A 124,452-nucleotide genomic window follows, 5' to 3' on the forward strand; every position below is an offset into this window, starting at 1 on the left:
GAGTCCATCCCGGATGACCGAGCTTCTCACCCTATCTCAAGGTAGAGCCCGGACACCCTGCGGAGGAAACTCATTTCAGCTAGATCGAATGGTAAATCGAGAGCTTCGCCTTTCGGATCAGTTCCTTCTTCACCACTACGGAATGGTGCAGAGTCCGCATTCTGCATATCTATACATACAAAAACTAAAATCTACATCGGATATGCGCGTGTGTGTGTCATGGTGGGGGGCGAGGGGGGGGGGGTAAGCTGGAGGGTTTGCTGCCAGCCCAATGTTTCAACTTTGATTAAACACTGTCATTTCTCGTTTTTTTTTTTTATAGTTCCTCACAGTCTCACTTGTCTACTTGGACATATTGAAAGGGAAATAAGTAAAGCAGGTACTAGGCTATTCAAGAAACATACTACCAATGACAAATGTAAAAATACAGAAGAAAAATGGGTTAGCTGAAGGTTGTCGTCCTTACCGTGTATAAATGTGTGAGCAGCAAAACAGTTTTAAAATGGACAGTTGTAAATACAATCGAAACAAACCAAATTTTGTTGTAAATTGCAGTGGCAATGACTGATTCGAAATGTAACAAATGTTAAATACTGTAGTGGAGTGATGCTTAACCAACCAACTGAAACATCAAGATCTCCTGTTTTCATAGAATCCTGTGGTCTCATTCCTTGCCGTCGACCCACTCAACATTTTAGGGGGCCCACATCCTCTCGCTTCAGAGACCACCACATGCACAAAAACTCCCGTTTGATGATCTTTATCTTATTGTTGTGCAAAATTGGTCTGGCTGCTTCAAATGGATTCAAAACTAATACATTAACTGAAATGGAGTCATGAGTGAGAGAAGTATTGAAAGATGCGTTGTGAAATCCATCAACAACATGCATTTACTTAAATAACAGAAATTGTTATACAGCTCTTGTGCAAACTGATGAAATAACAGAAAAGTTTTCATCCAGATGTCTCGGTGTGTTTTGATATTTTAGGTCATTATTGAAGTTGGGTTTATAGGCCTCCGCTGAGCTCGAGGTTATGCACCTGAGACCACAGGAGTGCATACTGTTACTTTGTCGGAATACAACTTGAGTATCGCGCGACACTCCACATCATGTTGCTTCTTCTGAGCATTGTGTTTTGGACCTTTTTCTGTTTTGATGTCACATTTTTTGTGTTAATCTTTTTTCCTGAACTTTTTAATTCCTCTGCATTTTTGAGGAGAACACAACATGGGATACACTAATGAGATCTAACTGCAGCCTCCAAAAGGCCTTTACACACACAATAATATTAAACAATCAAATGTACAATACGAAAAGACCAAGCTAAAATTTTAAACATTATTACTATTTAATGTTTACTACACCATTATTTCACAATGGTAAATTTGCCGCATTCTTCCAGGAGTGATTCAGAAATGAAACAAAAACACTTTCTCAGTAGAAGATGAGAATTGGTAATCAATTAACATATAAAATAAGTGTAAATTATTTTTGAACAAATTCGTTTTGAATGATAATCACCGACATTATGTGTACTATACAAGGTGAAGTGGCTAGTGTGTTACATGCAGCACCATTCAGTATGAAATGTGTGTCGGATTAGGCAGGGCGTTACCATGATGATTTTAGGACCCGGCATATATTGAACCCGCCTATCGTATCTGAGTGCTATAGAGCAGAAAATGAAATGATCAGCACTGCGTGTCAGTCTCCACACAAGATCAACAAAGATGCGAACCCTTGCTCCTGAACCAACATCACTGTTGTGGACTCTGTTCACACTGCACATGTGGTCATTGGGTGAGTTTATGTCACTGTTTTTCTATAGCACATTTACATTTGTACATGTAAATTCTTGTTCGGAATTTTTTTTTTCTAAGATGGCGTCCTGTTTAACATACGTACTATGATTCTTTATGATCAATTGTATAATTGTGTGAAGAGTTTATCTCAGGCAATATAATCTTTGGCATTTTGTTCCAATTAATATCAAATTTTATCTTTTTTATTTATTTATTTTTCATTCCTAGAACGTCATTGCGACTTTGTTAACAGGATGGGCTTTAAAAATCTTAGTGTGCAGATTTGGGATTATTTGAATTGTTCCACAATGTACTTACTGTATAATGTAAGAATTGTGATGACAAAAGTTCAAGCTTCCTTATGTAACGACAGACTATGTAATGATAACAAATACATTTTATTTCTAGGCGTCTTTCACGACACTCTAGGTCACCGTAGAAGATAAAAAGTGAAAATACACACAGATAACCCAAATAATCATGAAATTACAAGTAAGAATAATAGAATTATAAGGAAGAATAACTGTCTGAATAAATGTGTTTTAAGATGCATGTAAGTCTCCTGCATGAGTCACCAATAAGTAGCCTTTCCTGTTTTTGATTAGGTTACAAAAAAGCCAAAGAAAATGTGCATTAGGTTGTTATGAAAAATCAGTGAAGATATCCTGTCGCTTTTAATTGTAATTTATCTTACAATGTATGTTAAGAGAGTGATGAGAGAATATGTTTACTGTTCACTAAACTATGCATTTGATAAAGGGATTATTTATTGTTTACACTAAAGATGAAGATCATAATGTGTTAACATAGCAAGCCGGTGTTAAGAAAATCACATCAGTGTAAATGCTGTGTATAAGCTAGCTTTCTGAATGGCATTCTTAAAGCATGAGTCCTTTTCTTTCTCCCACAATAGGTTTGGGTCAGACCGTGCAACAAAATGTCAGCATCCTCTACCCTCAACTCCTCACTACTCAATTTATTCACTGCAAATGCCTTGATGTCGCCTGCCAAACAGTCTTCTGGTTCCGCACGCTTCCCGGCCAGAATAAAGTTCAATATTTGGGCAGGTTCAACATTGCCAATCGTATAGATTACGCCGATAATGTGGATGTCAATCGGTTCCTATTCAACAAAAAAAACACTGACATCTTCACACTGCAAATCATAAATGTGACCAAAGAGGACACTGGGACCTATTCTTGTTTTATGAAGGACAGAAGAAATAACGAAGAGTGGCTGGCTGGTGCTCTTCTTCTCCCTGGAGGTTTGTATGCTGACTGAAGCTCATCGATGTGTAAAAATGTGATTACGTGGCCGCAAGAGTTTAATTCTGAAAATATGGAGAAACGCTCAACCTCATTCTGGCCACAAGAACTGTTACGATTGTATTAATTATTTCAAGCTTTCTTCTTTAACCGTGTCTATTTGAACGAATACAACCCAACAGGTGGAAAAATATAAAAGAATTTTCAGTTTTTGTATTAAATGTCTTAAAACTGCATGAGTTGGGCCTAATGCTGTGGTCTGAGTATGCAAGTATGTTGCGTTCGATTTATATACTATATGTTGTTTCGTCGTAATGCCAAAAGCTGAAAAGTAAAAACAAAAGACCTATTGCATTCTTGTGGATGTAGATGTAGAGAAGCCTGTTGGTGCTCTAATGGGTGGCTTTATTTCTTTGATATACTAGCATGAAGAATGTAGTCCTTGTTAAAATGCCTCTGTATTTCTTTCTTTAAAATCACAGAAAAGCCACCAACAATACCAACTGAATCACCACGCAAACTTGACTGTAGTTGCAATGAGACATCACCAGGTAAATGTTTTACGTGCAGTTCCACTATTCATACATTTAAATTACTAATGCTGTTTATTAATAAGTTAATGGTAGATGGTATGGCAATAAAAAATGCAAAAGATCATTTGATCACTACATTTGTTACATTGTCCATTAAATGATTTGTTTTCTTTTTTTTTTTTTTTACTGAATATTGTGCAGCAGATGATTGCGACTCACTTATACTTTGGGCATTGGTTGGTCTCGTCACAGTCCTGATGACCACTCTTTTCTGCACCCTGTACTACTTCAGCCGTGAGTAGTCCAAACATAGTTCTAATGTATTTGTGTTAACTTTTTTTTTTTTTAATGACACTTCAAATTTGAAGGATAATATTATTTTATGTGTCTGTATGCATTGTTTCTTACAGGACTTCCAAAAAAATGTCGCCACCAATTTGTGAAGTGAGTACTGTATAACATGAGAGCTTATTACGTAAGCTTTCTGAAATGTAATGTGAGCTGACTTGACGTAATGAAACATGTTTCTTCAATTTGTTTTAAAGGCGGCGTTAAAAAACAAGGTACTGAATGAACAGCATACCTGCCGAAGTAGGTTCTTTGCTCCAGACTATTTTCAAATAATTGCAAAATGTAGTTGTTGAAACTATGTTTAGGTATTGTGTTTCTCACGGTCTGTTAAATGATTAAGTTTGTACGATTTCCTCCCATTTTGAGTGGTGGTTTTGAAATAAAGTTGGCTATTTTCTAGAAATGTTTATAAATTCACAATTACATGTTGAAATCTTTCAAAACAAAATATCTTCAAATACTGTCATTTGTGTCTAGGATCACGTGCGAAAGCGTAGTTAAGACATGCAGTTATCTTTTTCCTTCGCTTTGCAGTCTAATTCTCCAGTCAACCACCATGTTAAAGAAGACTTACATATCATTAGTTCAAGGCAGTATTTTTTTTGTACATTTTGTCATGTAAATGCAGAACATCTAATTTACTGTGCATTGGAAGTTGATTAATTTCACGTGCTATTGCATTATGAAAGGAAAGAGCTTTGTTGCTCTTTTGCCTATGCACATGTTAAGTTTGAATTCCAACTGTAAACAACATGTATTTTATTTTGTATATGAATTCACTATTGTATGTTGAAATCTTTAAAAAACAAAATATCTTTAAATTCTCTGTATTTGTGTCTGGGATCACAGGGTCGGAAGCGTATTTAGGACACGCTGATATATTTTTCCTTCGCTTTGCAGTATAAAGCTCAAGTCAACCACCATGTTAAAGAAGACTTACATATCATAAATTCAATACAGTATTTTTTTGTACATTTTGTCATGTAAATACAGAACATCAAATTTACTGTACGCTGGAAGTTGATTAATTTCATGTGCAATTGCATTATGAATGGAAAGAGCTTTGTTGTTCTTTTGCCTATGCACATTTTAACTTCAGTTTGAATTCCAACTGTAAACAACATGTATTTTATTTTGTATATGACTCTATGGCTCCTCTTTTGTGCACAAACACACACACCTGTGTGATAGAAGTGTGTGTGTGTGCTTGGGGGGGAACTGAGCTGTTGGAAGCTAAGGGAGTACGTGCGACTCTTTCCTGTGTGCAAGAAGCTCGAGCCTTGTTTACCCTTTGTGCTCCTCGTTTACACTGGAACAAAAAGACCGCAAAAGTACCACAACATGTACCACAAGTACTATGAAAGCACAGAGACAACAGAGTTTACAAAGGGAATAAAACATAATAATCATCATGACTTCTTTAAAACATTTTTAAATGATTTCGTTTTTATGTATATTTGAAAATATTTTTTCTGTACTGTATTTTACTTAACTGTACCATATGTATTTTTACACATTACACATGTAAAAACATTGCAAGAGAAAATATGAAATGGCAATAAATCCTCTTTACATCAATATCTACATGTGGCATTTGCATTATACACAATCACAAGAACTTACCGTATTGGTTGTTTTCTTCTTCTTGTAAAGCCCAAATCATACAATAAAACAAAATAGTTATATTTTATATAATGGTTTTAATATAGCCTACCACATATAAACGCTCAAGTTTATATTTGTTTTGGACCCTTCATGATTTGTAACAAACTACAGTCTGTTCTAAGAGCCACACATTTTTGTTTTCCAGCTCAGGTTCGCATTAAAATAAAGCACTTATTTATAATGCTCTCAACATTTTGGATTGGTTATGTACATACAAAGTGGCTTCGATGGATGACCTGAGTATAATGTCCTTTTTCTGTGTTTGAAGCTGCTCATGTGATATTGTATCATTCTCCGCCATTCTTGATCCTATTATAATCGAGCTCTTTTACACACATGCACACATTCAAGTATGAGGTTGGACATTCTCATTGTGACTCAGACAGGGAAGCCCATGGAGGTGTTTGCAAATGATACACAGAGGAAACATAGTGTCACTTTGGGTCTTCCCTCTCACAATGAAGCAACAAACGAATCCCCTGATGAGATGAAAATTAACATACAGCTAGAGTCCCTATAATTTCTTTTTTTAAATGCTACATTAAATGATAATGAAAACATCAGAACATTCACAAGTGTGACAGTTATTCAGACGTTGCTCTGCTTTATTTTTTATGTCTCCCCGCCACGGAATAAATAAAAACCCACAACACAGTGAATGCACTGCCCACTACTCAACTGTTGTACTGTATTTAATTTCCATCAGTGAAGAGGAAATGGAGCCGATGTTAGAAAAGAGCTCTAAACCAAGAATGGAAAATTCACTTTGTTTCTCCTGAACTACTCTATTGTATATATTTTTTTTTAATCACAAAAGATTGATATCAACTGATTTATTGAAGCCACTATTTTTGCATTGGCACTTATGCATTTTTGAATGTTCACTTGCATAGGCTGTTAAAGGAAAAATATGGTGTAGACATATATACAGTACTAAATTACTAATATCATGAATGCCGACTTTCAGACCTCATCGTTTGAGTTCAGTGTTGTATGTTCTGAATTTTTGTGTTGATCACGATAATAGTTATTAGTCTAATTATGGCACACTTTTCAAGGGACCCAAGGACATGTTAGCTTGGAACCAAATGCAAAAGGATCTAAAATGCACAGTAGCCCACAGATTGGCTTAGGGTGGCATGAACATGAACATTAGAACTACAGTCTTTGTCTGGATGTTTGTTTTGTAAACAAAACAAGTGCATTACGTAAAGCCTTGTTGTTAGTAGGGCTACATGGCTAAGTGGTGACATATTTCCAAGCCATTGGTTCCATTCTCTCACCTTGGTGACCATGTCGAAGGGTCCTTGAGCAAAATCTGAACCCTACGTTGCCCCTGATGAGTAGGTGAATGAGGTAATTGTGTGAAATCATTTTAGTACCTTGAAGGTAGAAATGCACAATAAAAATGAAACTGCATTTACCATAAAACTGCCCGTCTGACCAGATTGTGAAAAATAGTAAAATCCTCAATGGACCACATCTCACACAACCACACACCTCCACCATTCCCTCACTGTTAAAAAACGAAAAACAACAAACTTATAACAGTTAGAGAGGACAACATTGAAGACCAGTGTTGGGAATTACACCGTTATTTTTTCAGTAACGGGGTAATCTAACTATTTTTTCTGCCATTACAACCCCGTTACCGTTACTGACGGTTAAAAGCGGTACGTTACTTACTTTGAATAAATTGAAGAAACTACCAGCCATAGCGAGTCTACCCTGCTCTCTTTATTTGTCATCCAAGACTTGGGGTGCGTTCAGGTTCATGGCAATGAAAATAGTAAACACACATAGCCTACCTTTGCAAGAACGATGGAGTTGCCGTTTGATAGGGTCATAATGTGCAGGTCCTGCACCCATCCGCAGCAAAACTGTTCGTAGCTTTGTAACGATTTGTAATTTCGGAATCGCTGATGAGTTTAGTAACATACACCAAACAATAAATACAGCAGAATGTCCATTTCGCGTAATTGTGAAAGCCCGTTGACATCTTTACAACATTTGTCTTCGGCTTGCTCGTAAGGGTCAACATTTTTCACATCCTTAAGTTTAATCTCATATCTGTTCTTCGCCTCGGTAACGAGTTTGTGTCTTTATCGAACTGGCAAGTTTAAGTTTAATGTCCCGCGAGCCAGACCTGCTTCCAATATGGCTGCGATGTTGTCAAATCTCACGTGATCCACCATTCTGTGACGTATACGCTCGAGCCTAATAGCGCACGTACTTTAGAGGCGGTGTTTTCACACACAAACCGGAACAGCGTGCGCAGCAAACACACACACGCAAAACAGATGCAGATGTATATGATGGCAGAGCATTCAGAGGAAAATTTGTCCTTTACGAGGTGGAAATATAAACACTATTTCAAGTTGGTCGAAATTAAAGGAAAGAACGTGCATGTAAAGTGTAATTTATGTCCCGGGACAAAGCTTTTGTCGACATCTGTGGTAGGCAATTCAAATCTGTTATTTTTGTTGCAATTCAAGTGTAGGATAAATCTGTTGCTGGTGAGGTGCAATAAATATTACAAGGTTCTATAACACAACTACTGGTCTGTTCTTCTCTATTCAACTGACTCAAATACTGCTCAGAAAATGTCAAATTCTTTGACATACAACTTCTTTTTAAAGTAACGGAAATAGTTACTTTCCCTAGTAACTAGTTACTTTTTATATAGAGTAATTCAGTTACTCAGTTACTTTTTGGAAAAAGTAGTGAGTAACTATAACTAATTACTTTTTTAAAGTAACGTGTCCAACACTGTTGAAGACGCGTAACAACAGCAATAATGGATTTAGGGACTCAAAATCTCAATAATATTACAGACATATATAGTGAAGTGAGAATTCGTCACTCATTTAAAACATACCTACTGAAAAGAAATAAATACAAACGATCATGTTTTTTCCCCCTACAGTAACTGGTGAGACATATTTTAATGAAACTGTTGCCAGATGTTGCCAGACTGTACTGCAGTTGTCTTAAGATTGACATGTGGTAGAGAAATTTCTGTTGTGATTTTATAGTAGATGTTGTTGATGATATTGCTTGCGTGAGTTCCATGCCTAACTGGAGTAGATTTCTCTTTATTTGACTTTTTACAAACATTATTAATTAAACAAAAAGTCTTACTTCAAATCTCACTGAATTTCTTGCTGTTTTGTCTTGACGAGTTTGTGAGTTGATTTCTGGGGTCTCGCTCACCAACCTTACACCATCTATCTGTGGAGGTTTGCATCCTTTTTCATACTTCGCACGCTTTGAACACCTGGAATGGAGCGAATCTCTTTCTTCTTCCATTTCAAAGTACTTGTCAATTAGGGTGGAGGTTTGTGTATGCGGCACATGCTAACTGGCTGTTTAGTGAAGCTCCAGAGCACCATACTAATGTTTATTTGTGTATCCAACAAAAGTTAGTGCAGCTCTCCTGCCCTTTTGACTCATGTAAATTAGGCCCACTGTTACATCAAAGTGGGTCAATTTTCAGAATGGCACATTTTCGTAAATATGCAGCATACAAAAATATGATTTTGATTAATTTCAGACTAAATGAGTCGGAGTCCACTACAGAGAGTTCACAGTGCACAAACAGATAAATATAAAGTAAAGAACTATCCATTTCTACAGTTATTTTTTGAGCTTTTAGTGTGGGCGTGTAAAGATACTGTATGTACATGATCACTGTTAGAGTACTTGTTGGCAAAAGGATGTCATGAAGCAGGTGACATGGAGATCAGCACGCTCCTCCTTTAACACTACGTAGAGTGCAACCTCAATGCACTTGGTGGCTACCAAGTGCTGCAATGAGGCTGTTTGACACCTTGAGAGAGGCGTGTTTGCCTGTCCTCCTTCACAAGCAGAATCTGTCTCGACACCACCATCGTATTCACGGCGGATGTGCGCTTTTAAAAATGGATCAACAGTGGATTTGCATCCTGGCGATGCTCTTATTTAATAACAGTAAGTTCCTTGGAAATTTGACCAGAAATATTTTTCATGCCATGTTATTGAGTTGCGGGTCGATACCCATTTTGTGTTGTTTTTCCAGAGTTAACTGCAGGCAGCAAGCACATGTGCAAAGAAGGGCAGAAGGTTGAAATTCATTGCAAGCCTTCTGAGGTGGGCTCTATGATCATGTGGTTTCGAGCGCTGGACAATTCTGGCATGGAGTTCCTGGCATCTTTCTCTAACAATGGCATGCAGAAGTCACATAGTGACTCATTCTCATCCACATTTAACGATCTAAAAATCCGTGATGATATCCTCGTGCTTCAGGCCTTTACGAAAGCTCGTGACAGTGGTGTTTACGGGTGTGCAACTCTAAAAAACAACGAACTGAAATTTGGAAAGGTCACCCGATTGACTGGAGGTGAACTTTAAAAAAAAATTTTTTTTAATTGTTTTAATTTTCAAAAAATCTGGTTAAAATGATTCCAAGCATTATAATGACATAGTGTTGTTTGACAATATGAAACATTTTTCTTCTTAAGATAAAGTTGAAGCTTTGCCAAAAGTGACGGTGAGGCCTGTCAAGCTCAATCCATCCACAACCACTTTGCCCTGTGTTTGTGAGATTTCTACGCAAGGTAGAGAATTTACTAGTCATGTCACTCCCAGTCTGCAGTCCTTTTTAAACGAGCCAAGGAAACATTTTTTTTCACCAGATGGCTCCATGTTGTGTAACCCCATCATACTGATTCCACTGGCAGGCAGTTGTGGCCTTCTTCTGCTACTTATCGCCATCATTGTAGTGTACTGCAATCGTAAGTCCCTTTCAGTAATATTCACATGCAGTATTATGTCAAAGACTTAAGTGGCCGTCGTAAAGACTATGGCATCCCATTATAATTTACGATAGCTTCGTTACACTTTGGATAATAGATTCACTTTACTGAAGTCCAAATGTTTCTTCTTATTGCAGGCGTGAGGACACGCAGGTGCCCGCATCATTACAAGAGAAAGTATGTTATTTAATCATTTATTTATGCAACTTCATAATTGTTATCATTTAAATTGTTGCCCATGTCTGAGACAGGCCAATGAAATAAAATAAAGATGCATACTGTTCATATTAGATGGGAAGGTGAATTAGTATGATAATAATGGAGCAAATTTCTAAATGTAATTATGAAATTGAATAGATCCTGCCAATAATTGTTAGTAATTGAAATTCTAGAAATTAGATTTTCAATATTTCTTTTAAAAAAAATCAACAAGTGGTCATGACAAAAACGCCGTAATCTAAATAAGCTTTTTTTTCTCTCTCTCTACAGACTGCGGAACAAAGTGCCTCTTGGAAAACAACAGCAGCAACAAAAATGATCATTGTACACTTTTAGATTCTATTGTGTTGACATATCTTTCCAAACTGTAAGTAGATGCATAAAAAGATTTTTAAAATAGCAGCTTCCTTTTTACAACTCCCCTCAGTTTGTCAGTTTTATTGGTAATGAATTCTACTTTAACAAAACAAAAAAAAAACAACAACCACAAAACAGAATTTATACCATACTTTGTTAAAAAATTGAAAAATAGAAATAGTTTATGTGTATTAATGATTGAGTGTTGAGCATTTACAGCGAAAGAATATTTTATAGCTGCAGGGTTGTTACGTATCCGGATAACTGTAGTGGACTTTTTAATATGGATTCAAAACAACTGTGTATTCCTCCAATTGTAAAAAATTGCATAAAATATAGCACTGTTTACCTTTTTACATTAGGAATGTAACATTTTAGATGACTGCTTTCTGTAACGTTTTTACAAAAAAGTACTCAGTCAGGGTGTCCCCAAAAATGTTGCAGTTGGTAACCTAATTGTCTATGGATTTTTTTTTTTTTTGTAGATAAAACACACTGAATCAATGATGGCAAGAGCCAGACTAAACTTTGAAGAAAAGAAAAAAAATTCTCAAATGCTACTGGAAGTATGAAAATGCAGTTCAAGTGTGTGTGTTTAGTTATTAGCTGCAAAAGGGTGTATACATTTTTTTGGGACACCCTGTATATATTTCTACCCCACACCCCCGTGAAATGTATGTAATTTGTAGTAAATCTAATCACACCATACTTTTGATTTATTAAATTTAAGAAATGTCTCATATTTTAAATAAATGAGCACTTAGACCTTACAAGTTCAATAAAGCATTTGTGTTGATGTTGCCGTTTCAAACACAATAAAGCCACTTATTCACACAATATGGGCACAATATTTTTTAATATTCCTAAATTTGGGAGGCAAAGTAATATGAAAAATCAAAGACAAATTAGACATTTTAATTTCAATGAATTGTTTGTCTTTATTTATGCTCATTGTTTTGTCACTTTATGATTTCAACTCATTTGCATCACCATCAGTCATTCGGGATCTTGACTAAAATATTTAAAACATTTAATGCGTTTAGCAAAATATATGTCTTGTTTTTAAGACCCCCGAAGTGAACAGGAAGTGTGCTGCTATACCCTTTTGCAGAGTGTACAAACCACAGAGTCAGGAGTTTTTGTTTCTTTTCAGTTTTGGCACACACACAGTTCCCTTACACCTTAAGGAAAAATTCTTTTCAGATGTTCTTAACAGTATTTAGCTTTTTAGGCACAAATTATGTTGAAAATACACATATACTGGTTATCAGACTAATTAGGTTTAATTAGTATTCCCATATCTAAAATATCGCACGTCTGTCTCTCAATGCACATCCAAACAAACCACAGAGCAAGAAAATACATCTTTGATTTTACTTAACATATCAAAGCCCTTTGTAAGTCATACAGTGTTTTCTTAGAGTAAAATCATATATATATTTTTTTATTTTCATTTTGTTTGTTTTTTTCTTTTTTTACAGTTTGTTGTAAACACCACCATGGTTTACGAAGTGCAATTGTGGACACCAGTACTTTTTACAAAAATATATACCAAAGACCCCATCAATGTTTCTCTAAATGGCATTTGCAAAGAATTAAGCCTCCTGAAAAGCTCTGCATATTTGTAAGTAAAAATGAAAGTAATCAAAGCTGTACACTAGCGTCTTAATGGCACTTGAGGATATAAAGAAACAATTTCCATTTGCATAAAGCATTGCACAACATCTTAATACTATACACTCACTCCATGCAGCTTGTGTAAGCCAAAAAGTCGACAGGCTCACACGGATGTCGATAGCGGCACAGGAGAACTAAAACATGACATGGACGACACCCTTCTTATTTATCCACATTGACCAGCAAAATCTATTTTCCCAGCATCTCTTGCCACACAGAAAACAAAACCAAAAGCTCGTTGACTAATTTGAAACCAAGCAAGAAAGGCATGGTTGTATGTTAGAGTATGTGTGCGTGTCTAGGTTGCTGTTCAACTAGTGTACAACCTTGATAGAATAAAGTATAATCTCAATGCCGAGATGCAGAAAGTAGGGTCCCCACTGGAGCGTCTTCAAAGGCATCTTGAGGTCAAACTGCACCAGCAACCTGTATCACAAACATTTCATTATTCTTTTTTGTAATGGTTGTACAAAAATAAAAATGCTTTCAAAATAACTGAAAGATTATTTTCATTAAATAAAAAAAAAAATCCTCTGATAAACATCTAACTGAATGTTTGGCAAAGAAATAGTTTGTCAAATTCTTGTTCACTTGTTACTGGCAGCCCTTAAAAATTTTGTCTTAGTCTTTTGGATGAAAATAATTAGTCTTAGTCATATTTTAGTAATTTCAAATTGTGTTCTTCTTCGTTTAGTTTTCATTGACGAAAATGCAGACTAAATTCGTTTAGTTTTAGTCGACAATTACTCCAAATGTTTTAGTCCAAAAAGAAATGAATGAATAAAGCTTTCCAACAATTTCGAATAGAGATGTCCCGATCACGTCATTTTCAAAGTATCGGAATCGGCAAAAAAATATCGGACATGCCTTTTTTTTTAATATATATATATTTTTTGATTAAATCGTTTTCTAATTGTATTTAACGTTACAGACATAATATGTTACACTCATCCAGAGTCTTTAGTTTAGGCTTAAGGTAGGGTTATCAAATTTATCCCGATAACTGCGGTAATTAATTTTTTCTAAAATGTATCACGTTAAAATATTTAACGCAATTAATGCATGCGCTGCACGACCCACTCACGCATTGTCGCGCTCAATCTGTAATGGCGCCGTTTTACCTATATAGAGAGCTAAAAGGCAGCGTAAAATGAGTGAGTGAATTTTGGCAGCCTTTGGAGCCTTTTTTTAATTGGTTAAAACCTTACAATCCCCCTCCCTACAATTAGAAATATCGCGGGAAGCAATGTGGGGAAGCAGGGTAGTAATTGATGTTTTTCTTAACACCCTAGGTTATTTCCCAACGCAGAGAAGATATATCAATTGGTAGCACTACGCACAGTCATGGTTGCACTTCCCATCATGCATTTGGGCATGGCTACAGTATCATTTACTGAAAGCTCATAAAAATCCACCACTAGATGGCAATATTTAGTCACAAAATACAAAGTCACATTTGTCATTTAAGAATTACAAGTCTTTCTATCCGTGGATCATTCTCACAGACAGAATGTTAATAATGTAAATGCCATCTTGAGGATGTATTGTCATAATAAACAAATACAGTACTTATGTACTGTATGTTGAATGTATATATTCGTCCGAGTTGTATTCATTTTTTTCTTAATGGATTGCCAAAGTGTATGTGATCGGGAAAAATTATTGGGAATGATTGGAATTGAATCGGGAGCAAAAAAAAAGCAATCGGATTGGGAAATATCGGGATCGGCAGATACTCAAACTAAAACGATCGGGATCGGATCGGGAGCAAAAAAACATGATCGGAACAACCCTAATTTCGAAACAACATTGACAGACAAGCACATATTGTAGCATCTACAAGGACAACACCAACTTGGTGATGATAATAAACAGTCAGCAGGAAAACAGTAAATAATTTTCAATTAATTATACCCACCTGGACGCCACGAACTGTACGTAAATAACAGTTGCCGAAGAGTTCAAGATGACGCTTGCCACGGTAAATGCTACGACTAACGCGAATTCTATGCTAACACTACGAGTTAAATTTAATGTGTGAGGATCACTCAGCATAGAGCTTTAAAAGCTAAAGCAACATTGAATAGAATAGCCCTTTATTGTCATTATACGGTTGTACAATGAAATTGCGGAGCATCTCCCTTTACAGTGCATAACAAGTACAAGAATCTCGAAAGTGGCATTGCATATTCTCTCTTGGCAAGATAAGAAAACAAATCTTACTGTGTGTTTCAAACAAGCAAGCCTGAAGAGCAAACCGGTGAGAATGCGTGTTTGCGCGCGGGTGGGGTGGGGGGGCACGTCACACGAGTGACACAACCACACACTGGTACGATACAGGCTAACTACACGTCCAATAAGAAAATGTCACACATTGTGAATATATGACAGACAGAAACTATGGTGCATTTTCGTCACGTTCTTGTCTAATCTGACGTAATGTGGCATCCGTCTCGTTATGTTTTAGTCTCCCAAGACACGTTTTTGGTTTATCGTCTCGTCATCGTCGTAAAAAAATGTTCGGCGACTAAATATTTTTGTTATCGTCATTGTTAATAAAAACGTTTCCCACAGAGGAAAAGTACTTTAATGAAAAAAAATTTGTATGAACTGTTTAGTGTGAACATGCTACATTTCCTGCTCTTAAGTACAGATAATGACACTAACCTGTCAGTGTGTAGTCTAGCTTTTCTTCCCCTGCTGTGTAGATGTTGGTACAATGTCTGAGCTTGGCTGGCCACAGAGCTGGGTGTCAGCAGGAGGCTCTGATGCATGTTGTTTCTGGAAAACAAAAGGGTAGTTTAAGTATTTAACTAAGAGGGGGCTTAATACATTCGTTAACATAGAGTGAAGCATACAGACAGCCCACAACATGCAGCCGTGTGCAGAATCAAGCACAGAGAGCCTTGCAAACATATGTTACGCAAATATAAATTTTGTGCATGATGTGCATATCCTCATGCAACAGGAAGGTTGCTTACTTTAGACTTTGACTTTCTCTTGCTCTGTAGGTAACAAAGTTGACACCTAAGTCAATCTACATTACATACTGTATGGGTCAGAAAGTGAGGATCATTTATGGTCGATCTCCAGAACAATCATCAGAGTGGATCAAGATGTCTTTGAAGATGTATTTTATATTAATTCAGATAAACTAATTAACAGTATCTTTAATAAATATTACATTAAGATCCCATGTAAGCCATTTTTGTTTATGTACCTTGGCTGTGCTTGTCTTTGCCTTGAATGCTGGATCATCTGGAAGGAGGGTGTCAGAGAGTTTCTCCACAACAGGACGGGGCAATGGCTGCCAAAGGTAAGAAATAAACATATTGTAAATATCCAGTTCATCTTGATTTATATATGATATACTGGACTGTCTCAGGAAATTAGAATACACAATATTCTAATTTTTTGAGACAGTCTCAGGAAATTAGAATATTGTGTATTCTAATTTCCTGAGACAGTCCTGAGACAGGACTGTCTCAAAAAATTAGAATATTGTGTATTCTAATTTTCTGAGACAGTCCAGTATATGCTTTCAGTTTTAATCTCTTGAGAATGCGTAAACACACTGATGTGGAAGGTCTAATAAAAATTACAAAGTCTTTCATAACAAAACACAGAGAGCCAAAGGAGGGTGTGCTGGTTGAAGACATGGGGATGGGTATCATTTGGGTTTTATCTATTAACAATGACTACTTGGTGCTTTTTAACACACTGCACTTTTTAACTCACGTTGCAGACCAAATTACCCCAGTGTTCTGTGTAATTTATTTCCAGACAGCATGTAAACTGTTTTGCTGTGTTTATTGTTTAATTCTTACACTTCCTTTGAGTCATCTCAGCAGTGACAAGTGACAAGAATCTTCTACGGGTGTATTCAATGAAGGAGTTGTGTATCTGTCTAGCTAAATCGGGGAAGTGGCAAGGGCAGAATAATTATAAATACAAGTAATATGATAATAATAAATAAATCAATATGAAACAAAATCATTTTCTGTGCTGTCTGACTCTCTAGCTCGTGAATAGGGCCACTGACGGCACTGACATTTTTATGGAACAAACAGGGAAAAAAAATTATTCCGTCCGGTTACCACCGGTTGCGTCAGAGCCGGTACCAAATTGATACCAGGGAGGGGCAGAACTTATGGGGGTATGACTGCACCCAGGTTTGCGGGCATAACGTGGGCGTGGTTGCGCGAGGGGGAGGGAGGGATTTTCCACTTGCACTCCACACTAGAGGTTAAGATTTTGTGCCCGAACCCGACCCGACCCCGGGCCCACATTTTAAGCATTCACGTTCGGGTCAGTTCGGGTCGGGCCGCCATGCCGGACTAATAAATTATTTAAAAAAAAAAAAAAAAAAAAAAAAAAAAATTGGAGAGCAGGCTCTCTGTATTGCGCTTCTGCTTGTGCGTGTGCACGAACGCCGTGGCGCCGGCCGCTTTTTCATTTCCTTGTCAGAGAGGCTCGTCCATGTGAGAACAATATCCCACACACTCAGAAATATGTTTAACAAACTTTCCCAGCGTTATTTCGTTGTGTGAATGCTTTGATAATTCTCAAAAAAATATGTAGATTATTTAAACATTAAGAAAACTTGCGTTTTTTTCTGCCAACTCGAAGAAATGAAAATAAATTGCTGCTGCTGCGTTTTTTTCCGCGTCACTCAAAAAAAAAAAAAAAAAATGGAGAGCAGGCTCTCTGTATTGCGCTTTTGCTTGTGCGTGTGCACGAACGCCGTGGCGCCGGCCGCTCTTTATTCTTGTCCTCCCGCTGTACCGTTTGGCACGGCCGAGGCGCCGCCCTCATTTTCATTTCCTTGTCAGAGAGGCGCGTCCATGTGAGAACAATATCCCACACACTCAGAAATATGTTTAACAAACTTTCCCAGCGTTATTTCGTTGTGTGAATGCTTTGATAATTCTCAAAAAAATATGTAGATTATTTAAACATTAAGAAAACTTGCGTTTTTTTCTGCCAACTCGAAGAAATGAAAATAAATTGCTGCTGCTGCGTTTTTTCCGCGTCACTCAAAAAAAAAAAAAAAAAAAATCGGGTTTTTCGGGCTCGGGCCTGCAAATCTAGTTAAGTGATCGAGCTCGGGCCGGGTCGGGCCTCAATACCAGCGGGCCGTGTCGGGTCGGGCTGGATTTTTTAGGCCCGAACTAGGCTCTACTCCACACACACCCACATACAACTGACGATCGTCTTGAGGGGCCCGCAAATAATTGCCCATTAGCATTCCTCCATCCGCTGTTGGACGGCCCACTCGGTCATCGCACCCAGGCCCTGTTCACATTTGTTCCGACACTGGTACCGGGTATCAGTACTCAATGTTAATAATAATTGTGATTTATTCCATACATTTATTTTCTCTAACGCTTATGCTCGCAAGGGTCACGTGGGTGCTGGAACCTATGCCAGCTAACTATAGGCTGTGGTGATTTAGATGTTTAAGAAAAATATGGTGCTGCCTTTTTATTACAAAATGAAAAATAAATTTAGGCAACATTTAAATACATATAAATGTTAACAATAATGAAACGAAACCATAAAATTAAATGTAGTACAGTAATAGTTTAAGCATTTACCGTTTTCTGGGAGATTTCTGTGTAGATTTGGCCATATGTTTAGGGTCATTTTCTTGCTCAAAGACCCAGTGACGATCCATCTTTAGCTTTCGGGCAGAGGGCAACAGATTTTGGATTTAAAATGTCCTGCTATTTCAAAGCATTCATGATGCCATGCACCCTAACAAGGTTCCCAGGGCCTTTGGAAGCGAAACAGCCCCACAGCATCACTGACCCACCCCCATACTTCACAGTGGGTATGAGGTGCTTTTCAGCATGCACATCTTTCGTGGCACACCAGACCCACTTAGAGTGTTTGTTGCCAAAAAGCTCAATCTTGGTCTCATCTGACCAAAGCACACGGTCCCAGGCTTCAACTGGGACCGTGTGCTTTGATGGGTCATCACTGGGTCTTTCAGCAAGACAACATGGCCAAATCTACACAGAAATGGTTCACCAGACACAAAATCAAGCTCCTCCCATGGCCATCTCAGTCCCCAGACCTTGTTTTGTTGGCAAAAGGGGGTTGTACAAAGTATTAACACCAGGGGTGCTAATAATTGTGACACACATTATTTGATGTCAAATAATTATTCCTTCATGTGGGATTTTTTCCCCATTGAATAAATGCACTTGTATTGAAGGTTGGATTTTTCTCTTTTTTTCCATTAAGATCCCATATTATTTGAAGTAAAAAAAACATTAGAAACCAAAAAACACATCTTAACCAGGGGTGCCAGTAATTATGGAGGGCACTGTATGTCCATCATGTTTGTGGGGTGTTTTTCAACCATTGAATGTAGCTCAGTTTGATTGCACTATTTCATTGTCATTTCGAACCACTGAGAAAGGGAGTGAGTTGTGTTTTAGTTGACTTAATTGATCAACAAATATTTATTTCTTCCATGCCATCTTCTTTCATCTTACGCCTCCAATCCATTTTTAAAGCCTAAACAAGCAAATTATCTTCCACGAGGTGGCAGAAGATACAACTAACGTCAATATGTACATGTTTTCATTTAAACAACAGATGAATTGCTTGGTGTGGATGAGCAAATTGAGACGAGATCCTTATTTTTTTCATTACGTACTTTTTCTTACAGCCTCTTACAATGTGAAATAGCGTATTTTAGGACTGTAAAGCAAACTTATAATCCTTTTATTTCTCCCCATTAAAAGACACTGCTTTATGTATGAATTCTGCTTGAGCTTCATGACCTCTCAAGCCTATTTTATTGGAGCATAATTATATTGTACTGCTCCAATAAAGTGCTCAAGACACGCATTTAGCAAAACCATAAATAAAACAAGTAAATAAATAAAATTACACAATGTTCAAAATAAAGGACAAATGCATTACATTGAAGCACTAATGAGCCTTATGTATGAAAATTAATTTGTTCATTGATGGTGCGCCTTATAGTCCGAAAAATACGATAGGTTCCTTGGGTGATTAAACTTCTGAAAATATGTGTTACCTTCAAGGGCTGAGAGTCAAGCGCAGGAGGTGTCAACTCTGTAGCGGCAGCAGCAGACGATACGAAATCGGTGGACAGCAAGTCCAAAGCCGTCTTTTCATCCATTGACTTCACCAGGGGTACAGAGAATGAAACAAGGAAGCTCAATATGCATATTATATCCATGTATTATCTCATTGCGTGGGGGGGCGGGGCTCACCGTCTTTGGAGTGGTATCTGCTTTCGCCTTGGCTTCGGCCATTTTCTTCAAAAAGAACATTCATTTTAGTCACATTGTAATACACACACTGAATATTTTCACTGCCATTGACGTGAATAGACTTCAAAATCGGTTTCCACGTCATTGACAGCAAATGCGGTTAGTGTGTCTAAAAAATTTTGAATTCACAATAGAGCAGCCATAGACGTCCCCTACGCATCTTCCCGTGGAAAAAAATGCAAAAGACTTAGAAGACACATCTTTGGCACAGAATAAGCCGAGGAGGGTAGTAACGCGTTACATTTACTTGAGTAACTTTTGAGGAAAATGTACTTCTAAGAATAGTTTTACCACGCCATATTTTTTATTTTTCTTTAGTAGATTTGTGAGGCAGCGGTACTCTTACTCCACTATTTTGGGCTACACTAATCGTTACAGTTTTCCTCTTTATTCTAAATATTAGATCTTACTTTTTTTTTTTTTTGCCAGAGATGCCAACAGTGGCTCTACTAGTTTCACCAATGAGACATCGCAACAATGATCACACGACTCTATTATACCAATCAGACTCAAGCTTGTCGTTCTATGATCACGCTGGCCTGTTCAATCACGTGGCGTCTTTAAAGCACCGTAAAAATTGGGAGTATTTGACATAGAGTGCTACCCTCAACGTGACTCCATAGCACAGATTTTGACCTCTCTCCCAGTTTTTATATGGCACCGACAGACCACAGAAAACCTGATTCTTTTAATTTCATAATAGGAACTATGAAGGAACTACAATGGTACCTCTACATACAAATTTAATTCGTTCCAGGACCTGGTTTGTATGTCGAAATGGTCATATGTTGAGCGACTTTCCCATAGGAATACATTATAATTTGATTCATTTGTTTTACAGCACAAAAACCTACGCCAAATCCTTAATAAATACTGTAAGTACAAATACAAATAACAGTTACACATAGCAAAACAAAAAAATTATAAATAAAAATTGGAATTATAATAATATAACGAATTGGGTTCTAATGTGGCAGTTGTGTTTTGCATGCTGCTCCTGAACGCACCGTGTGACTGACGAGAGTAAGAGAGGTGCAGCAGTTTTTACTTTCTCTTTTAATATTCTGTTGTTGTTGTTGTTGTTGGCGTCGGCTACGGCGAACAGTAGCCGTGTTGTGTTGCACAAGTTATGAAATAAATGATTAAAACCTGACGAAGTTGGCGACTTCCTTGCCGATGTTACAATAATAATGAGAGTTGTCCTTGACATCGTAGAAATATTCCGGCCAGATTGTCGAGCCAGTTCAGTGACATGCAAACCACACTCATCATTTCCTTCTTAATTTCAATGGTAATCGTCACCTTTTTCCTTTTTTTCACCACTTGCAATAACCTTCCTGAGACCCATGTTAATTTCTCTCACAAGAAAATCCGCCATGCGTCCGTCTTGCGGGAAAAGAAATTGCGACGCTGTCATAAATGATCTTATTTTGAGCATGGGGTCATATGTCGAGAAAAATGACGAGTCAAATTTTTCGTCGGATGTCGATGAGATCATATGCTGAGGTACCAATGTAGTCAAAATTCAACTATTCAAACTAGGAACTATTTACTCCACTACAGGGCACAAATGCTCTTTGGGCTTTAGTTCTGCAGATTTTTTTCTCTTGCCAGAATTCAAAGATTTTCATTTTTGTATATCTTTGGATTAATGCAATGTAATAGGTTGTAGTACAGGATAATAACAGTTAATATAGATAACCTCGAGCTGAGAAAAAAAATAGCATTGTTTGAAAAAAAATAGTAATAAAATGAAGCTGTTACTCATTACTTTAGTATTCTTTTCACCAAGTACTTTTTTACTCTTACTTGAGTAATATTATTTTGAAGTAAAGCTACTCTTACTTGAATCAAATTTTTGGCTACTCTACCAACCTCTGAGAATGAGTGAAAAAGCTAAATATTTCTCCTTATTCTGTCACCAAGATTATTAAAGATTGAAGAGAATTTTTTGCTTGGGGATGCAAAATTTGTATCTGCTTAACAGCTTAGACGATACGGTACAATACGATCAAGGGCTTTTCTGCATTTCTACATGAATACAGTTGTATGTTACCTTAAGATCTTCCTCAGTGGGTCTGTACTCTGGTGGCAGAGTGTCATCTCGTTCTCCCATTTTAATGAGCCTCTCTTCAACCGCCTTCTTCTCCTGTACGCCAAACGCACAAATGAGGAAGAAAGAAAGGACACACGTTTCATGAGCAATTGGAAAGTGACTGCAAATTAATTCATGCACTGCTTCTTGTCTACAGTTTTTGAGACAAGATGATCCACAAAACGATAGGCATCCTTCTAAAGATGAAGAATATTATTAAGCACCAAAGTCAAGCAACATTGGAGACTATTACTAAGGTAGAGCTGCAAATGTGGTGCCTCACGTAGTAACTACTCTGTACCAACAGATGGCAGATATCTACCATCTTTTGGTGTAAAGTAGTTACTTCATCATATTCACCATACATCATATTTGTACTTCTGGCTTGTGTAAATCAGCAATCTTGTCGCAATTTTGCGACTTTGATGCTCAAAGGATTAAATTGATCTGTATTTTGATAGCATATAAATAATAATCTAACTTTAAAAACTGTCAACCTTTTGAAGTGATGAATAATATGTAAAGTTTTCTAATTTAAAGTGTGAAACTGGAGGATAGAGTAATTTTGATGAAAATTGTTCGTATCATATTTAATTCCATTGGATTTAGAATTAATTTAGGTATCAAGATGCTAATTCTATTAAGCTGTGTCCAGACTGTAGGAATATTTGACTCCAATGAGATTCTTCCTCATATCTGATTTTTAGGGCTGGCTGTTCACACTATTTTTAGCAAGTGTCCAAATCAGAGCTGGGCCTGTTAAGACTGGGCTATATTAGTGACACACCTGGCAGGTTGCTGTGACAGCAAGGCATCATCCAGCAGAGAAAGACGTCACAGACTATCAAAACCCATCTGAGCTGTTCAGACTGAGAAGCATGTCATCCATAACTGATATGAAACCCCCCCGTATGTGGTTTCAATTCATCGATTTCTGTGCTTTGTGACTGTTCAGACTACAAAAGAGCCACCCAGATTCAATATGAATGGGCTAAAACTAAGCAGCCTTTTACATGGTGACTCTCCAAGAAGACAAAAAATGTCATGTTTGCATTTATATGGGCCCGTCTCCATTCGAACAATGTTGCAATTCTGCATGAAAACGATGTAGTATTCATGCCAGGCCCTAGGGGGCAGTGTAGATTTACAAGGCGACAGCGAATGATACACTTTGACCCCACCAAAGTTCCTCAGCCCGGAAAAGCAGAGTCGCTATGTAAACTGCCCTTAAGATTTTGGCTGCCAGTCTGAACAAGGCCTTCGTGCTCTTTTATCGTTGCCCACCTCAACAAGGTCTTTGGCAGGAATGGGCGCTGGCTGAGGGACGGGGGTAATTTCCGTTACCAGAGTTTCCGATAGAGCATCCAGGGCGCTGTCAGCTCCTGACGAAAGCTGCATTCAAAAACAAGCACAAGGGCAAATCATTTTCTGACGACATTTGCATTTTACAAATAGTTTAATTTTGTTTTTGTTACATACCTGCGAGGAGGATTCTGTGGGGGCGTAAGCAGCAGATTTGACTGTAGGGGCAGCAGAGGATGAAAGAAAGTCTCCTGCTAATGCATCCAGAGCCAAGTCTGCAGAAGACTGAGGGACAAACACAGTCACTCATTAAATATTCTGTCATTCGGATTTGCTTATTTAAATCATCCAGTGTTTAACAAATAGTACCACGGAAATCAAAAAGTCTGCAACACATTAAGCTGTAGGATGGGAATTACTGAAACATAGTTAAGCACGACCCATTCTTGCATTATTCAGGATTTTTTAATGACGTAAGACATAAGAAAATGCAACATACCTGTGTAGGAGCAGCAGAAGAGGAGACCAAAGGAGCCTGGACAGCAGGAGCAGCAGAGGATGTCAAAAGGTCTCCAGATAGAATGTCCAGGGCCTCAGTGGTATTCATCTTGGGCTACAGGTAGTATAGATTGACAATTATAATGGGAGTATATGCCATCTCTGTTATGTAAATTGTTGAGATTTTAAACACTCAAAGTGATGCTGCTCAAGACTTACTTCAGGTTTAGGAGCAGGAAGTTTTTCAAGTTCCTCTTTATTAAACCTGTATTTTGGTGCAATTGAATCCTCTCTCTCCCCTACAAGCACCGCATCTTCCTCCTTATGTTTTGCCTCCTTTTACAAAGATTTAATTTATTAGGTAAATTCATGTAGTAGTCAGAGATTAATTCTTATCCACATAAAAACTACGCTAAAAACAAACTGCCAACAATGACGTGTGTTTCTTACTGAAACTATGTCCTCAGGTCTAAGTTTGGGAGGTTCTGGTGTCGGTTCTGGTGCTCCCAACGTGTCACCAAGAGCTCCAAGAGCATCCAAAGGCATGTAGTCACCCTGAAGAGACAAGAAAAACTTCATAACCAATATCAAAATTACAGAATTATGATAAAGCTTTAATGAGGTAAAATTTTATTTTTGATCTTCAAGATGACCTCATCAGCCTTGAGCTTGTCTTGTGGTGGTAACACTGGAGGGCAATCTGATACCTGAAGAAATACAACGCAGAGTTTGAAGACAGAAAGTTGAAGGTGACAAACAACCCCCAAAAATGATTTACAAATTTTACCTGGGGTTTCTTTATGGTCGAAGGCGGAAGTGATGCATGAACACCAGCCGATTTAGTTGCAACCAAAACACCCTGATCGGGCTGAAAACACAGAGAACAGCATTCAGTCAACATGTAATCACACTGGCATGATCATTGTAAAGGAGTACAATCAACATGAAGTCACATTTTTTAAATGAGGTCGCTATTTAGTTTGACACCACATTCCTTTTCAGATTTAAAAAGTTATTAAAGTACTGTTTACCTGTACTGGGGCATCTGATAAGTTCATGAGGTCTCCTGACAAAAGGTCTAATGCCTCATTAGTATTCATGGTGGGCTGCAAAAAACACAAAGGGAAAAAAGATGACGCATGAAATCAAGGCTTCAAAAGGTTACCACGGCTTTTATTACACTAGACACTTAAAAAGCTAAGAGTTTCATTTTCAGGATAAATCTGAACTGCACTTCAAAATTACAAGTGAACTTAATTTAACCTTTGCTAAACATTTTTTTTTTTTTAATTTAAAACTCATTTACTTCACTGGCTGCTTTGATGGTGCTAAATATCCAATTCGTTTTGACTGGACTTGTAGTCAACATGGATTGGACGTCTATGAATGAATTCAATGAATATTGCCATCAATGGCATGCAATGAGTTGAATTCTATTACAGAAATCTGCTATTCATATTATGTTTATTTATATATTTTCATTTTTTTTAAATTGACCAAAAACAATTAATTGCTCTATAAAGGGTTGTAGGTCTTAAGTGTAAAAAAACAAAACAACAAACAATTCAATTACAAAAATATTCACTTGCGCTATAGAGGGTTAAAAATCTTAAGGCTACGTCTACACTAGAATGGATCATTTTTTTGCCTTTTAATCCGGACTAGTCCGCACAATATTAAAGGTGCGTTTATAACTGCCACGGTCCTGCAAGGGACACCTGCGCAAAAAGGAGGTCGGCGCAGGTAACCTATGAACCGTAAGTTTATCATTTTTCGGCATTGTTCATTGTCTTCTCTAGACATATTGAAGTGTAAAATTTGCAAGCTCTTTCAGTAGTAAAAATAGGAGCAGGAAAGCCACTTCTGTACCATTCGCTTCGATTGTTCACAAGGCCGTAATGGCAATGGTGCGCTCAGTAGTGTCACTTCCTTTGTATCCGATTATTATACTGGTAGCCTGGCTATATTAGGGGGTTTAGGCACCATTCATGAAATTACACGCCCTCTTAACCTGTGTGTTGTTGATTGTTGTTAGGGTTGGGCATCGTTTGAAATTGAACGATTCAGATTCCACATTTCGATTCCGAACTATTCGCGATTCCGATTCTTTTAAGACGCAGGGTGAAAAAAAAGAGGCAGGGTAAAAAAAATCGCATAGTTTATATTAATGTCCAATTATTTTTTTTATTATATGAACTTCTCACAGGGCTCATTTTAACTTGTATATAAAAACCAGTCTTTGAACTTGAACGTCATGAAGTTTAAAACATTTACACATATTCTTTTGCCATACATGTACCTTAACTGGGAGCTACGACGAAGCATTAGTATAAATTTTCTATTGATTATAATTTGATGCTCTTTTAATACTGTTGATTATAGCGGAGGCAGCAACGCGTTATGTAAAGTACGTAGCTGCTTATATAGGATATATAGACTGAAAAGTCTACTGCTTTAAGATGGTGGCTGTTTACCAATGCCGGCAAGTCTGTCATTTCGCATCTAGTTGCTAACGCCACCGAGGCTTTCATTTCGCATCTAGTTCTACATACGTGTGATATCTACCGTAGCCCGACGTAATAATACGACTTATTCTCGTACTATTCCATCCATCCATCCATCCATCCATCCATCCATCCATCCATCCATCCATCCATCCATCCATCCATCCATCCATCCATCCATCCATCCATCCATTTCGCATCTAGTTCTACATACGTGTGATATCTACCGTAGCCCGACGTAATAATACGACTTATTCTCGTACTATTCCATCCATCCATCCATCCATCCATCCATCCATCCATCCATCCATCCATCCATCCATCCATCCATCCATCCATCCATCCATCCATCCATCCATCCATCCATCCATCCATCCATCCATCCATCCATCCATCCATCCATCCATCCATCCATCCATCCATCATCTACTGCTTAATCCAAGTTGGGTCGCGGGGACAGCAGAGGACAGACGTAATTTATTGTTTTACTTTCCCGGTTCTGACTGGTTAAAGGTCCGGCGCAGCGTGTCAAATACGCAGCACTCAGTTATACTACTACTCCGTTATAATACTGCTACTCCGCACTTGTATTCCATTAAACCGGAGGTGTTTAATCATATTGGTCGTGCAGCCACCTTTGCATGAAATAGTTGTGTTGCAAATGTTGCACTGAGCTGACTGATCTTTTTTTTTTGTAAAGTTGAGCCAAACTTTTTAGCGCCGCCGCACCGTGTCGAGTTGCAATGCACAAACACAGACTTCTTGTGGCTTCTTCTTCGTGGTTTTCGGCAGCAATTTTTTTTTCTCGAAATTTGGAATCGAAATTTAAAAATTCGAACGGTTCCGGGAGCATCGGAGTGTTAAAACCTTATCCCGTCGATGCTCGATGCCCAACCCAAATTATTGTTCAGTCAATTTGAATTGTTTTACATTGGCAGCAATATGCTGTTAACCCCTAAATCCTAACCCAAAGTTCAGAATTTTTGACATTAGGCTTAATCTTCGAGTTGGCCGGGGTTTAATTCGTCGGTGGAGTTGATTTCAACAAATTCCATGCAGTTTGTCAGTTATTTGTTAGCTTCAGGGCTCCGGAGTGGCTAAGCTAGCGTGAGTCAATTGTGGTTGAAATCAACTCCATTGAGTAATTAAACCCCCGCTAACTCTAAGACTAAGCCTTATTCGAAAAATTCTGATCGTCCCGTTTAAATTCAATTATTGGAAAGTCAATTACATGCAATGACATTTTTCTGTTGTCATTTTTATGTTGAGGCAGCAAAGAGAGAAAAAATTAGTGTAAAGTAACTCAGCTGCTTTGATAATAAAGTAATCAGTAAAAAAATTTGATTACTTTTTTGAGGTGTAATTAAATTACTTTTTTTCCCAAGTAATCTGTGACGTCACTAGTTAAAACTAATTTCATATTCATTCTGAAATGTTACTCAAAACATAACTACTCCCATTTGTGAATTGTGTAAATATCAATTAAGGTGTCCTCTCTGAACCATTTAAGTACTGCTGATCCTGTCTCACCTGAGGTTTGGGAGCAGGTAATTTTCTAAGTTCTTCCTCATTAAACCTGTACTCTGGTGCAATTGAGTCTTCTCTCTCTCCTACTAGCACAGCATCTTCCTCTTTGTGTTTTTTCTCCTGTTATAAACAAAGAAGTCAATTTAGTGTTAATTCTAATGACTAGAAAAGTTGTGGTTGTCGTGATCTTACTGAGACGATATCTTCGGGTCTGGGCTTCGGGGGTTCAGGTTTTGGTTTATCGGCTGGTAGAGAATCACTCAGAGCACTGAGTGCATCCAAAGGCAAGGAGCCAACCTGAGGAGAAACCAATAGATGGCGCTCTATTACTCCTGTAGCAATAACCAAAGGTGGGTAGAGTAGCCTAAAATCAGAGTAGCGTTACTTCAAAAAAATATTACTAAAGTAAAAGTAGTCATCCAAAAAATGTACTCAATTACCAATAAAAATGTATTCAGTGAAAACTGCTTACAATGTCTTTTTTTTTTTTTAAACAATGGTAGATTTTTTTTCTCAGCACAACATCTATATGAACTGTTATTTACTTTACTATAACATATTACACGACCATATTAGGCAGAAATAATCAAATTCAGACTAAAAAATTCAATGTCACCCTTTCAAAGAGCATGAGTGCCCTCGAGTTGGGAAAAAACGTTTCCTACCATGAAATTAAAACGACCATATCTCCGGTTTTCCGTGGTCTATCGGTGCCAAATAAAAATTGGGAGAGGTTGACATTTGCACTTTTGAGTAATGTTGACGCAATATCAAATAGAGGTGGGAACCTTGGGGCACCTAACGATTCCATTACGATTCAGAGGCTACGATTCGATTAGAAATCAACTGTTGATGATAACAGTTCAAAACAGTAAATAAAATACTCAAGTCTCCATTCTGCATCAGCATCTTTAAACTACATTCAGTTAATTTAATGTTGTGAATCAACCGTTAAAGTTGTTAAAATTGCTCCCGTTATTCCATAATTTCTGTTCTGTCTACTTTCGACATGTGAAAGTTTTAAAACTGTTTTATCATTTAAAGATAGATTCAGGTCAAGATTTTGCCGATTTAGGACTATTTTAGAGAAAAAGTTAATTAGGTTAGCTACAACAGAGCCTTCCAGAGAAGTCTACTGCTTTAAGATGGCGGCTGTTTACTAACGGCGGCAAGTCTGGCATTTCGCATCTAGTTCTCTATACATGTTCTAACGCTACCGTCTGTCATTTCACATTTAGTTCTAAATATATATGATATCTACCGTAGCATTATGTGGCCGAATGTTTATAGCAACTAGCAATTGGCGTTGTTTGTAGCAGCTGTCGGCCGCAGTCAGGTATTTTTTTTTTTTTTATCTAGCGGCACTTGAGTTGAACATGATATTTACTCTCGGTACGTTCCTCATTGTGTCCCGAAGACCGCGCTGGCTGTGTTTTAGTTCCGCTTTACCTGCTATAATTAAATAATGTTTATTTAAATGATGTTTGTGAATCGTTCTCGAATCTTCCACGGCCGAATCGTGTATAATCTGAGAATCAGAAATTTTGCACACTTCTAATTAGAGATATCCCGATCGATCTGGTCCGATCACATCATTTTCAAAGTATCGGAATCGGCAAAAAAATGTCGGCCATGCCTTTTTTAAATATATATATTTTTTTTTAGTTAAATCGTTTTCTAATTGTATTTAACGTCACAGACATAATATGTTACACTCATCCAGAGTCTTTAGGCTTAAGGTAGGGTTATCAATTAATTTTTAAAAAAATGAGTCACGTTAAAATATTTAACGCAATTAATGCATGCGCCGCATGACCCTCTCACTCATTGTCATGCTCAATCTGTAATGATGCCGTTTTACCTATATAGAGAGATAAAAGGCAGCGCAAAATGAGTAGACTGAAGTTTGGCAGCCTTTGGAGCCTTTTTCAATTGGCTAAAGCCTTACAATCCCTCTCCCTACTATTAGAAATATCGTGGGAAGCAATGTGGGGAAGCAAGGTAGCAATTGATCTTTTTCTTAACACCTTATGCTATTTCCCAACGCAGAGAAGATATAGCAATTGGTAGCACGTTGCACAGTCATGGTTCCACTTCCCATCATGCATTTGGGATGGCCACAGTATCATTTACTGAAAGCTCAAGAAATACACTAGATGGCAATATTTAGTCACAATATACAAAGTCACAAGTCTTTCTATCCGTGGATCCCTCTCACAGAAAGAATGTTAATAATGAAAATGCCATCTTGAGGATTTATTGTCATAATAAACAAATACAGTACTTATGTACTGTATGTTGAATGTATATATTTGTCCGAGTTTTATTCACTTTTTTCTTAATGCATTGCCAAAATGTATATGATCGGGAAAAATTATCGGGAATGATTGGAATTGAATCTGGAGCAAAAAAAAGCAATCGGATCGGGAAATATCGGGATCGGCAGATACTTAAACTAAAACGATCGGGATCGGATCGGGAGCAAAAAAACATGATCGGAACAACCCTACTCCTAATATCAAATAGTTTTTATTAAGATGCTTTAAAGACATCATATGATTGAACAGGCCAGCGTAAACATAGGACTTCCGACTATAAGCTTGTGTGTGGTCATGTGACTGTACTGTTACATCTGATTGGTATAACTGTCTCATGTGATTATTGTTGTCACGTGTCATTGGTGAAAAAGGGTACCGCCACTGTAAAATGTAATTCTATGTAGAATGAAGAGGAAAAATGTAACGACGTAGAAAAAAAAAAATCTGCATGCTTACCTGAGACGGTTTGGGTGGAGCAGGACACACAGAGACAGTTGGAGCAAATGCAGATACTTCAGCTTTCTAAAAACAGTAGAAAAAAAACAACCCTGCGTTATCCTGTTTGTGTCATTGTGGTTGCTGTTATCTGTCAGATATGCAGTGTACCTGTGTGGGAGCAGCTGAGGAGCTTAGAATGTCTCCCGACAGAATGTCCAGAGCCTCATTAGTATTCATGGTGGGCTGCGGATGGCAGAATAATTTAAAAAATGGATACATTTTTGCAATGGCGTTACAGCCTTGGAGCCTTTAAGTGATGTAGTCTACCTGAGGTTTAGGAGCAGGCAGTTTCTTGAGTTCCTCCTTATTAAACCTGTACTCCGGTGCAATTGAGTCTTCCCTCTCCCCTACACGCACAGCATCTTCCTCCTTGTGTTTTTCTTCCTAAGAAATGGATTTATGGAGTTATTCTCATAAGGTATTATGTGTAGTACTAGTTTAGTCTATAGCCTGGAGGCTTGTAACGATGCGACACTGAGATTTCTGCTTACGGAGACAATGTCCTCTGGTCTCAGTTTGGGTTCTGGTTTGGGTTCTGGTGCCGCCAACATGTCACCAAGAGCACTGAGAGCACCCGGAGACATAACGCCACCCTGAGGAGCACATTGCTATCCAGACTTAGTCAAGTACGATAGCCACTGGTATAATCACACAATTTGTGTTTTGTCCACTAAAATATCTGCATTATAGAGATAAAGCAAGAAAGTTAATTTATTAATCATATCTATCTAATATAAACTTTGTGTGTTTGTGGGAGTGGGGGGGACGTGCCAGCGTGTATGTGTGTGACCTATGGGCTCTGTAAAGGCTCAACTGATTGTCTGGAAAATTTATACATTTGTACTATAAGCATCTGCGAATGTTCTTAGGTAGGTTTTATATCCAAGTACCCCAGATAAGTATCAAAACTCGATAATCGAAAATACTGGGTTGCAGAAGGAATGACCCGATTTTAACCAAATTTGGCACACTCACAGAGTGACCTCAATAGTGTTTCTCAGATGTTCCAAGGTTGCAGAACTTTTAATAGTGCAGAAACTCAATAAACCGTATGTCGGTTTTAATTAGGGTCATTTACAGTCACCGTGGAAATTTTCGCACCGGAGCGCCCCCAAATAGAGCAATAAATTGACAATTGATAAACCGTTAATAGGACTATTTTCAAAAGTGGCGTTTTTGGAATGTTGGAAAGTCATGCTATGTGCGAGAAGGAAAAGTAGCCGGGCTCCACTGTACCCCACTGTAAATATATAGCATCCTAATCAGATTATTATTATTTTTTTAAATCTAGTCAAATAATATTCTCCATCTTGTTTTGAGTGTTAAAGACTAATTAACAGATTAATGTGTCAGATTATTGCACTTTAAGTAAATACCGTACTACCATTTGCTCTTATTAAACCCATACATCTAAAAGTTGGTAATTTTTCACTTAATTAAGGAACATTTGCTTTCAAATAATATTTTTCACAATATATATTCTTGAATTGAGAACATTTCTGACAAAAAAGCTTTTTCTAAAATTAAAGATACTAAATTATTGCTTAAATTAAATCTGTTAAATCACTTTCAGATTGCATTTTTCTTATTTCAAGATATCTAAGTGAGTAAACTTTACATAAAGCATTGGCTGATACCGTAATTTCCCGAATATAAGGCGCACCCATGTATAACAGGCACCCCAAATTTACTTGTAAAATCTAGTGAAAATTATTGCATACGTGGATAACGCGCACCCTAATTTTAGCACCAATAAATAGAAGAATACAAGAAAACAGAGCTCGTGTACAGATACAGAAATGTCATTTTACTGACTGGTGAAACACAGCAGACGCATAGCACATTGGAAGTTCAAAACATTACCGTAAACTGACAATATGCATGGTAGAAATATGATCTCACAACTTCTCCAACTTACCAGAATCCAGGAGAAAACAAAACAGATGTGACTTTTCTTTTAAAGGCTGTTGTATAACTTGCTCCTTTCATCATGATGAATAAATGTCTCTTCCATGGATTGATACGGTAAAATAAAAGTGGGGACTGAAGTCGGAAATCGGAACGAGTGCATCACTGTTGACTAACGAGAGGAACTATTGTTATTTGGGTTTGAGTTTCCCGATGGACAGATATAATTGACGGACACGGGAAATCTGTTGTGTTACGTTTGTTATGGTCCGAGTTGCCGAGTTGCAATAAACGTTGACTCAAATGAGTTCAAGAAACTAAATTCTGTGCTTTATGAAGCATGAAAAAAGCAGAATTTAACACAGACAAAATAATTCGACCAATCAGAGTGAAGTATTACCGAAACAAAATGGTGACGTCATGTACCGTAATGGTCGGCAACGGATCGCCGCATACGTTTTCTTCAACACAACATGGCCGTGTAAATAAAAAAAAATCGGTCTTTCTGTATATATAATATATATATATATTTCTGTCTCCATCCCTGTACCCGTGTATAATGCGCACCATGATTTTACAAGTTGATTTTGAAAGAAAAAAGTGTGTGTTATATTCAGGAAATTACAGTAATTTCATTGACTTTTAGTAGATTTACACTCAAAACAAGGGAATTTAACTAGTTTTAAGGAGGTGTGTTTTTGCAGTGTTCTTGTAATATAGTAAAAGGCAGTACAGTAGCAGTACCGTGTGATGAGTGCAGGAAATTATATGGATGTTCACAGACCTCATCGGTTTTGGACTTCATGTCAAGCCCTGCTTTCAGAGAGAGACCAGAAGAAGAGTCTTTAGCCACTTGGATTTCTTTTACTTCAGTTGGTGGAGCCACGCATGCAGCTTTCTGCGAACCATGGAAGAGAAGGTAAAATGTTAAGAACGGTTGTGGGCATTAGGGTGAAATGATTAAAAACAATCTATATATCGAATGGTGGCTTATCAGAAAAGCAACATTTACCTAATCTCATTCGTTTGGAAATTGTTTTTATTACCTTGAATGGAGCAGCGGAAAGACCAGCTGACAATGAAAAGTTATCGACTTCCATTTTGGCTTTTTTATCAGCTGGCGGACAGACTGCTACGCAAGGCTCAGGTGCGGGGATTTCAGCTTTCTGGAAACACCACCGGTGCGAATGAAGATGCAAGTAATTTACTAAATAACTGATGCACCTAATGAATGAACATCTTTCTCTACCTTCAGTGGTGGCGCAATGGAACACGGGGCAGCAGATGAGGCAGCAGCTTTGTCTTTTTGCTGAGAATATGCAAAATGGGAATCGTAAAAGAAATGTATACCATCTCTAATAACTTGCTGAGGTGAGTAAAGCACTCTACATTTGACACATACGTGTCTGACCTGCATTTTGGGTGCAGTTGGAACCGTTGATGTGAAACCCGCTGAAAGACAATCCAGGGCCTCTTCTGTACTGAATGGTTTCTGTGTAAAAAAATACAAGTTCACAATTATCTATGCACATATTTTCTGCCAACAACAAAAAGAAGAACGACCCCAAGGTTTTTTAAATCCTCCACTAGAGGGCATTTTGGACAGCACACAAGCAAAAGAAAAAAATTGGCACACATTATAGTGAAGAAAAAGCACAGACACACCCATCAAATTCCATCAAGAGTCAACATTCTGTGATAAACGACCTGGAATTACACATGAAAGATAAAATTGTTTTAGCACACGCATGCTGAAAACTCTAAAGCTTAAAATCCCATAACATTGGGGAGAGAAAATGAGTGGAAAGGTCATGAGAATGAAGAAAGGCACTTCTTACAACATAAGAAGACCAAAGTAAGACCGCTTGATTAGAAGTGAGGTAGTGAGGACCGCAAGTAAAAAGTGAAGGGTGAACTTGTAGATTAAATGTGTGTGCAAATGTGAAAGCACGCTACACTTAGCAAAAGAACTGTACTAGATCTTGTGGCTTTTCAAAGTCCATGAAAATGCAAGCAAATGTAAAATTTGTTGAGGAATTACGATGCGGGGAAAATTAGAGGTCAGGGTAAATTCTTGATTGATCTATGAATGTTTTGTCCAATTGTGTGGGTGAACTTCGGACAAGAGCTAACAAGATCCAGTATGGATGGTAGGTCCTGAGCGGCTTGCAAAGACAACACCCAGCAAGACAGTGCAACATTCCTCATGCTCGTGTGTCTTTTAACTGTGTCTATAGATAAAAAAAAAAAATAGTCCTAAGAAATGGTAGATACTTACAGGAACATCCTTGGGTATAGCGTCTCCAGGGACCGGAGCCTAAAAATGAGTATTCAGTGAGGGGGAAAAAAAGGAAATCGAAATATCAGTTTATAGAAACACTGAAAAGAAACATTTTTGTATCCGTTATATTTCTTGGTTCCAATTTGGTTGGCTTTGGTAATCATTTGGTTTTAAATTGAAAATTCATATTTCTTCTAGGAAATGTCAACATGTATAGTTTTTCATCTCACTTTCTCAATAAAATATTGTGGACTTGAAAATTAATTAGGAGAAAGTCATGTGTTTTATAGATTCACTACACACACAGGTTGGCTTTTATTTTTTGATAGTTATAGAAAATAAATGATACACGAAACACTCAAATTCACCATGGGAACAAATTATAATGTTAATTCATAAAGATGTAAATCAATATAGAACTTTTTGACAACATTCAATTTTTTTCTGCAATTTGTTTACATGCAAAGATTAAGTATGGCCAAACAATTACAAGAACATTTCCCAAAATAAAATTGTACAAAGTTTGTTCAAAAAGACAAACAGGCCTAACACTGAATATGATTAATTTCAAAGTACTGTAAACCCAATGTGCTATTGATCTCATTGTGACGCTGTTAGCCAAGGGTGTCCAAACTACAGCCCGTGGGACAACCGTGACCCACTGCCCAGATTCTATTGGCCCACACCAAATTATGAAAACATAATGGAATATGGTTCGCAAATGAATCTTAAATTCAGTCTGCATTGTGTTGCATAGCCAAGTTTAAACACTCGATGGAGCTCATCACTTAAACAGCACCTCTCTATTAGCTCATCGGTCAAATCCTAACAACATTTTGAAATTAATGTAGGAAATTGTACAGTTTCAGTATTTTGTTTTACACAAATAAACCTATATAAGTAACAATCCAATGCGATGAATTGAGATCTCTTGGTTGTGATTTTCTTAAAATTTTTGCTGTCACTGGACATTTTCTTTTTATTCTACAAAGTTTGTTTCAGTAGTGTAAATATTAAAGCTAGGAAAAAAATCATCTGGCGATATATTGCGATCTTTTATATCACAATCAGAGTATCGATACTTTTTATGAGTACCGATACTTTAGATACTTTTAATGTGCTGCCCCAACGCAGCGCCGGCCACAAGCCAACAAACTAGATATTTCGCGATCTGATCATTCTCCGTACTGCTGCTTTTCTTGGTCTGTGCGCTCGAAATTGCTTGTTAAAGTTAACGATGAGTGACAGCTGTTGAGGCTGTGATGTCGCCAGAGAAGCCTGAGAGCGCTATACTTGAAAGATGCCGCATCGTTGAACTTGTTTAAACACTTGCGGTAGTGTGAGTGGCAATTCATTGCGGATTGATGACTGACTCAACGAAGCATTTAATAAAGACAAGTATTTTTGTACGTTATTCTTGTAAAAATAACTCAGTGGGAAAGCAACATGTTTAAAACTAAAAAAAAATGTTTTAAAATCTTATTTTAGATTTTTTTGAACATTTTTTTTCAGTATAAAATTTGAAGTGTTTTAAATTGTTTTTGTTCTACTTTGCATAGGAACAGTTGATGCAACAATGAACTTTTCTATGCAAAAAAAAAAAAAAAAATGTCAAATGGCATCTAGTTTAAACAGAGATACAGTGGGGAGAACAAGTATTTGATACACTGCCAATGGGAAAACCCACTGGCAGTGTATCAAATACTTGTTCTCCCCACTGTACATGCCTCTGGGTTTTTATACATTTTAAACGGTAATATGTTGTCATAGTTGAAGTATCCCAATACGTATCGGATCGCCACACAAGTATCAAAATACGGAATGGATCGTGATAAAAGTGGATCGTCCCAGCCCTAGTAAATATATTATATATATACATACACATTTACAGTAAATACAGTATTTTTTCTTGAAGAACCTTCCTTCTCTGGATTATTGTGTTGCTTGTAGCCCTTAACTCATTCACTGCTATTGACAGTTATAGACATCAAATCTATTTTTGGGAAGGCTGGCATTGAGTGATCACGTTTCACGGTCATTGAAAGCGACTGTGACTTCCAGTCTAATTTGACTCGGTAGGCTTTGCCAGTCCTCCTTTGCTTGTCCTAACTTGGACAAGGGGGACGGATTGCGGCGCAGCTCCATGCAGACCGGTTACATGTATGATAGGTACGGCCATCAATGGCAGCGAACGATTTAATACTTAAAATTAGAGCTGAAACGAATACTCGAGCAACTCGAGTAACTCGAGTTTAAAAACTGATCCGAGTAATTTTATTCACCTCGAGGAATCATTTAATTTTGCCAGCTCTAATCATCACGTTTTGCTCGGACTACTTTTATGTGCGCAGAGGAAGAAGCAATAAAAAAAATACCTAACTGCAGCTGACAGCCATTACAAACTGCGGCGACGTTGCTAAAAACTACGCCCGCTTGTTGCTACGGTGGTAGCAGCCTAGCAGGTAGCATCTGATGCGTGTAATAGATATCACATGTACGTAGAACTAGATGCCAAATGACTGACTCGGCAGCGTTAATAAAACAGCCGCCATCTTAAAGCAGTACACTTCTCGGCGCTCATAAATAAGATTAACATTACTTTCACTCGCTCACGTAATGTTATCCCTGCGGAGGGGAAGGTTCCTATTCATTATGACCACTGTCGATGCGTGGCTAACTCTTATATACAGGCTTTATTTAGTCTGTGAAAACAGCGCTGTAGAGTGATTAGGGTGTACAATAAAAACATAATAATGGTAACTGTCAATTTTAGCTGGATAAAACACCAAGTAGCACTGGTGCCTAATGTGCTCCAATACAGCACAGCATTTATTTTGAACACTGCAAAAACTCAAAATCCTATCAGGACTTACAGTTTGGACTAACTTAAAACTTAACTAGAACTTATAGCTTGACACAAGTGAAAATTCAATTGAAACACGTAGGAAAAACACCTAACTTTTAAGTCGTGTGTTATCAAGCGTAATGCCATTTTTACGTAAGAAATATATATATATATATTTTTTTTATAAGATCTAAAAGTTTTTGGAGTGAAAGCAATAAATTAGTCTTTTTTTAGCCCTTTTCAGATGAAATTCTTGGCTGTTTACAAAAATGTACATCGAAAATAAAGACATTGATTGACTGAAAATGGTTCAATATTACATGAAATGTCTTGTTTTCTCCTCTATATGTATAATTGCTCTTTACCTAAAAAAATGTTTTATCCGATTACTCGATTAATCGATAGAATTTTCAGTCGATTACTCGATTACTAAAATATTCGATAGCTGTAGCCCTACTTAAAATCAATACATTTTAAAAACCCAATCTTTTTTTTTTTTTCACCGATTCCGATCCTCTGTTCAACTAATGAAAGTGAAAGGATTTCAAGTTGGATCTTGCATCATTTGATTTTATGAAAGCGGCCCTCGGAGAAAAAGTTTGGACACCCCTGCTATAAACTGTCACCCAAAAAAACTCAAACTCCCTCTACTAGAAGTGAGCAACATCGATAGATAGGGAAAACCAAAAATCAAATCACAGATTCGACGTGATTCTGCAACAGGCATTGTTCTTTAAATATAACTGACCATATTTTCAAATCTGTAACCTGGAGGCAGCGTATCCTCTCTTTCTCCACACTTGGGAGCCTCCTCAGATGTGGCATCATGCTGTGACACATGCAACACACAGTTATGCAAAACCAGAGCCATGCTGTCTGTCAGTGCAATAAATCGTACATCTTATCTCTTTACAGTAACACATTAAAGTACCTCTTTGACCTCAGGCCCAGTGAATATAGGTTCAGGAGGTTTAACTGGATCAACTGGTGGAAGTATACTGGCCAAGGCGTCAAATGGATCTACTGCAGAGCCCTGTACATGCCGATCAATTGAGCACACGCGTGGAAGCTACACGCCAACATGCTTTCCAGAGCAGATGATTGCCTCTTTACCTCTTTGGCTCCTATTGTTTCTACTGTTCGAGGAACTTCCACTTGCACCTGCAACAAAGAATCTAAATGAATGCATGGAACGTCAATACATAGGCAAATATTTCCAACAGACACACATGGATATACTGTATACATACAGTATAGTATATAATCATCAACATTGTCATTATAGTCTCAGTATGGTCAACTGATGAAAAAAACTAGATGCCTTCTTTTAGGTTAAGCTTCCAACTTATCAACGTTGTGCAAAACTCATAGTGTCCAGGGAAAAGTTGGGTGTTTTTCATTACATTCTGAAGTGATGATAAAGGAGTCAGAGGCGAACTTGCAAATACAACCCCCCCCCCAATCAATAACAAAAGCACAATATAGTGCTATAAACCAATGCCATCTTATTTCATGGACCAGAGGTGTCATTACCAACTAGTGCTGCAACGATTAATCGATTAACTCGAGTATTCGATTAGAAAAAAAGATTCGAATTAAATTTTGCTGCTTTGAGTATTCGTTTAATTAAAATGGGGTTGTAATGGTTTGTTTTCAAAGTGTTTGCATTTAGTTTTATTGATTTGGGTGGATACACGGCCCTCTAGTCTACCTCATTTCACTTGGCTGAATCCATTTGCTCCCTGTTAAGACCAACAGAAGCAAAGTTTTTGTTTGAGCAAATTTTTGCTTTAATTCGTCAATTGGTCAATTCATATTCGTAATTTAGTTTATAGGTATATTTAGCCATTTTTTGGGGGAATATGTATCTAAACCATTTGTTAAGCGCATTGTAAAAAAGCCTTAGCATTTTATAGCATTTAAGCGGACTTTTTGCTATGTAAGTTAGCCAAATGGTTCTTTTGTTGTACATACCTTTTAAGGCTCAGCTCAGGTATTTTAATTTTTTATGTTCCTAATCCGATTACTCGATTATTCGAACTAAATAGTTCATCGATAAATCGACTACTAAAATAATCGATAGCTGCAGCCCTAATTCCAACCAACGCATCATTTCATGTAGATTGCAGGGCTCCAGAGAGATGGTCGCATTTCGGCACTAAATTTAGAGCCAGTGCGAGTATTTTTTTCATCCACTCGCACATGCGCGACCAGAAACATTGAGTTTTTTTTTTTTTGCTGACAAAGTCCTTCACGGTTAAATCCACTAGTTGGCAGTAATGTAACGAGCTGGCTTGCCAAGGGAAAAGACAACAGAAGAAAATAAAGGTGGCGGTGGACAATTTGTGAAGCGGTCGCTGCTCGGCCAGCGGCAGGGTCTGCCCCTTCTGACTTGATGCCGGACGAACTGGAGTATATAAAAATGCATTGGGGAAAATTAAACCACGAAAAAAACGCGTGGTACCCCAAGTGACACAGGTGTGAAATCGCTTTCATTTTCGTGACTTTTTGGACTGTCAAATTGTTGCCACTTCCAGGAGAGCGAGACTCACGAAACAGACACCCGGAGAGGCTCTGCCTGTCTCGGCCACTGTACGCACACGTCTCCCTGGTCGTCTCCGGTCGTCATACGTGGCACTGTATGCGCCTCACTGTGTTTCTGTTTGATATTTCCCAATTGCTGAGTGTTCAGCTGCCTGAAACTTATGCTTGTGCCCCTAAAAAAGGGGCCACAGTACTCCTAGTAAAAAAAAATGTTATTCTGGAGCCCTGAGCCAGCTAAAGCAAATCTATTACGTCATCATTTACTTCATGGTTCTTGCTAAAATCTATACCTACTCTGCAGACTGATTTCACTTTTAAAGATGTTGAAGACGCATTTTTTTGTCACAGAACCCCTCATATAAATAGAATACAGTAGAATTTTCCTTCACTTCTAATTTCCAAAGTAAAGCTGTGGTCGATCGATTTGTTGTGTATGGAATATGTAAAAAAAGGAACTATGCAATAATACTGTACATACATTTATGGTTTACAGTTAAAATCGCCCTCCGAGGGAAACCATAACTAAATGTGGCCCATGATGACACAAATGAGTTGGCGCTCTGGCGGTTGAACGGTCAAGTATACCTTGGCCGTGTTTTTTGGCGAGCCTTTAGAAGTCGATATGGCAGCATTAGCTGCTGCTGCTGTAGTCACTGCTGTTCCACTGGCAGCAGAAGACGACTTTACAGTGGTGACAGGTGGCGTCTATAAACCAAACCATACCTATTACTCAAAAACGCACATCGTCAATTCAGTCAAAAGATACAAAATGACAAAAATGTCTCAGAATAACGTTGAAGGCAAAAAGCTAACAAATGCAAACCTCTATCACCCATTGAGCTCCAAGATGAGCAGTTACCTTCGATATCATATTGGGACTTCCCCTCGTCCCAGACAATGTCATGTTGACAACAGTTGACCCAGCAGACGACATGTCAATAACAGTGGATTTGGTGTTAGTCTACAAACCAAGGAGCAAGTGTTTACTGGATGCCATGAGGTTATGTGTGTAGGCAGCTCAAAAGCTTGTGGGAAAGCCCCCAATCCAGAAAATGAAGACGGACAGGTCAAGGCTGTGCTGTAGATAACACTGAAGGGTCATGATATGGAGAAAGCTTCAGGCAACGCACATAAAAAAAGAAGAAGCCAGAGATTGGCATCAAGATAAGCGAGCAAAGCCAGAAAAAGGAAGCAAGAAGTTCCTGTCACACTAAAGTCAAGCCCCTACGCTTTCACCGTCATCACCCAGCGTCAGTCTACCTGGGGTTTCGCTGTTGGAACCCCCTGTCCTGCTGTCCCGATGGAAGTACTTCCCGCCGTGACACCTTTTGGGGTCGTAACCCCGCCAGGCTTTGAAGCCATGGTGGATCCCGATGATGCCTTCTGAAAAGCACCAGGAGTGAAGATGTCCATCATCGGCCCTCAATTACATAAAGTACCTTATGGCTCAAATCACAGTGCTGTATATAGGAGTAAGGGTTGAACAACTTCATTTTTTTTTTAATTTGACTCAAGAGTAAGGATTGTCTCGTCAAAATAGACTCATTGGTCTATCAATAGACTCATTCATCCAATCTCATTCAAACACAACTGCAGGGTCATTACTTGCTATTATACTATATATGATATGTTAATCTAAAAATCACAAGAGGAACTTGCAAGTTGAAAATTGTGTAGTAATGAACTTGCTTGGTAAGAATTTTCACTCAAATTTTTTTTTTTTTTTTTTAAGTTTGTGCAAGTGTGTGCGACTAATTATAAAATAAAGTCTGTAAGCAAGAAAACACGGAATTTAATACACATATTAAATAAAAAGTCTAAAATGCAAAAGTTTTGTGTATTTACGAGATATTTTAGCCCAAACATTCAGAACAAGTTGTTTACAGTGATCCCTCGCTACTTCGCGCCCTCAGTCCATCACGTATTTTTTTTCAATTAATAAAATACAGATGAGCTTCCCGAGCCGATCGCGTAGTCTCACTGTACCTCCCTCCCCTTCTCTCCCTGCCCTTTGTTGCTCAGGCAGTGCACTGGAGTTGCTTACTAAAGTTAACTATGATAGACGTTTAATGTTTGATCTTGCCACAAATGCCTGGAACTCGAAGCTTCAAAGTACCGCATGCGTCAATCATCGGTTAACTTGTTAAACAGTTGCTGTTGCAACTCATTGTGTGTACGAGAGCAGCTTGAGTGGACTCACTCAAGCTGATTTTTTTTTTTTAATCATACTTTGGGGAAAGAAGTGAAAAGAACATGTCTTGTGTGTTTCTTCCCAATGCAAAAACTGAATGAATAATGGTAAACAATTGAAAGAGAAATACATTCCTGGTACATTCGCCAAAACTACCCCAAACTTTGTGTCGCGGACCCCTCTTATGTGTCTGTGTATATGAGGGGGATTTCTCTTCCTGGTTGCCTGTTTATAAAAGCCCTTTTCACAAACATATCCAGGTACATTCCCGTGTAAGATGACACAGGATTTACTCGCGTCATTGCTTTCACGCATGTAGAGATGTCCCGAGAATGACTGTCCCTTGTTGCCCACTGGAGCTCACTGTGCGAGGAGGGCTGCTGGCGCAATTTTATAACCCGGACATTACGTCATATTTGGCTGGCATCAGCTGTCACAATGTTGGTCAAATCGTGTTTTGTTCCAGAGGGAACTGCAGCCAATTCAAACTCATCAAGACTGTATTCAAGCCCAGGCGATCCAAGAGAGGGGTGCCGAGATATAAACTTGCTTGGCGCCATTCGGCACCTCTGCTGCCCTCGTTTTGAAATCCCCTTTCAATTAATCAATCAACTTTATTTGTATAGCACATTTTAAAAAATCTGCAAAGGAGTCCAAAGTGCTTTACATACCATAAAACAGCAAAATAAGTTAACACTCAAAGATAAAACAAAAACACATAAGAAATTAAATAAATAAAAGACAAGGTCATAAACAGTCATTGCACATTAAAAGCTGAAGAAAAATAAAATGTTTTAAGGCGTGATTTGAAATCCCCTACGTTGTGCTGGTATTTGAGTGCATTTATGCTGTCTTATCTCTGCCTACCGCTTCGGTTAGTAATATTGATCCCCGTCGGCCTACTGTCACAGTAGGTCACACTATCACAGATCCATTGTGTTATTCCCCCTTTTCAACGCTCGCATGTATTTTTGTTTGTAATCAATAAATCCTTGAACGGATCCCTCCGTTGTTTTCTGCTTTGAGCTACAACCTTGTTTCTGCAGTTGCACACCCTAACATCGGTAATAAAATAAACCACTCATTTCCAAAGATGGACGATGGACTCTCTTCCTTGACTCTACGATCCAGTAGGAATTTAATTTCGTCATGTTTTCTGTTTAATTTTGCTATTTCCAGCTTGATATGTTGATAATTGTGATGTTTGTTTACCGATTTTCGTCTTACTGCGAAGAAAGCGGAAGTGACGATCGGCCCGCCATGATATCTGCGTCATCAGCCATCGTGCTGTGACACGGGAATTTAACGCTTGCTTTCCCATAAGTCTCGTCCCAGGACTTTCACGGGAATTATACTAAGACGCAACCCTTGAAATGTCCGCGTAATCTCCGTGTCAGTCGACCCGGGAAATTGCATTCACTTACAAGAGCTGCCCGTTTAGATAACGCGATTCTCACGGTGTTTTGGCGTGTGCTAAAGAGGCAGAGGCGCGAAGACCAAAGCCCCTTTTAGACTTATATCATGCTAAATTCCCATGTAGTGCTGCAATGATTAATCGATTAACTCGAGTATTCGATTAGAAAAAAATATTTGAATTAAATGTTGTTGCCTCGAGTATTCGTTTAATTAAAGTGGCGTTGTAATGGTTTATTTTGAAAGTGTTTACATTTAGTTTATTGATTAGGGTGAATACATTGCCCTCTGGTCTGCCTCATTTCACATGGCTGAATCCAACTGCTCCCTGTTAAGACCAACGTAACCTAAGTTTTTCTTTGCGCTAATGTTTTTTAATATCATTTGCAATTTAGCTTATATGTATATTTAGCCGTTTTTTGTGGGATTATGAGTCTGAACCATCTGTTAAGAGCATTGGAAAAAAAAGTTAGCATTTTATAGCATTTAAGCTAGCAGACTTTTGCCATGTAAGTAAGCCAATTGTTCTTTTGTTGTACATAGATCCTCATTTATTTATTTTTAATACCATTTAAGGCTCAGCTTAGGTATTTTAATTTTTCATGTTCCTTTTCCGATTACTCGATTATTCGAACTAACTAGTTCATCGATTAATCGACTACTAAAATAATCGACAGCTGCAGCCCTATTCCCATGTAATGTGACACGGGATTTTCCCATGTTATGGCTTTCAGACATTGGGAGATGTACCGGGAAATACGGAGACTTTCAGACCTGTCCCGTGTTGGCGACTCGGCGCTCTGTGTGTAGTGGGCAAGGGACGGGATTTTATAACCCGGACATTACGACAGTTTTGGTCGGCATCGCCAACAAAATAAACCACACATTTCCAAAGATGGACGATGGGCTATCTTGTCCTTGGTTCTAAGATTACGTCGCAAATTAATTTCATTATGTTTCAAATGTAATTTTGCTATTTGTTTTCAGTTTGACATGTTGATAATTATTGCAATATTTTTTTGCCGCTTTTCGTCTTACTGTGAAGAAAGAGGAAATGACGATCGGCCCGCCATGATATTTACGTCATCAGCCTTCGTGCTGTGACCGAGGAAACAACAGGCTGCTTTCATGCGTGCCGCAGCCGGGTGAAATCCCGGACATTATACTAGGACTCGACTCAGTTAATGCGATGTCATATCCGTGTCAGTCGACTCAGGAAATTGCTTTCAGACATAAGGGCTACCAGTTTAAATTCCGGGATTTACCTGAGTGCTGTGTATGTCTGGAAGGGGCTCAAGATGCACAATGCTGCGTTAAATCGACTAGTAAAATACGAAACGTTTAATTATGAGTAGGCCATTAAACGATTAAACGACTTGTTGCGCACATCCCTAGATGATACAGAATTTTATCACTGTTTCAGTTATTTGTTGACAGCTGCTGTGAACTAATCAGCAAGCATTAGCGGATGCCTACAGATTTGCATTAATAGCACTTGTAGAAAGATGTGCTTTTATGGGTAAATATGGCATGAAACAAATGCATGGAGTACAGTGAGAGCTGAATCGTCACACCTGCAGAATGGCAGGCAGTTGTAAACTGACCTGAATAGGCATTAATAAAGGGCATAAAGGGCACCACCTAAAAATAAGACTCTTATGGCTTAAAGATGAAACTAAAGACAGAGTACATCTGAAACTAGGTTTAGATCAATGATTCAAATAAAGTTGCAACTTTCCTCTTTGCTGTAGAGAACACATTGTAATAGTATTTCAAATAACCCAAGGCTCGAGAGAGAATTGGACAGTTTCATGATGTCAGTTTTGAGTTTTCTGTACAAAGGTTTCCTACAATATTTGTTATTTTAGCTGTAAACTGCCCCATGAACACTGGAAGGGGAATTTCCATAAACCAACTTCACAACTTCCAAGTTAAATCACTTCACTTCCCTCTTTCAACTATAAGACATTGCTATCAAAATATCTGGCACTGAAACAGGAAAAGCAGCAACACTACTTCACATAGCATATAACAATAGGGTCAGAGGTCATCAAGACAAAAATCCGCTCAATCTCAGTCGGAGGTATGCAAATGGAGAAAATGCTTCGTCAGATAAGAGCTTTGCGGTTATTAAAAAGGAAGTTTTAGTACCTCAAACTGAGAAGACGTCACAGTGGAGACCTGAGCTGCTGGTTTGGGTGTGGCCTGTTTGGGTTGCGACTGCAAAGAGACACACACACACAGACAAGTTAGCCGGCAGGGAAAAAAAATCTAACAACACAAAACTGGAGTGATCATTTCAAGATCATGTCGCAAAAAAAGACTCCAAGCTATTTATCTTAGGATCTGAGGAATGTGAAATCAGAAAAGTTTTTTAAAAAGTCAACAACAAAACTAACACAGACAGAAATACACAAAAACAAATAAATCATACAGCGATGCAATTCCGGTTGATAGGGGCGGTGCTCACATGAGGTGAGACTTACATCTGTGTCGGTGTCATACCCGTTTGGATGTGTGACTATTGGGTGTGTCTGTTTTGTTGAACCATGCACAAAGAGCACAAGCATTGAGGCACAAGAGGCATATTATTGTCATTTAGTTTAGTCATTGATGTGCTATGCGTGTAATACAATAATTGCCATGCTCAAAGTGTTTGAGAAACGAACACAGACAATCTGTGAATGATAATATGTAATATTATCAGTGTTGTTTTGATTACTTTTCCACAGCAACCATTTGGACATTGAAAATTGCAAACCATATAGAATGGATACTTTTTGATGTCTTGCGAAAATCAGTTCCTGCATGGATGGAGAATAAAATTGTTTTTGTTGTTGTTGTTTTTAAATCTTTGGTAAAGACAGAAGAATTTGTTTCCACCATTTAAACTTCCATGGCATCAGTCAAACTCTATATCACAACTGTAACCGCATGTATTAATTCCACTTTAATAGGCAGAATGTAGAGTACTGTAAAATCAGTGGGCTTATGGTATCCTGAAAACATCCTGACTAAAAGTCTATGGTTTTAATATGTTTGTCGTAATGTGTCAAGATCGTAATGTGTCAAGACATGGTAAACAACCTTTATAATTGTGGGACCTGTATGTTGGACCAATGTTCTGCTTGTCTATCAAGATTGCGGTAATTACCGTAGCGGTGTGCCATTACATTGATTATTAGATTCATCGAGATTCAACACGTGACAATTCGATTATGATTCATAAATGTTCAAAAACGATTATTTTCCCTAATAACTTAATGACAGCCTCTGCTAGCGGAACGAAATTCAGAGAGGTGAGTACATGAACCCTCTTGTACTGTTCAGCCTTTATTGTTGTTGTTTTTGAGATGTCACTAGTTAGCACCGAACGTTATGCTAATTAGCAAATTCGCTAACATGTATTTCCATGACCATTTGTACGTTGTTTGGTGGTGTACAAAAGTTACTCCATATGCAGAATGTGTAAAACCAGGAATAAGTACAGCGGTAACACCACAAACATGCGAAATAGTACAGAAATATGTGAAAACAAAGTTTACAGGTTTAATGTAGTCTTATTTCTAAAGGCACTTTGTTTCCGGAAAATATGGAATTCATTCCACCAGTGTAAATTTTATTGTATTGTTGAGAGAAATAAGTACTGCCTTTGAAACAGCTTATGTTTTTGCACCTTCTTGTGAAAAAAAAAGCATCTTAAGGTCAGCTTTGCGTATTATAGGCATGTTGAGAAATACTGTAAGTGCTGCCTTTGAAATAGTTAATGGTTAAAAAAACAGCTTAAGGGCAGCTTTTTGTTGTATGGGCATGTTTCCATCGGTCCTGTTGAATCATTAGAATATTTTAAAATAAAAAATGGACATACTGTACATATTTTGGGCTACTTCATTAACTAATAATGTATGATGGATCGGTAATCGTGATAGTCGTGATCATCGTCTATACCGTGATCGTCGTTCAATGATCGAATCGTAGCACCCTGAATCATAATCGAATCAAATCGTGGGGTGCCTTAGATGGCACACCCCTTAATTACCATAAATATGAATGCAAGTTTTTGGGTCATTGGGTCATCTTGAGCATTGTGGCTTATTGTTCTCATGTCCTTTTGCCCTCGAAATGGAGCTTAAGTGGATAAACGGTGATAGTAAATGGGAGGCGAGTAAATAAACGGCATTCTGTTGATATCAACCCAAACAATATGATACAAGGCATAACAAAGTGGCTTAACTTTCTTTCGGGGTCTAGGCGGAGCCCAGTAACAGTGCCTGATTCCTTTTAGGGGTGCAATTAAAAAGCGCCGCAACAGTAGCATGATTGCAGTCTGCCCTGTTGTATTTTGAAAAGAACTGGCCCGTCTAGTTGGAGAACATTATTATTTCCCATTAAATTACTCTTCAGCTTTTTAATGCACTTGTTTTGTGCCTTGCTAAACAATATCTAAACCTCTCTTATGCTAAACACTTAATAATTCTGTGGTATTAGAATTAATCCCCCAAATATCACTAGTCTATTTCCAAAGCAGTTCAAGGTTTTAGTGAGTAACCCTTTCAAAACTGCTAATGTGTTTCTGGTGACTACTGTAGATCAGGTATCCCTAATTTCTTTTCTCTTGGATCTCCTAACTGTACTGGAGGCCAGTGTGGAGTAGGTCAACTGACATAGAATTGTATGATGCAGACCTCAATGACCACCAGCATCCCGCCATGTGTAGCAAAAATTACGTGCCTGGCACAGGCATCTACAATAAGGCACATGTAGTTTTATTGTTACTAGTGCTTTGCATAAAAATTTTAAGTGACAGTTTGTCGAAATATCAAGGTAAGAAAGGTAATACATTTCTGGAGGTAAATACTTTCCAAAGTGAGTGAAAAAATACAAATTGTAGGTATTGTAATAAGAGTCAAGGATTGTGTTTAGATTCAAAGGAGTGTGGAGTTTGAAAGACTGGGTGAGTGGACTACATTAGCTCAATCAGGATAGTGAAACCTTTCTGTTGCAATACTGCAGATATGTAAGAGGGGTTGGGTTGTTTCTTAAACACCAGTGACCGCCTCATGGACCCGTGTTGTAACATGTAACACAAAGTAGGTCATAAGCTTGACAAAGCATGCAAATCACAAGCATTGTCACATTCGCTTTACCTCCTCAACAACAACTCATGGTCGTACTGTGTCACCTATCTATGATGAGAAAGAGAAAAGCTGTGGCGGCGGAAGATAATTATGAAGTGAGCTCATACAGCACCCAGGGCATCACACTGCCACTTGTTAGTCATGTGTCTGTGGTTTCTGCAGTAAATAATATTGTTGCTAAGTTACCACACAGTTGCTGACTGAACTTCAGTGTGAAAATAGTCCACGATCTGGGATGTTTTCATTTTGATCAGTTAGCACTAAAGAAAAGTCCCTTGAGTTAGAATTTCCATTTATCCATTTTCAACAATGCTTATCATGTGCCCCTTTCCCACTGAAACTCATGGGTCAACTCGCGTTTTTTCCAAGACGATGCAACCCACTAGCAATTGGCATTTGGCACCTTTCCCATTGACAAAAAAAAGCCGTGTCTTTTTTTTTTCACCCGTCTAACCCCTCACCCCTCCTCAGCCGTGCGTAAGGTTACGTGACATCACCACGCTAAGATCAACGTCGACAAGTGCGAACAAATTCATTCTATTCATGGAAGTTAACAATGCAGAGCATTATGGAAGCCTCCTTTCCGTTTGTGTTCTCTGTTTTCATGCTTTTTACTGCCCTCAAAATAGTCGAAATGTGGCAAAGGATCAACACTCTGCTTGTGCTGAGGCAATGTAGGCGACGTGAGCTCTTCTTCTACTAGCTTTGTTGTTAGCATCGACGTAACTGTGGGGCGTGTTAAATGGGAGGCGACTGGGATCATGTTGTTATGACGCATCACGTAAGAGCCTACGTTAGGGTGTTGACTGTTGACCCAGGGTTTTGCTTTCACACTGCATGACGATCGGAGCCGAGGTGATTTTAACGCGGGATCGGCGGGTTGATTGACACGGGTTGAGGCGGGTCGCTGCACCTTTCCCACTGCCACCAAAAGCCGATTGTTAGTGGGTTGACACAGGTTTTTTTGGCCAGAGGGAAAGGGGTAATGGTCAAGGTTGGTGCTGACACATATCCCAGCACACTTTAGGTGAAAGGCAAACTAGACCCTGAACTGTTTGCCAGTCAGTCGCACGGCAATTATTGTAGAGACGGACAACCATTCACACTCATATTCACACTGTCACTAAATGGGAATCGATCACGTGAAAGTGTTATGTGAACTTAAGCCCCTTTCAGACTTATATCCCAGTCCATTACCACGTAATCCCGCGTCATTGCTTTCACACGAGGAGATATCCCGGGAATAACGCGGGTTGAACACTTTCACAGACTTGTCCCATGTTGCCGACTTGGCGCTCTCTGTGTGGGGAGTAAGGATGCAACAATACTCGGTTTTATACTGAACGGTTCAATATACAGTCTTCAGTTCAATAAGCAAAAATATTCGATCCAAATGAAAAGCTCCCAAAATGTATTTTCCAAACTTTTTTTTTTGTTGCTCCCGCTAAAATGTTCGCCGCGCTGGCCAAGCTGCCCACTTTGCCTTGAAAAGAACGAAAGAGCTCCTCCCCGCTAGCAGCCCCCCTCTCTTCCTCCCCCAAACTGGGCGGGAGCTGCTTTTGTTTATGGCACACGAGGATCATTGCTAGCGAGGAAAGACAAAAGCTTAAGAAGGCGGCTTCAACGTCGTACAGATCCGCTGTACAATGAGTGGCAAATTAAGAGCGCTGTACTTCAAACTCATCCTGTTGCTGAAAGCCGATTGTCATAGGCTGGTGTTGTGCAGTAATGAGCAGAGATGACTTCTGTGGAGTTTGTTAACTTTTTTAATGCTCCGACAACACTCGCGCACACACTAGATATCATCAAATAGCAACCTAGATGTGCTACGTTAGATACCATGCCATTGGCTGCGTGAGCCCAGAGGGATCATTGGATACGTAGTCTATACACTACATTGATGAATTAAAAACTGCCGTAAATGAATGGAAGTTAAGCAGGCCAAATCAATCCATACCAGTGACTACAGATAATGCTGCAAATAATGTTAATTCAGTACATGACACAGATGAACTCGGACCACAAATAGGATATTTTGAACATGTGGAAAACCTAGCTGCTAAGCGAGTTGTAGCAAGCAACAGTGTGCTCCGCCTCACTTTACAAACAGTGAAGATTGTTCTCTGCACTTTTATAAAAAATTTCTTCAGATCAGTAAGAAGTAAGCACATAAATATTATGCACTAAAATGCGTGTTTATATGATGGCAGTTATTTTTGCATGCTAGCAAAATAAAAAATAAAAAACATTTTAAAAATTTATAATAATAACACTTGTATTTGTTGTTTCAGAGCATTAAATGTATTGAATCGAATAAAAAATCGTGTCCCTCGTATCAGAAATCGTACCAAACCGTGACTTAACTATCGTTGCATCCATAGTGGGGAGGGCGACTGGTGCGATTTTATAACCAAGACATTACATTTTTGGTCGACATGGGCAACAAAATAAACCTCACATTTTCAAAGATGTACGATGGACTCTCTTCTTTGGTTCTACAATCCAGTAGCAATTAAATTTCATTATGTTTCAATTCAATTTTGCTATTTCCAGTTTGCTATGTTGATAATTGTGATGTTTGTTTATCGCTTTTTGTCTTACTGCGAAGAAAGAGGAAATGACGATGGCCTGCCATGATATTTAAGTCATCAGCCATCGTGCTGTGACCCGGGAATTTAACGCCTACTTTCACACATACCGATTCCCGGGAAAGTTCCGGACATTTTACTAAGGGGCAGTTTACATGTTGACTCTCCAAAAAGACGAAAAAATTCAAATTTGCATTGATACGGTTCCGTCTCCATTCCAAAAATGTCGCAATTCTACATGAAAACGATGTATAATTTCATGCCAGGCCCTAGGGGGCAGTGCAGATTTACAAGGCGACAGCGAATGATGCACTTTGACCTCCTCAGCCTGGAAGACAACATGCCAACCCACTCCAAGCAATGGCATTTTCTTTTGTTCAAAAAGGCACAAAAATGAAAACATTCAACATATTTGAATTTAAAAATAATATTAAAACAGTAAATTAAAGCCGACGTTCCATCATTTGCTGTTTTTAATGTTTAATTGCACCGCTGCGCACGCCCAATGTGACGTATATGAGTGCTGACGTTATCGGCGCGGGTCCCGCGCGGCAGGAGCTTTTGATATGCATGCGGAGCCAGCCCCTCTCAAGCCCCCACAATCGAATTCTTCCACTTTGGAGGCAGGATTCAGAATTTTCCGTCTTCGCCGACACCATATGCACGAGAGGCAATTCCGCTACTCAGTCATTGTGTCTTCGTGTCGCAGAGTCGCCATGTAAACTGCCCCTAAGACGCGACTCGGAAAATGTCCGCGTCAGCTCCGTGTCAGTCGACCCAGGCTACCAGTTTAAATTCCGGGATTTTAACGGTGTTTAGGTATGTGTAAAAGGGGCTTATGTGCGGCACAAATTGGTAGCTAATTCAATTGATATAGTAGTTCCCTGTGAGTGTGTCAGAATTGTCAGCAATCTAAACACTCTAAAAGTGCCTCTGACAATCAGAAAGACATGAATGGTGCAGAGGCAGAATACCGTGATACAGAAGTTGACAGTTGAACAATGACAAGGTGAAACATGAGAAAGTGTAAAATGACGCATCTTTTTCTCTATCCGATTCTTACATACGATAACAAAATCACACTTCTCTTTAACCACATTCAGCACAAGAATATTTTTGTGCCATAAAGTTTACTGGGAAGTTACCCAACAGGATTGGGTGAGTCATATGCTTTTTGGTCATATGAAGGCAGTGTACAACTGAAGACGAGTCCGAATGCAAGGGAACATTTGACCAATGCTACCTTTTAACTGGTATAAAGCAGTTATCGCTTATACATTGCCAAATACTTGTAACTGGTATAAAGTAGTTATCCCTTATATAAGTTGTATAAGTGAATGAATAATACTGTACTGTACATGCAAAAAGAATAAGAAGTCAAAATAACTATTGACTGATTGATATTGATGCAAAGTAAACAGAGCTTAATCCAAAGGGGATCACAGTTCACCGACACTTCCTTAATCTTTATTATTTATTTATTTTCCCTTCAGGCATGACAAATCCAAACATACAGGATTTATATGTGTTAACAATTAATTCGACCCTAAACGAAAAGGGCTGACGGGAGAAGCCGAAGCTTATTGAAACCCGTCCCCAGTATACCATATAGGACGCAGAAAATATCGAATATCAATATTTGACGTTCAGATTTCGTAGTGATTACAATGTTGTTGTTTTTTTTAAATATATTAACCATCCCCTCTGATTGTTTATTTTCCCAATAGTCCATTGTCGATCGTGGCAACGTGCTCGTTATGATGATTAGATCCAGTAGATTAGTTCATAATTCACTAATTAGTTTATTCCGTTGATTTGATCCAGAGGATAGGGGATAGCCGAGGGCCGATGGTAGGCCGTGTCCGCCACCCTCCTTTTGTCGACTTAATCCTCGTCGCAGTTTTCATTCCTTGCTGACTCCCGACGAACATTCATCTCAAGGTTGGGCAGCTTAGTAATAGGTTGCATCGCCATTCCGGTTGTGGACTCATGGCCTGGGGGACTGGCGTCGCTAGGTCCTTCAGTTCAGCGATCACTGTCCCACCTGGCACAATCAGAAGAGTAGCTGCCAGCAGCGCACCAAAAGGAAACATCCTCGATATCATTCCACTTCGAGTGTGGTCAGACACAGCGGCCGCCATCTACCCCAGCTATCCTCCACAATATCCAGACTTTAAGGTGTTTTTTGGGCAGGCGCGTTCTCCACGTTCTGACCGCATTGTAAAGATCTTGGGCAGGACAGTGGCCAATCGACCAGTTCCATGTCGTTACAGAATTTGAAGTCACTTGTCTGTGTATTTACAGCCAACAGATGATATGTCCTTGTGAGTTCTGTTTGCATTGGCTTTGAGTCACCTTTGTTTTTTTGTTTTTTTTATATATATATACATATATATATATATATATATATTTTTTTTTTTCCTCTTTTATTTTTGCCTTCCATTGTTTTGGGTACACTCGGTTTTGCTTCCAGGTTTGAGTTGCCACCCAGACATTATTTAACATTTGTACCGTTCTTATTATGACCAAGAGTTAGTGTGAGTCAGCAACATAATTATTTTATAAGGTTTGTTTATACCTCCTCTTAAAAAACAGCCAATGACCCGGAGCTGGTCACTGCAGAATCTAGTTTGTTCTAAAGCTTTACACCAGAGTAAGGAACCGAAAATGATTTTAGTGTTGTTCTAGCATAGTTAAGTTTAAACACATTTTCTCCCCTCAAATCGTATTTCGATTCCCTAGCCTGGAAACGACTTTGCAAGTTATACGGAAGGCTATTTGTTGAGGCTTTGTACACCATCTGTCCCGTTTTGAAATTTATTAAATCATACAGTTTCAATAACTTGGATTTGATGAATAACTCGTGTGTATGTGCTGTGTATTTTGCCTTATGAATAATTCGTATTGCTTTTTTTTGGATGACCAACAGAGGCTGTAAACGAGATTTGTAGGTGTTTCCCCAAATTTCGGCGCAGTACATCAAATAGGGCAAAAACGGTGCACTATAAATTATTTGGAGGGCCCTGTGATCTATTACATTTTGAGCTCAGTAAAGAATGGAGACGCTCCGAGCTAATTTATTTTTCAGTTCTCTTATACGTGCATTCCATGTTAATGAATCATCAAGTATTATACCTAATACCTTGTGTTCTCTAACACGTTCAAACGCCACCTTGTTTACTTGAATGTCTAGATGTTCTTTCAGTCCTTTTTTGCCAAATAGCATATATTTAGTTTTACTAAGGTTTAGTGACAGTTTATTGGCATTGAACCATTCTTGTAGCTTGCCTAATTCCTCATTCCCTTGTTGGGTCATTCTGTTTAGGTCGTTACCTGAGAAAAAGATATTGGTGTCATCAGCAAAAAGCACCATTTTTAATATGCTGGATACCTTGTATATATCATTTATATATAGTAGAAACAATTTTGGTCCCAACACAGAGCCTTGAGGTACTCCACATATAACTTCAAGTTTTTCCGACCTTTTCCCACTAATTGTCACATATTCATGCCTTTTAGATAGATAACTACGTATCCAGTCTAGAGCTATTCCTCTAATTCCCAGTCGCTCTAATTTGTCAAATAATATATTATGATCTACTGTGTCTAATGCTTTTTTCAAATCCAAGAAAATTCTAACAGAATACTGTCCTTGATCAATCGCATCCGTAATAATTTCCATTGACTCCGTCAGCGCTTGTGCAGTTGAGTGGTCTTTTCTAAAACCATACTGGCTATGATTTAGTAAGCTCTGCTTTGATATGAACTTGTCAAGTCTGTTATTAAAATGTTTTTCGAGGATCTTGGATAATTGTGGCAGAATGGAGATAGGCCTATAGTTGTTAAATACGTGTGCGTCCCCTACTTTATATACGGGGACGACTTTCGCTATTTTCATTTCATTCGGAAATGTTCCAGTTTAAAAAGAAAGATTAAAAATATATGTTAAAGGCTGAAGAATGTCATCTATTATAAGTTTTATAAGCCTCATGTCCATGCCTTGCGCGTCTGTCGAGGCTTTGTTTCCCAATGTCCCAACCAGATGCCTTATCTCAGTGTCCTTCACAGGGTGCAAAAATAAGGAGTGCAGGGCCCTTTGCTGTTTGGTATGGTAATGTACATGTGGAATGTTCTCCGCTAACCTAGGAGCGGCGATTGTAACAAAAAATTCATTTAAATTATTTGCAATGTCATCTGTATTAGTTATCTTCAAGTCATTAGCATAAAAATAATTTGGATACACTTGTACAGACTTTTTGTTTTTTATAATTTCATTCATGATTTTCCATAATCTGCAAGTGTAGTCTGTGTTATCTTCTAATAATTTTGTATAATACTGTTTTTTACAAGCTTTCAAAATAGATTTTAATTTATTTCGATATTTTTTGTACCTAACCTCTGCCTGTTTTGTCTTTTGGGTAATGAAAATTTTGTATAAAGTATTCTTTTTTCTGCAAGCATTTATAAGGGACTTGGTCATCCAAGGTTTATTTTGAGAATTGCGTTGTCTGTGAATGAGGCTCATAGGACAGTGTTTATCATAGTTGTTCTAGTTTTTTTTATTTTATATTATTTTTTTTTATGAAACAGCCATACACTTCATTTACATCACTTGTATGATAGACACAGTCCCAGCTTTGAGTTAACAAGTCCTTTTTTAATTCTGTGATATTTTGCTCTGATCTAAGTCTCCCATAGATTGCCGTAGTTTTAATTTGTGTTACTTAAGTGCAGAGTATTATTAGTGAAAATTGGTAAGTGGTCGGTAATATCAGTAATTAAGATACCACTTTGGGTCTCATTTAGCATGACATTAGTAAAGATAGTGTCTAATATTTCAGCTATTTCAACTATTTCAGCTATTTCAGCGTTGCGGCAGGTTAGATTCTCATTGAAGAAGATGTTGGATCCTTTCAGGAGACGACCTTGTTTGAGGAGAGCTATCTTATTCTTTCGATCAGTAAGCTTCATAAGTATCATTGGCGGTTTATTCACTCGTGAAGCTAGCGGAAAGCATTGTTGAATGAATTGCTGTTCCACTCTTATTCCCAATTCTTGTAACTTGTCAGTCACCTGTTTTTCCACCGTTGCGTAGTTTGGTTCGTGGTCACCCTGAAGAACTTGCGAATATGCGCGTGTTCTCGCTTTCAATTTTTTGATACGATCATCTCTGTCTTTCATCGTCTTCTTCAGTTGCTCGTTTTCAGCCCGCAGCAATTGGAATTCCTTCAAGATGTCTTGATTCTGCTTCAAGAGGTCCCGATTTTTGACCAAGAATTCAGAATTCGGGAATTCAGCCATAATTTGCTCTAATTTTAGCTCTAATTTTTGCATAGAAGATTTTAAATCTTCCATTTCTTCAGTCTTGTCAGTCTTTTCTCCTCTTCTCCGTGCATTAGGCATATTTGGGAGGTTTTCTCTTCCAGCTGGCGCCTGAGTTATCAGAGACAGATAACGGAGCTCAGGAAAATGCGTCCTTCGCCTTCGAGTGTCTTTGTCTGTTTCCCATACATGAACAACCCCAGCGTTGCATTCAAGGCTCTGCCTACATTTTATGCTTCACAAAACAAAGTAAATCCCTGAGACTGAAAACTGTTGCACATGTCAAAGTGCAGCCATGCTGAGTGTACAGAGCAAAGCCATTAGACAATGTCTGAAATACGGTACCTTCTTATTAGCCAGCTTTAATATATAGTACATTAATATCTGACCCTAGACATTTTTGCCCTACACAATCCCTTGTTATAATGGAGGAAACTGTTCAGAACACAAATCACAGAACAGAGTGGGAAAAGTAGTTGTTTTCTTAACTTGCATACCAGAACTGATTTAGCTTCAAGATGGTTTACATAAAATTTATTTAAGGTTGCCATGGCAATAAAACCGGTATATTAACCTACATTTAAGATATTTTGCTGTAATTAACAACATCTCACTGCGTTACAAAAGCTTTTTTGATAAGACAAACTGTACTAAGTTTCTGAGAATTGCAGATTAATGCAGTAGATGCACTTTATTTGACTTCTAATGCAATTTTTAGTAGAAATAGCAGAGTGCTTCATCCATGGTGCCTAACTTCATTGGCAAGTATCATGAAAAAACATTCAACTAATATGAAAAGGCCTTATATTTTGTCATAAAACATTGCCTATTGCCACATTGATAAAAACGTATTACAGCAAAACCAAGATTCAGTCAGACTAGCAAGTGCAGGGTTCTTATTGTTTTTTGTTGTTGTTTTTTTTTTAAATTTGCATTTACATGCACATATTTTGGTCCACTCCTAAGCGTTTAATGACCTTATTGCCTGCATTGAAGACATGTTTCATTTTTAGTGGATTGGTATCACATTGGAAACTTGGATGCAGAATAGATAGCAAGTAGTAAGGGATCTCCACTCATAAATATTTACCAGGATAAAGAATTTAAATATATGGACATATAGCATAAAGAATGGACGACAATGCAGGGATTCTGATTCACTGAGGAGTCCTTAGTTTGTTTTGCTTTTTATTTGGGCGGTCCCTCATGGACAAACGGATAACTAATCCACAACAAAGAAAACTTCCACAGTGTTTTTCATTCCTTCAACGTGATCCTCAACTGAACAAGTATCATATATACACGTTGTCCAATAGATCACGCCTAGATATTCTATACGTTTTGTTCATAAGAACGCACCCAATATCAGTTCAGATGAGGCCCACCCAAACTATGCTTCAATTCCCATCTGCAGAATTCCTACATTCCTCACCCCTCATCTACCCTTGCACACACCTTAAGCAAAGAGTATTTGTTCAGAATGCAGCATTTCGTTTCAGTATATCAAAAAAGAAAACAATCAGAGTCCCATGTAAAACTAAAACCTTGCTACAGGACAGAAAGTATCCTTTCTCTTTTATTCATCTTCTTGATAAAGTGACTAACATGTTTAATTGAGAACACAGATAGTGCACAAACTAGAATTGGGAATCTAACAATGCAATTACGATCACGATTCAGAGGCTACGATTCGATTATTGATGCACATACCCTCCTCCCAGCTATTAGCTGTGGTTAATGTTTCCTACATTAGTTACAAAAATTGTACAAAAATCCTCTCAAGCTTAAATAAACGACTATTTCAATATCAAGTTAACAGTGCAAAACAGTAAATAAAATATTCAAGTTCCCATTCTGTATCAGCAGCTTTAAAGTACTGTACATCCAATTAATTTAATGTTGTGAATAGAGATGTCCCGATCGATCGGCGTCCTGATCGATCGGGTCCGTTCACGTCATTTTCAAAGTATCGGAATCGGCAAAAAAATATCGGCCATGCCTTTTTTTAAATATATTTTTTAGTTAAATCGTTTTCTAATTGTATTTAATGTAACAGGCATAATATGTTACACTCATCCAGAGTCTTTAGTTTAGGCTTAAGGTAGGGTTATCAAATTTATCCCGATAACGGCGGTAATTAATTTTTTAAAAAATGTATCACGTTAAAATATTTAACACAATTAATGCATGCGCTGCACGACCCATTCACGCATTGTCCCACTCAATCTGTAATGGCGCCGTTTTACCTATATAGAGAGATAAAAGGCAGCGTAAAATGAGTAGAGTGAATTTTGGCAGCCTTTGGAGCCTTTTTTTAACTGGCTAAAGCCTTACAAACCCTCTCCCGATGATTAGAAATATCATGGGAAGCAATGTGGGGAAGCAAGATAGCAATTGATCTTTTTCTTAACACCTTATGTTATTTCCCAACGCAGAGAAGATATATCAATTGGTAGCACTACGCACAGTCATGGTTCCACTTCCCATCATGCATTTGGGCATGGCTACAGTATCATTTACTGAAAGCTCAACAAAAACACTAGATGGCAATATTTAGTCACAATATACAAAGTCACAAGTCTTTCTATCCGTGGATCCCTCTCACAGAAAGAATTTTAATATAATGTAAATGCCATCTTGAAGGTTTATTGGCATAATAAACAAATACAGTACTTATGTACTGTATGTTGAATGTATATATTCGTCCGAGTTTTATTCATTTTTTTCTTAATGCATTGCCAAAATGTATATGATCGGGAAAAATTATCGGGAATGATTGGAATTGAATCGGGAGCAAAAAAAAAAAGCAATCGGATCGGGAAATATCAGGATCGGCAGATACTCAAACTAAAACGATCGGGTTTGGATCGGGAGCAAAAAAACATGATCGGAACAACCCTAGTTGTGAATCAATCATTAAAGTTGTTAAAATTGCTACTGTTGTTCCATAATTTCCCTTGTGTCTACTTTCGACATGTCAAAGTTTTAAAACTGTTTTAAAGACAGATTCAAGTCAAGATTTTGCCGATTTAGGAGTATTTTAGATAAAAAGTTAATTAGGTTCACTTGGAAGGTTCGCGACAACAGCCTGCCAGGGAAGACTACTGCTTTAAGATGGCTGCTGTTTACTAACGGCGGCAAGTCTGTCATTTTGCATGTAGTTTTCTATACATGTGCTGCTAACGCCGCCGAATCTGTCATTTCGCATCTAATTCTTTACACATGTGATATCTACCGTAGCATTGTGTGGACGTAGTTTGTAGCGGCTGCCGGCTGCAGTCAGGTTTTTTTTTTTTTTTTTTTTTCATCTAGCGGCATGAGTTGAGCCAGAGCCATGAGTTGAGCATTGTTATTACCCGGGTAATGATAAGCATGATATTTACTCTCGGTCCGTTCCTCATTGCGTCCCGAAGACCGTGCTGACTGTGTTTTAGTTTAGCTTTATTTGACATATTTCAATAATCGGAATTTGGATGTTTTTGAATCGGCCGAATCGTGAATAATCTAAGAATCGGAAATTTCGCACACCTCTAGTACAAACAACTTTGGTCAATTCAGGATTGCAAAACTTGTGCAAGCCTAAAATAGAATCAAGTTTTTACTAATGGCTTGAAAAGTGACATATTCTCAAACCAACAAGAAGAGACATAATGCCAAACAAATCCATGGCTTGTACTCTGGTTTCGATGGGTGTGATTCACAGACGTCAAATGTCACACCATCACCTGTGAGCTATCAAATACATAACATGAGGACAACAAGGTCAGAGCACCAACAATGCAGTAGGCCCAGGCCTTACCCAACTAAGTAGTTTGAGCTCGAGCCTGTTTTGAAAACTGATGACTAATCTCGGGCTCCGCCCCTCACAACCACAGACGAACACATGCGCTCAAATGGCAGCAGCTGCTTTTCTAGCTAGTGCTAAAGCATTTAAATAGAGCTGGCAGCTCAAAGAGGTGTGAAGTGTGGTGTACATCATCATGGTATAAAAAGGTGGAAAGCAAGAGAGGTGTGAGGGGCAGGAGTGTAAGAGAGTGAAGTTTATTATGCAGTATCACTGTCAGGCTCAGTGGAGTATTGAACAGTTAAGTTTTCAAACCCAGGGGACTAAACCATGTATCAGTGTTTTTGTAATGTGCTTGGGCTATTTTCTAGCAAGCGTCACTGCTGTTTGGCCTGTTTTGCACAATCTTAAACCTTAACTGTTTATAACGCATTATTTTTCAACCTGCATTGAGCCAGACATATTTTACTTTATAAGACTATTTCACAGCACAACACCAAAAACAAGAAAACTATTATTAAAAAGCATACAGACTCAAGCATATACTGTAGGCTCAATGGCGAGGTACTTAGTTGTTTTCAGTGGAATAGTTCTGCCTGGCACTAAAGCTGCTGACAGAGATATTTAATAGAAGAAGAAAAAAAAAAAAGAAAGGACATTGTTTGTAAATGCTACAAATGACTTGTGACCAGTTTTGGGTGTAGTCCGCCAGGATAGGCCCAAGCACTCCGCAACGCTGACACAGATACGCAGTCTTGAAAATGGATGGATGAATGGATGGATGTTTGTCAATGTGAATAATCAATATAATTTTTTTTTTTTTTTACTTCGCAGGAAATAAGCCCTGCTGCAAAACTGTGCTAAATGAAGCTCCTCAACTCACTTTACCATAGTTATTTGGTACCAAAATGCAACAACAATGGAGGAATAGAAGCATGTAGCATGTTCAATGTGATTTACTCATACTAATACAAATTGCTTATACCTCTGCAAATCAATTTTTGCAATATTTTTCAAATGCCGGTGTTCTGTTGATTTGCGTCAAAGTAAACTGAACTCCCCGTTGTTGATAGCAGCTTAACATTGAACAAATCTACCTTAAATGTTGACACGTCTATTTAGATATATTATTATATTGGATATTTAGATTCTCCCACTGTTCTCCCACTAGAATCACAATATTCTATATTGAACAATAATCAAAACGCCATTAAAACCCAAGCAACCCACTTGTTTGCTGCTCATCATACAACGTTAACTTCCTTAGCAATATCATCAATATTCTATTCTAGTCTTTCGTGCATATATAATTGCTTAAAGAGGTTAGTGGTCATTAGGCACTATAAACTGAAAATACTCTAAAAATATTACTCACTTGCAGGCAACAACAACAACAGCAAAGACGTCAAAATAGTAGATAAAATTGACGGATATTTGACCTGTAATAAACTTTGGGGGTGGGGTGATTGCCTGTGCATGCTCAGTAGTGCTTAGGGATATCAATTCGACTGGAAACACAGTCAGAGAACACCGGAACAAAAGATTTTGAGACATACCGTTCATTGAGCAATGCTATTTTCAAGCTTCTGAAAGAGCTAAGTTGGGCATACTTGCATATCACATCTGACGAATATCAAAAAAGTTGCAGGGCTAGTGTCTGAAAAGCTACGTTTTATGTTTCTTGTTTCGACCATTTGTAAGTAAGAAGAAAAGTAAACCCCTTCAGGTCTCTACAACATCTTCATGCACAATGATGCCCCACTCAAACAGAAAATTAGGTTACTTACAGCATTGTAAGCCTGTGCGTTGTTATGATGAAGCAACCGCAAGTTGTCCTGATTCAACTCTTGCTTCTTCATGCAATAAAGCCAGGCTCTCTTTGTAGACATGCTCATGCACACAAGACTAGTTGAATTTAACAAAACTGGGTTTACCAATATTTTAAAGGACCAGTACAATAGATTTTTTTCTGGTGTGAGGGTTGAGCAACATTAGACAAGCGTTTTATCAATTTGACAAAACCCGAGAGGGCGAACTCATAGTTGAGTTTTGAGCTGAAATGATTAATCAAATAATTCGAGTAACTCGATTTTAAAAACTGATCGAGGAATTTTCTCCTCCTCGAGGAATCGTTTAATTTTGCCAACTCTTAAGCATGACGTTTTGCCCAGACTACTTTTAATGCACAACGCTGTGAAGTCACGTGCATAGAGGAAGAAAGGAGAGGCGGCCGATATATTTGATTTCATCCACGCATGAACATAGACGTTCCGATGTAGAAGCTGATGAAAGCGAAGAGAAAGGCACCAAGATAAAGCAGAAAATGTCACACGTGTGGCAGCATTTCACCTGGAGACCAAGGCAAAGACTGTTTCATGTATTCACTGTAAGACACCGCTTGCATGACACTACCCCCGCCCGGCCTCGGCTACCCGCGGCCGCGCTGACGCTTCAGCACCCCTGTCTGGACCAGCAATCGATGACCGCCCCCGAAATGTGGGCAGGCGCACCCGCGCGACCCGCCCGCCTAGCCCCCGCTCCACTGAAGGCACTGCTTTATTCCGAGAGCGCAGGAGCGATACTCGGGACGAGGTAAAATTAAGTTAACGTAGCGCTGATAAATAAGATTAATGTTACTGTGAGGGCTGTCAAAATTATCGCGTTAACGGGCGGTAATTAATTTTTTAAATTAATCACGTTAAAATATTGACGCAATTAACGCACATGCCCCGCTCAGACAGATTTAAATGACAATACACTGAAATGCCCACTTGTTAATTGTGTTTTATGGAGTTTTGCCGCCCTCTGCTGGCGCTTGGGTGCGACTGATTTTATAGGCTTCAGCACCCATGAGCAATGTTTAAGTAATTATTGACATCAACAATGGCGGGCAACTAATTTATTTTTTGATTGAAAATTTTACACATTTTATTGACACGAAAACATTAAGAGGGGTTTTAATATAAAATTTCGATAACTTGTACTAACATTTATCTTTTAAGAACTACAAGTCTTTCTATCCATGGATAATGTTAATGCCATCTTGTTGATTTATTGTTATAATAAACAAATACAGTCCTTATGTACAGTATGTTGAATGTATATACTGTATCCATCTTGTGTCTTATCTTTCCATTCCAACAATAATTTACAGAAAAATATGGCATATTATTTAGATGGTTTGAATTGCGATTAATTACGATTAATTAATTTATAAGCTGTAATTAACTCGATTAAGAATTTTAATCGTTTGACAGCCCTGGTTACTGTACCTTGCCTTGTTAGCCCTGCGGAGGGCTAGGTTTCTATTAATTATGACTACTTTCAATGTGTGGCTAATGTGTCTGTAAAAACACAGCGCTGTAGAGTGATGAGGGTGTAAAATGAAAAACATGATAAAGCTGTCAATTTTAGCTCGGTAGCCATTGATGGATAAAGCACCAAGTAGCACTGGTGCCTAATGTGCTCCAATACAACAGGTATCATACATTTACAGCATTTTGAAGACTGCAACTCAGAATCCTATCAGGAAGTACGATTTAGACTTAAGTTTAAAACTTAACTAAGAACCTAAAAATTCAATTAAAACACGTGGGACAAACACAAAAACTTTTAAGCGATTTGTGTAATCAAGCGTAATGACAATGAAATAAGAAGTTTTTTTAATGAAAGCAGTGAATTTGTTGGGGGGTTTTTTGTAGTCACAGCTGAGATGCAATTGTTGGCTGTTTTCAAAAATTTTAAATAAAGACACTGATTGTCTAAAAATGGTTCAACATTAGGTGAAATGTCTTGTTTTCTCATGTATATTTATAATTGCACTTTACCTAAAGAAAATGTTTTATCCGATTTCTCGATTAATCAATGGAATTTTCAGTCGAATACTCCATTACTAAAATATTCGATAGCTGCAGCCCTAGTTGAGTTACAATCTATCCCAGCCAATTATAGGCAAGAGGCAGGGTACTGTGTACACATTCAACTTTACTAATCAATAATTTAAAGTGATTCATTCATTCATCTTTTTTTATTATTTGAGAAGCCGGTGTATCCCACAAAAACATAGAAAAGTATGCAAATTTTATACAGGAGGCCCAAACACAGTATTCTTGGCATTTGACAACACAGGACCCATTAACTATGAGCCTAACATAATTAACGCTAAACCTCTGTGATGCCACCGGACCACATGTTAAGGAGTTGTTTTTAAAACTATTGTTGAACTACTAATGGAGCTAGATGCCACATGGACGATATAAATAGAACAGTTGTGTTGTTTACTGCGACAACAAGTCTGTGAAGGCTTCTTTTCACTATTGATAGCTCAACGCAAAGTAAACTTCTTTTAAAAGCAGAAGCCAAGTGTTGACAAACAATCTTTCACCCGGCAATTTTAGAAGGGTTGACAGGTAACAGTCAGGAAGTCCTTCCACACACCCAAACAAAGCACATTTATCAAAGAGAACTGCCATCCGCATACATACCATAGGTTTGCTTTACAGATTGTATCCTCTATATGAATTGTTGAATGCACGGCCAAAATCTTCTCTCTTCTGGCTACGTTACCTTAGATCATCTCTGCAAACCTTAAATCCACTTTGATGCACCTACGCACACACATACACACGTCTGAAAACACACACCCAACGAGCAGAACTTGCTGCTCCGCCCTTTAGGAAGTGCACCACAGGCTGGCATGTCTCAAAGCCCTCCCCTTCACCCTGAACCCAGCTGAGCAGGCTCAGTCAGATTGGACAGCCTATCCAATATAGAACCGCCTACTTGCCTGCGTGGAAAAATAAATAAATAACATTGACCCATGCAGGAGCTTTGGGGTGTCCCTGATCAGGGCGTCATAAATAGGGATGTGGCAGTTCAATAACTGGCACGGTGGGCTACACGCAGGGAGAGTTTAGATGCGAAATAAGAAACAGAAAGGGCTATAGAAGCAAAACTTGGTGTGTTGTTCAGCAGCATCTGGGTGTGACTGATAGACTCACTGCTCTGGAATCTAGACTGCACAGCCACTCCAACAGAGACTAAGTGTGTGCGGTTGGAAAGAAGAGAAAAGAAGGAGGCGGATCTCATCACATGTTCTTGTGACCCAACCCAACATGGTGGTAAATAAAGAAGTAGTTCATATAGAGAAAAAGAACAAAAGGACTAAGGAAGACAAATTCAGTCGTTTCCTCTGGCCTTCACAGAACTTCAAATATTTACAAATAACCCCAAACACACGGGAAACTTCTAGTCAGTAGCCAAATATTACATAAGAATAACAAGGGTGAAAAAAATATGTAAGGCTGGCTTCCTTTGTTCTGCTTTTGCAAGATAATCATTTTAACTACTTAAGTGTCGTGAGAAGAATTTGCAGCACCTCCCTGTGTCTAATAATACTCACAACACTTAAGTGACAATGAAGTGTGGGCTTTCCATGTTTGTCATCACACACCTTAGTGCTATATTCTGCTTCATGATTAACACTCTGGTTTAAATGTGGGTCACTCTAGTTAAATCCAGCAGGCTTAAACAGTCATTGCCTATGCGTGTGCTGACCGCAACATTAACTATGGTCAAATTTTGAGTTAAAGTGGTAGTTTAGTTCTTCAATGGTTTGGAATAATACATGAAAGTGGCAAGGTTGTGTTAGATATTATTATATTGTATTCAGGGGCGTCACTAGGTTTTAAGAACAGATGGGGCTTAGCCACCAGGAGATACACAGGATTTAACTGAACGTAGCATACAAGCACAAAACTTCACAAACAGCTAACAAACACTGATCATTTATTCATAATTACTATTATTAATGTTGTGGTTTCTGTCATTTTTTTTTTAAATACAGTAGAACAACAGGAAAATGGCTACAAATGCAAGTTACCTAGTGGATGGATGCATCAGCAGGAAAAAATGGCTACACATGCAAGTTCCTTAGTAGATGGAAGCATCAAAGTTGTTCAAAATCTGTTTTTAAGGGTGGCAAATCGGTCACTCACTCTGTTGACTCAGATGCTAAAGCACATCTTTTTCAATTGACGTGACTGCAAGACTGTGAAATCTTTTCTGAACCATTGTTTGATGCAGCCATTGTGTGAGTATGTATGTATGCTATATATAATCATCTTCTTGGCTTTCTCCACTCCTACTCACCTTTCCTGTAGAGGTCTCTCCCCTCTTACCCTCTTTGCTCCTCTGCTCTGACTCCTACAGGTCAATAAAGGCGGTGGAGCAATTATTTTTAGTGTATTATTTAGGGCTGTCAAACGATTAAAATTTTTAATCGAGTTAATCACAGCCTAAAAATTAATTTATTATATTTACATATTTTCTGTAAATTATTGTTGGAATGGAAATACAAGACGGATATATACATTCAACATACTGTACATAAGTACTGTACTTGTTTATTATAACAATAAATCCACAAGACGGCATTAACATTAACATTCTTTCTGTGAAAGGGATCCACGGATAGAAAGACTTGTAATTCTTAGATAAATATGAGTACAAGTTATCGTAATTTTGATAGTTTGTATATTGTGACTAAATATTGCCATCTAGTGTATATGTTGAGCTAAACTTAATGTTTGAATAGAGTATTGTTTTGCATAGCTATTTTGATTGGGAATGCCAGATCTCTTTGCATTGAGCGCTTTTCTTTTTGTGAACATTATTTTATGTTTGAGAGATTGGAATATTATTTTTGTTTTGCTTTCCCTAAATGATACTGTAGCAACTTAAATGTTCTTAACTGCCCAAATGCATGATGGGAATTTGAGCAACCATGAGTCACAGTGGTTGCTCCAAATGGTATATCTGGTAAGAAAAAGATCATCTCCAGTTATTCTTCCCCATGTCGCTTGCCGCAATGGTTATAACAGTTGCGGAAGAGATGCCACCGCTTATTCCATTAAATAGCGCGGCTCCAATAAATGCCTGCGTTGCCAATACACCCTTCTTAGTAATTGGCGGTGCTATGGACCGGTGATTCATGTTGGCTCATTGTGGTCGGTTGGCTCAGTTCGTCCGATTTCCTCCTGAGGAAGATCGCGGCGTACATATAAACACCGAGAGGCGCTGGGTGACTTTTTGTGGGTACTTACAGTATATTAACAAAACAAAAGCATGTGGGGGACGCAGCACTTGAGCCTGCGCTAACTGCTCACTTTCTCTACTCTCTCGCTCCCTCTCTCGCTCGACCACTATCTTCCTCATTGCTCAAACTGACAATGCCGGTCACACTGAAAATAACAGCGGCCCACTTGGCAGATGCCGGTAACACCTGTGTCCACTCCACTTGCTTGTCTCTGCCCTTAGCGCTCAATATACTTCAAACGGCGCCATTGTAGTCTGTTCGCGGCAATGCTTGAGTGGGTCGTTCCGCGCATGCGTTAAATGCGTTAAATATTTTAACGTGATTAATTTTAAAAATTAATTACCGCCCGTTTACGCGTTACTTTTGACAGCCCTAGTTTTATTATGACTATCATTGATGATGATCATACGTGAATGAGCTCAGCTCCTGTACTCATCTATGTGTAAAGTGAGAAACACAGCTGATGCTCCAGAAGGAAGTCATCCCAACGATAGTGGTAAAAAGAGCGCACACTTAACTCTGTAAACAACCAAACCAAACCTTCACAATCCATTTCAGACTAACTAGCTAGCAGCAGCTAAGTAGCAGCATTGTTTTAGAGCTGGGATGTAACTTTTGACAGCAAAACAACAAAGGTACGACGTGCGCAGAGATAGTCAGCAATTTGCAAGCTAGGTTTTAATTTTTCAATCACGGAGCATTTGTTATTAACTACATGGGACTTTCTGCTGTTAGCTAAGGGCTGGAGCTAACTAACTGTTACTACCAGCAGTGCTAAATACTCACTTTCTTGGAAAACCTTCTTATGTCCATCCTTCATCCATTCCATTCCATCATCCATTCATCACACTCTGCTCCGTGTGCGTCAGAGGTACACACACACAAGCTGCCGTTGTTGTGCCGAAAAATGCACCCCTGCGTAGGCTTGGCGTCATTTGAATTTGATCGGTTCCGATTCCACGTTTCGATTCCAGTTCCAAATGTTTCTCGATTCCGATTCTTTTAATAGGGAGGGGTTTATATGAATTTCTTAACATCTTGATTATTTTTTTTTATTATATGAACTTTCAATTACCTTTGCTATGAATTTCTCACAGGGTTATTTTTAACTTGCATATAAATTAGGGCTGTCAAAATTATCGCGTTAACGGGCGGTAATTAATTTTTTAAAATTAATCATGTTAAAATACTTCACAAAGATGTTTGTTTTTTTAAAAACACACGGAGAAAACATTTACACATATTCTTTTGCCTATGTTTTAAAGTGTCTTATGCCGCAGTAATTTATTGTATTGTATCGTTTACAAATTAGTTAAGGGCTGACAATTGTTCTGTCCCTTGATCTTAACTTTTTTAAGTTTGATTTCTTTCTAAACTGATATATTGTTCATCCGTCCACGATTGTAACTCTGGACTCTACAGTTTTTCTTTGGTTTTGCTATGTGCGCTTGGCTTTCCCAAGTGTTGACTTACTGGAAGCAGCAGGCAAAAACAACTTACTACTTTAGTTGGAAAAGAATCCTTGAGGTGTACAGACGCTACACACCTCCTCTCTGCACTACACATCGTTGGGAACCCTTGATAAAACAAAATCTGTAAGTTTGCATGTTTTAACAGAGGATATGATATCATTTTGGTGTGTTTATTCTGTTACTTGGTTGTCATTTCTGTGAAGCAAAGCAACACGGTTTTGTGCTAAGCTAAATTAGCAACTAATATGATTTGCTCATAACGGAGCTAGTCTTCATGTTGCTTCTTCTTCGTGACGTTCGGCAGCTATTTTTTCCGGTCGGCGGTCAGAGCATCGAAACTTGAAATAGAAAAATTCAAAGGGTTCCAGGAGTGTAACTGGAGTGTTAGTCCCGTATCCTATCGACGCTCGATGCCCAACCTCACCCCTGCGTGAACTGCATTCGTCAAAACGCCTGTACCGACTGTGAGCAAGGTGACAGTGAAAACGTGGACTATATTTTTGTTGATGTGATAGATTTATGATAATATTTAAGTTAATAATGACAGGTTATATGATTATTGATTCAAACTAATATTCTGGCAACTTCATGGTGAATATGTCAGCATTTTTTAAATAATGTTTTGTCTTTTTAAATGCAACAACACCAAATTATTTAGAGAACTATTAGAAAATTATTTAAGAACGATGCCACTGATTGTATTAATAGTAAATGGCTTGCAGTGTTTTTCTAAGTTACACATTCACCAAATAATTGTGATTGTGGTGATTTGACTAGTTAACTTACTTTTTTTATGTATAAGAGTGTATTTTTGGAGCTTTAATCTAGGTATAGGTGATAATAATTCTTTATATGCCAGTGCCCTAAAATTTGGTAGCAACCAAATGTGAAGTTGTACCACACATCTTGCTCAAAGTAACCCTCGGATAGTCTTCAGCTCGCCTGGGACTCTTAAAGAGAATAAGCCCTATTAACGAAACTAAATAGACTAATAACCATTATGTTCAAGTGTATCTAATATTGTGGCCAGTAACTTTTTATGCAAATTTTGGATCTTGCATGTGAACATGTGTTTGAATCGTGAAAACATCACATGACTGGACTTGCCTCAAATCCAGAGAGTGGATGATTATAAAACTCAAATTACAGTCTTCATTAAAGCAGAACTTTCACAAAGGCGTGCCTGTATGTTCAAAGGGCTCCCCCTAGTTTCTAAATATTTGAACTTTACCCTTTTCAAAAAAAAGAAAAACCCTCAAAAGGACAAAAACTTCCTATTAGGAATACTTGGGTGCTGTGGGATCTGAGTAGAATAAATCTACTTTAACAGGTTTACCAACGAAGACAACAGAGTCTCTCATTCTGCTTTTGACTTCAACAAAGAGCAAGTGTGTCTCCGAAAGACAACACTGCATGCTCGCACTGGAGCCAAATGCCTTACTCTGTAACCCCTCACAACACTTATCTGTGTTGTCAAATAATGAACCAAAGCAGACCCTGACCCCACCCATTTAGAAGTTGTAATCTGTAAAGTTATTCATCTCAGAGCATGGAAGTCTTGCATCTGATAGGAGTGAAATGATAGTTTATATTAGGAAAAAAAGAACAAACTGGAATTGCGTAGATGCGACGAAACATTAAAAAGTGGCAAGTTTTTTCCATTAACAGCAGACTTCAGTGATTCAAAACGGATGGCAAACAAAATATACGTCATAGCTAGCTATTGAAGACAGTTTTGCAATTTCCTGCTGAGAACACCAAAGTAAATGTGAACAGGAAGTACATATCTGACGTGTGTGCGCATGCCTTCATTTGCAAAGCCAAAAAACTGCAACTGAAAGCTTGTATAGCAACATACACTTATAAATATGTTCATGTGTGACATGATTTTGATCTTTCATTGTGGTCAAAACACAGGTAGAAATACAGTATTTAATGTTTTGCTTTTGGCTTTAACTTTACATTCATGTGATGTACAGCAAAACAATAATCCACTGAAAGACCCAAGAAATCACAACTTATTTATTGCAACAACCAAATAGTGTGCAACTGCAGTAATCCATTGTACATCTAAATTGTATTTCAATTAGGGCTGTCAAACGATTTAAATTTTTAATCGAGTTAATTACAGCTTAAAAATTAATTAATCGTAATTAGTCGCAATTGATCGCAATTCAAACCATCTATAAAATATGCCATATTTTTCTGTAAATTATTGTTGGAATGGAAAGATAAGACACAAGGTGGATATATACATTCAACATACGGTACATAAGGACTGTATTTGTTTATTGCAACAATAAATCAACAAGATGGCATTAACATTATTAACATTCTGTTAAAGCGATCCATGGATAGAAAGACTTGTAGTTCTTAAAAGAAAAATGTTAGTAGAAGTTATAGAAATTTTATATTAAAACCCCTCTTAATGTTTTCGTTTTAATAAAATTTGTAAAATTTTCAATCAAAAAATAAACTAGTAACCCGCCATTGTTGATGTCAACAATTACTAACACAATGCTCATGGGTGCTGAAGCCTATAAAGTCAGTCGCACCCAAGCGCCAGCAGAGGGCAGCAAAACTCCATAAAACACAACAAGTGAGCGTTTCACTGTACTGTCATTTAAATCTGTCTGAGCGGGGCATCTGCGTTAATTGCGTCAAATATTTTAACGTAATTAATTTTAAAAATTAATTAACGTCCGTTAACGCGATAATTTTGACAGCCCTAATTTCAATATAAGAAGCGAAAATAATTTAATTGTTCCTAAAAGACCCATTGGAGATGATTCAATGCTTTGAATTGAAAATCATAGCTTTAAATTCAGATACAAATTTCATGAGTCATGAAATTATTTGTGAGTAAAACAGGAGGGATATACTGGAAGCACTATTTTCCAGTGTGGTTCTGGTACAGAAGTGAAAGATAAATACTTATCAGGTTTTACAGGTTTATTAAGTTGTCGAAGTTGTTCATTTTGTCGACAAAGTAAGTAAGTTTAAAGATTCATTAAGCCTTTGATATGAACCCATTGCAACCCGCTGGTCACAATAATGAACAAAAAAACTATATGTTTGTAAATTTTTTATTATTGATGATTACTTAAAGGGGCGATCAATGTCACCGTGTTTGAATGTGTAAATGTCAGAAAAAATTGTGAAAAAATGGGTTAGGTTTACTGCTAGTAAAGTTTTATGTGTTTATTTAGTCATTACAGTCGAATTAGGGGTGTAACGGTACAGAAAAATCTCGGTTCGGTACGGACCTCGGTTTTTAAGGTCACAGTTCGGTTCATTTTCGGTACCGTAAGAAAACAAAATGCAAAATATAAATGTGCTAGTTGTTTATGACACGCTTTTGTGCTTTCAACAATAAGAACACTAGACTATACAAAGCTAGAATTCTGCTCAAAAAGTAGCAGGTATTTAAAGATAATAATCCAACAACAATTTGCCTTTCAGACCCCGCATATTGGTCAGCTTTCTTTCTGAAAGAAAGAAGAAAAAAGAAGTCCGGTGCTAAAGAGAAAAGCAATTCCAATGACAAAGATTTTAACATGTATTTTACAAGTGAAATGCCTCAATGAATCATTTTTTTTCTTATGAACGGTTTTCAAAAGCTTTATTGGTGGATTTTCTCAAGTTAAAGCGCCACACAGAAATTAATAAATTTAATTGTGTAATTAGGATCTGTGTATCATTCTTATTATTTAATTACAGGTGTTTTAGCTCATTTCAATTTATTTTATTTAAATGGGCTATTATTTATTTTATTATGTGTTTATATTTTCCAAATGTGATGTAGTATTCATTTATATTGTATATTTTATGTTGTATAACTTTAGTTCCGATGTGAATATTAGTTCCTACTTGTTTTGTTGTGGTAGGAGGGTTTTGTATTGAACACGGGGCCATGTTGGTTATTATTATAGCCGAGAACACAGCAGTAAATCAACAAAGACAAGTCAACTGTGCCCCGATCTACCACTCAAGAGATCTGATGGACTCAAAAAGTGGGTTACGATTGCATATTAGTTTTAAAAATCGACCGGAGCCACCGTATTTTTACACGAGTGACTTCCGGTTTGCCTGATCCTAGCTGGTAGTATTGACGCAGGAGGGCCGCATCTCGCGTCAAATAATAAACTCTGCCGTTCTTTTCGCGTGCATCGCGTTGAGCCGCTTCTGGGACGCGTCTAACACGCGGCCGCACTGCGACTGGTGTGCATTGGCTGATTGACTTTAACACCCGCGTTTCACTGCGTTCTTGCGGCAGCCACGTTGTCGCACCGTTGACGTTTCTGGGTTATATACTGTCCCACCGTGTTGGTCCTCATTCTAGTAGAGAAGACGGAGTAAATATACTGTAATCTACACAAAGAAACTGTAACCTGATCGACTCACAGTCTCGAAAAGTAAGGGTTACATTACGTCAGAAACTCGCTCGGTACGCCTCCGTTCCGAACCGAGCACCCCGTACCGAAACGGTTTAATACATGTACTGTTACACCCTTAGGTGGAATATTATCCTAATAATTTTTATGTGTATATTTTTTTATTATTTAATTATTCTGTTATATTTTGTTCTACTTATTTCATGTGGTAGGTTTTTGAAAAGAACCATACTGTGAAGCATTACCTAAATAAAAAGAAAGTTGTAGTTGTACCAACTCTATACAGTATATAACGTAATTTTCGGACTATAAGGTGCACCTGACTATAAGCTGACCCCCACCAAAACAAAAACGGCATTCATTCAGAGATAAGCCGCACTGGAATATAAGAGGAGACAGTCAACCTCAGCTGCCACCTGCTGTCAACACTGTTGTTGTCTAACATGCCTCCTATCATGCATTGCAGCACTACAGATGTAAATTACAATCAAAATGCATGCTCTGTGCTAATTACTTCTTCAGTTACTGTTGTTACTGTAGTTGTTTCATTAATTGCGAGTTATGGTATTTGGTAACACTTTATTTGATAGTGGCGCCATAAGACGTCATTGTCATTAGACTATCATAATTTTGACATGACAGAGCATTAATGCTTAGAACAGATGTCATTTAGTGTTATCTGGCAATTTATTTCACTTTTGAATGGATGTAAAAGATCCGAGCTGGACAAAAATGGAGTTAGTGACATAATTTGCCGGATGACAAAGCAAGCATTAGTAAGCAAAGTAAGCATTCATTGATGCCCCTGATAGTGTCATGTAATAATTATAACGGTCTTATGGCAGTTTTATGACGCCGCTGTCAAAGAAAGTGTAACTATTAATCCAAATAAATCAACAAATAAGCCACACTGGGCTGTAAGCCGCAGCATTCAAAATGAGGTAAAAAAGTAGCGGCTTATAGCCCGGAAATTACGGTAGTTGGCTCAACTGTGTCAATTTCAAAAAGCTGTAGTTATGTCATTGAAAAATATCAAATAAACAACACAGCAATGTTTTCCCACATACATACTGTATATTCGACAGTACGTTTTCATTCCATTTTTGGGTCATGATGCAATTAGTGTATTTTCTCTGCCCCAGACCATAAATGGGAGCGTTCTGCCTATCTCTAATGTTATGTCACTCTCCATCAACTAAATAGCAGCTGGATAAGGAACACAAAAGACAGGAGAAATAAATAATATGGTGTGGTATACTGTTTCAACTTTGGTTCGACCAGTTTTATTTTATTTTTCAAACCTAACAAAATAATTGTACCTTCCCCAGAATCATAAGTGCTATGATCCCATTTGGCCTGCTACTGCTCGAAAAACACGAACAATAACTATAATAATAAATAATACCTTGGCACCTTGGCAGAGTAAGCGCTTTACAGAGAGCGCTTTTACTTTTTATTTTAGCATTTTACCAGGATCCTGACTTTCCTCTAGTGTTATTCCAGTGCTTAGGAGGGCAATGCCATAAACTGACTGCAAAAACACTCTAATAAATAATATAGAGTCAAAGCCAAACTCTTAAGACAACATGTGGCCATAAAAGTACATGATGTAGTCTACTGTTCATCCTCCTCAGGCTCACATTGAAAGCTTTTCGCATCTGAACTGGGCTAAGTGGAGGCCTAAACAAGTTCTACATGAGCTTGAAAGTTTAAATGCAGCAAAGAAACTTCTCCAGTTTCCCTGTGCATCTATATCCTCCCACTTTCGGTGTCCTTTGCTCTGCCTTCTCTAAATTTAGCCCCATATATCATCCCCTAGTTTTTGCCCTTCACTTTAACTTACCCTCCAACTGTCAGTCTATCTCCTTTCGGAAAGCACATACAGCTTTTAACGAGATCAAGATATTGAGTTAAAGCTCCCTAGCAATTGTGAAAAGTAGTGCATGATAATCACAACGCTGATGACATGTCAACAGTTGTTTTCGTCAATGATGACAATAACAAAAATATTTCGTCAACGAACAATTTTTTTCATGGCTATGCCGTGACGGTGCCGAGCTAAAACATGTCTTGAGAGACTAAAACATAACGAGATGGATGCCAATTGTCGTCTGACTAGACGAGAATGAGCTAAAAATTTGCCATAGTTTCCGTCGTAAGTTCACAATGTGTGACATTTTCTTACTGTATGTGTAGTTAGCACGCATCTTAGCAGTGTTTGGTCGTGTCACTCACTGCGCCTTCCCCCCGCCCCACACACAAGCCTACTCACTGGCCGGTGATAAAGGGTATGGTAAAAAAAAAAAAAAAAAAAAAAAATCACAGCCACACGTTTTTCTGCCATTTAAAATGAATGGGAAATTTGGACGTGCATATCCGTCAATGGCATGGACGTGAATAGCCTGCAAAAATGCCATACACCCAGAAACAAAAAATGCAACATGCCAAAATCCATTTTGCCACATACGAAAAAAAATGCCACATGGCAAAAAAAACAAACAAAAAAAAATGCCACCTGCCAAAATCCACTTTGCCTCTTACCAAAAAAATATGCCACATTGCAAAAAAGTGCCACATGCCAAAATCCATTTTGCCGCATACCAAAAAAAATGCCACATGGCAAAATACATTTTGCCATATGGCAAAAAAATGCAACATGGCAAAATCAATTTTGCAACATACTGTACCAAATTCCAGTTTTCGTTCTCGCTGTCTCTCTTTAAAGGTCTGTGCTGAGTGATCTTCACACACTACGTGACTTGTAGCGTTAGCATAGCGTTCCTGGCCGTCAATGGCATGGACGTGCTTAGCCTGCAAAAAATGCCATTCACCCCAACAAAAAAAATGCAACATGCCAAAATCCATTTTGCCACATACCCCCCCAAAAAAATGAACCATACCAAAATGCATTTTGCAACATGCCCCCTCCCCCAAAAAAATGCCACATGCCAAAATATATTTTGCCACAGGGCAAAAAAAATGCCACATGGCAAAATCTGTTTTGCCACACACGATAAAATGCCCGCATGGCGAAAAAAAATGCCACCTGCCAAAATCCATTTTGTTTCTTACCTTCTTACGAAAAAAAAAAAAATTACACATGGCCAAAAAAGTGCCACATGCCAAAATCCATTTTGCCACATACCAAAAAAATGCCACGTAGCGAAAAAAATGCCACATGGCAAAATCTATTTTGCCACATACCAAATACCACTTTTCGTTCTCGCTGTCTCTCTTTAAAGGTCTGTGCTGAGTGATCTTCACACAATGTGTGACTTGTAGCGTTAGCATAGCGTTCGCGTTAGCATTAGCATTTAGCGTGGTGAGTGTTGTCTTATACTCTTGGAAAACTTTTTACATAACGTTTGTGGCGTCCAGGTGAGTTTAATTAATTGAAAATAATGTGTTGTTTTACTGCTGAGTGTGTATTATCATCACGAAGATGGTGATGTCTTTGTAGACTCTACAATTGTGTGCTCGTCTGTCAATGTTCATTCAAAATGGTTGGAAACCTTTATTTATCAAAGGACTAAAACTTTTGAAGTTTATAGACAGAAACATTTTGAGTAATCGTCGACTAACACTAGACGAAATTTTTCGGAGTAATCGTCGACTAAAACTAGATGAAATTTTTCTGAGTTTTAACTAGAACAAGACGAACACACTTAGAAACGACTAAAATATGACTAAGACTAAAAAGTATTTTAACGTCCAAAAGACAGCGAAAATTAAAAGGGCTGCCAAAAACAACACTGCATGTCAACAACGTTTTTCACAGCCACGTGTTCATGTTACGTCTCAAACCAAGAATCTCAACTGCTTACATATCAGGACAAACAGGCAGACAGGAGAAACAAAAACAGAAGACTATGTAAAGTATTTGGAAAGGTAAGCCCTTCAGCCTGTGAAACTGATTTTGGATGACAGATGTGGAAAAAACCTTCAAAATTACACCTGGCTGCTACCTGAGTATTTTTCTACAATCAACTTAAATGCAATTTATAACTACTCCATAGGAAAATCCATCAGATGCGCCTAATTTACTTTTGTATTACACAACGCTGTACTAAATATAGAAAGATGTTCATCTCAAACATTCAGCAAATCCCCTTTGCCTATTTTAAGATTTGCATCACATACATGTAAAAATGACATAAGCCACTTTCAAATAAAAAGTTATTGATGACGGCTACACTTCAGACTCAAGACAAGTTGCAACAAATGTGCAGTGACCTGAACATGACACGGACCAACACAGCGGACCTGTGGTTACTTAAAACACAGAAGTAAACCACTCCTAAATCACAGACAAACCCCAAACAGATTGAATTGGAAACTTTGGAGATCAGATTCAAATTCTAAAGTCATTAATGGTAACTAAGCAACATGTGACAATGTGATTATTGTAATGTATCATGGGTTAATGCATCTCTCTGGAGTTGTTTGATGATTCCCACCCCTAAAGTATACGGTAATAAAAAGCACAACTCAACCTTAATGGTTCTGCACTCCTCTTATCTATGGACTTTGCTCCAATGCTCGTGCATGTGCCGACTTGATATGTTTTCCCAGAGACTGTTTCCTGCGCTTGTAATGAAAATGCTTCCGGGCTACTGGGAATGGTCGGACTGAACCTGAACATAACAACCTTCCAAAGAAAATGATCATGTCTCTCTGCTGGCCAGTCATGCATAAACAAACATAGGAATACTGAAAACTGAATAGTCAATGCAGATCTGTTATATAATCCCAAAACACTCATGAAAATATTAAACCGAATAACCGTCAACTGCACTAAAGGTCACGTGTCTCCGTTTGAGGTTGCTCAAAGAAGAAAAAGCACATTCAAACACAAGACCTGCAACACACCCATTCAGATTACTCCTTCGCAGCACATTATCACATGAGAATGCTATTTGGGCGAGACGCAGACAGAAACTCTCCAAGGACTCAGAGCCTTTTCCTGAATATCAACAATCTCTGCAAAATGGAAAAGAAAACAAACTCCCTTGTGTGCCTATAGAAAATGTAGGCCAACAGTGAACGCCTTGTGCAGGCAATGCTTTACTGTTTCACTGCTTAAAAAAAGAACTTTCCACTTGCAAGGACTGACCAGGAGCACCACATTCCAAAACCAGTGAGAGAGGTCTTGGCTTGGACTTGTGCCAGCAGTTTTCCTTCGTAAGACTTTCTCTTAGTGGCGCACAGTAAAAGACAAACTGCACGGAAAGCTTTGTATCTGCCTCTTTGCAGGCTGATTTACAGGAACAAAACAAAACACACGTGGATACTTTCAGTAGGTTGCCCAGCAAATTTCATGGCACAAGCACTCACAGACATTAACACACATTAACACACACCTGCTCCTCCACGGCAACATCCTGCAGGGTCGGGGTCTCACGGGGGCCTCGGATCCAGCTCAGTATCTGCCCCATGTTGGCTGATGGCACCAGTGTGTGTTTATGTGTGAGTGTTTGTCTGTCAGCCGCTGGCGTGACTGTCGGCTCGCAGCATGTTTCCAACATGCAGGGAGGGGAAATGGAGGAAAAGGAGGAGGGGACAGAGAGGAAAGGGGCGTGACGTGGAAGGATAGGAGAGGAGGCTCAAACGCGCATGAGCTACTGAGAGGCTGGGCTTTAACTCTCTGGGATTAAAACAGGAGTGATCTGAGCCACCACATTCATCTCATGCTCTTACACGCAAACATGAACACTGTGGATATAAATATGATGTGACTTTTTTTTTTAATCTCTCATTATGAAAGCTGCAGTATCTAAGATTTTAGTCAGTCTACATGCACACATCCAGTTTTTGGTCTATGAACAAACACAGATCAATCAACTGTTATATAAGGGAGCATGTAGGCCAACTTCCTACTGACAACAACAAAGGGAGGCGTTAAGAGTTGAATTCTTCCTGCATCTTTCACATTAACATTAAAGAGCATATGACACGAGAAAAAAAGTCTTAAATGGCATTATTATGTGGATTAGAATCATATTTTGAGACGACTGGACTATATACAACAATTTAGCAAAGCGCAGATGACGAGAAATTAGTCTTTTAATCTGCCGGTTAGCCACGCCTACCATTATAGGGCTTTAGCGTCCCCAACAGGTGGATGACGTCATCGGTAGACTGGGCTCATCGGTTTTACTATTCAGCCCATTGAGGGGGAATTATTCACAATGAGGAAAACGCGACGAAGAGAGCCGCAAAATGTCATTGTTTCAGTCTCTCTACTCCAATATTTTTACAGGATATTCTTTTTATCCAAGTATTTTCCCCAATAGCTATATAAATGGCTTGAGAAGGACCAGTCAGCCCGTCGAGGGGGAACTATTCACAACGAGGAAAACGCGACGAAGAGAGCGGAAAAATGTCATTGTTTCTGTCTCTTTACTTCAATATTTTTACAGGATATTCTTTTTATCCAAGTATTTTCCCCAATTGCTAAATAAATGGCATGTTCATGACAAATAACAGTCTTTGGTCTGAATGGAATATGAAATAATAAAAATGCATTTATTCAGGACGACATGGCAAAATTACGCCATAATGGTCAAAAATGTCGACTTCACCTTTACTGTCGCACCTCCCGAACGATATTTTATGACACCTAAATCGGACATATGTCATTTCCCTTCCCCGGCTTCGGAGAATGTAAACAAACCAGAAGCCGTGACAGCTAGCCGACATGCTAACCCGAACCGAATGATGTTTCAAAGTCTTCAAAGTGGAAAATCACACATAACTATCCTGGATTATTTGACATGATGACCCGGTTGTCGATTGTCTTAGTGGATCGGCAAACCGCCCGGCGGAGAGCAATTTACAGTTCGTTCCCCAGAGGAGGGTGGCTGGATTTGTTGTGCAGCTAACATGCTGCTGCTAATTAGCATTAGGAGAGCTTTTTACATGCCTATCAATGATCAAACGTAAGTAGTCCTTCATTTAAAGGAAGTTTGTAGTGTTTACTTTGTAATCGCTGTATTCGTATTTGACATAATACAAAACAAGATGTTTACTCACTTCCTCGTAAGTCCAATGGTCCCACAGTAAATATCCACGGTGAATGGGAACCTTTTGAAACTCCAAAAAGACGCATACGCCTCTCCCTCATACAGAATGATTTTTCTGCAGCCGTTTGGCTGGCGTGATGCGAAAAATAAACGTATTAATCCGCAAAATCAGCTGAATCCTTCGTCCTCATACACAACAGTACACTTTAGCGTGAAGAGGACGTCTTCGACCGTACACGTCACAGCGCCCTCCTCCTCAATGCAAGACCGAAGCCGGAAGTCACTCATTTTCATGGCGCAGGATTCAAAAAACTAAATAAAAATAGCGATCGCTTCCACACACATCCAAGCGGCCCATATCATTCAGGGGCATAAAATACCGCGTGTATTATGAAATAAACATGCTTTTTCGTGTCACAGGCACTTTAACTAAATTTACATTTTGTTAACTATGCTATTTCAGCTAAACTTAAGCTAAAGGTGCTTTTCAGGGTTTGCCGATACAGAGTCCTGATCCGATATCTCAGAAATGTATCAAGGAGGGGGTAAAAAGCAAATCCAAATCCACCCCCCCCCCCCCCCCCCCCCCCCCCCCCCCCAGTTTGAACAAAGCTATCCCAACATTATAGCTACCGTAATTTTCGGACCATAAGACACACCGACCAAATTTGACTAGAAAACAGTATTTGTTCATGGATAGACGCATCGGACTATAAAGGCTGAGTTATACTTCCGCGTCAGACCTGCGCCGTCAAGGAAGAACCGAATTACGACCCTGCGCCGTAGCCTGACGCGCTCCTCTTGGATTTTCTAACCTTCGCGTCGCGTAGACGCGTATGACATGCCAGAAACGGACTGTGATTGGTCCGCTCAGACTGTTGTTTCCGGTTCAGCGCGAAATCACCGCCATTGTAAAATTGAATCAAACATTATTTTCTACACGCAAAAAATGGACCAAGCCGACGGGACTATCATCGAAGAGCAAGTCTCGTCAAGACATTATTGTGATTGCCAAATGGCAAGGTCGGCGATTGAAAAAAAAAAAAAAAGAAAAAAAAAATGGAAGAACCACCGAGACGTGTGTGTTCGGAATCGAGTGGCCACACGAAGCGGTGACCCAGTCGGCCAAAAACTGCCAACTTTTTATCACTTTATGTCGTATTTTTGGTTGGTGCACTTCATCATTTATTGTGTACATATGTTTGCTGTGAGTCTGTGACTTATTTACGTGTCACACTTCAAGCATATGAAGAATAAAGCACAGATTTGGTGTCAAAAGAGTTGTTTTGATCTTTAATTTTCAATAACAGACAGTTCACACACGATACATCATCACTGATTGAGAGTGCCTCGGTGCTTTTTATGATAATGTTAAAATCAAGGCTCCCAACGCAGTTTGGGAAGTTCCATAGACACCAGAAATCTGCTATGGCTTCCCACTGGCTGGTTGTAGGACACGGCAAACAAATCGGGCATGAGGACTTTGCAGACCTTGAACGCAGTGCTCGACGCCAGTTTGAAGCTAGCCGCCACAGCTAGCTCTCTCCACCCGAGTCTAAAACTCTCTGTGCGGCATCAAAAGTCGGCCAGACCGCCTCGAAACCATCTTCTGCGTCGCCTGCCCCTCAACATTTGTATGTCCAATATTTATTCAGTGTTGATGAGCATAATATTTACTTTCAATAGTTCCATCTTGCATTGTTTATTTTTTTCTCCATTAAACTAGACTAGCGGAAGTCAACGAGCATGCCCCAAAACCGTACAAACATAACGCCACACCCCTCTAGTGGCTTGGGGGTGAATTACAGAACAACGCGTTCCCTCACCGCAGAACTATCGGATGTCGAATGACGCCGTAGTCGCTGCACCGTCACCGCAACGCAGGAGTATAACTCAGGCTTAAGCCGCAGCTGTCCTCACAGTATTATGCGATATTTACACCAAAAGATATTAACCGTTAACACTTTATTTTAGTGCTGTTATTCGATTAACTCGAGTAATTTGATTAGCAAAAATATTTGATTAAATTTTGCTGCTTCGAGTAGTCGTTTAATTAAAGTGGCGTTGTAATGGTTTGTTTTGTTTTGAAAGTGTTTGCATTTAGTTTTATTGATTTGGGTGGACACACCGCCCTCTAGTGGTGACAGTGAATATGACATTACTCATCTCACATAGCTGAATCCAGCTGCTCTCTGTTAAGACAAACATAAGCTAAGTTTTTGTTTCAGCTAATTTTTTTTTTTAATGCATTCGCAATTAATTAAGTTTATAGGTATATTTAGCAGTTTTTTGTGGGAATATGTGTTTGAACCATTTGTTAAGAGCACTTTATAAAAATAAAAATTAAAAAAAAGTATTTTATAGTATTTAAGCTAGCGGACTTTTGTGATGTGAGTTAGCCAATTGTTCTTTTGTTGTACTTAGATTCCGATGTAATTTTTTTATTTATACCGTTTGAGGCTTAGCTCAGGTATTTAAATTTTCTATGTTCCTTATCCGATTACTCGATTATTCAAACTAACAAGTTCACCAATTTATCGAGTACTAAAACAATCAATATCTGCAGGCCTACTTTATTTGAAAGTAGCGTCATAAGACTGTCATCAGACCGTCATAAATATGACATGAGACTGTCATGAGCATTAATGACATCTGTCATAAGCATTCATTAAAGTGGTAGTTCAGAATTTTTGATATTAGGCTTAATCTTCGAGTTAGCGGAGGTTAAATTAGTGGAGTTGATTTCAACAAATTCTGTGCATTTTGCAAGTTATTTGTTAGTTTCAGGGCTCTGGAGTGGCTAAGCTAGCGCGAGTCAATGGCACCTTCCTAGCATGCCAATAAAAAACTATACAGATCTACGAACAGAGCCAACATAGTCAAATAAATCCAACACACAGATCATTGTTCCAAAACACCCATGCGGCCAAAACAATGTCACACCAAACTGTTGTAATATATTTTATTCTGCAGGACTTTTTTTTTTTTTTAAATATACGTACTCCGACCACAACAGAGAGGAGTGCTTCAGCCACTCATGCTCACGCTGCATTCGAGAAAGGTTGGAAGTCGAACTTATCCCACGCGGAGGGTACCAGTTGCGACCTCAAAGCGTTCCAAGCGAAGATGGCTGATGGCCATTAGAAGACATTTTGACCTCCAGCAAACCTGCCTTCTCGTAAGTGATCAAAAAATGGAGGTGTTCCAATGATATTTTTCCAGATCGTAGGTTGGAAACTCTGACTTCCCACCTTCCTCGAATGCAGCAACAGTCTGCTGAGTTAACTGAAGGCCGGCAAAATGGCAAAATGTGCACTTATAGGCTGTGGAAACAGACAGAAGAAATGGGCAAAGGAAAGTTTCCACAAATTCCCTATGAAGAATGAGGAACAATATAAACTGGTTACTTGCTGCTGGCTACGACATAAAAAATCAGCGGTGAAAAAAAACTATTTGATATCACTCCGCCCAGCTTCTCTGTTGAGCTTCTGGATTACAAATGTTGCTGTTCATACTGCAATTATTGACATGCAATGGTAAGTTTTAAAAACTTTATCCTGAAAACATAGACAACACTATTGATTGCATTGGTCATCGATGATTTTCATGTGTGCATTTGTTGTTTTTTGGTGGCATGCCAAGATGGCCCAATTGACTCGCGCTAGCTTAGCCACTCCAGAACCCTGAAACTAACAAATAACTAACAAACTAAATGGAATTTGTTGAAATCAACTCCACCGACTAATGAAACCCTCACTAACTCGAAGATTAAGCCTGATGTCAAAAATTCTGAACGTCCCCTTTAATCCCCATGACAGTATCATGTCATAATTATGACAGACTTATGACAGAATTATGACGCCGCTGTCAAAAAAAGGTGTTACTCATTAACTCAGATCAAAAAATAAACCCCACTGGACTACAAGCCGCGGATTCCAAATAAAGGAAAAAAGTAGCAGTTTATAGTCAGAAAATTACTGTATATATATATTAGGTCACTAAAGTTATTAATCATATACGTTAGGGCTGCAGCTATCGAATATTTTAGTAATCGAGTAATCGACTGAAAATTCTCTCGATTAATCGAGTAATCGGATAAAAAAATTTTTTTTAGGTAGAGAGCAATTATAAATATACATGAGAAAAAAAGACATTTAATCCAATATTGAACCATTTTCAGTCAATCAATGTCTTTATTTTCGATGTACATTGTTGAAAATAGGCATGTGCCGGTATGAGATTTTGACGGTACGATAACCGTGGGCAAAAATACCGCGGTTTCACGGTATCACGGTATTGCAATTATAGCTCCAAAATGTGTTATTTTGAGATGTATGGGTTAAAAATATTTTTTTTCCATTGAACAGGACTTTTAAAAAAAATTCAGAACATTGCAACGTTGCAAACTGGAACATGAATATATTGTTAAAATAAATTATCAATAAAAAAACAAATATTTCAAATAAAATTGAAATAAATATAACTTATAGACTATACCCACAGCCACAGCTCAAGTTGCTCAAGATTAGAGCAAGAACAAAACAATTTCCATAAAAAAAGTAAAAACACTTCTGAATATTTTTTTTTTTATTTTACTGCATGACTTTTTTTTGAGGGTGGAAAAGCTCAAGTGAAGTTTCAGCCACTGTGTCAGCTCTAGTTATACATGTCACGCCTATGTGTTAAAAAACAAAGAATTCATAAGTTCATAAGTTAAAAATGTATAAGTTAGTTTAAAGTGTAAATATTGTTGTGGAAAGGTTTCATCTAAACAAAGAAGTAAAAAAAAACATTGGGAGTAAGACCTCTCCTTGATCCAGCGAACGTGGATTTGTGCTTAGGGCAAGAGCATCTTTCATTATTAGCGATCTTTGATGCTATCCCCTTTTCCTTTTCATTCAAGCGAATCAAGCTGGTTTTCTCACTCTGCGGCTGTAACACTCGACGAAGTTGCTCCCCCAGCTAAGCCTAGGCTAACATTCGTCTTTGTAAGCTTTGAGTTAGTTTGTATATTGAATTTGAAAGGAAATTGTGTGTTTTGTTTTTGGCGAACTTTTCATGGTGCTAAGCTGTTGATGCTACTCACACATGGAAAAATACAATTGTACAACGTTTTAAATGTATTAATTTTGTATATTCCACTTACCATGATCTGAGAGCTCAATAAATTGAAGAAAAGTACGCCTTATGTTTGGATTATTTGTTTTTGGGTTCACTGGCTGTCAAGCCGATAGCGTCACTTTCACACGCAGCAACAAACGGGAGGGGCTGAGTGCTGCTGCGCCAAGCCACTTCTGGCTGCATTTTTGACACATGAAAATTAGCGAATACCGTACTACGGTCTGACGGAAAATTTTAGTGGTTTTGAAACCGTGACGTTTTCACACCACGGTAAACCGTGAAACCGGTAACCGGCACATACCTAGTTGAAAACAGCCAGCAATTGCATCTCAGATGTGACTGGAAAAAAAAAATCACTGCTTTCACTCCAAAAACTTCTAGATCTTATAAAAAAAAAAAAAAAAAAAAAAAACATTTCTTACCTAAAAATGTAATTACGCTTGGTAACACACATCACTTGAAAGCTACGTGGCTTTCCCACGTGTTTCAATTTAATTTCCATTTGTGTCAAGCTATTTTTAAGTTCTAGTCAAGTTTTAAGTTAGTCTAAACTGTAAGTACTGATAGGATTTTGAGTTTTTGCAGTGTTCAAAATAAATGTATGATACCTGCTGTATTGGATCACTTTAGGGACCAGTGCTACTTGGTGTTCTATTCACCAATGACTACTGAGCTAAAACTGACAGTTAGCTTTATTATGTTTTAATTTGACACCCTCATCACTCTACAGCGCTGTGTTTTTACAGATTAAATAAAGCCTGTATGTAAGACACATTAGCCACGCATCAACAGTGGTCATAATCAATAGAAACCTAGCCCTCCGAAGGGCTAATGTTACGTGAGCGAGTGACAGTAACGTTTTATTTATTAGCGCTGAGAAGTCTACTGCCTAAAGATGGCGGTTGTTTACTATCGCTGCCCAGACGCGGCCGAGTCTGTCATTTCGCATCTAGTCCTAAATGCATGTGATATCTTTGAGACGCATCGGACACTACCTGCTAACACACTAGCATCATGGGGGCGTAGTTTTTAGCAACGTCGGCGTAGTTTGTAGTTTAAAAAAAAAAAAAATTATTGCTTCTTCTATGCACGTGACGTCAGCGCGTTGTCCCGCATTAAAAGTAGTCCGGGCAAAACGTGATGCTTAGAGCTGGCAAAATTAAACGATTCCTCGAGGTGAATAAAATTACTCGGATCAAATTTTAAACTCAAGTTACTCGAGTATTCGTTTCAGCTCTAATATACGTATTGTTTATTTAGAAATACAAGTTTTAGACAAATTATATGCATTTATAACACTATACTAATGTTATGAACTCAGTAAAGTAATTTAGCGGGCACATTAACTACATGAGGGGTGTTCATAGCTTCTAAACATAAACCTTTTTAACAAATACAATCCAATAAAAGAGCTGTAGTTAATATTCTTCCTTTAACACTCGCACAAAGACAAAAATGTAGGAGGGATTTTGAAGCTATTATTTTAACTTGTCACCTAAAGTAACTTTTGAGTGCAAAGTCTGCATTCATGCACATTGTGTGCCTCTTCGGGCCATACTTGGGTGGAGTGTGTACACAATTGGTGGAGCCTATGCATGAGTCATCGAGATAGAACTGGTATGTGGTCTGCATTATTAATGCCTTTAAAACTTGCTGCTCCTGTTTGTGATAACAAGATCAACTGGTCAGTGAACCCTCAAGTCCAGGGCCTGCTTACCACATACAGCATAACAGGTTATGGGTGCCAAATATAAATGAGTCAGTGTTATTGCACTCTGTGATATGTAGCTGGAACGCAAGACCCAGGCTGACCGCTATTCTGGTGGAATACTGCTGTATATTGCAAAAGGCCATATAAGCACAAAATGATCATAGTAAATCTATATACTACACTATATATTTAATATTATTCCAGGATTTTCAAAAGCCAGTGTGTCAACGTTGAGCTTGGGGACTGGTGTCCCTTATTTCAAGAAGAAAAAGCATGTAGAGAACATGTCACTACATGTCATGTTTCAACTCATTTGTCTTTCTCTTGACACACATGACACACTCCCTGTCATGTAGACAATCAGACTATTTGCAGTGTGAAGTTTCAACCAGCCTGTCAAACTAGCTGATGTACTGTGGGAGACAATTCGAACGAAAGCTGTGGTTACTCACTATCTGTCATGTAGATTTATTGTGATCGGCGCGTTTAGGAGAAGAGAAAATTAAATGCATTCTTGGCATTGCCATTTTTGTCATCATAATACTGTGTACTGTTGTGTATTGCACCCATAGGCGGATCTACTATTCAGGCGAAGTAGGCGATCGCCTTAGGCCCCCAACCAGTAGGGGGCCCCCAACCAGCTGCCCTTGCCCCAACAAGCAAGAGCTTTGGCCACCGGAGCCAGCAGCACCCGTCATGTATAATTATGTCAGCATACTAAACAAACAAATAACAAAACAAAAAAGAAAGCCATTTGAATGCTGCATTTATATCATCTCTCCCCCACACACACACTCTACAATGGACTGTTCCATGATGACAGAGTATCAGTCGCTTCGCTTCATTTAGCACAGTTTAGCTCCGCTTAGCTCCGTTTAGCATCGCTTAGCTCCCCTTAGCTGTTCGTTAGCGTCACTTAGCTCTCCCGCGTTTTTCACGCCACTAAGCTTGCTATTTTTACAGCTCACTTGCTACTTTGCACGTCGGCTATCGGGTATTTCGAACACATGAGCGAACGTGCTCTCCATGAGAGCCAAAGTGCAGTGAGGGAGAAGTTGAGAACAGGCCTCTTTTAACTTTCTTCTTCTCTTTACACCGAACATAAAATACACGACAGCACACCCTGTGGCGAAACAATGCAGTACAGTTCCAATCAGTCATACAATAACACTCAACAGCTGGTTAACAGCATTTTCTAACGAAAAAAAATTAAATCTATTAGTGACACCACAAGCAATGACGAAGAATGTTTTTAAAGGTTTCGGTTAGCGGTTTTTCCAACATACCTCCGGTGAACATTTCAAAATAAAAGCATGTCATGTTTGTCATATAAATAACGATTTCTGGAGTTAATCCCACATACTTCAGAATTAATATTATAATATGTTGAGTAAATACTACAGAATACAGATTCTACACTAAGAATAGCTTTCAAATGACACTCTTTATGACAAATATGATTGGCAGTGAATAATTATTATACTGCTATTATATACACTAGTATACTATAATAATTAGGGCTGTCAAACGATTAAAATTTTTAATCGAGTTAATTACAGCTTAAAAATTAATTAATCGTAATTAATCGCAATTAATTGCAATTCAAACCATCTATAAAATATGCCATATTTTTCTGTAAATTATTGTTGGAATGGAAAGATAAGACAAGATGGATATATACATTCAACATACGGTACATAAGGACTGTATTTGTTTATTATAACAATAAATCAACAAGATGGCATTAACATTATTAACATTCTGTTAAAGTGATCCATGGATAGAAAGACTTGTAGTTCTTAAAAGATGAATATTAGTACAAGTTATAGAAATGTTATATTAAAACGCCTCTTAATGTTTTCGTTTTAATAAAATTTGTAAAATTTTCAATCAAAAAATAAACTAGTAGCCCTATTCTGTCCTCAATGTGTGTGAGTACACAAATTGACAGATAGCGAACATAAGTTCCAAAAAGAAATCAGACGGTGTGGCAAAGTTGCATGGGCTTGACTGAAGTCATCTCTTTTTGACAGGAGCACGTTTCTTTTATTTTTGTAAAACTGAAAATAACAAGGCAATGTGTCAATAACTTGCATAAATCACAAAATAACATAAAATGTACACACACGTGTCCATTTGAGCAGTAGCACTAGCCAATTAGCTCACAAGCATCTAACAATGTAACTGCATTTCACCATATATGTGAACAAATTCAAATACACATCATCTATAACTATCTAATGCTCATGAATATAAACAAAGGAGGAATATAACTCACAAGCGATGCACGTATTAGACACAAACAGTGTGATGGGGCTATGAGAACTGCCACTGAATACTGGATGCGGACGTTAGCTGGTCTGAATAGCACTGTCTATTAGTGTGAGTTCGCGTCGACATATACCTGTAATCACATCAGAAAAGCGCGCCGAAACCCAAATAATCAGCTGCACTGAATCGCCAGCAGAGGGCGACCTTACGCCACATAACATATGCAAGTCACACCCAAGCGCCAGCAAGGCAAGGCAAGGCAAATTTATTTATATAGCACAATTCAACACAAGGCAATTCAAAGTGCTTTACATCACATGAAGATCATAAAAATCACATTTAAATCAACACAACGTAGAAACGAAGACAAAAGATCGCATTTAATCACAGAATAAAAATAAATAAATAAAATAAAAATAAAACAAAAACTACTACTACTAATAATAATTGAAATCAGCAATGGAGATAAAAACAAGAGGAATAGAAAGCAGGTAGATTGAAATATATAGACAGTTATAGATATGCAGTGCTAAACAAAAGCGTTTTTAGCCCTGATTTAAAAGAGCTAACAGTTTGAGCATACTTCAGACGTTCGGGTAACTTGTTCCAGAGGTGAGGAGCATAATAACTAAATGCTGCCTCACCCTGCTTGGTTCTTGTTCTTGGAACATGCAGAAGACCGGTTCCAGACGACCTTAGGGGTCTAGATGTCTCATAGGACTCTAACAAGTCAAGCATGTATTTTGGTCCAAGGCCATTAAGTGTTTTGTAGACGAGCAGTAGTATTTTATAGTCTATCCTTTGACTTACTGGAAGCCAGTGTAGCGATTTCAAAACTGGTGTAATGTGGTCCAGCTTCCTTGTATTTGTGAGGACTGGCTGCAGCATTCTGTACCAGCTGCAACTTCCTGACTGATTTTTTATCAAGACCTGTAAATATACCGTTGCAATAGTCCAATCTGCTGAAAATGAATGCATGCATAAGTTTTTCCATGTCTTGTTGAGTCAGAAGCCCCTTAATTCTGGTTATATTTTTTAGGTGGTAATAAGCGGATTTAGTGACGGACTTTAAATGGCTATCAAATTTTAGGTCTGAGTCAATAATTACGCCAAGGTTTCTGACTTGATTTGTAGCTGTAAGTGACATTGTGCTAAGTTGGCTGCTTATCTTTGACCTTTCCTTTTTTCGCCCAAAAATGATCACCTCTGTCTTCTACACATTTAACTGGAGAAAATTCTGGCACATCCATTCATTGATTTGATGAATGCATTTGCTCAGGGTGACTAAGGGACTATAATCATGTGGGGACACAGAAATGTACAGTTGTGTGTCGTCTGCATAGGCGTGATAGGAGATGTCATACTGTTCCATTATCTGAGCTAACGGAAGCATATAGATGTTAAATAAGAGTGGTCCAAGAATTGACCCTTGAGGGACTCCACACGTGAATTTGGTTCGTTCTGACTGATGGTTTCCGATTGACACAAAGAAATCCCTATCATGTAAATAGGATGTGAACCACTGAAGAATAGTGTCAGTAAGCCCTACCCACTGTTCCAATCTGCTGAGTAGTATGTTGTGATCAACCGTGTCAAATGCGGCGCTGAGATCCAATAGTAGCAGAACAGATGATTTGCCTGCATCGGTATTCCGACGAATATCATTTAGGACTTTGATAAGCACAGTCTCGGTGCTGTGTTGTGGTCGAAATCCAGACTGAAATGAGTTAAAAAGAGGGCGGAAAAACTCCATAAAACACAATTAACAAGTTGGCCTTTCACTGTACTGACATTTAAATCTGTCTGAGCAGGCCTAGTGCGTTAATTGCGTCAAATATTTTAACGTGATTAATTTAAAAAATTAATTAACGCCCGTTAACGCGCTAATTTTGACAGCCCTAATTAATAATGCTAGATTTGTTTTTAAGAATTGTTTGGAATAATGTTGGAAGGGCAAAGTCAGTGTTCTGAATCTGTTTACTTTCCATTCTTTTGCACTAGTAAATGCTATCAGCATTTAACCTCATTGTTAGTGATTATTGTTATTTACATGATTATTTGTACTTTAATAAAGAAGTTAAGTGTTCCAAAATGGTTTTGTGAATTAATAAGCATCAAGAAGAATTTCATTGCTAAATTACAAAAAAAAAAAAAAACAACAAAAAAAGAAAATTATTAGATTAGTCGACTAATCGTAAAACTAGTCAGCTGACTAGTCAGGAGAAAATTTGTCGTTTAGGACAGCCCTAGTGTACCGGGACATATTTCCTCCACACCCTTCTCACCTTTTTAACCCCTGACCCATGAAGAGGGCCCCTGGATATGTTCGCCTTAGGCCCCAAAATTGCCAAGTCCGCCATTGATTGCACCACAAAGGCATGTAACAGGATTCCCCTGGCGATGCGGTTATTCTTTTTATAGAAGCCGTCTTTAACACATTATCACTATGTGTAGCATTGTTAACAGCACGAAGCTGGATTTTGTTATTTGGATGGATCAATAATTTGTCTTGGTCAGTTATCTTCTTCCTGCCTTCGACGGGGGCAGACGTGTCTCCTCCCTGCTCCTGCTGCTCTCTTCGTCAGTCTAGTCTGTCTGCTTTTTTTTTGTATGTCCTCTGTGGATCAACTGTTGCCGGTCTCTCATACGAAAATGGATCTGATTAGTTGGTCTTTCAGTGCAATTGACAAGATTTTTTTCAACAAGACACGGTGCACCAGAAGAGCCGTCCTGCCCAGATGGTACCTTCGCCGCTGGACACGTGAGAGATTCATGGGATCACTGGAAGCCAGCGTGTCTTACTGTCTTATCTGTGGAAGATGTCGAGGATATTTGGCTGTTTGGCGTGACGGTCATGGGGTTCCTTCTGGCTGGCTTAGGAGGTGCCCTGCTCTATCGGAAAGTTTCCAAGACGGCAGCTTTCAAGGAAATCAACAAATTGACCATGGATCAAACGGTGTGATTCAAGGCATTGGAAGACCGTGTCGAGGCTCGGATCGAGAACTGGTTCCGTGGACTCACGGTTCGGTCCGAGGAAGGATGGAGAAAAGTTGATTCTCCCTTGCGCCAGATGACGGAACTGTCGAGGCAGACCACGACTATTGGCAATGACTTAAGGGACCTGAGGTCTCACCTATGCCCTTGGGAGCGCAAATTTGACTGAAGACCAACTGTATTTGGACATATTAAATTACTTATTTGGCTTAATACTAGCAGTGCAACGGTTTGCGGTTCAAAGCCGAACCATACGGTTCGCCCTGTACGGTTCAATACGCCTTTATGAATCGCGCCTTTTCGGTTTTGCAATGAATGTATTCCGAACGCTTGTGGAATGAATTGATCGAGCTCTGTGTGCCTGTGTGTGACGTGAAGCACCGCTGTGGAGAAATTCCCGCCCCGCAAGTAAATGTCGGATCGCTGTCAAGCACCTGTGTAGAAGCTGAGTAACGCCCTCTCTCACTTACGAGCGAAGTGAAAGTGAAACAAGAAAGAAAACAAATTGCTATGGTGAGCGGAGGAGTGGAGAGACCGAATTTTGAGGAAGCACCGGCTTCTTTCAAATCTGCGGTGTGGCAACATTTTGGTTTCCCCGTGGACTACAATGGGGAGGGAGAGAAAATATTGAAGAAAAAAAAAAATTGCAAGCATTGCTCAGCGCTTGTTCCCCACGCTAATGGCAACACTTTTATAACATGACTCCGGCACCTCAGCCTGCATCACCCACAGATATCACTTTCTCAGGGTAGGACAACCCCGAAGATGACACCAGTGAAAACACACGGCGGGCTTCGTTAATTTATTTGCAACGCTTGACCCGCGTTACATTGTTCCCTCGCAGATATATTTCTCCAACAACGTAATCCCCGACATTTATGAAATGGCACGCAAAGCCATCGAAGATGATTTCGCTAAAGCACACAGTTTCGCCCTGACCACTGATAGTTGGAAGTTGGACGTCCCGTGCTACAGAGTGCTACTACCTAACTGTGACGGTCCACTATAATTCATACCTGTCAAATTGTACGGTCTCGTCGTAATTTGTACAAGTGAGCACTCATTTTTAAATGTGTACGCCGTACGTTACGTTCAAAATCTGCATGTTTTTCTACATTCCGTTTTTTTTTTTCATCCGTTCGAATTTGGTCACCGTTTCTGCAACGAGACAATGCGTTGGTTGAATGACGCGAGAAAAGTCAGAGATTCGGAGAGGGAAGAGTGTTTGTTGAGACGCTGTAGCAAACGCAATGCTAGGCTAGGTGGCTCCAATATTACCTGACTTAGCCGACAACATACAATCTACGCCTAGATATCTCATGCATATAGAACTACATGCGAAATGACAGACTCGGTAGCGTTAGTAAACAGCCGCCATTTTAGAGCAGTAAACTTTTCAGAAAGGCTCTGTTGTAGTAAACCTTACGAGCGAACCTAAGCAACTTTTTATTTAAAATACTCCTAAATCGGCAAAATCTTGACTTGAGTCTATCTTTAAAGGATGAAACAGTTTTAAAATTTTCACATGTCGAAAGTAGACAGAAGAGAACTCATGCAAAAACCGGAGCAATTTTATCAACTTTAACGGTTGATTCACAACATTAAATGACCACCAAACATAGAAAAGTTTACTATGTTTTTGGGTTTGTTTATTTGTTTTTTTGTTTGTTTTTAATGAAAAAAAAAAAGAAAACATGAAAGGTATCACCACTTTGCCAAGTAACTGTTTTACTACTGTGTATTTCAGTAGTCAGTAACTACACTAGCCAAAGAGCTAAGAGGCATTTTAACAGTCGAAAATGTTTACATTTTAAGTGTTTATTTCATTTTTTTAAAAAGCAAAATAAAGGAAGTTTAAAAAAAAAAAAAACGCAAACCAAAACCGAACCGAAACCGTGATCCTAAAACAGAGGTTCAAACCGAACCGTGGGCTAACTGAACCGTTGCACCCCTACTTAATGCGATTATAATTTTCCTTTCCTGAACACCCTTATCCCACCCCTCCCTTCTCCTGGAGAGAGCTGCGCAAATGGCCCTATCCCTTGCCTTGATTCTCTTCCCAAGGCCGGTCTCAGGGCCCTGCGACTCTTATTTTGTCTACAGACACGTACACATACTGATACACTTGTGAATACACTAACTCACACACAACCCCCCCCCCCCTCCAGTCCGCCACTACCTTTTTCTTACTATCACTGACCCCCTCCCTTACTCCAACCATGTCTGGTAGTTCTCCTTTTTTTTCGTACAAAAAAATCCCTGCACGTGACCTGTGCGTCGTGTCATAGCCATGCTATGTTGTATGATATGTGTGTGTGTGTGTGTACTGTAACTTCTGTAACTGCTCTACTTGTAACTTGCTCTGTAATTTCTGGATAAGATAGAGAAGTTGGCGGAGCGGAACGTCTGTAGCGGCCCGATGGTCACTCATCGAACGGAATTTCGTTGTCATCTATTCATCTTGTTAGAGCTGGTGTCAATGACAAATACATCCCTGAATCTGAATCCATTTTTATATCACAAAACTCTGGTATTTGAACAGGGGTGTGTTAACTTATTTTTTAGCTCAGTATTCACACATTGTTAGAAAAAAGATCTGAACGGAACAGTTTCGTGCACAATTTTTTTTTTTTTTTTTTGACATTCACACAGGACATGGGACAGTGGTCTCAAACCTGTGGCTCAAGGGCCAATTGTGGTTTACGGGACAAGACTTTGCAGCCCCCATTTGTAGCATTAGTGTTGCCTGCACAAATTTTGCGATGGGCAATAAAAAATATATAAATATTTTTTAATAAAATGAATGAATGAATTATTTGAAGGATCCATTTTTGGGGGGGAATTTTTCTACTTAAAAGGGATTAATTAAAAAAATGTTTAAAAAAAAAAAAAAAGCAAATTAAATAAGCCATCAGTTATAAAAAAAATAAATAATTCAAAATAAACATTATAAAATTAAAACTGAAAATGGGGGGGAAAGATGGCATAAATTCATGTATAGTAAGTGTGGCACATGAGTATTTTGATCTGGGAATTTTATTTTTTAGTTTCATAAAACTTGTGATCTCACATCGCTTAACTCTTTGGCTATCATCCAATCCATTATAACTGGAAAGGATCGGTAGTGATATGAATGACTTCAAATGAAGTATGAGTGTAATAAAAGTGTACTAACACTACATATCCAAACCGTATAAGTAATTTCTGAGTTTTTTTTAATAAATGCCTTACTTATTCATGCAAATGTAATTTGTGCAAGCCGTTTTAAGAAGCATTTTTGTCCATACACCTCGGTTGAATGAATATCAACAGCTTTCTCTTGTACAGGAGTGGCTTTTCGTAATGTGGGTGTGCCATTCACATCCAGTGAATTTGCGATGTCTGCATAGTTTTGGGTGTTACAACTTAAATGACTCAAAACCTCAGTCACAGAGACATGTTGCACAAGTTTGCAATATGACAAAGTGTCATTCACAGAGCTACGTTGGGTCTTGTGTCAGGTTGTGCAATTCAGAGTCAGTAGAGTGCATGATTTAGAGGTAACAAAAGGAATCCAACACATTTCATATTTCTACCATTTTACAGCGCTCAATTTAAAACTACGCACCCGCACATACGTATTTACACACCTGTTTTTGGAGAGCACATTTATCATTCATCAACATGAGTGCTTCTAGCAGCAGAGGGAGACAAACAAATGCTCTTCACATGTTTTTGACATTAGATAAGGCATAGATGAACTGATGATGGACGAAAGATAAATAGACATGACGGATGAATAGACACACAGTACAGGCCGAAAGTTTGGACACACCTTCTCATTCGTGCGTTTTTTTTTATTTTCAAGATTATTTACATTGTAAATTCTCACTGAAGGTAATAAAACTATGAATTAGCACGAGTGGAAATATGTACTTAGACAAAAAAAAAAAAAAAAAAAGATGAAATAACTAAAAACATGTATAATATTGTAGTATCTGTAGAGTGGCCACCCTTTGCTCTGATTACTTTTTTACACTCTTTCCATTCTCTTGATGAGCTTCAAGAGGGAGTCACCAAAAATGTTTTTTGACTTGACAGGTATGCCTTTTCAATAAGGCTGTAACGGTACATGTATTTGTATTAAACCGTTTCGGTACGTGGTGCTCGGTTCGGAACGGACGCGTACCAAACGAGTTTCTGACGTAATGTAACCCTTACTTTTCGAGGCTGTGAGTCAATCGGGTTACAGTTTCTTTGTGTAGATTATATTTACTTCGTCTTCTCTACTATAATGAGGACCAACACGGTAGGGCAGTATAACCCAGAAACGTCAACGGCGCGACAACGTGGCCGCCGCGAGAACGCAGTGAAACGCAGGCGTTGAAGTCAATCAGCCAATGCACACCAGTCGCAGTGCGGCCGTGTGTTAGACGCGTCCCAGAAGCGGCTCAACACGACGCACGTGAAAAGAATGGCAGAGTTTATTATTTGATGCGAGACGCGACGCTCCTGCGTCAATACTACTACCGGTAGCTAGGATCAGGCAGACCGGAAGTCACTCGTGTAAAAATACGGTGGATCCGGTCGATTTTCAAACTAATATGCAATCGTAACCCACTTTTTGAGTCCATCAGATCTCTTGAGTGGTAGATCGGGGCACAGTTGACTTGTCTTTGTTGATTTACTGCTGTCTTCTCTGCTATAATAATAACCAACACGGCCCTGTGTTCAATACAAAACCCTCCTACCACAACAAAACAAGTAGGAACTAATATTCACATGGAACTAAAGTTATACAAAATAAAATATACAATATAAATGAATACTACATCACATTTGTAGAATATAAACGTATTGATAAAATAAATAATAGCCCATTTAAATACAATAAATTGAAATGAGCTAAAACACCTGTAATTAAATAATAAGAATAATACACAGATCCTGCTTACACGATTATATTTATTAATTTCTGTGTGGCGCTTTAACTTGAGAAAATCCACCAATAAAGCTTTTGAAAACCGTTCATAAGGGAAAAAATGATTCATTGAGGCATTTCATTTGTAAAATACATGTTGAAATCTTTGTCATTGGGATTGCTTTTCTCTTTAGCACAGGACTTCTTTTTTCTTCTTTCTTTCAGAAAGAAAGCTGACCAATACGCGGGGTCTGAAAGGCAAATTGTTGTTGGATTATCTTTAAATACCCGCTACTTTTTGAGCAGAATTCTAGCTTTGTATAGGCTAATGTTCGTATTGTTGAAAGCACAAAGGTGTGTAATAAACAACTAGCACATTTATATTTTGCATTTTGTTTTCTTACTGTACCGAAAATGAACCGAACCGTGACCTCAAAACCGAGGTACGTACCGAACCGAAATTTTTGTGTACCGTTACACCCCTACTTTTCAGGCTTGATTGGTGGAATTTATTGCTTTATCAACAGGGTTGGGACCTTCATTTGTCTTGCATTGAATGAGGTGTGGCCAAACTTTTGGTGTGTACTGTATGTACACAGTAATGCTATCCTTCTGTACGTACAGAGACATCAATACATAACATACATACTGTACATAATTTGATAAACACATTATATGTACTCGATATCTATATTCTATATGTTGCACATTGCAGTCTTAATCTTAGTATATTTTATGGGTACAGTGGTACCTCGACATACAACTGCTTTGACACACGATCTTTTCGACATTCGACGTAAAATTTGACTCGCCATTTGTTTCTACATCCGACGACATGCTTGAAATACGACGACATGACAGCGCCCCAGACGGACACAAGGCGGACTTTCTTGTGAGAGAAATCAACACAGGTTTCAAGAAGTTAAGTGCAAGTGGTGAAACAAGCAAAAAGGTGATGCTAACCATTGAAATGAAGGTGGAAATGATTGAGAAATATGAGCATGGGGTGCGCATCCGTGAACTAGCGCAACAATACGGCCGTAGAATGTCTACGATCTTCACGGTCCTCCTCAGACCTCCATTTGCCAGTCTTTATAAGTTGAGGTGACAATTATTATAGTGGTAACATCGGCAAAGAAATCGCCAGCTTCTTATCATTTATTTCAGAACTTGTGCAACACAAAACACCTACTGTCTGCCACAGTTGATGATGTTTTCAACAAAACATTAAAAGAGAAAGTAAAATCTCAACTGCACCTCTACCGCTCTCTGTCACGTCAGCGACGCGGTGCGTTCAGGTACAGCACTCAAAACACGTCCGCCACATTAGAACCTGATTCATTACATTATTACAGGAATTATTATCATTATGTTTTTATTATTCCGGTTTTTATTAATAATTTATTTCTATTACGATGTGTATTTGCCATTTGTAATAGTACAAGTAGTACTTATTTGAGGATTTAGTGCAGGCTTTTGGGCTGTGGAACGAATTAATGGGAAAATCCTGGAAAATCCTGCTCCACATATGACCATTTCAACTTCAAAACACGGTCCTGGAACGAATTAACTTCATATGTAATACCAGTGTATTTTGCCTCATTTAGTTTTACATTATGTAAGTATATTCAATCAAATTTAAAGTTGCACGCCTTCAGTGTAGTACAACGATAAGTAAGGATTTGCTGAATTTGAATTTAAACAGTATCGTTATGTGCAGTTTCATAGATTTCCTTAAAGCAGAACAAATGTAGTATACCGTTCTGGATAATGAAAGGCACATATTATAGCCTTATCTTAGGTTAGAAAATGTTCTATATTACATCTATGTTGGTGACGCTTTGTTATTCTTTCGATTCACAGGGGTGTAAAATTGAAACTCGGCAAATTACGGCAACACCCCAAAAAAAAAAAAAAAGAAAAGAAAAGAAAAACCCCGGTCCAGAAATGTCCTCGAGCATTATTGTTTAGCAACAGACTGTGAGAGAGTGTATTCTGACAGAACGCGACAGGATGCTGTGCTTCGACCTATTGTTTCTCTCTGTAACTCATTTAACACCAGACAAATAATGGCTTTCACAGGTTCACTAACTTACTACGCACAGTTAAGCTCATGTTTGTTTTTAAATTGATTATATTGTCTTAGCAAAATGTTTGCACCATTCTTGAGAGATGCCTTTTTAAAGAAGCACTATTGCTCTACCTTGCATACAAATAAAATTCACACTAAAGTTGGAATGTTAGACACTATATCATGTGCATTCATACTTATCCTAAAGGTTATCAGATGTAGAAACCTCGCACAGAGTAAGTAAGTGAGTGAAAAAGGTGTGTTCCTCTCAAGTTTTTAAAGCAAGACAATAGGCTCAAAGAATATGGACAGTACTCACAACATACTGGTAGTTGTAGAAAGCTGCATACGCCATGAGGAAAGAGGAGGCAACACACAGCTAGAATTGAGAAAAATCAGCACTGGAACACAACTCCTGTGGACCTCTTTTTCTTACACTACACTAACTTTCTCATTCTACTCCAACATGTGTGTATGCCACTCCCAGCACACTGACTGTGGGCAATTAAAACACAAAGCTGTCTGTGCTGTTCCCTTTTGAGTCACTGCCCAAGTCACATCAAAATCATTCTTTTCCAACAACATCCTCCTCTCCCACTAAACAATAGTTGACAACTGTATGACCTTTTTGTGCTCCACCTCTCAGTTCCTCACGGTTGACCAAAAACCTGACAGTCATTCCAAAGAAGTCTTGAACACTTCATCATTTAAAAAAAAAAAAAAGGACACATCTAGTGCTGCAACGATTAATCGATTACCTCGAGTAATTTGATTACGAAAAAGCTTCAAATCAAATTTTGCTGCTTCGAGTTGTCGTTTAATTTGGGTGGCGTTGTAATGGTTTGTTTTGAAAGTGTTTGCATTTAGTTTTATTGATTTGGGTGGCTACATTGCCCTCTAGTGGCAACAGTGAATATGACATAACTCATTTAACATGGCTGAATCCAGCTGCTCCATGTTAAGACCAGCGTAAGCTAATGTTTTTTTTATGCATTTTTGATTAAGGGTAGAGGTATATTTAGCTGTTTTTGTGGGAACATGTGTTCGAACGATTTGTTAAGAGTATTTAAAAAAAAAAAAAAAAAAAAGCATTTCATAGCATTAAAGTTAGCAGACTTTTGCTATGCAAGTGTTTGCATTTAGTTTTATTGATTTGGGTGGATACACTGCCCTCTAGTGGCAACAGTGAGTAGGACATGAGTCAATTAACATGGCTGAATCCAGCTGCTCGCTGTTAAGACAAACATAAGGCACTGTAAGTTTTTGTTTGAGATATTGTTTATTGTAGTTTATAGGTATATGTAGCCGTTTTTTGTAGGACTATATGTTTAAAAGATTTGTTGAGAGAACTGTAAAAATAAATATATATTTTTAAAGAAATTAAAAACAAATTTTAAAGCATTCAAGCTAGCAGACTTTTACCTTGCAATTTAGCCAATTGTTCTTTTGTTGTACTTACATCCTAATTTAATATCTTTTAAACGCCTTGAGGCTGAGCTAAGCTATCTTAATTTATTTTTAAGTGAAAGTGCAATCCTGCATAGTTTGAAAAAACACTCGGGAATTTTTATTTTGTATTCGTATTTAATGCTCTTTTGCAATTGCAATCTTAGCAAGGCTTTGTTTCACATCTCCTAAAATTTATTCTTCAACGCATTAAATGTTCCTAATCCGATTACTCGATTATTAAAACTAACTAGTTGATGGATTAATCGACTACTAAAATAATTGATAGCTGCAGCCCTTCAATAAACTCACCGCTTGTGAGCTAGTCTTTGTTTATTATTCATGTAATTAGCCACTGTCATAACAATATTAAACATAACAGTTATTACAGTGATCCTTCGCTACTTCCCGCTTCAGACTTTGCACTCTCAGTCCATCGCAGATTTTTTTTCAATTGACCCTAACCCTAACCCAATTGCGTAGTCTCACTCTCCCTCCCGCCTTCCCTCCCTCTCCCTGCTCTTTGTTCGTCAGGCCGTGCACTGGAGTTGCTTATTAAAGTTAATGATGTTGACAGATGTTTGCGTCTGATCTTGCCAGAGTCAAGAACTTCAGAAGCGCTGCATGCGTCAATCATCATTTAACTTGTTAAACAGTTGCTGTGGCAACTCATTGTGTGTAAGTGAGCAGTGGAGTGGAGACACTCAATGAAGCATTTGACAAAGCCAAGCGTTTTTCTAGTACAGCACTTTATTCTTGTTTAAAAAATAATTTGGTGGGACAGTAACGTGTTTAAAACTTATCATAATCATTACATTTGAAGTGCTTAAAAACATTTATTAAAATATAGATTTTTTAAAAATTATTCTTTGGGGAAAAAAGGGGAAAACATGTCTTATGTGTATCGCTTTCCAATGCTAAATCAGAGGAAATACATTCAACGCACAAAAAAAACAAAAAAAAAGTTGGGGGGTGTTTTTTTTTTATTATTATACTTTGTGGGGTAAAATGCAAAAAATGCCTTATTTGATATATGTATCTCTTTCCAATGCTAAATCTGTATAATTACATTGAACACACACACACACACACAAAATGGAGGGGGGGGGGGCGCTACTTTGCGGTCTTTCACTTATCGCGGCGGGTTCTGGTCCCCATCAACCGCAAAAAACGAGGGATCACTGTAACTCATTGTCCGTCATTGACGGTGACGGACGTCCAGTCCATTTGAACTGGAAGGATGTCTAACACCGTCAATGAGATATTGATTTTAGGTTTGGTTTTTTTTTTAATGAAGAAAAAATACATTTTCAAAAACTGCTTTGGAGCACGTTGTCTTTTACCAACAAACTCAACCATATGCACATCATTTAAGGAAAAAACTGCGTTTGCATCTTCCTCCATGGTGAGGTCGACGTGTTTTAGCGTGTCTTGCAGCTTTTACTTACCTCTGTCGTGGCTTTTGCGTCTTTGTGGTGGTCGTGGTTTCGCCTCTTGTGCGGCATCTTGATACAGTTTCACTTCTCGGCGCAGTCAATCAAAAGTGGACGTTAAAGTCCCTTGAAGCAGAAAAAGAAAAGAAAAGTTGCCCCTCCCGCTGGCACCACTTTTGTCAGACTTGTGAATGGTTTAAAGATGTTTTACCACAAACAGAATGTAGCTGTGTTTATGTGTATGGTAGGTTTGAGTTGGACATAAAGCGAAACGCATTGGTTGCCTTCACTTTAACAAACACAATGATTCTATTTTTAGATTTTCATTCGATTCATTTGAAACCCCTGTTTTCCTCCACGACGAAAAACACAACAACGCCAGTATTATTGGACACACCCACAACCACGTTTTTTCCCTTTCCCAACTTTATTCAACTACACAAACAAGAAAAAATAGCGAAATTCGAAAGATTCTGCTGGTGGAAAACACATTTGGAAAATAGCATTCTAGTGTGATGTTGAATGTAAAATAATTATACAACAAATGGTAATTTTCCCGTTTAAAATTTGCCTTCTATTCTGTAAAGACGCAGCAATACATCTCTTTTTTCAAGTTAAAAACTGTCTCGGGCATGAGTACGTTAAATAGAGTATGTGAATGTTAAATGGTATGTCAATATCCTTTTTCAACTTAGCCAGCAAAGTATTTTCATAACACGCCCCAAAGCAATGGACGAGATGAGTCATAGTTACGTCATTTTGTTTCCACCGGTGAAGCTGTGCAGTAGTCGTTTAATGCTGCCCTCTAGTGGAATTAAAACGCATCATGATCATCATCGTTATTAAATCCATTTTGTGTGTTATTATTGTGAGCAGAGTTGTTAATCTTACTTTTAAAAAGTAATTAATTACAGTTACAAATTACTTCTCCCAAAAAGTAATTGCGTTAGTAACTCAGTTACCTGAATGCAAGAGTAATTAGTTACTTGGCAAAGTAACTGGTGATAATTTTCACGTTGTTGTTTTTTCTCCCAAAAAAAAAAAAAAAAAAAAAGGTCACACACTGTGAAGTTTAAAGGTGTTTTTTGGGACAATTGGCCCTAGCCCAATTCTTTACCCTAAACTTAACTAGACACAGGGGTATTGCGGATATTGCGATAACTAGATAGTAACCTTTGCTATGTGTGGAAGTCATTTAATGTTGTGAATCAACCGTTAAAGTTGTTAAAATTGCTCCCTTTATTGAATTAGTTCCCTTCTGTCTACTTTTGACATGTGTAAGTTTTACAACTATTTCATCATTTAAAGATGGATTTAGTCAAGGTTTTGCCAATTTTGGAGCATTTGAGATAAAAAGTTACTTAGGTTCACTAGGAAGGTTCTCTACAACAGAACCTTCCTGAGAAGGCTACTGCTCTAAGATGGCGGCTGTTTACTAACGCATCTAATCTTTATTATACATGTTGCTAATGCAGCCGTGTCTGTCATTTGCATCTATTTCTGTATATACGTGATATCTACCGAAGCCTCATGTGGCCGTAGTTTGTAGGCTATCGGCTACAATCAGGTATTATTGGAGCCACCTAGCATAGTAGCATCGCGTTTGCAACAGCGTCACATTCCCTTGCCTCCTCCCCACTCCTGCTCTGCTCTCTCGTCTCCGTAAGTCCGTCTTTTTCAGACTTTTATCGTGTCAGTCAACCAACATCGCAACGCATAGTAACGCGCGCCTTTCCCGCCTCAGTAACGGTCACGGCGTTGCCAAGATGAGAAAAGTAATTAATTATATTACTCACTACTGAAGAAATAAACCGTGAAAAAAAAAAAATCTAACACCGTGATTAACAACACTGATTGTGAGGTATCGTACTTTACATATGTACTTGTTTCATTGTTTTTTATTTATTTTAATTTTTTTTTTATGTTGACATACTCATTGCTGGTCACTTTAGAAGTCTCCAGTGCTTTCTCTCGATGCTGCAAAATGTGTTGGTAGTCTTTAGACTTCATAATGCCATGCACACGGTCCAGCGGTCCAGTGCCAGAGGTAGCAAAGCAACCCCAAAACATCAGGGAACCTCCGCCATGTTTGACTGTGGGGACCGTGTTCTTTTCTTTGAAGGCGTTGTTTTTTTCCTGTAAAGTCCATGTTGATGCCTTTTCCCAAAAAGCTCTACTTTTGTTTCAACTGACCAGAGAACATTCTCCCAAAACATCTTTGGCATTATCAGGTAAGTTTTGGCAAACTCCAGCCTGGCTTTAATATGTCTGTGGGTCAGAAGTCGGGTCTTCCTGAGTATCCTACCATCAAGTCCCTTTTCATTCAGATGCCGACGGATAGTAAGGGTTGACACTGTTGTATCCTCGGACTGCAGGGCACCTTGAACTTGTTTGGATGTTAGTCGAGTTTCTTTATCCCCCATCCGCACAATCTTTTGTTAAAATTTCTCGTCAATTTTTCTTTTCGGTCCACATCTAGGGAGGTTAGCCACAGTGCCATGGGCTTTAAACTTATTGATGACACTGCGCACGGTAGACAAAGGAACATTCAGGTCTTTGGAGATGGACTTGTAGCCTTAAAATTGCTCATGCTTCCTCACAATTTTGCTTCTCAAGTCTTCAGAGAGTTCTTTGGTCTTCTTTCTTTTCTCAATGCTCAATGTGTTACACACATGGACACAGGACAGAGGTTGAGTCAACTTTAATCCATTTTAACCTGCTGCAAGTGGGATTTAGTTATTGCCACCACCTGTTATGTGCCACAGGTAAGTAACAGGTACTGTTAATTACACAAATTAGAGAAGCATCACATGATTTTTTCAACGGGTGCCAATACTTTTGTCCGGCCCATTTTTGGAGTTTTGTGTAAATGATAATGATCTAAAAATGTTTTTTCCATTCTCTTTTGTGTTTTTTCATTGCAAGAAAAATAAATGAAGGTATTACTACCAAAGCATTTGTAATTGCAATCATTTTCTGGGAGAAATTGAGCATTATCTGACAGAATTGCAGGGTTGCCAATACTTTTGGCCAGCAGTGTGGCAAGTGGAGTTGATGCATATACAGTACAGTATATGGTGTCATAAAAAGCTAAGTGAACACATAAAAAGCCTTGCACTTGTTTTATGCTTTCAAATGCACATGACATTGGAGCGACAGCAATTCCAATACCCCAAACCGACCATCTGACCTTCATACTTCTTGATAACCATATGCATTGTGCCACATCGGTGTCTCATTTCCTTCTCCTATATGCCAACTTAGATTACATCGAACTGACATTTCTGCTACATCAACTGATGATGACACATGACATTAACATTGTACATCTTTGGCCACAAAGGAAGAGTGAAACCAATGTCTAAACACTGTTATTTTTCCACACAATAATTCCACATTAGAGGGGACACCCAGGACTGGTTTCCATCTACCAGGCACACCTATAGACAATTTAAAGTCTTTGGTAAACCTAAATTGCAGGGTTGAAGAATACTGAGAGAAGAAAGACTATAGCACTCTTCACTCAAGTACAGTATGTCTAATCACTTTCTCTGTTCTCATCAGGACTTATCCCCCACATTGTGCATTATTTATGCAGATCACTGCTGAAGCAAGTACATAAGCAGTACGAATGATGAAATTTTCTGATGACGCATACAGTATATTGTCACTCTAAACCAAAAAAAAAAAAAAATCTGCATAACCCAACATATAGGGTGATTTGTTGATGCAAAGTTGCAAACAATGAGCATAAAGATCATCAATTCTGAAAAATTCTGATATGCTCTCATGCTCTCACTGACTTACAGTACAGTGGTATGAAAAAGTATCTTTTGGAATTCCTCACATTTCTGCATAGAATCACCATCAAATGTGATCTGACCTTTGTCAAAATCACACAGATGAAAAAACAGTGTCTGCTTTACCTAAAACCACCCAAACATTGATAGGTTTTCATATTTTAAGGAGGATAGTATGCAAACAATGACAGAAGGAGGAAAAATAAGTAAGTGAACCATCACATTCAATATTTTGTGCCCTTTGGCAGCGATAACTTCAAACAGACGCTTCCTGTAGCTGCAGATCAGTCAGGCACATCGATCAGGACTAATCTTGGCTCATTCTTCTCTACAAAACTGCTATCGTTCAGTCAGATTCCTGGTATGACTGGCATGTATCGCTGTCTTTAGGTCATGCCACAGCATTTCAATGGGGTTCAAGTCTGGAATTTGACTTTGCTACTCACAAACATGTATTTTGTTCTCCAAAACCATTCTGAAGTTGATTTACCTCTGTGTTTTGGATCATTGTCTTGTTGCAGCATCCATAATCTTTTTAGCTTCAACTGTCTGACAGACGGTGTTAGCTTTTCCTGCAAAACATCCTGATAAACTTTTGAATTCAATCTTCCATTAATGATTGCAAGTTGTCCAGGCCCCGAGGAAGCAAAACGGCCTCAAATCATGATGCTCCCTCCACCATGCTCCACAGTGGGAATGAAGTGTTGATGTTAGTGAGCTGTTCTATTTTTCCTCTACACATGAGGTTGTGTGTTACTCCCAAACAATTCAACTTTGATTTCATCAGTCCACAAAATATTTGCTAAAACTTCTGTGGAGTGTCCAAGTGCCTTTTTGCGAACACCAAACGAGCAACAGTGTTTTTTTTTAGACAGCAGTGGCTTCCTCCTTGGAGTCCTCCCATGAACACCATTCTTGACCATAGTTTTACATATAGTTGATATGTGCACAGAGATATAGGACTGTGCCAGTGGTTTCTAGTTGATATGTGCACAGAGATATAGGACTGTGCCAGTGGTTTCTGTAAGTCTTTATCAGACACTCCAGGGTTCTTTTTTACCTGTCTGTGTGTTCTGCGCTGAACTGTTGGCGTCGTCTTTGGTGGACTGCCACTCCTTGGGAGAGAAGCAACAGTGCCAAACTGTCTCCATTTGTAGACAACTTCTCTGACTGTCGAGTGATGAACATCCAGACTTTTAGAGTTTGGTTTTGTATCCTTTCCCAGCTTTATACAAATCAACCGTCCTTGATCGCTGTCTTCAGACAGCTCTTTTGACCGAGCCATGATCCACATTAGACAATGTTTCTCATCAAGACAATTCTTACCAGGTGTGTGTTTTATAGTGGGCAGGACAGCTTTAAACCACTCATCTCCTTAGGCAGAGGGTTCACTTAATTATCCCCCCCCCTTCTGTCATTGTTTGCATGCTGTCCTCATTAAAAATATGAAAACCTATCAATGATTGGGTGGTTTTAGTTAAAGCAGACACTGTTTTTACATCTGTGTGATTTTGACAAAGATCAGGTCACATTTGATGGTGATTTTATGCAGAAATGTGAGAAATTCCAAAAGGTTCAGATTGTTTTTCACACCACTGTATATGAAACGGAACAACGTCCAATTTGCTGATTGATACGTTGTGTTTGGGAAGAGTAGTTGCTCTCAGGTGTTATCCACCAGCATTAAAAATGACGTCGTAGGGAGAAAATTCCCAATTCCCAACAGGAGACGAGTGCTAAAATTCAAACGTCAGAACTGACAAAGGTAGGTCATGTTTTACTAACATCTATTCAATTGTTTCAATCAAATTCCTATTTTCTGAACCAATGAGCCACTAACAAACCCACAGAGTCTTCTATCATATTTACTACATTTACGGCAATTGATTTAGGGTATATTACAGTTCAGTGACTTGACTTCTCTTTCGTCCCTGCAGCTTCATGTGCGTCATTCAGGAGCTGTAAGCGTGCCTTTCGCTCTGTCAAAGCACTGGAAAAATGATTAGTGGACTAAATGCAGTCACTCCTCTGACCTCACCCAATGTTTTTCTTCTGTGGGTTGGTCAAGGGGAAGCCACATGATTGATCTGAGTCCATTACTGTGAAAGGTGGACAGTCATCAGACAGAAAGATGAGGCCACAATCAATGAGGACAGCTCAGTGAAGAGACCATATAGTACTGCAAATGCTAATGTTCATTTCGCTGTTGTTTTCTGCGGCTCGCTGATTGAGTGCGTATGTGTTCATGTGTGTGCGTTTGCACACTGCATCCTCTCAAAGCAAACAGTTGTTGCTAGGTAAAGGTGGATTATACTGCTGCTCCGGAGTGGAGTTGTTTGCTCATGACCAGATGAGCATAGCTAATCAGTCAGTATGAGTGTTCCCACGTCCAAATCACAGTGATTGAGAAGCACATTATGTTTGAACCGCATCTTTTTACTTCGTCCTGTTTAGTACAAATCCTTTATGCGCAACAGTGCTCTTGTGAAGACATTATTGTTAAAAGGCTTGTCTTGTATGGACTGCCCTCGTCATTGTTCTCCTTCCACTGTGAGATCAACGACAACAGCCCTAGCTGTCATTGTCAGCAGGGCTTACTTCCTCTTCCACCTGAAAAACCATTGACAAAGACATTAAAATGCAAAGTATACATTTGCAACCTCTACTATGTATAATGGTATTATTCATTTGATTATAAAATCATTTACAGTAGTATTTCTTCTACACGAAATTAAAAAGTGGTGTTACAGTATATACAGTTTCTACAGTACATTACGGAAATCAGTAAACTATTTGAACAATAGCTATTTAGTTTTTTTTTTTTTTTTTTTTTTTTTTAATTTATATTCATAAACACAGAGGTCTCAAATCTGTGGCCTAGGGGCCTATTGATGCCTACAGGATAATATTTTATGGCCACCCCATTTGTCATCCAGTTGTAGTATTAATATTGCCTGTTTTTTGCGATAAAAAATATACAAAAACATTTTTAAATAACATGACTGAATTGATAAAAGGATTTTTGGGGGGGAAAATATCAAGTATTTAGACAGTAATAAAAAGAAATGAATTTGGAAAAACGCACATCTTGAGTAATAAAATACGTAAATATAGTTATCCCACGCTACTTCGCGCTTCAAACTTCATGCCCTCATCGCGGATTTGTTTTCAATAAAAATAAATAAATAAATAAATGCAGTATTTTATACAATCCCGATCCGATCACGTAGTCTCTCACTCTTGCTCCTGCCGCTTTTCTTGGTCAGGCAGTGCACTGGAGTTGCTTATTAACTCATTCACTCCCAGCCATTTTCACCGGTGCAACCCCCTTTGCTCCTGGCCGTTTTACTGGATTTTGACTGATTTTGCAAGGCCCACAGAAAATTCTGTTCTATTGCTATATAAACATGAAACCCAAAGACCAAAAGAAAGAAAGAAAGATTAGACTCTCTTTTTTTCAGCAGGAAAAAAAAGTTAGTTCATATCTTTTTCCATTCTTTAGAAATCAGCATTAGAAAATAGCTTTGTTTGAGCAATTTTCCAACTTCTGATAAAAAAAAAAGAGAAACTCAGCTTTTTGTAAAAGTAACTTTGACTTTAACACAGCTATTTTTTGCTTTAGTTACATCCCAGACATCTGAATAATGTTTTCCTTTTACAAAATAACATAAACAACTAGACAAATAGAGCTTTTGATAGCAAAGTAACAATATATTTACACATAACTAACTGAGAGATGACGCTGTTGTGGCCGCGCCAGCCGGTGTAAACTTTTCCCTCATCGCCGCCTGTCTCATAAAGATGGATTTTTTTTAGTCTTTCTTTTGTCGTGACCACTGCCTCGTGGCGGAGTTCGCCTGGGGAACTTGTGTCCCTGGAGGGGAACTGGTTTGGCCGTGCGCGTTTCTGGCTGAGTCGCGTGACACTGGAGGGTGCGGGGGACGTGAGCGGCCGAGCACGGCGGCGTGGGCTCAGCTCGGCGAGCAGCACGGACTCAACGGCATCGTCTGCTGCACTGTTGGTCTTGGTCGTTCTGCTCAGTCGTCCAGCGCCTAGCATCCCGGACGTCCTCCCGGTTGTTCTGCTCGGTTGTCCGCCGCCTGGCATCCTGAACGTCCATTCGGTAGTCACCCGCCGGCGCCCCGGCCTTGTGGCCTGGCCTTTCATGCCGTTGAATTGGGTTGGGAGTCTTACCAAATGCGCTACTGCCCTCCAGTGGCCAGTTTTATTGCTTTAAAATGGATTTTCAGCATTGTGCTTTGGAGCTAGGTCGAATCAGAACCTAGAGATGTCTCTTGTGGAAAAAAACGTAAAAGACGTATTTACGTCTTTGGGACACTGAAAGAATTTTAAATAGAACGTATTTATACGTTTTTGGGAGCAAATGAGTTAAAGTTAACAATGATTGTCGGACGTTAAGGTTTGATCTTACCAAAGACGCTTGGAAAGCTGAAATATCAAAGCGCTGCATGCAATCATCGTTTAACTTGTTAAACAGTTGCTGTGAGTGGACTCACTCAACGAAGCATTTAATAAAGACAAGCATTTTTCTACTTTATGTATCTCGTTCCAATGCTGAACCTGAATGATTACATTGAACACACATAAAAAACTTTTTTGGGGTGGTTGGGGGGGCACTACTTCGCAGTTTTTCCATTTGTCACGGCGGGTTCTGGTCCATATTAACCGCGAAAAATGACAGATCACTGTAACTCAAAATAAAGTAAGCCTAATAATAAAATACAAATTAAACTTTGAATGAAAAAGAATTGTAATAAATTTAAGGGAAAAAAATAATAAAGACAAATTCAAATAAAGTTAAATTCAAATAATTGCGGCCCGTGTGTCTTAGGATCTGGAAAGTAGATTTTGTTGGTTTGTTTTGTTTGTTTGTTTTTAAAAGAAAGAAAGAAATACATCTCCTGTGATCTCACATATCCGAGCTCTTTGACTACCCTTAACGGCAGTTGAATTCATATCCATTTTAACTGGGTGTGCTCGAATGGTCACTTCCAGCCCCTCCCAGTTGAAACGGACTGGACGTCTATTGTAGTCAATAGGTGTTTTCAATATCAATTTCTCCCTTTTTCTAACTACCACAACACATACTCTCTGACCTAGGCTAGCAGTGGATGAGTTAAGCTAATGATAACTTTTAAATATATATCCACCGTAGTGACCATTGTCCCTGAAAGCATTAATACACAGTGAGTTCTATTGATCGTAGATTTTGACAAGGATACTGTATGTGCACACATCATTCATCATAGTGTATTCTGGGCTTCTGCTGATGTCGAAGTATTGTTTATTTTCACCAAGGAAAGGATTCCTCCATCATCTCTCCGCACTTAAGTTGTCTACTGTTCTCCTCCAGGGTTTTGGATGTTGTTGAGCTTACCACTTGAGGTGTTTGCTATTATTTATGTTGTCTCTGTACCTTCATGGCCTCCACATTTTATATGGGTAGTGTTAGAGAGTTGGCATCCTGGCCTGTCACCCCTGGGTTCAAGACAAGGATTAATATGCTTGCTAACTCACCACTGCATGTTCACTTGGCTCTGGAAAGGGTTCCCAAAAACAGATCACACAAAGACTTTTATTGATTGTATTCATTTTCAGAGTGACTAAAAAGCACAAAGTTACATTATCGTACTCCCTTTGCGCTGAGTATTTGGCGGAAAACACTCAGGTGACTTGAAGTTCCGCTCTGAGACCCCCCCCATTTGGCCAAATTACAAAATTGTCCGATATGCATGTGTGACACATCATTGGAAAGCTTAAAATCTCAATTTTCTGGGGGAGGAAAATTTTTGAACAGGAGGGCATTTAAATAAAAAATTAAAACATTTTAAACAGCAAAACCCTATCTGGAGGTGACAGCATGCGAGAGCAGAATTACAGACGCCATGACTTTATCGAATTATCATCGCGTACTTACCTTGTTTCGATCCAAAAACTCCATGTAGCATGTATCACTGAGCGTCAAGACACAGCTGTTAATGGCCACAGCTGGATTTTTTGGGAATTTTACGGGTGAAACATGGTAATATAACAAGGGTCGCGATGCAGAAATCGCGGACATCAAGGAGTGGTCGAGATGTTGTTTTTCATATATTTACCCTTTTACACATTTTTTTTTTTTTTTTTTTTTTTGGGATCGATTATTTATCATCTACCATATCGGGTAAAATGCGAAAGTAACAAAAAAAGAAAAAATAAAAAACAATTAAGCGATAGTTATGAGGCAGGTATCCGTGACTTTTTTACAGACACCAATTTTCTCATTCTGACGTAATTTGTTTAAAACTTTAAAATATGCAAGTGAATCATTTTTTAAAGTGTTTTTTTTTTTTTTTTTGATAACGAAATATTGGACATCGAATAATGATTCTAAGCTAAAATGACAGACATTTTGAATAGGGCTGTCAAACGATTAAAAATTTTAATCAAGTTAATTACAGCTTAAATATTGATTAATTCTAATTAATCGCAATTCAAACATCTATAAAATATGCCATATTTTTCTGTAAATTATTCTTGGAATGGAAAGATAAGACACAAGACGGATATATATATTCAACATACGGTACAAAAGTACTGTATTTGTTTATTATAACAATAAATGAACAAGATGGCATTAACATTATTAACATTCTCTTAAAGCGATCCATGGATAGAAAGACTTGTAGTTCTTAAAAGATAAATGTTAGTACAAGTTATACAAATTTTATATTAAAACCCACTTAATCTTTTCGTTTTAATCAAATTTGTAAAATTTTCAATCAAAAGAAAAAACTAGTAGCCCGCCATTGTTGATGTCAATAATTACACAATGCCCATGGGTGCTGAAGCTCATAAAATTAATTGCTCCCAAGCGCCAGCAGAGGGCGACAAAACTCCAAAATACACAAGTAACAAATGGACATTGCACTGTGCTGTCATTTTAATTTGTTTGAGCGGGGCGTTTGCGTTAATTGCGTCAAATATTTTAACGTGATTAATTTAAAAAATTAATTAACGGCCGTTAACGCGATCATTTTGACAGCCCTAATTTTGAATAATAAATATTAGGGCTGTCAAACGATTAAAATTTTTAATCGAGTTAAATACAGCTTAAAAATTAATTAATTGTAATTAATCGCAATTCAAACATCTATAAAATATGCCATATTTTTATGTAAATTATTCTTGGAATGGAAAGATAAAACACAAGATGGATATATACAATCAATATACGGTACATAAGTACTGTATTTGTTTATTATAACAATAAATCAACAAGATGGCATTAACATTATTAACATTCTGTTAAAGCGATCAATGAATAGAAAGACTTGTAGTTCTTAAAAGATAAATGTTAGTACAAGTTATACAAATTTTATATTAAAACCCCCTTAATCTTTTCGTTTTAATAAAATTTGTAAAATTTTCAATCAAAAGAAAAAACTAGTAGCCCGCCATTGTTGATGTCAATAATTACACAATGCCTATGGGTGCTGAAGCTCATAAAATTAGTCTATCCCAAGCGCCAGCAGAGGGCGACAAATCTCCAAAAAACACAAGTAACAAATGGACATTGCACTGTGCTGTCATTTTAATTTGTTTGAGCGGGGCGTGTGCATTAATTGTGTCAAATATTGTAACGTGATTAATTTAAAAAATTAATTACCGCCCGTTAACGCGATAATTTTGACAGCCCTAATAAATATAATTACTTACCTTCTTTTTATGGCTCGGTTGAAACAAAAGCGGTTGCGCGACGTCTGTAAACAGGGTAAAAGGGACAAATTAAAAATAGTTTGGGGGCTTAATGGGCCATGAATCTGCTATGGCAGCATATAGACATATTGTTCTATCAAACACAACAGTTCTTTTGGCTTAAAATACAACGGTTTATTTTATAGAGGGTTGCAAGAGCAGAAACTGCTTTTTCAGTCTTGTCTGTGTTTTCCGCCATTTATCAAATACTGCGGGGTCATCCGTGGTGATGTTGGTATCCAGTCTCTGCTACCAGGGTCTCAGCTGATGTCTGCAAAATCATTCCTTTTTTTCGGCGCTGTCCTGCCAATGCTGCAGGGTCACGTCACTGTAGGCATGTGCCGGTATGAGATTTTGACGGTGTGATAACCTTGAGCAAAAGTACAGCGGTTTCACTTTTTCACGGTATTGCAATAATAGCTCTAAAATGTGTTATTTTGAAATACATGGGTTAAAAAAAACAAAAAAATACAGCTTCTACATTGAACAGGATTTTTTTTAATTTTTCACAACAAATTTGCAAATTGGCAGGTGTTTACAATAGCGGAAGACTTTACAAAAGTAGGCTAATGGTAGAGAGGAAAGTAGTTAGCCGTCTTGGCATCCTAACTAGCCACGCTGTCTTCCTCGTTAACAAGCTTACGTTATAGTATTTGTTTTACCATCGCTAGACACACTAAACCAGCTTGAGGGAACGTTCGTAACTGTTGGGAAACTTACCTTAAATTTTGTGTAAAGTGACGGACGAAAATGTGAAGTCATGTTGGAGGTGTTGCCTGCACGTCGGCTGACGTTCCTCCTCTAAGCTGCGGCTGTCTGTTTCTTTTCGGTAGCCGAAGTACTCCCATACTAGCGACTTTGTCTATTTTTGAGGGGGGACAAAGCTCAGGTGTAGTTTCAACCCAGGCCATTTGTGGGCCCTAAGCAAAATAATGCAAAGGGGCCCATATATTTGGCCCACCGTTTTGTCACAGTGTACTGTGAAACACATACATGCAATCCAACCCATACGTCCATATTTTGTATATTAATCAGATTTTGTTGCACTATACTTGAAACTTCTCACCCCAAATGAGTGTCAGTACTTACAGTATATAGCGCCAAACCTTTTTCTAAAAGAGGAGAGAAAGAAGTTAAGGGAGAACTTTTATTTTTTTAAGCTTGTAATCAAGTATCAAAACTCACAAAAGTCAAATAAAGCAAACTGTAGTAAACGAAATAGAATAAAAATTAAACAATTGCCAGATTGGGGGCCCCCTAGTGGGCAGGGGCCCTAAGCAGCTGCATAGTCTGCATATAGGCTGGGCCGGCCCTGGTTTCAACACATTCAGCCATTGTATCTATTCTACAGCACAGCGACAGACACAGGACAAAGCAACAACTGGAAGGGGAGGGGTGAGCGTGGCTGTTCCAAGCCACGGATTTCTCGCTACATTTTTGGGACCTCAAAAATAGCTAATACCGTAACTACGGTATGACGGAAATTTTTAGTGGTTTTGAAACCATGATGTTTTCATACCATGGTAAACTTTGAAACTGGTAACCGGCACATGCCTACTTCACAGTTAGAAGCACATTGCTCAAATTCAATCAGGTCTGCATTTTTAAGCAAGTAGTAGTCAGGATAATATGACAGTAGCGCCAGTCAAACAGCTGCCAAATGCCACAAATGTGCAGAAACCAGACGGCACGATGGACGAAGAAAACAAAGTCTGGTTGATTACATTCTTTGGAGCGTTATCGTCTATTGAAAATTCTTACCATAGAGTCTAACAGTCAAAACCAGGATGTCTACGTAGTGATTCTGTGGTATTTGTTTTATTCAGTGGCGGCAGAAGAGGCACCACTTCAATGAACAAAATTCATAAGGCAAAGGCTTCCAGTTCATTAACAATTTTGGGCTTGTGTGCTGCCACTGCCTTCTTCAAGTACAGAGATTTTCAATGGGATTTAAGTCTGGTGATTGTGATGGCCACTCCAGAATCTTCCAGCATTTCTTTCGCAAGCAAGATGACGTAGATGTTGAGGTATGCTTAGGATCATTGTCCTGTTGGAAGGTCTAACCTCACCCAAGCCTCATCTTTGTCAATGACTGCATGACATTTGCATCCAAGATCTCCTGGCATTGAACTGAATTCACAATACCTTGCACACACTGAATCTTGCTTCAAAGTAGGTAGGGTGTTCTTTTCTTTATAGGCATCATTCTTTTTCCTCCACACGTACCATTGATCCGTTGGCCCAAAAAGTTCCAGTTTGGTCTCATCACTCCAGAGAACAGTATCCCAAAACCTTTGTGGTTTATCCACATGGTTTTTGGCATACTTCTTGTGCTTTGGAGTCAGCAAGGGGTGCGCCTGGGAGTTCTTGCATGGAAGCCATCATTTCGCAGTGTGCGTCTTATTGTCTGGGATGAAACCTGAAAACCTTCCGATGACATGTCCTGTCGTAGTTCCTCAGCTGTCACCAAGGGGTTTTTCTCCACCTTTCGCTTCAGGTATCACACAGCACCTGCAGTCAGTAACCGCTTTCTACCACGCCCAGGTAGCGTTTCAAATGTGCCTTTAGCTTTAAACGTGCGGACCATGCTCCCAGTTGTGTCTCTTGACATTTTTAGTCCTTTTGCTATCTTGATATATCCATATCCTTGCTTATGAAGTGAAATGAGTCAAATGACATCCTCTCTGAACTGTTTTGACCATTCCTTGGACTTCACCATGTTGTAAAGATGTCATTAACTGCCAAGAAGCGCCATGTGTCACAGTTTTTTAAAAATCTGCTTATTTGCTGCTCATTAGGGTTCCGTCCATAAGTACGGATGTTTTCATCAGCTGTTTGACAACACCTGATGGAAACCTTTGTTCTTAAGAGTAGTGGATATGGGGGGGTTGAATAATTTTGTCAATGAGGTAATCACAGAAAGGCCATTTGTTGGAATATTCCCCCAAATATTTTTTTTTATTTGAGTTGTATTTGTCAATTTGACATGTCATTATTTGATGTGATTATACACAGAATGAAAAATGAATGTCAACTTGCAAAAACACTCATCATCCACTGTGGGGGTTGAATGATTTTGAACACAACTGTATCTTTCAGAAAATCATCAAAAATGTTGATCATGGTTTTGTAAAATTCTAAGAATAAATAAGTACATAAAATCTGCTTTCAATGAGGACAACAGATGTGTGCAACATTGACTTCATAACCTATTGACATGACACAAGAAACAGGGCCGATTCGTAGGGGGCCTATTTTCAAAAACTCCAAGTTCAAATATTTTAAAAGACAAAGCTGCTACCGACCTAAAACCAAAACAGGCACCTACCTTAGCCATATATGAGTCTCCATGAGCAGTGGCATAAAAAAATTCAAAGTCGTTCCCTTATAAAATCCCGATTAATTATTTTTTTTAAAAGAATAACGCAGCTTAAAATGGCTATAAAAGTCTCAGATTTTACACTAGATGCACAGAAATCATAAAATGCAGAGATAATCACCTATATTTTCAGGATCAATAGCAGTATTTAACATGTCATATAAGTTTTTGACCAAAATAGCAACTTCATTATTTTTTTTATTTATTTAGCAAGATATTAATAGCTAATAAATCACTCAATTTAACATCAGAAACTTAATACTTAATGAAAACATGGAGAATCAATTATAAATAATATGTAAATAGATTATTAATAAATTCTATATATAATCACAACTTCTTATAGAATAGAATAGCCCTTTATTATCATTATACGCTATATACTGTTAGCGAATGAGGCTAGCGGCCGCCTGCCGTAAACAGCTTTTCTGGCGAAAATTCTTGCGAATAAATGCTTAAATCCCCGAATTTTCATTGATATGGAAATAAAACAGCCTCGATTCTTGGTTAAGAGCAAAGAAACCGTGCAGTTAGCGTTTATCTTACGTATATATGTCGAACTACAATGCTACTCTATTAGCAAATGAGGCTAGCAGCCGCCTGATGTAAACAGAGCTTTTCTGGCGAAAATTCTTGTGAATAAATGCTTAATCCCAGAATTCTTCATAGATATGGACGTAAAACAGTCTTGATTCGTGGTTAAAAGCAAAAAAAAAAAAAAAAAAAAAAACGTGCAGGTAGCATTTATTTCGCGTAAATATTGCCAACTGTGAGGCTAGTCAGTTACAAAAATTAGCCGCCTCCATGTGTAAACAAAGAAGAAAATTCCTGCGAATAAACGCTTCAATCACTGAATTCTTTGCAGATATGGACGTAAAACTGTCTCGATTCTTTGTCAAAAGAGCAAAAACGGTCAGTTACGCATCTATTTTACGTATATATGTAGAAGAATGACACCAATACCGTAGCGGTTACCATTCTCCTATTGATTTTTTTCATAACATTTCAAAATGCATGCATGGTACGAAAAATATTTACCTTGCATCCTCAAACAAATGACTCCTGAGACAATCCTTCCTGTTTGTAAGCAGTACAGCTTTCGTAGTTCTTCAAAAATCCCAGCTTGAATCCAGCTCAGACACGTCTTCGCCTGACTAGTATACTAAATGAAGCTCGGCCCTGTCTGAGGCTACGTCTACACTAGGACGGATTATGGCCTTAAACGTGTAATTAATTGGATTATACGGCATGTCGGCCACACTAGTATGCCTATTATCTGGATTAGTTGTTAGACGGTTAATGTATGTCAGGGAGTGCTGGGCAGGCAGGTGTGTGTGGACCCAAACACAGGTAACAAAAATGCAAGGCAGGAGGCAGATGGCGATGAACTAAAAAAAAAACGTTTTAATGATATCTAACAAAAACACAAAGCACAACCAAAACCACTGGGGATCAAAAGGGCAAGATTCAAACCAAACTTACTTAAATCGGAAGGACGGATATACGAGGGCTTGGAACGGACTTGACTTTGGCAGAGACGGACATAGACAATGACGCAACAAGGAGTGACAAGAAACTGGGTCATTATATACGCAGACAAGGGGTAACGAGACGAGGAACAGCTGGGTAACACAGGTGGATGCAGATTGCAGGATACACTGGGAAAACACACACAGGTGAGAGCAATGGGTAATCACAGGGACAAGTCACACAAGGAGAAACCAAACACAAAACCTAACAGTACCCCCCCTCAAGGGACGGATCCCAGACGCCCCGAGGAAACAAAAAGTCAGAAGGTTGCTCGGAGGAGGGAGCAACACCAGCCCGTCACGGCCAGTCAGGCGGGCGTCCAGGACGCCAGACGTGGGCCGATCGCACGGGTCGATCGGGAGGGCGCCCGGGGCGCCAGACATTGGGTGACCGCACGGGCAGATCAGGCGGGCGTCCCAGACGAGGTAGTGCTCGGTCGTCCATACCGCCACGTTGTGGCAGGAAACGGGGAGCAGCATCGTCGGGGCGAGGGTCAGGAACTTCGGAGTCTGCTGGCGGGACAGCAGCGGTGTCGTCTGCTGGCGGGGCAGCAGCGGTGTCGTCTGCTGGCGGGGCAGCAGCGGTGTCGTCTGCTGGCGGGGCAGCAGCGTGGTCGTCTGCTGGCGGGGCAGCAGCGTGGTCGTCTGCTGGCGGGGCAGCAGCGTGGTCGTCTGCTGGCGGGACAGCAGCGTGGTCGTCTGCTGGCGGGACAGCAGCGTGGTCGTCTGCTGGCGGGACAGCAGCGTGGTCTTCTGCTGGCGGGACAGCAGCGTGGTCGTCTGCTGGCGGGACAGCAGCTTGGTCGTCTGCTGGCGGGACAGCAGCGGGGTCGCAGGAGTCTGCTGGTGCAGTCGGCCCGGGCACTTGACTGCGGGGAGTCGGCGCGGGCACTTGACTGCGGGGAGTCGGCGCGGGAGGCACTTGACTGCGGGGAGCCGGCGCGGGAGGCACTTGACTGCGGGGAGCCGGCGCGGGAGGCACTTGACTGCGGGGAGCCGGCGCGGGAGCCACTTGACTGCGGGGAGCCGGCGCGGGAGCCACTTGACTGCGGGGAGCCGGCGCGGGAGCCACTTGACTGCGGGGAGCCGGCGCGGGAGCCACTTGACTGCGGGGAGCCGGCGCGGGAGCCACTTGACTGCGGGGAGCCGGCGCGGGAGGAACTTGACTGCGGGGAGCCGGCGCGGGAGGAACTTGACTGCGGGGAGCCGGCGCGGGAGGAACTTGACTGCGGGGAGCCGGCGTTGGAGGAACTTGACTGCGGGGAGCCGGCGCGGGAGCCCCTTGACTGCGGGGAGCCGGCGCGGGAGCCCCTTGACTGCGGGGAGTCGGCGCGGGAGCCCCTTGACTGCGGGGAGTCGGCGCGGGAGCCCCTTGACGGCGGGGAGTCGGCGCGGGAGCCCCTTGACGGCGGGGAGTCGGCGCGGGAGCCCCTTGACTGCGGGGAGTCGGCGCGGGAGCCCCTTGACTGCGGGGAGCCGGCGCGGGAGCCCCTTGACTGCGGGGAGCCGGCGCGGGAGGAACTTGACTGCGGGGAGCCGGCGCGGGAGGAACTTGACTGCGGGGAGCCGGCGCGGGAGGAACTTGACTGCGGGGAGCCGGCGCGGGAGGAACTTGACTGCGGGGAGCCGGCGCGGGAGGAACTTGACTGCGGGGAGCCGGCGCGGGAGGAACTTGACTGCGGGGAGCCGGCGCGGGCCCGGGACGTCGGCGTGGTTGAGCACGCCGAGGCTTCCGTACGGTGTTCGATGGTAGACTGTGTAGAACATTACATGGTGGGATTGAAGGAGGGGTGAAGGAACTACGGCCCTTACCTGGGCGCCCCCGCTGGCCACCACGCGGAGGTCCAGTGTAGATGGCCAAACGGGAACCCAGGTAAGGGTCCAGAGAAAAAGGCTGGGAAGGGGACGTGGAATGACTGAGGCGTGAGAAAAACTGAGAGGGTGAAGAATAGGGCATGGAATCAAAATCTGGGTCAGAGTCGGTGTCAGAAAAAAAATCATATGAATTGTGATACTCTTCAAAATCAGAAAAATCTGAATCTAAAAAAACGTGGCGAGGCAGAATATAATCAGGGGAACATGCGGATGGTCGTCGGCGTGGACGCCGGTGCTGGATTTTTCCCGCTGGGTCCACTAGTGGTTGCGTCATTCTGTCAGGGAGTGCTGGGCAGGCAGGTGTGTGTGGACCCAAACGCAGGAAACAAAAATGCAAGGCAGGAGGCAGATGGCGATGAACTAAAAAAAAACGTTTTAATGATATCTAACAAAAACACAAAGTACAACCAAAACCACTGGGGATCAAAAGGGCAAGATTCAAACCAAACTTACTTAAATCGGAAGGACGGATACACGAGGGTTTGGAACGGACTTGACTTTGGCAGAGACGGACATAGACAATAACGCAACAAGGAGTGACAAGATCATTATATACGCAGACAAGGGGTAACGAGACGAGGAACAGCTGGGTAACACAGGTGGATGCAGATTGCAGGATACACTGGGAAAACACACACAGGTGAGAGCAATGGGTAATCACAGGGACAAGTCACACAAGGAGAAACCAAACACAAAACCTAACAACGTAGGCGGGTAATGTTACCCGAAGCCTACGCGCCACCTAATATGGACTGCTATCTCTGTACAACATTCGGATATTCAGGTAGGGACGTCATGCCGTCGCTGTTTTTAGTACGGTATGACAGAATGTAAACAATGGAGGTGGACGATCACGACGTGGCATTCCTGCTCCTCTTTTCCACACATTTTTCTTGAACCTACAAACTACATCTCTATAATATGCTTCAATTCAGTCCTCATTTGGGGTCCTCCCATCCCTGATGAGGTGGAGATGAGCGTTTTTTTATAGAGCTCGTTTCCCGAGTTGTCTCACATAAGCCAGCTGCGGGGCTGGCCCCTCCCAACTCAATGCCGACAGAACATAAGTACTGTATATAAAAATGCATAGAGGAAAATTAAACCCCGAAAAGTGACCTGCGTGGTACCCCCAGTGAAAGAGGCGCACGATCAGTTTTTTTTTCCAAGACATTTCTGCCCGTCAAAACTGTTGCCACTTCCAGGATCGCCACTTTTATGCACAAGCAGCCTGGTTGCGGCTTCCAGGAAAAATACCCAGCGCCACAATATACGCTTTTATTTGTTATTTTCCAAGTGGTGAGAGCGCAACCAAGCATCGATTGTAACATCCCAAGTAATGATGTCAGGCTTTCGTTGTTTTATAAAGATTTATTTCAATCACAACTCAGCTCCTGCTCGTAAAAGCCGAGCGTGCTCTCCCTTCCACTCTCGCTCTTGCATGATACGTTCGATTGCGATCACGGAAAAAACAGTGATCACAAAGTAATGACATTCTAGAAGGTGTAGTCATTTTTAAATGTGCCGCGGGCGAGGAATGAGTTTCTGGTTCAGAGGTAAACCGCGCGGGCGATGACGTAACACATGAGGCTTCTCCTTTTTACGCATGCGTGGTGTACCTTGCGGAAGCAGTGGGGCCCTTAAACACACCTTAAACGAAGTGTGGACAGGTATAAGAATAGTCAGAAAAATACCCTGGAGAAAATTATCTGTCCTAGTGTAGACGTAGCCTGAGAAGGCGTGACGCATAGAATGACAAAGTGTCACGTCAATAGGTAATGAAGTCTATGGTCTGCAAACATTTATTGTTGAGTTTGGAGATTTTAAGTTCAGGTCCCTAAACGTTTAATGGCTGTTAATCATCTATAGTGGGGCAAATAAGTATTTAGTCAACCACCAATTGTGCCAGTTCTCCTACTTGAAAAGATTAGAGAGGCCTGCAATTGTCAACATGGGTAAACCTCAACCATGAGAGACAGAATGTGGGGGAAAAAAAAAAAAAACAGAAAATCACATTGTTTGATTTTTAAAGAATTTATTTCCAAATTAGAGTGGAAAATTAAAAGTATTTGGTCACCTACAAACAAGCAAGATTTCTGGCTGTCAAAGAAATCTAACTTCTTCTAACGAGGTCTAAAGAGGCTCCACTGGTTACCTGTATTAATGGCACCTGTTTTAACTCATTATTGGTATAAAAGACACCTGTCCACAACCTCAGTCACACTCCAAACTCCACTATGCCCAAGACCAAAGAGCTGTTGAAGGACAACAGAGACAAGATTGTAGACCTGCACCAGGCTGGGAAGACTGAATCTGCAATAAGTAAAACGCTTGGTGTAAAGAATTGAAGTGAAGAAGTGTGGGAGCAATTATTAGAAAATGGAAGACATACAAGACCACTGATAATCTCCCTTGATCTGGGGCTCCAGGCAAGATCTCACTTGGTGGCGTCAAAATGATAACAAGAACGCTGAGCAAAAATCCCAGAACCACACGGGGGGACCTAGTGAATGACCTACATAGAGCTGGGACCACAGTAACAAAGGCTACTATCAATAACACAATGCGCCACCAGGGACTCAAATCCTGCACTGCCAGACGTGTCCCCCTGATGAAGAAAATACACGTCCAGGCCCGTCTGCGGTTCGCTAGAGAGCATTTGGATGATCCAGAAGAGGACTGGGAGAATGTGTTATGGTCAGATGAAACCAAAATAGAACTTTTTGGTAGAAACACAGGTTCCCGTGTTTGGAGGAGAAAGAATACTGAATTGCATCCAAAGAACACCATACCCACTGTGAAGCATGGGGGTGCAAATATCATGCTTTAGGGCTGTTTTTCTGCAAAGGGACCCGGACGCCTGATCTGTGTAAAGGAAAGAATGAATGGGGCCATGTATTGAGAGATTTTGAGTGAAAACCTCCTTCCATCTGCAAGGACATTGAAGATGAGACGTGGCTGGGTCTTTCAGCATGACAATGATCCCAAACACACAGCCAGGGCAACAAAGGAGTGGCTTCGTAAGAAGCATTTCAAGGTCCTGGAGTGGCCTAGCCAGTCTCCAGATCTTAACCCCATAGAAAATCTGTGGAGGGAGTTGAAAGTCCGTGTTGCCCAACAACAGCCCCAAAACATCACTGCTCTAGAGGAGAGCTGCATGGAGGAATGGGCCAAAATACCAGCAACAGTGTGTGAAAAGCTTGTGAAGAGTTACAGAAAACGTTTGGCCTCCGTTATTGTCAACAAAGGGTACATAACAAAGTATTGAGATGAACTTTTGGTGTTAACCAAATACTTATTTTCCACCATGATTTGCAAATAAATTCTTTAAAAATCAAACAATGTGATTTTCTGGGTTTTTTTTTTCCACATTTTGTCTCTAATGGTTGAGGTTTACTCATGTTGACAATTACAGGCCTCTCTAATATTTTCAAGTGGGAGAACTTGCAC

General features: G+C 39.0%; 3 protein-coding genes across 25 annotated transcripts; 2 read left to right on the top strand and 1 right to left on the bottom strand.

The window, feature by feature from the left end:
* The first annotated feature begins 353 nt into the window (after nucleotides 1-353).
* Nucleotides 354-6,483, top strand: cd8b (cd8 beta). Of its 2 annotated transcripts, none has more exons than XM_057846198.1 (6): nucleotides 354-1,802; nucleotides 2,718-3,068; nucleotides 3,552-3,620; nucleotides 3,804-3,896; nucleotides 4,013-4,046; nucleotides 4,148-6,483. In XM_057846198.1, exons 1-6 carry the CDS (start codon nucleotides 1,733-1,735, stop codon nucleotides 4,155-4,157), a joined length of 627 nt encoding a protein of 208 aa, XP_057702181.1. In that variant the 5' UTR covers nucleotides 354-1,732; the 3' UTR covers nucleotides 4,158-6,483. The 2 variants fall into 2 exon arrangements, with proteins under 2 accessions (XP_057702181.1, XP_057702182.1); XM_057846199.1 differs by having other exon boundaries at nucleotides 3,807-3,896.
* Nucleotides 6,484-9,305: 2,822 nt separating this feature from the next.
* Nucleotides 9,306-13,686, top strand: cd8a (CD8a molecule). The gene is made up of 6 exons (XM_057845409.1): nucleotides 9,306-9,587; nucleotides 9,676-9,996; nucleotides 10,118-10,213; nucleotides 10,292-10,390; nucleotides 10,549-10,588; nucleotides 10,901-13,686. The coding sequence occupies exons 1-6, from the start codon at nucleotides 9,431-9,433 to the stop codon at nucleotides 10,947-10,949; spliced, it is 762 nt and encodes a 253-aa protein (XP_057701392.1). The 5' UTR covers nucleotides 9,306-9,430; the 3' UTR covers nucleotides 10,950-13,686.
* Nucleotides 11,900-103,039, bottom strand: cast (calpastatin). 22 transcript variants are annotated; one of them, XM_057845390.1, is made up of 35 exons: nucleotides 102,876-103,035; nucleotides 102,680-102,790; nucleotides 46,053-46,121; nucleotides 41,558-41,680; nucleotides 41,157-41,258; nucleotides 40,883-41,002; nucleotides 38,867-38,914; nucleotides 38,685-38,786; nucleotides 38,502-38,582; nucleotides 34,906-34,944; nucleotides 34,030-34,119; nucleotides 33,877-33,936; nucleotides 33,674-33,793; nucleotides 33,412-33,525; nucleotides 31,211-31,312; nucleotides 30,987-31,103; nucleotides 30,828-30,902; nucleotides 30,678-30,743; nucleotides 28,096-28,200; nucleotides 27,907-28,023; nucleotides 24,904-24,978; nucleotides 24,660-24,740; nucleotides 24,526-24,579; nucleotides 24,323-24,427; nucleotides 24,092-24,208; nucleotides 23,874-23,987; nucleotides 23,552-23,659; nucleotides 23,357-23,464; nucleotides 22,034-22,126; nucleotides 19,918-19,962; nucleotides 19,719-19,826; nucleotides 15,885-15,971; nucleotides 15,646-15,669; nucleotides 15,332-15,445; nucleotides 11,900-13,090 (listed from the first exon to the last, which is right to left on the bottom strand). In XM_057845390.1, exons 2-34 carry the CDS (start codon nucleotides 102,734-102,736, stop codon nucleotides 15,347-15,349), a joined length of 2,925 nt encoding a protein of 974 aa, XP_057701373.1. In that variant the 5' UTR covers nucleotides 102,737-102,790; nucleotides 102,876-103,035; the 3' UTR covers nucleotides 11,900-13,090; nucleotides 15,332-15,346. The 22 variants fall into 22 exon arrangements, with proteins under 22 accessions (XP_057701373.1, XP_057701372.1, XP_057701374.1 ...); XM_057845389.1 differs by having other exon boundaries at nucleotides 102,680-103,039; XM_057845391.1 differs by lacking the exons at nucleotides 102,680-102,790; nucleotides 102,876-103,035 and adding an exon at nucleotides 100,105-100,269.
* Nucleotides 103,040-124,452: the final 21,413 nt, after the last annotated feature.

This window comes from Corythoichthys intestinalis, chromosome 9 (assembly GCF_030265065.1).
Source record: "Corythoichthys intestinalis isolate RoL2023-P3 chromosome 9, ASM3026506v1, whole genome shotgun sequence".
Taxonomy (NCBI): domain Eukaryota; kingdom Metazoa; phylum Chordata; class Actinopteri; order Syngnathiformes; family Syngnathidae; genus Corythoichthys; species Corythoichthys intestinalis.

Coding starts and splice junctions, on each gene's coding strand:
- cd8b (XM_057846198.1), top strand. CDS start 1,733: ATGCGAACCCTTGCTCCTGAACCAACATCACTGTTGTGGACTCTGTTC. Junction 1,803..2,717: donor ACTGCACATGTGGTCATTGG/GTGAGTTTATGT, acceptor CTCCCACAATAG/GTTTGGGTCAGACCGTGCAA. Junction 3,897..4,012: donor CACCCTGTACTACTTCAGCC/GTGAGTAGTCCA, acceptor TGTTTCTTACAG/GACTTCCAAAAAAATGTCGC.
- cd8a (XM_057845409.1), top strand. CDS start 9,431: ATGAGGCTGTTTGACACCTTGAGAGAGGCGTGTTTGCCTGTCCTCCTT. Junction 9,997..10,117: donor GGTCACCCGATTGACTGGAG/GTGAACTTTAAA, acceptor TTTCTTCTTAAG/ATAAAGTTGAAGCTTTGCCA. Junction 10,214..10,291: donor TTGTGAGATTTCTACGCAAG/GTAGAGAATTTA, acceptor TTTTTTCACCAG/ATGGCTCCATGTTGTGTAAC.
- cast (XM_057845385.1), bottom strand. CDS start 79,220: ATGTTGGAAACATGCTGCGAGCCGACAGTCACGCCAGCGGCTGACAGA. Junction 41,681..46,052: donor TGACGTCTTCTCAGTTTGAG/GTACTAAAACTT, acceptor GGTGCTTTTCAG/AAGGCATCATCGGGATCCAC. Junction 38,787..38,866: donor AAACAATAGGAGCCAAAGAG/GTAAAGAGGCAA, acceptor CGGCATGTACAG/GGCTCTGCAGTAGATCCATT.